Source organism: Gymnoscopelus braueri (genome assembly GCF_963280865.1).
Source record: "Gymnoscopelus braueri genome assembly, chromosome: 6".
Lineage (NCBI taxonomy): Eukaryota > Metazoa > Chordata > Actinopteri > Myctophiformes > Myctophidae > Gymnoscopelus > Gymnoscopelus braueri.
Window position 1 is genome coordinate 6,279,795 of NC_137607.1, and position 144,179 is coordinate 6,423,973.

Below are 144,179 nucleotides of genomic sequence, written 5' to 3' on the forward strand. Positions count from 1 at the left end.
GGGGAGAAAAGTGTGTTATTTGAGCTGGGTGGGGGTCTAGTGGAAAATGTGTTTCTCATATTGTCTTTCCCATCAGCCACAGTAGACAGGCCTTCTCTTTCTGTCCAGCTTTCTACTGGAGCCAGAGACAACAGGCTGAGCTCTGTCTTTCTCCGTACTTTTCATCTCTCCTTCTTCGCCCCCTTCCCTCCTTTCTTTCTTTCTCCTCGCATGCATTTGTTTTATTGCTTTCCCCCATTTTCCCTCATGCAATATCTTTCTTTTTCCCTTTCCCTCCTCCACTGCTTTCTTTTATTTTTCTTCACGTCGGTTCCTCCCCTGCTTTTGGCCCGTCTCTCCTTTCTCTCTCTGCCTCATTTCCTCTGGGCTCTCCAACGGTTCTTTAGGGCCTTTCCCTCTTACACCCCGTCTCTCTCTCTCTCTCTCTCTCTCTCTCTCTCTCTCCCTCTTACACCCAGTCTCTCTCTCTCTGTGTGTGTGTGTGTGTGTGTGTGTGTGTGTGTTTCCTTCACTGACTCCTTTCTCTCTGGCCTCTCCCTCGCTCCCTACCTTCTCCTCTCCTTGTCTCACACCCCTTGTCGTATTTTGCGTGCGCGTGCGCGTGTGCGTGTGCATGTGCATGTGCGTGTGTGTGTACGCACACGCACATGCACACGCACACGCGCACACACACACACACACACACACACACACACACACACACACACACACACACGCACACACACACACACACACACACACACACACACACACACGCACACACGCACACACACACTGTCCAGGTACCTATGGGTCACAGCTAGCTCATTGCACTCTCATTACAAAGCTCTTTCTTCCTACAGTTCTCCAGTCGACTGTCGGGACAGACAGACAAATACAAATCACTATGGCTATTGGCTACCACCCTCCGTATAGCTAACAGAAATGCCAAAATGGCTGTTTAGATGTACTGTCAGGGTAAAACATTTAGTGGGTTTGAATAAGAATCTGTGAGCAGAAGATGAGAGTGAATCCTGCTAGCAGATTTATTTCATGCCGAGTCCCGCCTCTCCGTGTCCACTATACTCTCACTTTTTCTCTCTCTGATTCCCTCGCTCCCAACCTACCAATTGTTCCCTCAACCTCTCTATCTCATACATGGGCAACTGGCGGCCCGGGGGCCACACGCGGCCCCCACCTTCACTTATTGCGGCCCGCAGGTTAATATGGGAATACTGATATATTATTGATTTCAGCTGTTACAATTCCAAACAGGCAAACATGACCCGCTTTAATTACTTCAGTCTATATTAGTAGCTTAATGACTAGTATAACGTTTTTTTTAATGTCCAATGTATTTGTATTTAGGTTCAAAAAGTTAACATAAGTATAACTAAATGCATTTGAAATTAAATAAAAATGTTACTTTTCAGGATTCCAATTCAAAAATAGCAAAAAAAAAATCAGGATTCCAATTCAAGAATAGCAAAAATAGAAGATCTACAAGCTCAAAACGCGCCGCAGTGCGACACATTTTGAGCTTGTAGCTATTTTTGCTACTTTTGTATGACATAGAATGGTCGAATTACGGCATTAATTTACGAAAAAAGTTAAAATACGTAGATAAGAGGTGTCTGCCCGACAGTATATGCAATGTGGCCCTCTGGAGTGAGTGTGGAAATATAGTGGCCCTCTCCATCATCAAAGTTGCATCACCCCTGCTCTATGTCATCCTTCTTCTCTCTTCTATATACCACCTGACCAGTGTTAGGATTCATTTAATACTCCATCGCATGATGCTGCCGCTTACCAAAAATAACTGATTTTCCCAAACAGTCAACACACAGTGATGCCAAGGAGCGACGCATAGTTATCTTGAAAAGTTATTTTGGTCAAGTGACACCATCGTACCATGGCATATGCAGTGGTGGAAAAAGTACTCAAATGTTTTACTTAAGTAAAAGTATCAATACTGCAATGTAGAAGTACTCTGTTACAAGTAAAAGTCCGGAATTAAAAATGTACTTGAGTAAAAGTACAAAAGTATTGGTATCAAAATGTACTTAAAGTACCAAAAGTAAAAGTACTAAATGTTTGAAAATAGCAGATCTACAAGCTCACAACGCGTCGCGTTGTGAGCTTGTAGATCGGCTATTTTCAAATAGCCTAGGTATAAAATAGGGCTAAAGTGGTTAATATATGTTTCATAATATCATAATTTATATCTGAAAAGTAACTAGTAACTAAAGTTTTCAAATAATTGTAGTGGAGTAAAAGTAAAAATTTTGCCTCCGATATGTAGTGGAGTAGAAGTAAAAGTATTGGAAATTGGAAATACTCAAGTAAAGTACAAATACCTCAAAATTGTACTTAAGTACAGTACTTGAGTAAATGTACTTAGTTACTTTCCATCACTGGTATCACTGCAATGCACCTAACACTAGACTAGAGCGTAAGAGGCTTGTTTCAAGTGGTGTGATGCGGTACTGTTTGTGCTTGCATGTGCCAACTATGTGTTAGTTGGACCCCGTTCTGTTCTATTGTATTACTTTTTTTCTCCTTCCTTTCTTTCAGGAGACAACCTCCAAATCGCCGTGCTGTAAAGCCACACTGATGTCTCCACTCAGAACTCCATTACCCACCTATACTCACTCCATCTGACCGCCCAGAGAGGCCAAGAAGCTGCATGATGTGGATGGAATCCAGCTGCAGGCTCCTCTCTGCCCCCACTGGGGAGCCCTTGTCTGGTTAGTCAGGGGGCCAAAGCCGATATCGCAAATTAAGATAACGCCTCTGAGTAAGAGCAGACAGTGTGTCCTGTATTCATATTTAACCTCTTTACAAGTCATGTTGTCGTCTGAGAAATGTATTTTTGGGTCATTTTGTCGTATTCTTAAAGCTGATTAAATCAGACTTTTTTTTTCACAAATTTGCTGCTGTAATTTTGAGCAAATTTCAAATATTGTCCTTGTCATGTGCAAGAATACTGTCTGTATTATCTATTTGTTGATAAAATCAACTAATGCAAATAGATGGACCTTGTTTCTATTCTCTTGGCATTCACGTTGGCTGGTTTACTGCTTATAGGGTGTTGTAGTTTTCAGAGCAGACATGAAACATTCTGTCACAGACACAGCATCACAGGTCTCCCAGGGCTTCCTACATGCTGATTTTGTAGCCAAGGAGACAAAACACACCTTCAATGAGGAATGAACCAGTTAACTTTTTCGTAAATTAAAACCAATGTTGTTATAGTCCACAGGTTTTAAAAGTAGGGGCTGCCAGGGTGCACCAGGGGGGCAATTGGTAATGTAAATAAATTACATTATTGAAAGAAAACATTATTCAAAAACTAAAATACATACATACGTATTAAATACAAAAAAAGAAGGAAAATAGCTAAAATTGTAGATCAGCTTTTCCCCCCCTCACCTCTTTTTTTTGCAATACAGCCAGACTCAGGCTATGCCTATTTGGGGTCCGTGGCATGGAAAAGTTTGGGAACCCCTGCAATAGTCAGTACAACAGTAGGCCTATATACTGCAAAACTCTCAAATCTAAATATTCAACATTTTCACGTTTTGTTTCTCAGCACAGGGTAACTCAAATTCTCACCACAAGATGGCGAAATGGTGCTTTAATACAAGTCAGGGTTTTAACTACAGTGTGACACATTTGTTGAACTCAATAAAGAGAACCACAAAAAACATCAAAGGCCTTGTTGCAGACCAGAGTAGAGTCTTAGAAACAAATGATGAGAAATACCTCTACAACCTTAAGTGATTTGTCTGCACAGATTGCAGACTAGGTCCCCATACAGCAACGATTGCAGAGTGACTCAGACACATAGACCTAAATCTGGGTCTTGTCTATTTGTTATTATATCTCTCTAGGTCGTCCTCAGACGAGCCCTCCATCGTTGCTTCCAGTCATATTATATTATGTTATTATATTATAGCAATGTTTCCAGTACTGGTAAGATAAACTTCTGGTGAAGTTAGGCATGTCAGTATTGGGTGTTGTCACGTTGTATAACTTGTATATGAACATCAGAACATTGTCAGTAAATGTACTGTACATGTAGTGACAATGCTCATATATTGTTCATATATTCAAAATCTATATTTTGGCCTATATTATTATATTATGTTTTGCATTGTGCAAGTTAAAGTAACAGAGTATATAATATTCTAATGCCAAAAACGCAGCTAAAGTTGCCCTCAAATGTATATTTTAAGATAAAGTACTGTCTTTTTTTCCCTCTGTTGTGGCAGCATCATTCTTCATCTCTCCCTCTACCGCCTATGATCTGCCTCCTGGTGCAGCTGTGCTTGTTCAGCCATCTCCACATCTTCCTCCTGTTCAGTCCTTTATAGTGATTACTTGTGGCACAACAGTGGGTCAACACTGGTTCAAAGTGAAATTGCTTTTGGTGTTGAGGGCCCCTCAACGTGTGATTCAAATTTGGGGTTGATTGAACTGGATGGATTTCATTCATGATCATGAAAACGCCATGGAAACTCAAAGATCTGTTTTATAGTTTTTATCACGAGTCCAGAGATCCTTTCATATGGAGGGCCGTTAGTTGCCACTATGGCATTAGCATTACTCCCTTAAAAAGTATCTAGCCTTTGTTCACAAAAGTATGATACTCAAATCACATCCATCTGTTTTGTAGGTAAACTTTATTTGTGATTAACCACATTTTTGTTCATGATCCAACCCACACCAGGGACATTAAAAGTCTTAATACAAAAACACGTTTTTATTGCAGAAAACCCATTAAACCTGACATCAGGGGCATCCAGGTGGCACAGGGGTATAAAGCGCTTATAGTTTGAATCAATCGCGACGCATCCGGCGTGTGGCAGGGCACTCCACCCAACCCTGTCACTGTAATGAATGACTCCAACAGGTTGGTCACGTAGCCCGTTCAGCTGGGTGTGGAAGTGAGAGGAATAAGTGTCGGGTCCTCTGGTGAAACGAAGCAGTTTGACGAATTCATGTGTATGAGGAGAGACATGGTTGTCCACACCCTCCCACATGGCCAACTGTAGGGGTCAGCAGTGAAAAGGAACTACACGTGAGGCAGAGAAATATAGAGGGGGGGGACCCCCAGGGGTCCTTGAGGGAGTTCCCAGCTAAATGCCAACGAGCGATGCATAGTTAGGAACCAAATGGACCCTTATGGGTCTGTAACTCTGAGAGTGTACAAATGGACCCTAACGGGTCCATTTGGTTCCATTTGTACACTCTCAGAGTTAAACTAACATTGATTTTACAATATAATTGGGGTCCCAGATATAGAAATGCCATTAAATTGGGGTCCGTAGCTTAAAGGTCCTTACACACCGGGGGCGATTTTTTTTCATGCGAATAATACGTTTTTTTTAAAAAACCTTATAAAGTCAATGCAGAAGCGAAAAAGCGTCTTTTATTTATTCGGACCGAGTCTTGCATATATTCGCATAATCGCGGTTGTGTAATGACCTTAACTCATTCCCTGCCTAGGACGTAAAAAACGTAATTATTTCCAATTACCAATTCTGCCAAGAACGTAAAAAACGTAATTTTAATTTATTCAATTTATAAAAAAAATAAAAAAAAGATTTGACCCAAAGACCAAGGAGATACGATTTTTCGAAGATCTAGACTCCTATCCACTTCCTTGTTAACTTAAAAATTATGTATCTCGGCTCCTGAGTACTTTTTTTTTTCAATGAAAAATCTCTGGCACAGTGGGCAAACGCGGCCAGAAATAATTCAGGCAGTGAATGAGTTAATGCATGTCAAACTGGGGGTCCATGAAATTTTAAATGGTTGAGAATCACCGCTAGAGCTGTAAAAGATCTTCTCTTATGGGGGGGTCCCTGGCATATCTTTTCAAATGGTGGTCCGCGGGGTAATAAGTGTCAATTTGGGGGTCCTTTGACATGATAAAAACCTCACCATAGCGATAAGACGCACTGGAAGGCAAACTGGAGCCGGAAGTTCAATGGAATGCATTGAAGTCAACCAGAGCTGGCTGGACCAGTTTAAGAATAAACACTGTTTTTAAATGATTGGGACCTTTGTCAGATAATCGGTCCAGGAAAATAAAAGACATCAGGCGTTTTTCTGATCTCTCGTCTCTCGATGTGCTACGCACTATATGATCCAAGTTTGCTGTGTGTACCTTAACCCTTTAAGGCCGGGGAGGGTGTCATTGTGTGTCATTTCAACGCATGTGTGTCATTTCAAGATCTCTTTGGCTATTCAAAAATAGCAGATCTACAAGCTCATAGCGCGGCACCGAGTGCCGCGATATGAGCTTGTAGATCTGCTATTTATTTATTTTTATCGTGAAAATGTCTGCAAATCTTTAGTTTGAATATATATATATACTTTTTTAAAGCGAAAGTTTTTAACTCAAATCTTTGCTTCTGGGGATTTTACAAATGTCTTCTAAATCATATATATATATTTTTTTACTTATGTTGCAATATTATCAATGGTTTTCAAACTTTTTTCATGTCAAGGACCCCCAAAATAATACGTATTTGTCCGCGGACCCCCTCCCATCTAAAAATATTTTGTTCCAGGGACCCCCCAGAAGCAAAGATGTGAGTTAATAAAAGAAAGATGTGAGTATATAAAAGATTTGCACTAATTTTCACGATTTAAAAAAAAAAAAATAGCAGATCTACAAGCTCATAGCGCGGCACTCGGTGCCCCGCTATGAGCTTGTAGATCTGCTATTTTTGAATAGCCAAAGAAATCTTAAAATGACACACATGCGTTCCCTTCCCGGCCTTAAAGGGTTAAGAGCACGGAGCAAAGTTCTGACTGGGCCGTCTAGCCTGGAAAACCTGACGAATCTGCCAGAACGAGAACAGCCTAATGCTCTTTAGATACCGCAATACAATTATATACAGTAGTGTGCACATGGAATAACAATAGACCAGAAAACAACGTGCAATCACAGTGCGATACAGTATGTCTTCTTTTTCTCAACCGATTATTTCACAAAGGCAACAAAAAAGCAATAATTAGAAGATGGTGTTTATTCATAAGCTTGTCCACCTGGCTCTCATTGATTTCAATGCATTCCATGGAACCTCTGGCTCCAGTTCGCCTCCCAGTGCCTAATGAACACTTATCTGCCAGCTGGAATGAACGGACCAAGAACAGTGACGCAATGACTAAATGGGGAGATAAAAAGAGAAAATTAAAAACAAAGACAAACCCAAAACAAACAAAACCTTGACAACGGAAAGTTCAAATCCCATCTTCAGTATTTATCCCAACACATTCTTGCAACACAATTAGAGCCCTTGTTCAGTGTCAAGCTGACAAACCATCCACGAGGTGGTTCTCACATGATTTAAAAAACCTTAAAAAGTTACATAAGCAGCACAACACATTTGTTGACAAGTTCCATAAAAAGTTTGAGGTTAATGCCACACAAACATCAGCAGCAGCTCTAACAAGACAGGTTAAAATAACCGCGTGGATCTTGGACTTCGTGTGGCCAGTAATCTGCGACATATACAGTATATGATGTATGATGACCCTATATTTGGGCAAGGTTTCAGCCCAGTTCCGGCGCCATTCACTTTACTATAGATAGCTTGGCTGATTCGCAAAGAGTCTAGCTAGCCGATGACATCATTCGTGCCCAACTTCGGGCAGCCCCAAAAAGGTAAACATTACTTTAATTTGTATAGAACATAATGTTAACAAAAATAGTGGCATTCTATGTTATAAATTCAAGCAATTCCCATTACGCCTGCCCGTCCCTATTCTGGGACAATAGCAGATCTACAAGATCACAAGTGCGTCGTGATGCGATGCGTTGTAAGCATACAGTGTGGATCGGCAACTTTCGAATAGCCTAAAGTATAAAATAGGGCTTTAAGTGGATAAACGAAGGTTATCCGTCAGTGTAGAAAGTGTCTGAGGTCCTCCCGGATCTCGGCCTCGTCCCAGGGCCCGTAGATGTTGTCCTTGTGTCTCTGCAGCCTGACCAGCAGCAGGGGACACAGCAGGGTGACGCTCCCGAGGGCCGCGGCCAGGAGCGCCGCTCCCCCGAGCCACTTGAACCCCAGGCCCCCCACGCCGCCGAGACACACCGCCGCGCACACCCAGGCGAACCGTCCCGGGGCGTGCTCCTTGATCCTGTGCAGGAGGCAGGGCCACAGGGCGAACACCACCAGCGCGCAGCTCAGCATGGCGAAGGTGTGCAGGGCGCCGGGCAGCCTGGACGCCAGGCACACGGAGGAGAAGAGGGCGGCGTTCAGCGACAGGCTGCCCGGCGGCGAGGGCCGGGCGTAGGGGAACGACACCAGGTGCGCCAGGAGCATGACGGCCGACATGGCGTACACCGTGTCCGTGCTCACCGACTCCGTCAGCGTCTTGAGCACGGGAGAGAAGCCGAAGGTGAAGGAGAGGAAGATGGTGGCGCTCAGCAGGTCGGCCAGGTGCGTGCGGGGCTCGCCGCCGGAGCCTTCCCCCGGCGGCGGGCCCAGGCCCTGGTACAGGCCGTAGCCCAGCAGGGCGCAGAGCAGGCTGCTCAGCAGCAGGGCCTCGGGGGTCAGCAGGGCCTGCTCCATGTAGAGCCAGAGGGTGAGGAAGATGGCCACGCAGGCGAGCTGCTGCCCGACCAGCCCGGCCTCTCTGACCACGGCCCAGTAGCGGTACTGCCGGACGCCCACGTTCCTCCGGAGCTCCTCCAGGAAGCGCTGGTCCACGTAGTTGTCCGGGAACGGCTGGCGCTCCCACAGGACCTTCCGCCAGGGCACGTCGGGAGCCGGGGTACTGTCCGCTCCCATCGCCCTGACCACAAACACACACAATGTAATGCGTTAAATAAAGCTTTTAGTGTTTAAATAGTACTGTACTTAACATCCATAGAGGACGTTCATTTGTTTTAGAACTCTGTGACGTTATACTGTGACGTCAGTCATCTCCATATTTGGGCATACTGAGAGAAACAATTTCTTAGCAGTGGTGTAAAGTAACTAGGTAAAAGAATAAGTATTTACAATTTTCAATACTTTTACTTCTACTCCACTACATCTCAGAGGAAAATATTCTACTTTTACTCCACTACCATTATATGAAAACGTTGTTATATTTACTAAGTAGATTTTAATTATTATTACAAAACATACATGAACCACTTCAGCCCTATATACATTTCGGCCATTTGAAAATAGCCGATCTACAAGCTCACGATGCGTCATAGATCTGCCATTTAAAAAATATTTGTATACATTTGAAAACTTGTGAAATGGGACATCCTGCATAATGTACTTTCTATTTTTGGTACTTTAAGTACATTTTGATACCAATACTTTTACTCAAGTACATTTTGAATTCCGGACTTTAACTTGTAACAGAGTATTTCTACATTACTCTTACATTACTCAATATTAATACTTTTACTTAAGTAAAACATTTGAGTACTTTTCCCACCACTGTTTATTAGCCTCATAAAGAAGAGGAAAACACTTTAAATAAAAACACAAGTTTTAAGTCATTGGTTCTCAAAGTGGGGTCCAGGGACCCCCAGGGGTCCTTGAGGGAGTTCCAGGGGGTTCCCAGCTAAATGATGGATAGTTAGGAACCAAATAGACCCTTATGGGTCTGTACCTCAAAGAGTGTACAAATGGAACCAAATGGACCCGTTAGGGTCCATTTGGTTCCATTTGTTCACTCTCAGAGTTACATTAAAAATTATTTTACAATATAAATTGGGGTCCCAGAGATAGAAATGCCATTAAACGGGGGTCCGGTAGCCTAATGTCAAACTGGGGGTCCTTGAAATGAAAATGGTTGAGAATCACAGCGCTATAGCCCTAAAAATCTTCTCTTATGGGGGTCCCTGGCAAATGGGGGTCCGTGGGCGAGTAATAAGTGTCAATTTGGGGGTCCTTGACATGACAACGTTTGAGAACCACTGCTCTTAGTTAAGGACACGTTTATAGAGATACAGAAAGTGACAGATTGCTTGACAGCTCCATTCATCAGAGATGATCAGTGCTACAGGCTAATGCTAAAAGTACAATCACTAGTTACAACATCATGCTATTCATTGACAACAGAATAACTATAACATAGTTTACTATAGCAGCTTCGTAAAGACGTAAACACCCCTAAAAAGGCATTTTATTTACCTGATAGATCGGGTTGTTGTTACCACAAGCTCATCCTCCTCCTCGAGACAAGTGTTACTGTTGATCCATCCCGGAAATGAGGCATTTGTTGTGGGGAACCAACCATGAATGTGAAAGCAGCGCCCCCTGTTGACTCGTTATTGGATAACACTCCATAATCCATATTATGCCAGATGATTAATGAACTTGGACTGCTAAAGTGTGGTATTAGGCAGCCAGGTATTTGCATAGAGTTATAATATATCGGGTATTTGTTGTGAGCAATTGTGTAATCCCTCCTCTGCAAAACTAAACAATAAAAGTCTGGAGATCGAGGCTGCTGCTCTCTGACTTCATTGGACACTGACCAGTGGTGTTGGTACTCAAATGTTTTACTTAAGTAAAAGTATTAATACCACAAGGTAGAAATACTCTCTGTTACATTCAAAGTAAAAGTTCAAAAGTGTTGGCATCAAAATATACTTGATTTACAAAAGTAAAAGTAACCTACTCGTCGCGCAGAATGTACACAAGTTTTCAAAATGTATAGAAATCTTTTGAAGATAGCAGATTTACAGGCTCACAATGCGTCACATCGCAACGTGTTGTGAGCTTGTAGATCGGCTATTTTCAAATAGCCTAAGTATATAACGTGCTGAAGTGGTTAATGTATGTTTTGTAATAATAATCAATGTCTGCAAAGTAACTAGTAACTAAGGTTTTCAAATAATTGTAGTGGAGTAAAAGTACAATATTTTAATATACTGATCTGAGATATTGTGGAGTAAAAGATAGATAGATACTTTACTGATCCCTGAAGGGAAATTCAGATATTCCATAGCTCATACAGGCATACATTAAGGTTAGTTTAAAAAAAAAAACACATCACAAAAAGAGGGGGGCACAGGTTCAAAACAAACATATATTATGTTATGAATAAGCATAAACATATAATATATTATGAATAAGCATAAAAAGCACTTAAAGGTGTCACTGGGAATAATAATAGGCCCATATGTTGTTGGGACAAAAGTGTTCTTAAAGCGTTCATTCTTGCACGGTTCATCAAACAGAACAGATTCTTGCGACTGCTTTTCCGGCCTGCCAAGATGTTGTGGAGAGGATGACTCACATTGTCCATTATGGCCCGCCTCTTATTGTGTGAGTGCATCTCTCCACAAAGTATTGAAAATTGGAAGTACAGTACTTGAGTAAATGTACTTATTTTCCACCACTGACACTAACAGGTCTAACAGCTATCTATGCCTGTCAAAAGGTAACCTTGTGTGGTGGATAGGATACACACACACACACACACACACACACACACACACACACACACACACACACACACACACACACACACACACACACACACACACACACACACACACACACACACACACACACACACACACACACACACACCCTCACTTGTGTGTGCAGTACTATTCTTATTTTCACCCACCCAGAATTATTTTGACACCTCAACATTTACTACAATCAGTTTTAAAGATGCTATATCACCCGAGTGCTGTAACCAACGCATATGCTGTGCCATTGACAGGGGTGTCTGCTGACAGCACTGGCCTGATCGATACCTTCTGAACCTCTCCCTACAGTACCCAGTGGTACTATGTAGACCCTGGCCCTAGTATGTCCCTCGTCTGGAAAGTACTAAGCATTAAGGGTTGCTGTCCAACCACCATGTTGATGATTCCTTCAAGGAATGACGTGGCATGCACATTTTGGCATGAATGATCCTCAAATACTTCACAATGACTAATACATATTTCATCCTGAAATTGCAGCAAAATATTGGATTCCTCATTTATAGTTTAATCTATTAACTCACTGTTCCAAATTATTACCAGTTTGTTAGAACTGCAAACTGTGTTATAATTGTCATTAGCATATCTGTGACTTCAGTTGCAGGTCGCTACAGAACAGTGGACAATGCAGCTTGGCTGGACAGAGCAGGCAAGTACGTAGGTAAGTAGGCAAGTAGAACAAAGCAACAAAAGCAAGTCACTTCTCAGCATTCAAGTAGGAGGAACATGACAGGACACAGACAAGGTATGACTGTTTAATTTGCTCACATTTCAAAAGTAGACAGCATAACTTAAGATAATTTATAGAATATATTAACAGAGTTTATTCTCATATACTGATTCATTGAGTTAGAAAGACTGTTATATTTCCAATCCCAATACAACATGGCTTTTGATTCAAACATTCCAATAAACTAAGAGTTTATAATCCCCACAGGCTTTTTTATTTATGAGTGTAATTTTATATTAATGGGGTAACTGTAAAGCACTTTAAAGGGAACATAAATCATATTATTAATCCATCAATTATAAGACATACAGAATCTCAACATACAGTGCTTGAATTAAACACCATTTAAAATAGTAACAAATTTATAGGTGGTAATAAGTGGCCTACTTTTGACAGGTAAAAAAGAAGGGGTGACCCCTCCTCACCGCCACATTTTTGTGGTGGCTGTGTCTATTACTGCAAGGACACAATAGTCAGTGCAACATATGATATGATATATACTGCAAAACTGTAAAATCTAAATACAACAATACATATTTGTTCAAACAGCATTTTGCGTTCTAAGAAGGACATAGCTTGTCTAATGAAGGCATTGAGCGCTTTTCATTTCGCAGTACAGGGCAACTCAAAATCTCATCAGAAGATGGTGACATGGTGCTTCAAGTCAGGGTTTTTAAATATGACACAATTATTGAACGCAATAAAAAAAGAAACAAAAAAAAGCACAAAAACTTCAAATGCCACCATCACAGACCAGAGTGGTGTCTTAATACTGTATCAGAAACTATTCAGAGAAATACCTCTACAACGGAAATCTTTAAATTATCTCAGCACACAGGTTGCAGAATTATCTGTTAGGTTCCCATACAGCGGAAACTTCAGCATGCTGCCATTAGGCTGGACAACAGGGAGAGACTGACAAATAGATCTGGATCTTGGGTTGCAGGCAAAAAAACTAAACAAAACAAAAAAGAGACAAGAACCCATCCTCTAGAGGTGAACGTGTATAAAGGATAAATCAAAACAACAAATGCATTTTGTTCTAAAAGCCAAGGTACTGTGCATGTTTGTGTCGACCATTTATAATCTGTACTCCAGAAATGGCCATTTAAAAATAGCATTAGAATAGAAGCCACAAATTAATCATGCATGTGTATTTGCCTCCACGTAGTCATGGCAACAAGCTTCCATTTGTCGGTAAGATGGAAAAATAGATTTACTGTCACTACTAGAGACAGGCAGGCAGGCACAACATCTCCATAGGCAAGGTGGCTGTAACCAGACACCCCTTTTCAGCAGCTGGGGGCTGGGCAGTCCAGAGTTGGGATGTGGTGTAAACTGGTCGCCATTTGAGCCAACAGAAGCCCATGAAACATGGCAGAGGAGAGTAGGGCAGTGTTTGCAGAGATTTGGAGATGGCACACTTCCCTTTCCCCTATTCCAGCTTTAACAGCATGGTCCCTTATCTGAAGACCTGCCATGTCTGCATGGGCATAAATAACTGTGCAGCGTGCGCAGTAAAATCCTCAGTGTTAATCTAACTCTGGGAGTACACTCTCAGAGTTACGAAATGGATGAATTAACACTGGAGATTTTACTGTGCGTGACTAGAATAAAAACGTGTTTTCTTGGCAATTGGACTCATTTGAAGGCCACACGCAACCACTAAATTCAAACCTACTAAGGCATCTCAATAACACATGATGGTAAATGTCATAGTAACACAACTAGCAACAGACAGAAGAGTCACTCCTCCTCCCACACTTTGACTGGAAGACTAAAGCTGCAAAGACCTACCATCTAGCTTAGGTTATGTGTCACTGCCAATAAAAAACATGCATCATAAGGCCACTGGCCTGTTGGTATTTTTGGCTCCGTTAGAAAAATGTTCATACCATACATTTCTTACATCACTTTCTATGAGGAAGTACAGCAGCGAAGAAGATTTATAAAATGAGTTTCTTAATCTGTAGTACATGACATTGAGGTTGTGGCTGGTCGCCACTAGGTGGCCACATATTAAGTTTAGGCATGGATTGTACTTGCTTAAATTTAGTTATGTTTGGCATGGGTTGGTTTAATAGGATAAACTTGAGCTAAAGGGGAATTTCACAGATTTAGTGATCTTATGTGAGGAGATCGTAAATGCCCTAGAACACATAGGGTATTTTTCCCACACTATATACTGTATATGATCTCACATATATTTAGGTTTGAACCTAAATATTTAGGGATTTAGGTCAAAAATCTGTGAAATGTCCCTTTAAGGATAGGCACTGTAACGGTTAGCACGGTTAAGTTAAGATATAGGTTTGGTGTGGTTACAAATAGGGTAATGATTTGGCAGTCATTTCTAAATCTGTTATTAAAATGTATAATGTTGTTACTACGTTCTTACTAGTAGTTGTAAACTAGTGATGTACTACTTTGGGTTGCACCACTCATACGCAGTGATTGTCATAGCTAAAGCTTGAATCACCTCGGCACAACCTCAGTGGCAAACCGTCTTCTATACAGCAGCATCATCAGCAGCACTGAAATATCAACACCCTCACAAATCTAATGAAAATGTACAGCCCGACCTTTTCACAAATGAGAAAGGTCTAATATATATGTTGCTCTGCAAATGTATAAAACTAAGTTCTCAGGAATAACTAGTAAGACTGGCACAACCTGTTTCTAATTACGTGTGGTGTGACTTCTGACTTAAAGCATACTTACGTGATGACTAGATTCAGTAAGGACTTGCAGACAGGTGGTGCAGCCCTCCCCCTAGGGAGGGCGTTCTGATGAGACTTCTATTCCGTCCTTTCTATGGTGGCCATCTAATGACAACTGTTAGTTCCTGTTCCAGGGCAGAGTCTCCCACTGTCCCTCTAACACCAGTGAATCAACAGACCAGAGAAAGAAGGGATGACCTTGGACCTTAAAAAATGTCCGTCGTTCTCTGTACCCTAGTTAGAAAGTTAGAAAATGAGCATCCAAATCTCTACGTGTGCATTTGTGTGTACGTGTTCACATTATGGTCCTGTGGTCAAAGTCACAAGCCGAGACTCCCCCAGGTCAGTAAAAATACCCCCCACCCCCCCATGATTTGTAGGCTAGTGCGTTAGTTTTGTTTTTCTGTCTCTTCCCATATCGACAGGGGGTGGGTTACGTGCGTGTTTTACTTTTGTCTTCAAACAGCGAGCGGAGCAGGTAGACCTGGGTCGCAGACACCAGCAACATGACGACCAGGTTGGTGAAGGACCACCAGTTCACCCGGTCAAAGTTGCTCTCCTGGATGTTGCGGTCACGAGCCTCGAAGGCCCGCAGGACCGTCTGGATCTGCAGACTCTTCCCCAGGCGGGACTTCACGCTGTTCATGGTATCCTGACAATGAGGAGACAATGGGAGGTCAACATGGATTTGAATACAGCGCTAAGACAGGGGAGTGGCCACCTACCTACATTAAGCAAAACTAACCAGCGGTAAAACATTCAAAGCAGTGGCAGATGAAAACACTTAAAAGTCTCCCTGAGGGCAGATCTGACGCCTGATTTATGCTTAACCCATTAAGACCTGGAACGCATCTGTGTCACTTTAGATTTCTTGGTGCCGCGCTATGAGCTTGTAGATCTGCTATTTTAGAAAAATCTTGAAAACATTTTTTTTTTGATTTTTTTGAAAGAACTGTTAGGATTTAGAAAACATTTTTAAGAATCGCCTCAGGTCTTAATGGGTTAAGTTGCGTGACACGATGCACAAAGTATAAATCAGGCATGACGTGACAAACAAAGCTGCTGAATCAGGTATTCTGTCTTCCATTAGAAGACAACATCGTCCTCTGCTGGAAAATGTGCTTCGTTTTTATCAATTTTTAGTACAGTATGCTACACTATGAGATGGAGGCACTGGCAGTGTGCTGTACTGTCTGTGTTCTACTACGGCCTTGTGCCTACAATATCAGAACACCAGGGCCAATAGCATGACCTCAAGTGTATTATCGGTAGTACATCAGTTATTAATGCGATCTTGGCAGACAAGCGCGCTATTTATTAGATCGCATTAATGCGCGATTGGCAGGATATGAGTTAATATTTACCATTAGAAAATGAATAAATCACTACTTTGTTAATAACAACTGCCTGGCATCAGCCTTTGCTAGGTTACAGGTAACTTAAGGTAAATAAAATGGATGTGTTCAGAGAGCTGTTATTGGGAGATACGGTATGTGCTCTCAACCAATCGCGATGCAATGTCATAACTCAGTGTGGTGTAATTAAATTTTAGTCACATAACTGATTCTCTCCTTATGTAGCGCATTTTGAATAAACAACTGCCATGAATGTGGGACCTTTAAGTGGCTTTTTTTTTTTAAAGGGACGGTGATGCAAACAGCCCCGAGGTGAAAAAGGTGACAACATGTTGTTTTCTTTCGGGTCAGGTGTCACACAATTGCCCTATTTGGGTTCAAAAAGGTGACTGTAGCTGAAAAGTGACACTTTTGCATGTCTGTGACTCACCTACTCGCCGTTCTCTACTAGGTCTGCCTCATGAACTTCCTGCTTACAGTTCAGTTAGTGGACTACACATGTGACATCTGACACAAATAAGGTCTGTTTGTAGGGGGTGGAGCGAAGGAGGGCACTATAATCCTCTCAAATGGGTAAGAGTTCATGGCATTGTCTATTTTTACAACATTCTCCTTTGCCTGCATGTGGTCTAACAATTCCCCTATAACTTGGGATACAGTCTTGAGTCAGAAGACTTATTTGAATAAAGATAGAACACAGAGGTATACTGTCGATTTATGTGATTAACGACATCTAGAGGACAAACAACAATGTCAAGACTAGGAGTGAAATGATCAATCTAAATCACTCACATAGAGTCATTGAAACATGTTTTTTGAACCCAATGCTTGCCTTGGTCCATAAATATGATACCACTGCCTGATTTTTACTTGGTTGTGCGTGTTTGCACAACCGAGTAAGTATAAATCACCCTTCTTAAGACGGCTCACCATGATGTCCTCTAGCTTCATGTCCAGCATGTCTGTCCCATGCACATATTCTTTCCAGTCCTCAGGGTCCTCTCCCTCCGCCTCCATGTTGTCCAGGATCAGCTCAAAGAAGATGATCTTCTCTGACAACGTGCTGAACGTGTTGTCGAAGCAGAACATGTAGTCCCCATCCTCCGTCTCAACACTGGAGGGAAAACGCAGGGTGGGTGAGGGGGGTTTGGCTGAGTGTGACTGGCTGTCTGATTAATGTGTGTGTGTGTGAGTAAGTAGTCTCTCTGATGATGTGTGTGACTTACGTGTGCACTCCGTCTGATTTGCGGTAGTCGTTGTACAGCACGTGACCAGAGGGAGATGAAATCCAGAAATCTACATCCAGCCCAGCACCATCTAAAACCTGTGAACATTATGTGCACATACACACACACACACACACACACACACACACACACACACACACACACACACACACACACACACACACACACACACACACACACACACACACACACACACACACACACACACACACACACACACACACACACACACACACACACACACACACACACGGGTGAGAAAAATGAAAGAGCGTGTTAAAAGAGTACTGCACCAGCCTGTCATGATTTCCAGCATTCTTCACTGTTGTGTCCTAAGACGTGAGATGCTGCAATAGCTTATTACAAAACATTGTATAACAAAACATTGTATAACAGACACTAGGCCTTCAGGCTATGGAGGAGCGGAGACAGTCAGATAAAGGCTTCCTGCCTGAAGCGATAGGCCTGGGTATCTTGATTTTGTCCATCCTCATATAGACACAACAATGACATTTGGGGAAAAGAATATGCTTAGAATGCCCCACTACTGGCCAGTACTAAGTAGTATTCCGTACAGGCAAATGGCAAGCGTGGCATTCATAGAGTATTTTCATACATCAATATCACGAATCATGATATGAGTTATGAGTTACACCCTGGCAGGCAAAACAGGTTTCTATATCAATGAGGGCAATGAAGCAGGTAATATAACCTGTTTCTTAAAGTTTCTAAGTCAATGGATATGCACAGATGAACCAGTAATAAGAATATAAAGGCACATACTGAAACATCAACTCTCTGAATTGTCTAGCCTTGGATCAAAACTATGGTATATCAAAGATGTATTTTATCGACTTTGACATTTTCCATATCATAGATACAAAAGTAAAAGTCAGACTCGATAAAATACATCTATGATAGTCTTGATCCAAGGCTATGAACTGTCAGAGCTGACTTACAATAGCTGTTGTCATAGACTGTACACTACATTCTCATACTGTAGTAATACTAATGTGGTAGGAGATCATTTTGAACTATTCATTCACATCATACCTGATCATTTTGACTATTCATTCACATCATACCTGATCATTTTGACTATTCATTCACATCTTACCTGATCATTTTGACTATATTCATTCACATCTTACCTGATCATTTGGAACTATTGATTCACATCTTACCTGATAATTTTGACTATTCATTCACATCATACCTGATCATTTTGACTATTCATTCACATCATACCTGATCATTTGGAACTATTCATTCACATCTTACCTGATCATTTGGAACTATTCATTCACACATCTTACCTGATACTCTATCTCCAGGGACGCGTCTTTCTTCATGGTCTGGTAGAAGCACTCCTTTCGACCGGCGGGTAAAGTGAAAGTGAAGTCGCTGTCCAGGGACTGCGAGAAGGCGGCCAGGACCACGGATCTCTGCGGGAGAAGAGCTACGATCAGCAGGGACAGTACACTTAGAAACACCCTGACCACCCGCATGGTGGAACACCGGATGGATCTCTGGCGATGGAGAGAGAGGAGAGAGTTGAATTAAAACAGACAGAAAGGGGGTTTGATGATCGCTATCCTCGTGTAGCTGTGGTGAAGATATGAGTGTGTTGTGTGTGTGTTCGTCAAAACTTCACTTCTGTTCAGCGTTGCCAGATTGTGTGAGACAAATAAGCAACCGGGTCTATGAAAACAAGCCCGAAAGAAGCGACTAGGCGATCTACAAGTTCACAATTTAAAAAAAAACTCTTGCAATAAAATGTGGAGTATTTAGAATATTTTTTTAAAAACATTCCAACAACACAATTGCTCCTCTGGGCACAAAACGTTTTCATGAAAATATGAACCACTGGTTTAAATAATATTAATAATATTTAGATAATAATTAAAACATTTGGAAGAAAGCCTAAATCGGCAACTACACTTTAGAAACAAGTCCAAAAAAAACCGCAACCCGCAACTACCAATATTTACAAGCAACTTTACAGAAAAAGAAGCCCAAAGTGGCTTATAATCATGCTTATAATAAGCGGACATGGCAACACTGCTTCACTTCTGTTGGACAGCTCATCCATTTGAGAAAGACCCCGCCCGTTTAGAACTTAATAATTTGCATAAAATAATGTATTTCCAAAAAAAACTAAATTGTTTTTAAAATAACCGGATTTTCAGCGTATTCTATTGGAATAATTTTAGTCTATTATGTAATTAAATGATTGAAAATACTTCTATCACGGCAGATTTTACAGGCGCCTGTTCGAATTGAACCCTGGGAAATGGAGTTGTGTTGTCTCAAATCAAATGCCATGCTCAAGACTAAAACAATTCCTTTTTACATCTATAAAGAGGTTTCAAGAATAAAGAATACGTTATAACGTTAACTTAGAGCAACATTGTTAACGTTATCAAAGACTATTGGACAAAATAAGCAATATGAATATTATGTTATGGTATTATTTCAAAGAAACATCCTAGAGTTATGATATGACTGATGGGGTTCGACCATAATATAACTATTATTTTAATAATGTATGACAGTCATACATTGAAAACATGCAAATTCTGTGAATCATTATAGAACTATGATTTTAATGTAATGTGATAATGTATGACAGTCATACATATTTACACAAATTCTGTGAAGCATCTGATTTGGGAAGCATTTGGGGTTTAATAGGCAGGTGTTTTTCTCAGGTAAAAGCCTTTAATCATGACAATGATCACGATTCGAGGTGTGATTTCAATGTCAAAGCCAAAAAGTACACAATGTTCTTCCCCTTCCTTCGATCCCCTGTCAGCTGCTCAGCTGATCAAATAATTTGATCATTATCACAGGAAAGACATGTTTCAACACTCAACAGTAGCCAAAACATTTGGTAATTTACGATCAGTCAGTCATGTTGAGCAACATTTAGTTATCATCGCAGTAGTTTAATGATTTCCTCTATCAGTGAAATAGATGACGCGTTCTGCCAGCATTCAGCTTCCAGCTCAGCTCGAGACAACAAGAGGTAAAAGCAGGCGGAGCTTCGTCCAAACGTCACGCATCCTGCTCTCCAACATTGATAGACTGGAACCAATTTTCTTTGCAAGTTGAACATCCGGTCTGGAGCGGATACGGATACGTAGCATCTATATGTGTTTTTTAACTACTGGATACGGGCATTTGTAATTGATGCCTTGTGTGTTTTTAAACTTTTTCTTAGCTGTGTATCGTTGACCATTGATCTGAATTTTATTCATTTCACTGTTTTTATTATTATCATTTTTAATTATTTAAAAAAAAAAATTCTGAAATTTTTGAAATATAAAGTGCATTACAAAAACAATAGTTGTATTATTATTATTATTATTATTATTATTATTATTATTATTATTATTATTATTATTATTATTATTATTATTATTATTATTATTATTATTATTATTATTATTATTAGGTGGGCTGTAGACTTTTCTCTTCGCAGATGAGTAAGGCTGGGAACGAGGTTTTAGCTCTAGACCGGATCCGAGCACCGGGCAGTAAAACAGAACCAGGGCTTTCCGCAGGTGCTGCGACGTATGGAAAACGTCGGTGACGTAGGGCTACCTCATTGGTCGGTTCATCTCCAGGCCCGATCCCATTGGTCGCGACGCAGGAGCAGTGCTAACGCTAGCCAAACAGTGTGGCCGTCCATCCACACGGACAGAAGCGAAGCGGCCGAGCAGTACGTAGAGGCAGCGAGGTTTTCCGCACAATGAAATTTAAAACACCTCCACCACTGCCGTGGTTCTTCTGTTAAAGTGGCACCCCCTCGCTGTTTGATAACATTTTTCGTAATTATCTCAGGCCCTTCGCTCATAAAGAAGCTTGTCGGCAGCTTGTTGAAGGCTAACGAGAGAGTAGAAAAGAGAAGAAAGAGAAGCGAGGATGTTGGTCCCCGCGGGAAGATAATGAAGAGGTTGCGCGTTGTGTTGGTGTGCCTCATTGTAGCTCTCCTGTGCTGGTAAGATACACAACAAAATCACATCTTTACATCCCTTCATCACTACGTTTATGACCAAAAATGACAATTTAAAAGCACCTAAAGCAGTGTTTTCTTTTGACACTGTGTTTTTTTTTGGTGTCATGTCGTTTTTGCATTGTTCCATCTTTGGACACATCGATGCGTGTCATTTAAACGGGTTGGCCTCGCTTAGAAACCCATTGTTTAACGTTAACTTGTTAGTTACTGTAACTAGCCAGATGTTGTCAACATTGCAGGCTTTACCAAAGAACAGTAAAGGTAGGTATTGCTATTGAATGGCTGACATGAACTCTTGTCTTCTTGCCTGGCCATATCTTTTGTAACGGTTGCTTATCATACCAACTACTGAATATTTTCACTGGCAGTGGCAGCCTCTGTAATCTCAAAATTCTGTTTTTTTTGTGTCCACCCATACAATGATGGTTGGCGAGCATGCTGACATGTATTGTATGGAAATGTGAACCTAACCTTCACTTAACAGGTAGAAGTTAAAGCAAAAATATGTATCAAGGTACTATTATTTGACAGGAATAGGCAATATGTTGAATGGAAACATAGAATTGGATGTAAACACATACTTACATGTATTGTAATATACTATGCAGCTATATGTTTCATGAAATGGCCAGCTTATTCATTGCCTGTTCTCCACTAGCATGCCTACATGTTCATAGAGGTGACAGCTGTCAGTGGTCGTGAATGTGTTAAGTCTATAAGAGGAGCCACTGACATACATAACAATAGAGTTAGTGAGGACTCTGGAATAAGAAATGTTTTAACTTTCTCCGGCTCAGTGATTCAGTTACAGCTACCTCTCCAGGTTGAAGCTATCAGCAAATCATAATTTCTGTGTATTATTCATCTATCAGTGGTGGATTTAGTTTCCCTTCATTTTAAACTACAGGTATAGAGACTTTGACAGTTTTTGACAGCTTTATTCCTTTTCCAATATTCATATCACGTAGTAGATCATGAGTCATGACATGGATTATACATATCATGTAGTAGATCATGAGTCATGACATGGATTATACATATCATGTAGTAGATCATGAGTCATGACATGGATTATACATATCATGTAGTAGATCATGAGTCATGACATGGATTATACATATCATGTAGTAGATCATGAGTCATGACATGGATTATACATATCATATAGTAGATCATGAGTCATGACATGGATTATACATATCATGTAGTAGATCATGAGTCATGACATGGATTAGGTTAGTGTTATCTTTATGTAATATCTTGATCAATAAGTAAAACTGGAAAGTGCAGAATCTGATGTTGCACTCACTGTTATGGTGTTGGTCTTGGAATGTTATGCCAAAATGTAAATTGGTTTCAATTGAGATGATCTACTCTGGTAGACTGCTAGATGAGGTTTATCAATGCAATTGAAGCCCTAGGGAATGGGGGAAAATGGCTGATCTACAAGCTCACAACACGTTGCATGCGCTGTGAGATTATAGATATGGAATCTTTGTGATTTCTGAAATTGAGAGTTTTGTCTATAATGAATGACATGACCACAATCGGACACCAGGTTGGAAGTGGTTAGCCGGATGTCAAACTGCTTATGCCTCTTGACAGGCAACTCCTACCTGGACTAGTCTGTATTTTTTTTAGAATACTAAGATTGACATATGTAATAATAATAATTGCCCTAAATTATCATCCAAAAGTAGGCTGACATTTTCCTCTTTGGATCAGATGACAGAACTGCTTAGCCGTGAATGTATCCTAAGGCGATGTGCTACTTGCATGTCAATTGGGTGAAAAACCCTGTAAATTTGTGCAGATATGGGCATGTACAGTTTATTGTGTAGTCTCAGGAATTAGCCTACAGTACTAGCTGTTATTTATTTGCATTTACAGTGTCTCAGTTCTACTTTCTGTAGCATACAGTTTGTTTTGCAAATATATATCATACATTACTCTGCTTCAACACAGTACTGTGGGAAGACAGTGGTCGGAGCAGATAGTAAAGTCTAAATTAAACAAAAATAACCACTAAATAGAGTTCGAATGTTCCTAGTTTTAAAACAAAAGCATCAGGTTCTTCGGGTCTGTGAAAACAAGATGTCCAGGAAGTGAAGCGTTACAATGGAGATTTTGTCTAAAAGTTAATATGCTTTACCGGTATGTTGATGAAAACATCAGATCTTCACTTCTGTGCTGTGTATGAGCCACTTAACGCTGATATTTTGTTCCAAATCTTACTCACGCTGAGCCAACGATGCTGATATTGCATTGCAAAAAAGTGTCCATGCCATGACCCACCAAGGCTTATATTCTTTTAAATACTGAACCATCAATGCTGATATTTTGTTTTGCGAAAAACCTACAGTACATGCCAAATGAAAAATCTACCCGCACTAGTGCTTGGCTGGTGTTAATGTTGGGCCCTGCATATTAATGCATCTTAACCCATTAAAAAATAGCAGATATACAAGCTCATGGCGCGGCACCGAGTGCCGCGCCATGAGCTTGTATATCTGCTATTTTTGAAAAAAAGTGGAAAAAAATATTTTTTATTTTTTTCAAAAAACTGTTAGGATTTAGAAAACATTTTTAAGAATCGCCTCAGGTCTTAATGGGTTAAAATGTAATGTAGCATTAACCTCCTTTTTTTTTTGCCAGCTTTGTCTCATTCTGCATCCTAGCATGATGAGTATAGGTCAGAGTTTCTGACTGTGTCAACCAAGTGGGCATTTAAGGGGTTAAGTGCTTCCACACAGCAGTACAGGCCTCCTGTGCCTGGTCTGTGTCTGAACAAGGAAGGGGAATATTACACAAAGACATCAGTAATGGAATGGCAGCCAAGCAGGAACAGGGAACTAGGCGCTCGGGTGGCACAGTCAGTGGTAAAGTCCCTGCCCAACCACCACCACAGAGGTTGTGGGTTCGGATTCACCGTGGTGCATCCGGCTTTGTTGGGGCGTCTATGTGAACACAATTGGCCCATGTTCGGGGGAGGGAAGCCGGGCTGGGAGGAGGAGGGTGATATTGGCATTAAATGTACTCCTACGGGCTGGGGGCGGCACTAGCCTGGGACCAGACGAATCTGCGAGTGCAAAAAAAAAATTGCGCTCTGCATCGATTTGGGTCTGGCACCGCTCCATAGAGAATCCATTTCCTGCTCCAGAAGACGTGGCTGACCAATCAGGGCCCAGTATTCGAATATGGGAGACTGTAATTGGTAGTTGGTTGGTTGTCGGTCTAACCAATTGCGTCGAGGGCCATTGTTTTGATCCCACCCCTTGGGGGAAAAAAAAAAACGTCCTCATGGAAGCACCAGACTCATATCCACACAGTGATATAGTCTGGCTACGCCAGGCTAGGGCGGCACCTGTTAACGGGGAGTGTTGGGCGGGAGGAGTAGTACGAAGGCTCTACGTCCTCCCGGTGGGGGCTCCTCACTGGCAGGTGAGTCAGTAGGATACGACAGCAGTGACACAACACAGAAATGTGTGTGGGGGAGGAATTAATTGGACTAACGACTACATTCGGGAGAAAAAGGGGGGTGGGGAGGAATTAATTGGACTAACGACTACATTCGGGAGAAAAAGGGGGTAAAAGATAATTGGCTACTCTAACCCATTGAGGCCTGAGGTTCCGATTCTGCAAAATGTCTTCTAAAACGGTTTTCTGAATGAATTTGGCCCCAGAAGCAAAGATTTGAGTTAATGTTTGCTTGAAAAGAATATATATATTCAAAGATTTGCACACATTTTCACGGTTTTTCAAAAATAGTAGATCTACTAGCTCATAGTGCGGCACTCGGTGCCGCGCTATGAGCTTGTATATCTGCTATTTTTGAATAGCCAAAGTGTAAAATAATGCTTTTTTAGCTCAAATGAAAAAGTGACACAGATGCGTTCCAGGTCTTAATGGGTTAAATTAAAGAGAAAAAAAGAAAAGAAACAGGGAACTGCTCACTGTCCCAGAAAAGTGAACGTATATATAGATTCATACGTAGCTAGAGAAGTTGAATCAACTTGGGTTTGCATTCAGTGAAATAACTAATAAACGTATGTGACTAGAATACTTACTATAATCAATGCTTTACTAGCCTGAGGCTACGAGCTCAATCCATGGTCTTGAAGGGCGGACCCAAACACAGCCGCCTGGATTTGTGCGTGGCTTCCTATTGCTTCACCAATCTATGTCCCCGCCTCCCCTCCCCTCCCCCCCTCGGCCTGTGCACGGAGCACGCTGACGTCACCAAATTTAGAGCGACGCCCCTCTGCACTCTGATTGGTTAGGAGATAACAAGGTCCAAGACCATCGTTCCTGCATCGCTCCCCCAGGCTTTTTTTCTTTTGTAACAAAAAAAAAAGCCTGGGTTTCCGAGGCTAATGCTTTACTGACATCTTCTTCGCTGTTGGTAGGGATGGGACGATAATCGTTATTATCCTTTATCGTGATAAAAAAACACTCAAAATAATCGTATTGCAGAGATTTTCATTTATGGTGAAATTCTCCTCCGTCATACACTGGGATCAATTCACCTTTTTAAAGAACGTTGATGTAGTCTTTTTTTCACTCTCTCAATCTCTTTGCCAAAAATAGCCGATCTACAAGCTCACAACGCGTCGCAGCTTGTAGATCTGCTATTTTTGGCAAATGTTCCACCGCAGACGCTGGGGTTCAAGTGGTTAACAAAAGTGCCGTTTTAAAAGCATATTTTGATTATCGTGATAATATCATAAATCGCAATTATTTCGGTCACAATAATCGTGACATGAAATTTCGTGGTGAGACCGGCTTCATCATTCACTGTTCACTGCTATGATGAGAAGGTTACACCGTGGCCAGACGGACAGAGAGTAGAGAACAGTGGTCAGTTGTTTGCTATGCTGGTACACGTTTTCACTTTCCCACAGCCAAACTAATGACCGGGCACAAACATGCATGGACTTCATTACTAATGTAAAGTCCTTTTTAGCATGCCGTTAACCTTCTCACTCCCCGGTGCCAACTCTCACACCTCCTCCCCAGAAGGATCTGATACTGTAGGTGTAGGAAACCATGGGGATCAATGCAGCCATTTCCAGTAGTACAGGCTCTGAGAGTTTCTGCATCAGTTGCAAGGGAGCGTGGGGCTGTGTCGTCATGATTCACCTGGCAACAAGAGAGGAATGTTTGAGTTACCTGGTAACACTTTCCCTGGGCATTCTGCTGATCGTATCAAAAATAGATAACTATAGACCGCCGAAGTCTGACGTCATTTACACATCCTTTGATTGTCTACCTGGTTCGCAGTTTTCCACCCCCGTTCTGAATCCCATAGACGTATTTAATATCGCGTCAAATAAGAACTGTGTTCCAAAAATAAACAAATGACCACGGCGGGTTGACTCTTATGGATATGAAGCATCAACTGACGGTGAGAAAACGCTAATGTTACTTCCACCAAATTAGTTACATTTTCGCCAGAAACAGACTGTATCAAATATAAGTGACTGACTATCATAAACTATACAGAACCTCCTCCCTGACAATAACGCCGACACGCGGTGTTTATTTTTGGACCACAATTCTTATACGAGACGATTCTAAGATGACCCAATGTTATTCTCCATAGAGAAATTACTTATTACTGTGTAATAGAGAAAAAAATAAGTATTTTGAATGCGAAACATCTCAAGCACTACTCTTAAATAGTTAATAAGAGCGCACAGGCAAAGGAATCAGTTGACTTCTAGCCTACAGATTTCTCTACATTAATTATGGATATTATCAGAATCTTTGAGAGAGAGAGAGAAAAATGTGTTGAAAAATCCATAATCGTACGACCTCTGCTCAGAAATAGCAGCATGGACTCTTGTCCTCTATATGTTAGAGTGAGGCTTCTCTGGTCACTCAGTAACCAGCTGGGTCTTTATGTTGCAGGGGGCACGGCAGTATGTACTGTTTGTGTAGGTAATGTTCCACTGGTCACAGAGCCAATAACAGGGCTCTGAGTGACTGTGTATACATTAAGCCCGGCCTGTTCACATCAGCAACACTGTTTTGAGTGTCTGGACATGTGCACATTTTGTGTGTGTACCTGTGAAGGGTGTGACAGTGGCTCTGGAAGTATAGAGCGGCCGTCTAGGAACCGGAAGGTTCCCTGGTTTGATCCACAGCTCCTCCTGGCTTCTCGTCGAAGTGTCCTTGAGCAGGGCACTGAGCCACTAACGTGTGTGTGTGTGTGCGTGACTGTGTGTGTGACTGTGTGTGTGTGTGTGCGTGCGAGAATGTAACACACATTGTAAAGCACTCTGGATAAAGGCCGCTGTAGAGGATAATGCAGAACATGCATTACACAGATTTGTGTGAACATGGACATTCCCATGTTGACGTTCAAAAAGTAAAGGTCTCGAGAAGAGCAAAACAAGGGGGTGTCCCGCACACTGTCTTCACTTGGATAGTGAAGACAGTGTGCGGGACACCAATAGTTTAATGCAGAAACAACGTTTTGATCGCTCTGACCTTCATCAGGATGTTGTCTCCACTCTCCACTGAGTACAGGCTCTGAGAATTTCTGCATCAGTTTTAGAGTGTTGACCGGGAGGCCTATAGAAGGGCCATTTTTGAATAGCCAAAGACATCTAAAATGACAGAGATGCGTTTCCGGATTGAATGGGTTAAAAGGTCTGCCATCTGCCACATGCATACATCTTCCAGTCCATTAGGTTCTATATTTTTTTGTCTAGATGCCTGCCAGAGTGTGTCATGGCACTAAGCAGTGCAGTTTTCTCTCTGCAACATACTTTTCTCTGTCCAGGTAGTGAATTGCTTGCACTGTTCGTGTCCGGGGTACTTGGTGCGGCTCCTTGTTGGACACTTGATGGTGATTGCTGCTGCATTTGGACAGGTGTTCTAGTTAAGAGGCCCGTTAGGGCGTTCTGTCCCTGTGCTACGGTTACGGTTTATTAATCTGTCAGCCACTTGAAGATTCTTGTTAGAATAATTATGATATAATGTGATTGTGATTGTCTGCCAGCAGCAGCCACTGGCTCAGTTGAGGATACTGTATCACTCTCTCTCTTACTACTGGTTCATAATAAATCAAGCGTGACAACATAACATTTCTCTGAGCATATGTTTGGAATGTTGTGGTGATTTGTTCCCTCAATACCCGGCATGTGTATTGAAATTCTGTCCAGTTGCCTAATTATTGCGTTATATATTTGTGCCAGCAGTTTTTGTTTTGATCACACACAGGAAATGTATTGTTAGACAGATGCATGTGTAACTGACTTTTGGCAACCGTGTTTGTTTTTGGATATGATCCGTATGTATGTACGCCCACATCATGGACAGTGATCCTGTAAGTGTAAGACAACACCCAGCCCAACCTGTTTCTTTTCCTGGCCGATGTTTAGGATGAGCTCTATATGGCCTGCCGCCTGCTTAGCTTCCCATGTCCCATGGCTCCTATATCATGTTCCCAATGCACAGCCTCGGCTATTGAGCAATCCTCCTCATGATCCTGCTGTGTTTTGCAGCACTCAAATGTCTATTTAAGCCATAAGCCAAAGAAGGAATCCCAATCAATTAAGAAGGCAAGAGGAATTAGTAAAATATGAAATATAATCAATTCCACTTTGAAGTTGCTTCAGGTCTTTGACCTTGCATCAGATACTGCTGACATGTACATTTCACACACACACACACACACACACACACACACACACACACACACACACACACACACACACACACACACACACACACACACACACACACACACACACACACACACACACACACACACGTACGTGCACGCGTGGAGAGTAAACTTTTGTGTGAACAAACCAAGGCTGGAAATATGTCATTGATACAGTATGTGTCCTTGAGTATAACTGAAGATGTTTGTTCCCCCTTCTATGTATTAGTAATGCACAAGTTAGATTCCTTGTATATGAACATACCAGACAGATTCTGATTGATTCAGTGCAGTCAAGCAAGGCATTGTAAAAGGCAGAGGGTCCCCCATAGTTAAGCAGCTCTTGGTCACGCCCCCCTCGTAAATGCTTCCTATTTTGCAGTGGTGTTGCATAAGCACAGCTTTCTTGTGCTCATGGCCATGTGCAGCAGACAGTGGTCATTCAAATGTCCACTTCTCACTGATCCTGTTCCTTCTCCTGATGAGCAGAAGTACTGATATTGGGAGTTGTACTGGGATATTATAGGATTAATCAATAGGAGAGAGGGGTAGAGACAAAGAAAGAGAGAGACGGGGCCCTGCACTGTTTCACTGCTCCAGCAGTGGACAGGGGGGGATGGCAAGGCAGTAGAAATGAACGGCTAAAGAGCCCTGTCAGTTATTATCCAATCCTTTTTTGACCAGTCCGTTCACAAGGAGCATGCACAGATTGATCTGAGCGCAGCCCCCACCCTACCCTACAGGAAAGAGAACACCCCAGTTGTTTACTTCCTCTCAGCTATCCATACCATCCAGCTATCTATGCTCTCTGGCTGTTATGGCTCTGCGGTTCCATAGGTCTGCTGTGATTTATGGTGTGTGTCCCTACACATGTTTTTTTGTCCCTCCTTTTGTTTGTTGTCTCATCATCATTGCACAATTCCTCTGTACTAGCTCTCTCTCACTGTTCTGCTGCTTACGAATTATTGAACGATTATTTTATACACTTTGTAAAACTGCCCTCAGTTCTCTGACACGGTCTGCAGTCTCTGTACTGTAAATATTATGGCCTTGCTATTTTTTGCATTCCACCACCATTGTACAACAAAGTACAATATACCTATGTAAGAGCAAAATGGCAGAAACATTTGTGGATCTTTGGTATTAGACCTTCTATTTGTCTGGTTCTTTTAATTTCACCGTCACATTCTGACTTCAGTCCCAGTCAGGGCCATGCAGATTCATCAACTTGCATTCCAACCTTGAGGTGTGTGCGTGAGTGTGTTTTCTAATGTTTGTGTGTGTGTGTTGCGGATCTTTTTATTCTGTCTAAACTAAAAGATATGGTGTCTGTCATATTAATTCATGTGATTAATATCACATGAATTCACGAGTTGCAGATGTTCAAGTGTCCTGGTGTTGTGTTGGCTCAGTGGTGCTGAATTGTAAAGTACAAAGTCATTAGTGGTCTATAACACACATTGTGGTTGTAAGCTGCACAGATTGCGTGACTAAACTCACACTCATTTAAGAACACACATTCAATTCAAATAACATTTTTTTATGGCTGGACTACAAGCTGTGAGCCAACAACATGTAGGTCTATCAAGCAGTCTAAACATTATATGAAATACCTGATCTGTACTCTACTATATATTTGTCATAGAGAAACATAGAATCACACACACACACACACACACACACACACACACACACACACACACACACACACACACACACACACACACACACACACACACACACACACACACACACACACACACACACACACACACACACACACACACACACACACACACACACACACACACACACACACACACACACACACACACACACACACAGAGAGAGTTGGAGTGTATCCATGGCCCAGTTTGTGTCTGAGGGGAAGTCCTTTTGGCTTGTTTTCTAAACACTGCTAACACTTCTTTCCTCTGCAGAGACATCATATTTCCCTCTTCCCTATTCTATAGAATGTTGTGGTCTGGTCTTTCTCTCTCTTTTTTTCTTGCTTTGCCAGTCTCCTACATGGTGTCATCTCATACCCCTGACGCAAACAAATCATTGATATCCTCTCTACTAGTATTGTTTTTGGTAAAATAAAGAAAGCAGAGGTATAACAAGGTGTTACATAGTCGCAACATGTCAAATTACTAGTGTTGTCCAATGGTGACTAGTTATTAGTGATGATGCCTGTTGTTTGTTTCCTCTGTTCTCTTATGAGTTTATCTGAAGCTACCCTGAAAATGTACCCTCTCTTGTTTCTATCAGATTAGTGAACCGTTGTATGTTTCAATGACTGTCAGTGAATCCTCTTGGGGCCTGAATCATTTTACAAATTAGTTGGGATCAAAAGTAAGTGTGTGTGTGTGTGTGTGTGTGTGTGTGTGTGTGTGTGTGTGTGTGTGTGTGTGTGTGTGTGTGTGTGTGTGTGTGTGTGTGTGTGTGTGTGTGTGTGTGTGTGTGTGTGTGTGTGTGTGTGTGTGTGTGTGTGTGTGTGTGTGTGTGTGTGTGTGTGTGTGTGTGTGTGTGAACGACTGGTCAGATCATCTGCCAATGTGTGTGAGTGAGGCCTTTGTAAACCTTATAATTTATAAACTATAACGACTATAAATTCATCAATGACAAAGTGCTTCTCTCTTTCTGTCCCTCTGCAGGCCTTGTTAACACAAGATAGAGGCTTAGCCTTGTGGGTCCTATGGTAGTGTGGTGGTGGTGTTATTTTAGTAGGCCAGGGCTCAGTGCTGCAAGGCAGGCTGGCATCTCTGGTTTAACAGAGACAGAGCTGGACTGGCACTGTTGAGCTCACTATTGTCCCTGCCCACTGGCCATGGAGACGGTCAGGCACACTGATCCCAATGACTGCCTTTCTGGCTCACTGTCTCTCTGCCCTGTACCTACAGTATATTAACAGTGCCTATAACCTGAGTAAAGGCGCTCTGAAAATAGCAGATCTCCAAGCTCACAACGCGTCGCGCTGTGAGCTTGTAGATCGGCTATTTTCAGCATGCAACCAAGTGTAAAATCAGCCATTACGACGCCATCGCGGCCATTTTAGTCGACTAAATCAACTGTAGATTTAGTCGACTATAATCTTATGATATTTAGTCGACTAAAACTAGACAAAAACTAAAACATTTCAGATGACTGAAATATGACTAAAACTAAATGGAATTTTACTCAAAAGACTATGAATAAAACTAAATAAGAAAATTCTGTCAAAATCAACACTGGACTGTGGCTGTCTTATACGTTCATTAATTGTCACCCTGTGCGATGGGAAAAAGGTTAAATTGTGATTATCCACCTCGTCAGACTGCGTGAGTTGAATTGAGTCCACCAAGTCACACTGTGCGATGGGGAAAAAAGGTGCAATTGCGATTATCCAGCTTGTCAGAGTATGTGAGTTGAATTGACACACATGACGAGACTATGACCTAGAAAAAAAGCTTCACACCTAGTCTTGACTTGGCAGAAGAGGACATGGCAATTCTCCAAAGGGAGATAATATCTACACAGACATTTTCCACAAAGCCTTCTGCAAATAGACTAGTAGATAGATACTGATTGATTCCCCATGCTTTAACATGCAGTAATTTTTGGGGTAAAGGTACTAATTTCTGTGAACACAAACCCTTTCATATCCTTTTGCCACCTGTGCTGTGGTGTCTCTGGTCCCGTGGGAAAAAAGAGGTCGGAAGCTTGAGCTGTGCTGCACGATTCTTGCTCAAATGTGAATTTTCCTCCATAAGAATTGAGATCACGATTCTCACACAATTCTCTTGTAAATATAAAAATATTAAGAAAAAAAAAAAAAAATCGAGATCGCATAGGTGTCTGAATCGAGATCACAATCTTTTTTCGATTAATCGTGCAGCACTAGTGGTCAGACTATAGGTCAAGGATGCTCATTGTAGACCCGGAACGCTGGCGTAGCGGTCAAGGCACCTAGGCTGCTAGTGTGTCGCGGGTTTGAATCCCGATCCCGGCGACCTTTGCTGCCTGTCACTCCCCCATCTCTCGCTCTCCCCATTTCCTGTCAGTCTACTGTATTCTATCAAATAAAGGTAGAAAAAGCCAAAAAAATATATTTAAAGAAAAAGGATGCTCATTGTATCACTAACTACTAAAGGCTGCCTTCTGCCATTCTGTGCCCTCAAGATAATGTTGCAAGAAGGGGGGGAAACCATCTTGATTTGGCCTGACGGGATAAGAGTCAAATTAGTTGTTTATTTGGTGACAGGCAGCCATTTTTGTGTTGACTCTGTGAAAATTACACAGTCATTCAATTCATCAGGAGATCCAGAATTAATTTACTCCTTAAAAAGCATGCGGACCGTTGTCTGTTTCCTGCTCTATAACTCTATAGGGCAGCAGAGAGAATCAATTGTTGTAGACAGTCTTGTTTTTCTGAAAGTGCCTTTTATTTCCAATTCTGGTGCAGTCAGTGTCCCAGCAGATTTGTGTGTGTGATCAAGTGAAGGTAGTTTTTTGAACAGAGGTTGGGACTTAAGTTTACCTGAAGAGACCTGAGGAGTGAGAGCTGAACTATTGCCAGTAGCTTCAGGCGATGTCGGATGCAAAATAACAGTGTTTACTGTGCAGGTGAATAGATTAGCTTTTTATGGGCGGAGGAGGTTGTTGTTGGCTTTTCTGACTGGAGTGTTCTGTCAGCAGCACTGTAATGTAGGTTTACTGGTGGGTGTGCATGTGATTAATGAACAACTGTACATTTAGTTGCCTCATGTTAAACCTTTTGTAAAACATAATTGCATACTACATACTGTACAGAGAATGAATATCATTTGAACAATTACATTCTGCTTGCTCTGACTAACTTTACATTACACTCTGCTAGCCCTGCACGTGTTGTTTGGCTGTGTTGCTGATGCGCTATCATCACATGATAAGTTAACCCATTAAGACCTGAGGCCGCGTCTAAAAAAATAATCCTCAAAAATCTTTGGAAAAAAATATCAAAAATTATTTTTCACGATTTATTTTCAAAAATAGCAGATCTACAAGCTCGTAGCGCGGCACTCGGTGCCGCGCTATGAGCTTGTATATCTGCTATTTTTGAATAGCTAAAGAATTCTAAAATGACACAGATTCGTTCCAGGTCTCAATGGGTTAAGAGATATTGGATCCCGCATAGACTTCGATCGATACCTGATCCAGCGTTTTATAATATAATGATAAAGAGGCAGAGGTATTTCCAGTGCTGGTATCGGAAAAAACTCTACTGTAAATATTGTGTTTTAAGATGTCCAGAGTTATCTCAAGGTTGCATTATTGCAACGAGTCATAATAGTCATAGTAATAAAATAACTGCAGTCACAACACTGATGGCTGCGAAGCCTGTGTTATTTGTTTAAGGAAATTGTTTCAGATTGGCATATAAATGTAATGTCAGAAATTGTACAGATTCCCCAGCCTACAATTTAAGTTAAAATTAAAAAAAAGTTTAATTATGTCTACGGTATACCGAGCATATTAGCACGTACATATTCATTTCCAAAATGTAATACGTACACATATACAAACCTAATTATTATTTATTTTTGTTAGAGAAAAAGATTTTACCATCTCTGTTCATGTATCACAATGCTGGAGGCATTTCTCAAAGCTAAACTAGGACAGTTGTGAACGGGCCAACACACTAAAACCAAGGTTAACTTGGCTTTGCTCTTGACTTCCTTGTCCCAGAGAAAGGCTCCATTCCTGCTCTCTCCTTCTGAAAAGGCTCTGTTTCCTCCCCTCCCCCTGTCTCACTCGCTGCTCTGTGCTCTCTTGAATGTTTACCTTTTTTTCTAGCACAGCCAACAGTCTCTTCTACACTGCCTGGTCTCTTCTTATATGTCAGGGTCCCACTTCCCCTTTGTTTTGCTACACAGTGCTTCCGTGCATATATGTGACACGGGCACGTGGTGGGATGCTGGTCTGTCGCAGGACGCATGCTGTTCAGAACATTGTGTACTATTAGCTAATTGCACCACGTTTTGACTTTTGAGGAAGCCGGCATTCAAAAGGCACGGCGGTCAAAGCCACCAAGCCTGTCTCCTATATACATATCATAGTACTTTAGGCCAGTTTCATGAGGAACATTGTGGTTAGATTTGTTTCCTTGGTAGCGCTATAAGTGCACCCACTAATGTGTGCAGTAGCCTGCCACTCAAGTGTGCATTAGCCTGTTTACAGAAAATGTGCCATCAGTTACGTCGGCACACTCTGTACTGAGGTGGACGTGAATGTTTTATGAGTTTTTGTTCCCCTCCCGTGTCTGCTGATGCATGCATTCTGCCCATAGAATGCACGTGTAGACCACCCCTACACTCCTACTAGGGCTGCACGATTCTTGCTAAAATGAGAATCACGATTTTCCTCCATAAGAATTGAGATCACGATTCTCACACGATTCTCACACAATTCTTTTGTAAATATAAAAATATTAAGCAAAAAAAAAAAAAAAAAAAATTAATTAAAAAAGTGAAAATCGAGATCGCATAGGTGTCTGAATCGAGATCACGATCTTTTTTCGATTAATCGTGCAGCACTAACTCCTACATACAGTATATACACATACCACACAAACGTGTGCCGTGTCCCAGTCCGCAGACAACGCTGGCCCGAGTGGCTTTTCTATCTAATGTCATTAGTACACATGAATGGGTCTGTTGCTCCTCTCTCAATGAGGCGCGGTCCGGGCCCGGCGTTCCCATTCCCAAGCCTCTTTTTCATCCCTGAGTCTGAGAGTGCTGCTGGTCCGTTTTTCCCACTGTCACGGCTTAAACACACCGAATCGCCACCGTACTGAGGTCGTATGGGTGTTTCCCTGGCGGTATCTATGTAATTCATATAACGCTGGGAAGGATAAAGATTTTTAGATACATTTCACTCGTCGGTTTAGCTAAAGAATTATCACCCGGGAGTGTGTGGTCTCAAGTTGGAAACATTCATTTTGAAATGTAATCCCATAGAGCTTTAAACCAGATTAATTGAAATCCTTGGAAAAAGTTGAAACCTCTCAGGGGTGCAGCTCTCTATGCCTTTTGTTATATTGACTTATTCTCATCTCATTGTCAAGTGTCCTGTTCAAGAGCTTGCAGCCAGGAGGGGTAGAGGGGATGTGAGGAGAGATGTGGAATTGTGTAAGCTCCAGAAATAGGCTCTTCATGTGGGTACCCTGCTTCCTCCTTCCACTAACCACCTCATAGCCGTAGTAGTCCTACGATCTGGTAAACTGCATGTGTCTCCTGACCTGGCACGCATCTGTGTCATTTTTAGATTTGAGCTAAAAAAGCATTATTTTACGCTTTGGCTGTTCAAAAATAGCAGATCTACAAGCCCATAGCGCGGCAAATCGAGAAAATGTGCGCAAATCTTTGAATATAAATTATTTAAAGCAAACATTTGTAACTCAAATCTTTGCTTCTGGGGGGGGAACAAAATATTTTGAGATGGGGGTCTGTGGCCAAATACATTACATTTTGGGGGTCCTTGACATGAAAAAGTTTGAGAACCACTGACACTGACATAGTAATATACGTTTTTTCAAAAAAACTGTTAGGATTTAGAAGACATTTTGTAGAATCGGAACCTCAGGCCTTAATGGGTTAACAAAGGCTGAATGTGGGCTACATACTTCCATTCACAGTACATTTGCATAGTTTAGGTGTATAGCTGAGGCTCATGTCCTTACAATAAATAAAAAAATAAAAATAACCTTCGATAACCTCATCATAAGCATTATAAAAACAGCCCATAGTAGAAAAAAGCACAGGTGTCTGTCCTGTCAAATGATGCTACAAATCAAAACTCCCAAATTTCTAAACGTTTACAAAAACATCACAAGTGGAACTAGTTCCGATACCGTTTTCTGGCTCGATATCACATATCCTCCTGGTACAACATAAGCCATTCGATTTGTGACACATTTTGACATTCAACCTTAGGCTTTCTTGCCGAGTTTTGTCACCCTTTTTCAAAGTGAAAGTCCATATTGATGTTCGTTGTGAGGTTGTCTCTGTGCTATCATCTCTCTACATCACTATCTGGTGTTTAAATCTTTATTGGTTTTGTATCACTTAAGTACTGCTGGAGTAAACCAACTCACTGTTTCAAAGTTACCTACGCCGCCCAACATTATCACAAGAGATTACTTTTAGAATAATCTAGATGTTTACAGTGAGTTGTCAAAAATTCCAAGAAAAGAAGGACACAAGGAGTCAAGGACCACAATGGAAGCAACTAAGTCCCCAGGACTTTTTTGTGTTATGCTTTTAGACATCCTTAATGTCTGACTGTAGTGCTGTTTACATTTCTGACTAATAAAGTATTCAATCAATCAATCAAAACATGAAATGAAATAAGAGAGACTGTGCCCAATGTCTCACAGTATTAAGCTGGGATCTCTTTTGTACAGTCAATGATCTACGTGTGTAGATCTAGTGGCTACCATAGAGGCCTAATTCTCCCCTGCCTCTCGGTGTGGGAACCGGTCTGATATTAATCAAGCAGGGATTAGCTGGTGACGCCATCATCACCTCTGCTCTTTGAATGTGGAAAAACAACAGGAACCAGGAGCTGGAGCACACGGATATCTAGACCCGCATTTAGGTGTGTGTGTGTGTGTGTGTTTGTGTGTGTGTGTGTGTGTGCACACGTGCGTGCGCGCTTTAATTTAGCTGTGTTCATTGCTCCTGTGAGTGAGTGCACATACATGAGTCAGAGAGCGTGTCACCTAGTGAATCGGCCTGTGTGATGTTGAAGGCTCGCTCCAGGGTGAGGTGTGTCAGCTCATTCAAACTGCACCACAGAGAGAGGTGGTCTAATGTAAACTCTATGCAGTGAGTGAGCTGAGTGCGTCACACACACTCGGGCCGGAATTATTGCAAAATACAGATCCTGGAAGATTAAGACAATCAAACAAAGGCCAAAAAAACAACATGTTTGTACATGTAAATATAACATGTTTTAAGTGTGGCTTTGAATGTTCATTCCTCCTCATTTTGAAGACATGATTTGAGTTTGCGCTCATCTAATGTAGCTGTGATGAACTGAAGCCTGGTGTGATTAGTTCTTTTCTAACGCCACACACCATGGTTGGACTCCTATTTTGCATTCTTTTGCATTCTGCACTGGCCATGCAAGAGAATAAACATCCATCCCAGAAGATGGCCTCAGTGAACAACTTTGGCCTGTTCTTTTGAAAAGCTGTCATTCTGTGCTACAGTGAAGTGAAGTTGCACATAGCATATTGTGTACTGTATGTGTCCTCAGTGTAAGGTAAGCTTATATGGGCTATATGTACGTAAACGACAACTTGATGTTATTGTTTTCATTATTGTTATCATTTATATTTCCCCGGTACTTCCACCCCTATGCCCCTTCTATGTGAAAACACAACTGTACTCTGATTGGCTTTTAATGAAAAGAAAATAAGAGTGAATAAATGGAACAGAATGGAAAGTTGATTGACAAAGAAAATAACTGGCATTAAATATGAACCCTTAAAATCCAAGTTTATAAAAAGTAAACTAACTAAATAATTTCAGATGGGGGTCCGCGACCAAATACATATCATTTTAGTAACTGTTAGAAGACATTTGTAGAATCCCCCAGAAGCAAAGATTCTGCATCAGAGCCTATATATATATATGTGGTATATGCGCCTTAACCACTCAGCCGTCAGTGCCTTCAAGGCTTCTCTGATCTCAGTGAGAGTCAGGAAGCGGTAGGTCCTAGCTCATGTGCCAGTGTGTTTACAATGATGGTAAATAGATAAAGGTTCTGATAAAGAGGATGCCACCGTTTAAATTCTCCTCCACTTAGATGTTAACACCTTAACCACAGCAGTACAACACATGATAACATCATGCTGAACAAGACTGAAGGAGGCTGTGTCGGCCATTTAAAGAGTGCAGTATCGAGTATTCTCATTCTGTCTGGTTCACTTAAAATAACTGACTCATTGAGACCGGGAGCGCATCTGTGTCATTTTTAAGATTTCTTTGGCTTTTAAAAAATAGCAGATATGCAAGCTCATAGCGCGGCACTCGGTGCCGCGCTATGAGCTTGCATATCTGCTATTTTTTGGAAAAATCTCGGAAAATTTGTGCAAATCTTTGAATATATATGTTTTAAAGCGAACTTTTTTTACTCCGATCTGTGCTTCTGGGGGCCCCTGGAACAACAACATATTGTGAGATGTGGGTCCGCGGCATACATTTTGGGGGGTCCCCGTCCTTGACATGAAAACATTTGAGAACCACTGATTATATCAACATAAGTTTTTTCAAAAATAAAATAGGATTTAGAAGACATTTGTAGAATCCCCCAGAAACAAAAAAATTGAGTTACAAATGTTCGCTTTAAAAAATGTATATTCAAAGATTTAGATATTCAAAGATTCAAAAATGGCAGATCTACAAGCTCATGAGCAAGTATATCTGCTATTTTTTGAATAGCCAAAGTATAAGATAATGGTAAAAATCTAATCTGACAGATGCTTTCCCGGTTAATGGGTTAATTGATTATTATTATGTGTGTGAGAGTTCTTTATTTCAAATAGTATGTATTATATTAACTGTGTCCTGGCTGTGGAGAGGATGCAGCAATGAGGGGGATTACGGAGGATCAGTTATAGGCTTTGGAACAAACTCCTTCTCTACATGATTCCCTGCCTCTGTGTGCAGGCAAAATAATACACACATAGTGCAGCAAGCCTTTTTGGCTCTGCTGCCCCCAACCCCCATCCATCCTCTCTAGCAGACTAACACGCTGGCAGAATGTTTTTGTCTGCCTCACCGATGTGCTGCCCTACTTTTTCATGGGCAAGCGACGCGAGCCCTGGCACACTGCCCTCGCCCTGCACTCCACCCCTGGCTGCCCCACGTGCCCCCCCCCCCCCCCCCCCCCGGATGATCCTCTCCCCCTTTAACGCATTAAGACCTGGAACGCATCTGTGTCATTTTAATAGCATTTTAATAGCAGATCTACAAGCTCATAACGCGGCACCGAGTGCCGTGCTATGAGCTTGTAGATCTGCAAAAAAAAATGTTTTATCGTGAAAATGTGTGCAAATCTTTAGTTTGAATGTATATATACTTTTTTTAAAGCGAAAGTTTTTAACTCAAATCTTTGCTTCTGGGATTTTACAAATGTCTACAAAAGTTTTTTAATTTTTTCTTTTTACTTATGTTGCTATATTATCATGGTTTTAAAACTTTTTTCATGTCAAGGAACCCCAAAATAATCCAAAATGTCCGCGGACCCCCTCCCATCTAAAAATATTTTGTTCCAGGGACCCCCAGAAGCAAAGATTTGAGTTAAAAATGTATATAAAAGAAAGTTTTCACGATTTAAAGAAAAATAGCGGATCTACGCCGCGCTATGAGCTTGTATATCTGCTATTTTTGAATAGCCAAAGAAATCTTAAAATGACACACATGCGTTCCCTTCCCGGCCTTAAAGGGTTAACTGTTATTTTTTTCCTTCTCCTTATGCATATCCTTTTTCTGTCTGTTTGTCTGGTCTCTCTTGGATTGGCTGTTCTAAAGGAAAGCAATGCTCTGGTCCAACCTGGATCCTCTGCACAATTTTAGGATTTATTCTTAGGACGTGGCTCTGGGAGAACAGCTGGATTTATTTGGCCTCTGGCTTGGCGCGTGTGTGTGTGTGTGTTTACTCTAGGCACATGATGAGGCTCATCCCAGAAAGGGAAAGTTTTCCTTTGCTTGCGTTTTTATCCGCTGCCATTGCAGCCTTGTTGTGTCTTAATCCATGGTTCAACAGACGGCATCACAAGACTCCCATCTGTGTCACAGCAGTACAGTATTTATTATGCCTGCCAGGACCTTTCTACATATATACCCATGCACTATGATGATGACATCATCCAGCACTTCTTTGAAATCCTCTGTCCCTCTCTTTCTGTCCTTCACCTTTTCTCTTCATCTTGATATCAGGGCAGTAGTAAGAATGTTGGTCAAAACATCAGTAATCTTTGGTCTAGGACAGTGGTTCTCAACAAGTGGTCCGGGGACCACCAGTGGTCCTTGAGGGGGTTCCAGGTGGTCCCCAGCTAAATGATGTAGAGTTGGTGACCAAATGGACCCTTATTAGATCTTTAACTCTTGAGAGCGTAAAATTAAACCAAATGGACCCTTACAGGTCCATTTGGTTTGATTTTACGCTCTCAATAGTTAAATTATTGTTAAACATCTGCATTACTTAATTTACAAGAAATCTTCACAATTAGAGAATGTAGAAGAATTATTAATTTTACAAATTCTTATCCAACGATAACAAAATATTCGATATTCTAATTCTAGTTTTTGGGTCTGAGAGTCTAAATCTCATCAAATGGTGTTCCGTGGCTCAAATGCAGAATAAATAATGGACCTTGATATGTAAAGGGTTGAAAACCACTCTTCTAGGACAAAATTGGGATCGGCATCGGACCCAAATATTTGGCATCGGTCGGGCTTAAGTAGGAACTAATGAACCTGATAAAGTGTATGCTGGGCACACTGACCATGAGAGCAACCTGATGCCATAGTCGGCAGATGGCTCATTTTAACACTCAATTAAAGGACACTAAGGTGTTTAGTGTGCATGGCAGGCAGTGTGTGGGGGTGTGTGTGTGTAGTGTGCTGCATCAAGCATGTCGGAGAAAGTAGGCCAGGGCTAATCTTCCCTGTCACAACTCACAGGTAATGACATCTGAATGCTGCCACGGAAGCATGGCACTGTGCTTAAGACCCAGTTGGTACGTATGTGTGTGAGAAGGGGATCTGTAAAGAAAATCCTAATTAATCAGGTTAATCCAGTACAGTGACGAAAGTAATATGAAGCGAAGCACTCTGAAGGACAGAGACACAGAGGGATGAAGAAGGTGACTGCGGACCAATCAGGATCCAACAAATCTTCACATTCAGATTAGCGCGGCACTCAAGCTATGCTATTTTTGGAAAAACATTGTGAAAATGTGTGCAAATCTTTGAATATTTATATACATTTTTCACTCAAATCTTTGCTTCTGGGGGTCCTTGGAACAAAATGTTTTGAGATGTGGGGGATATTTTAGTTAAATATACATTTAAAGATTTGTACAAATCTCCACGATTTTTCCCAAAAAATAGCAGATCTAGTGCTGCACTCACTGCCTCGCTATGAGCTTGTAGATCTGCTATTTTTGAATAGCCAAAGGTATGAAATAATAACAAAGTTATAGAAGAAATATCTAAAACGACACAGTATGCGTTCCCGTATTGAATGGGTTAAGGATGAAGAGATCCTGAAATGAGAGTCAAACGTCAAGAAGGAAGTGACAGGGAGAGCTTTATGAGGGAAGCACACACAGATGTGGTCCCTGCGTCACCATCACTTCCCATGTCGTGTCCTCAAGGATGTGTGGAGGGGAGACGGGAGGACGGCATTATTATTCATAAAGGAAAGCCTTATGTTCCTCTTGACTCACCTGGGAAGACGCACAAATGTTCACATTATGCATATAGACTGTATGTGTGTGTACGTGTTCACAGACGCACAGTGTTGGACTGAAAAATAACACAATAATACATATAATCACATAAGATAGACTGAAGCGCTCATCCAGTACACACACACACACACACACACACACACACACACACACACACACACACACACACACACACACACACACACACACACACCCACACCCACACCCACACTCAAGACAGATGCACAAACACTAGTATACTCTCACACATGGCCACATGCACCGTCCATCATGGCAGAAAAGACCCTCGGGCGGGCACAACCCTCTGTGTCACTGCCAGCAGAGCATCCTGTCAAATGAAATGAGATCAGAGGTCCATCTCTCTCTCATCCATCCAGTCATGTCTGCTGATAGTATTTATATTAACCCATTAAGACCTGAGATACGATTCTACAAAATGTCTTCTAAATCCTAACAGTTCATCTCAAAATATGTTGTTCCAGGGACCCCCCAGACGCAAAGATTTGAGTTACGAATGTTCGCTTTAAAAATATATATATTCAAAGATTTGCAAAAAAAAATCACGATATTTCTAAAATAGCAGATCTACAAGCTTTTATTAGCGCGGCACTCGGTGCCGCGCTAATATTTTTGAATAGCCCAAAGAAATTTCAAAATGACACAGATGCGTTCCCGGTCTTAGTGGGTTAAGCCCCTCTCATCCTGTTTTCTCTCCAGCTCTGTCTGGACCAATGCGAGTCCGGCGGTACCAGTCCGTTGGTACAGTACATTCCTGTTGATACAGTAGCATCATTCCCGGTTCCCTGCTCACTGAAAGGCCCCTAAAACCAACAGGAAATATCCCCTAGGGGGGATATTGGCTTGCATCTCCAAAAAATGGGTTCGAGTCAGGACAGTGCAAAGAATAGTTTTTGTGTGCCTGTGTTACCCATACCATGTGTTCTCTCGTCTACCTCCAGCTATTATTGTTGAAATTTTTAGTGGATACAGGGCTCGCATCTTCAGTGGGATGCACTACTGAGAAAGAGAGACGCCCTAGGTGGGGTTGTTGAAAGGGCCTCTCTGTGCACCGGCTTCGAATGCTATCAATGCATTGAATGGGAGATTATCACTTTTTATCAGACCATTGAATGGGCGAGTAGGCGACGAGTAGGCGATATACTGACGTACCTGCGATTTGTCAGACCATTCATTGGGCGTAATCAGGAGCTACTGACCTACTTGGAGGCGGAGCAGTCCCCACAACATTATTTACGATTCTGTGCCTATCGGTACATAACTCCAACGGCGCTGAGTAGGCTCAGGCGAACGTCACACCGTTCAGGACGGCAACTCGTCGCTTTAGCTCCCTCGGTGGTCCTTCACGGGGTTCCAGTTCGCCTGAGACTGCGCGCCTCCGTCATGGTCCGAAACCAAAACCAAAACCGAAATTGAACTATTTAAGTCATCTCCGTTGGTAGGTCAGTATGTCTTGATAACACCCAATGAATGGTCTGATAAATCGTGGGTAAGTCAGTATGTCGCCTACTTCGCCCATTCAATGGTCTAATAAAAGGTGATAATGTCCCATTCAATGCATTGATAGCATCCGAATGGGGTGCTCTGTGTGGAGTTTGCATGTTCTCCCCGTGTCTCCTAGGGTAGGTACCCTCACTAAAACATGCAGTAATCCTGGTCTCTCTATACTGCCTCCCCCTGGTCAGCCGGGGCGCCTGATGGAGGGGAAAGGAACTGGTTGGAATAACGTGTTCCTTCCTCGCACTACGTCTAAACAGGAAACCTCCCCCCTGTCAGGTGATAAGAAGCTGCTTGCTAGCTCTCATGCATTGAAGGAGGCATGAGCTCTGCTCTAGGCTCTCCCAAGGCTGGCAGAGGGAGTGTAGCGCCCACGATTACCTAGACAATTGGCACTGGGTGAAAAGGGATAAAAATAAATATATATTTTTTTAAGAGAGACCGAGAGAGAATTTCCATCAAATCGACATGTGCTTCTTAAGTGGGACAGGAAGCAGAGATGGGGGGGGGTGAGGGAAAGGATGGATGGAGGGAGCGAGAGAAGGGGAGTTGTAGGGCTATTAAACGCTGTCTGCTGAGTCATTAGTAAAGCCTCAGGCATATCGACACTGTCGAGCAGAAACCTCCCATCTCCATTATTTAACTTTTTGAGTTTTTGAGTAAATGAATGCCCTATACTTACTTGATCACACTACAGCGTCACACAAAAGCATCAATCAACAGTAGCAGATACACAAGCTCGAAAGCTTGAGCTTGTAGATCTGCTATTTTTGAATTTGAATCCTGAAAAGTAGCTGTTCTGATAAGAGGTTTCCACTCTGACAGAGACGATTTCCTTCATTAGACTGGTTTGTCTGACCTGTTTATCAGCAGAACATATACATCACATGATGCGTTCACTTTTTAAAATCAGTGTCTATATCGAGCTCAGTCTCGGCTCTCTACTACATTATCTTAACTTCTATCTGTCCCTCTCGCTGCGGTTCTACTTCACATCCCCCCTCAGCGCCTTGCATAACTTTCAGAAGAAGTAGGTCACGTTTCTACCCCGCAAAATGGCTCCTTTCGTCCCACTCATCCAACACCCCCACCACCACCACCACCACCACCCCATCTTCTTCCTTTTCTTCGTCCAAAAGGAATGTCAACACTCAGCTCTTTAAAGTTTAGCCATTCATTCCTGGGTGCACACACACAGGGGGGGGGGCATCTGTGTTTCACTTCATTTCAAAGATGTGGCTTTGTGTTCGACGTAGGCAGCTCACCCAAGTACAGTACAACAAGGCATTTGCGTGCCTTTTATTGCGCTCCACCGCTTAATTTAACCCATTAAGACCGGGAACGCATCTGTGTCATTTTTAGATTTTTTTGGCTATTAAAAAATAGCAGATAGCAGCAAAAAAATAATAATAATCATGAATCTTTGAATATACCGGTATATATTTTTTGAAGCAAACATTTGTAACTCAGATCTTTGCTTCTGGGGGATTCTAAAAATGTCATCTAAATCCAGACAATTTTTTGAAAAAAACGTACGTTGCTATAATATCAGTGATTCTCAAACTTTTTTCATGTCAAGGACCCCCTAAAGGATATGCATTTGGCCACGGACCCCCATCTCAAAATATGTTGTTCCAGGGACCCCCCAGAAGCAAAGATTTAAGTTAAAATGTTCGCTTTAAAAAATATATATACAAAGATTTTCAAACATTTCCAAGATTTTCCAAAAAAATTGCAGATCTACAAGCTCATAGTGCGGCACTCGGTGCCGCACTATGAGCTTGTAGATCTGCTATTTTTGAATAACCATTTTTTAAATCTTAAAATGACACAGATGCGTCCCCGGTCTTAATGGATTAATCACCATTTGAATACTTATCATTTGAACAGGGCTTTGTGACTGAGCAGGATGCAGTTAGATGTTCATTTGCATGAGTCATGGTTCAGAGAGAGCTTTATCTGTCATTGTCATAGAAGCTTCCAGCTCTTGGTGGAGTCACTGTTTATTCTGTGTGACCTACGCACTTAAACATACACAAACACCTATAGTATGTGACCTATTTATGTCAGTCACACGCTCGCTGTATGTTGCTGTTCCAGGGCAGAGCTAGCAGTGAAAGTTTCTGTACTACAGGCACTGCCTGGAGTTCTACTTAGTAATGTCTTTCCAGTCAGAAAGAAAAAGTGGGTTTCATTAATGTGCATTGACATATAGATAGTTGTATACAGTAGATAGATCTACAGATAGTTTAGTTTAGTTTTTTCCCTTCAGCCCAGCAGAAGCTGGTCAGGGTGCAGGGTTGCAGCAAAACCTCATCTGTTCCTCATTTTATGTATGGCTTGAAAACAGCCAGGAGTTGTTGTAAATTGGGAGACCTAGGGGCCTCAGCTTGAAAGGACGTCACAGGTAGTCCATAAAACTTTGTACAATGATTTAATGAGTGTTCATTGGTGACCAATGCAGTAGGAAAGAGGTTCAGTTGAGACTCGCGCCTCCTTTATAAATTATGTATAATGTAGGAAGCACACACTGTACATGTTTCAGGTATTGGACTTACCTTGGATAGAACAGTGGATTACTTTAATACGGTATACTGTGACAGTAGGCTGTTACTTTAACTGTTCATTGGATTGCTTGAATGACATCATATACTTATCAGTTGTCTCTCTAATAGAATTGTTATTCGTCATTGTTAAACAGACTCGGCAAACACAGTATACAGACTCAACAAAGTCTTTTTTTGGTCACGTAACGTTTGAGTGGATTTTAACACATTGGGTGCCAGAGGTTTATTAAAATATTATACGTTGAGTGCCAGCATTTCTTCCATCCACTTGCGTTATACATTTCGTGCTGTGAGAAGCCCCGACGCGGAAATGCATGTAAACAAAGCGTGCGTGCGAGACGGCGGAGGGTCCCGACTAACGCCTGGAACAATAATATTTCCAACGCGACCCTCCATTGCAGCGTGATCGCCGATCGAAAACGGCTCGTTTCCACCACATTAAAAAGAAATGGAGATATTAAGCTTTTAATCAAGGAGATAACATTGAAAACGCCGACCGGAAGGATTTTTGACATGGAGCCACATCCAGCCTCTTCTTCTCAGAAACTGCTTGGGTGATGTCAAAGTTTCGTTTTAGCGCCCCACGTGGCCCACATGTATAAAAATAGAATTGGGTCAAAAACGGTCCGGACCGTTTTCGGCACTTCTCGTTTGGACCCTCAAAAACGGTCCGGACCGTTTTTGGCATTCAATGTGTTAATACTACAACTACGTAAGTACTGCATTTATGGCTAAAATGATCATCCTGATAATCTTTTGCCTAATGTCGTAATATTAATCATGATTATTATTAATAATGAGGATTTTTGGCAGATTTTCGTCAAATGGTATGTAATGGCTTCTATGATTTTATTGTGCCTCTGAGCCTGATGGATGGTTGGGAAGATGGATCATGGGTTGCACAATGTATTATCTTTTGTGTAATGGTGCGGAGATGAGGGCATGGCCATGGTGATGACAACTGATCACATTAATTTGTTTCAAAGGAACATGTGAAAATAAAATCACATTATACTTCTTGGTTAATTGTGTAGCCCTAAGTACAGAAATAATCTCTTATCGCTCTTATCACACACACATATTCATTGGCCAAATCTTATCACATTCTTATCACCTTGTGTCACTCTAATGGAACTGCTATTTGTGATTACAGGTCATGTTTGATGTGAATGGACCTCTATGTTGTATTCATTCTACAACCACTGAACTCTGAATAATCTATGCATAGTACTATATATAGATTATTCTGACAAATTAACCATGTATTGCACAGTATATGCATTTGAAAGCCAACTCAAACTAATGATTTGGACAGGACCTGATTTTAGTACATTTTGCACAGGACCTGATTTCGGTACATTTGCCATGTTTTATTCTCAACTGCATTCATGGGATTGGATCTTTGACTCAACCTTCATATCAACCCATTTAGACCTGAGGCCGATTCTAAAAACGCCTTCTAAATCCTGACCTAAGTTTATTTTTTTTTATTATTTTTTTATTATTAACAAATGTATGTTGCTATATACTGTACATAGCAACAAGAACCTCAAAAGGGGTTCCCGTCCTGAAAGGTATAGTTACAAATAGGGGTTCCCGCCCAAAATGGGTTAATTCAAGCCTTCTTGTTTGTTTGAGCCATGTTGGTCCTGTAAGCGAGACCAGAACCATTTTCACTCCATAACTCCAGCACCTCTAGTGAATGGGGACCTCAATGTTGTGTTAATTCTACAACAGCTGAAGTCAACAAAACAAAACTCTCTGCTTACCGCTGGGAGTATATATATATGTCAAATCAGGGCATCAGGAATATGAGCCCAATAATTGGGAACCTTATGTGAAGCTCTCTGATTGACCTAGAAGAAGGGGTGAAGCGTGGTGAGATATTCTGAGAGATTTGAAGGGGAGACAGGGACACTGTGTGTCACTGGGTCATTGAAGGAGGCTGGCAGTGGAGATACAACAACTTTCTCCACATTGGTCTTTTAGCAGGGTTTCCAGGTGATGATTCCTGTGCAAATTGGCAGATTTGCCTGGTTTCCAGGCTAGCCATAATCCTAGAGTGAATTGGGTATTAGTCTGACCACGGCAGGTTAGATGATGACAACTGTTGTTATTAAAAAGGCCATCTGGAATTGGCAAAAGTCCAAAAATAGCTGAAAAAGTCCTTAGCATATCGGTTTGGTTCGGTTCACACTAACTTGAGATGGATTTTGTTCACATTCTCCATACATGCCTGAGACTTGTCTTATTTTTGTAGTGGCAATATCACACATTGATTCCACATTCAGGTGGCATGTTGATTCCTTTAAGTTTAGTTGATACAAATGTAGTCTATGCGTCTGTTTTCACTATTTAAAATGTTTTGAAATGAGGTTTGTTTGGTAAAGTGCTGCTGGTCCTCTGTTTGAACTTCCACTTTCAAAGCCTGGCCCGAGCTATTCCACGGATCCACCATCTTTTAAACCTACATGAGTTCCAGGAATGCAGCCTATCATCCTCTGACAAGGGCCTCCTGGTTGTCCCTCAGTCTCATCACATTACTTGAACTCCTTTTTCCTCCCTATTTAGTACGTTGTTGTTATGCCAATTATTTCCACCCCACACGCATTTGTGTGTTGTCACCGCTGCTGTGCTGTTACTGTACCCAAATGACTGACCTGCCAGTAAAGATCCCCGGGATCCCCCCAAAAAAGAGAAGAAAAGTAGAGTCACCATACCCCGTTCTGGGACCCTGGACACTTAGTGCGATTTTTTCTTTCTTTCAAAAGAACCAGGATTTGGGCCTCTCACGGCCCAGACGCTGTAGCCTGGGACCAGACGAATCTGCGAGTGCAAAAAAAAATTGCACTCTGGGATTTGGGTCTGGCACCGCTCCATAGAGAATCCATTTCCTGCTCCAGAAGACGTGGGTAACCAATCAGGGCCCAGTATTCGAATATGGGAGACTGTAATTGGTAGTTGGTTTGTAGGTCTAACCAATTGCGTCGCGAGTCATTGTTTTGATCCCGCCCCCTTGGAAAAAAAACTTCCTCATAGAAGCACCAGACTCATATCCACGCAGTGATATAGTCTGTCTACGCCAGGCTACAGACGCTGCCCCAGGATGGAGCCTCTTGGCTGGGCATGGTTCCTACCTATCCGATGGCACCAGTCGGCCCTTCCCCCTTGTCTCTACTCCAGGGGTCTTCCAACGTTTTTCAGCCCAAGGACCCCTTAGCTGAGAGGCAGATGAAGCAGGGACCCCCCACTACCTATTGTATAAAATTGTGTCGCAGATTTTCATATATTTTATAGATAGTTGGATTCATGTTAATGTGTATTTTCAGATAGTTAACCTTTTAAACCCTCAATATTTAGTCAACTTGACAATTGGCTCTTTTTTCTCTAACCAACTCTAACCAACTCTCCGAAAATAGCAGATCTACAAGCTCACAACGAGGCGTTGTGAGCTTGTAGATCTTCTATTTTCGTCTGTTTCCCATCACACAGATTTGTGTGATGTGACCCCCCCCCTCCCCCGACCACCACCACCACTACCACTATGACCATATATAACTCCCATTCTTCCTCATGTCATATACTGTATGACATTTGAAACGGTACATAGTTCAAAGCTATGGCTCTAAGTTTAGCCGGTATCCATGGTTCATACTATACACCTCGCCCCCCCCCCACCACCCCCCTCAAATATCTGTACAGTGCCTGGCTCTCGGGTTTCCCCTCGGTGGAGGAGCCCGCTCTCTCACTGTCCAGCCCCTATGGACAGTGTATGTATATTATGAGTGTATATTATAAGGTGTTAAGCATATGGGCACTTTGCCCCGCATTGCAACATCAGCAGGGGATGGATACTTGGATCATGTGCTACTGAGATGAGATAGTTAGCACTGATGTGTGCATCGCGCCCGCCACCCGCCGGCCAGCATACCACCAGGCCGGTGTTGAGGTCAACAAGTTAAAGGCGAACCCAAAATGCCAAGGACAAGGACACACTATGACCCCCCTGATAGGCTTGTTTTGACGGAGAACACAGTGACTTCGCCACAAACAACAACAGCTCCCGAAAGTCACTAACACTGACGAAGGCCTGCGTGCCGAAACACCTCTGTTTTGGTAGACTGCAGCTGCGGATCATAAATATTATTAAAAAAGACTCTGCGGATGTTATCTTCTTTACACATACAGTACTGTATTATCCGAATCGGCACCCAGTTTCATGAACTTCTCCTCGAGACTGTCCTCGAGTTGAGCGAGCCTTTCCCTTGAAGTGAGTTGCAATCAATCTCCTTCATTTAGCCATTCGCTCACAATTCCGTACTATTTGAAACATTTATTTCAGAAAATCCCCCCTTGAGATGTAATAATGATGTGTTACTGTAGGTGATCTTGTATAGTCTTGTCTTTAACTTGTGTCACTGATGAAGTTGTTTTGACAGAAAATGTATGAAAAGACTGCTTGTGGAACACGCTTTACAGGCTGCTGCTAACGTGTGTGTGTGTGTATATTAGCATTGCCAGTGGGGCCATCATCAGCATGGTGCTGACATGTATGTTCATATGTGAGGCTGTGTTCAGACAGTGATGTGTGTCCAGTCAAGGTGAAACGCTCAGGTTTCAGGATCACATGGTGTCTGTATGGCACAGCCTCTATGCAGGTCTTACTCTGTCTTTGGAGATGACAGCCGCTGGCAACAGCTGCTGTTCAGCTGCTGTTACTGTACTTCAAACTTGTTGTTTTGGCTTTGTAATGGGGCTGCAACTATCGATTAGCTTTCGATTATTCGATCAATTAATTGAATAATTTTTTGATTATAATTTATTTGATTCATCGACACATTGTTTTGAATGGAATGTAAACGGCACAGAGGTACAGTAAAACACTTGGGATAAAAGGATAACACAAAAAGGAGTTGTTTCCATTGTGGTCCTATGTATTCAATTCTTCAACAGACTCGGAGCATAGAATATTAACCCATTAACTCTTTCACTGCCACACTTATTTCAGACTGTGTCGTCCCAGTGCCAGGAAAAAGGTGCATTTTTCCTCCGTTTGTTTTTTAACATTGAAGTGAATGTAGCAGCAATTTTTTGGATAGCATTATCTCCTAGTTCCTTTGGGATAACCCAAAAAAAAAATTCAATTTTTTTAAAAAAATATTTTCGTCTTTCCGTCATTGGCCATGATAGCCATAGAGTCATCGGACGGGAATTCCCGTTTTTGGCAGTTAAAGAGTTAAGACCGGGGACGCTGTGGATATCTGTGTCATTTTTAGATTTGAGCTAAAAAGCATTATGTTACACTTTGGCTATTCAAAAATAGCAGATCTACAAGCTCATAGCGCGGCACCGAGTGCCGCGCTATGAGCTTGTAGATCTGCTATTTTTGAAAAATCAAGAAAATGGGTGCAAATTAATATATTTATATTATTTTAAAGCAAACATTTTTAATTCAAATCTTTGCTTCTGGGGGTCCCTGGAACAAAATATTTTGAGATGGGGGTCCGCAGCCAAATACATATCATTTTGGGGGTCCTTGACATGAAAAAGTTTGAGAACCACTGATATAGAAACATACGTTTTTCAGAATACTGTTTTAGAATAAACTGATTTAGAAGACATTAGTAAGAATCGGCCTCAGGTCTTAATGGGTTAACACATTAATGCATGTCATCAACAAATACAAATAGCTATATTTACAGAGGAGAAAAATGAAAATCGTCGGCAGTGTATGAGCCCTCATTTCAAGGGGATCTGCAGTATCTCCACATGTAGATTCCTGACACATTCCTTTTCAGGACAGTTTTGAAAGAAGCCAGTGATTCACATCCTTTAATGGATGATGTCAGGGCATTCAGAGGAGTAGAACTAATGTTGACCCATGTTTGTGAAAACATTTGACTAAATTGATTATTCTGATTAACCACTTAAAGGAGAATTCCGGACAAATTAAGTGTTATCTTTGATGTCTCGTTACTCACCTACCGATGTGAAAAGTAGCGTTCTTTTTTTTCATATATTCCCCTGTCGTCATTTTTTAAACACCCTCCGTTGTTATAATGGGAGCGTGAGGGTTAGTGAAATTCGTCTATTATAACCGACGCAAAGTTGTTTTTTTCACTACTAGTATTCATAGTAGAGTCTCATGATAGTCAAACATGCGTTGAAACTATCTGCGAGGCTGCCGTCAATGGCGAACGATTTAACACTGGTTGCTTGTTTCTTCCAGAACCTGGCAACTCGTGTTGCCAGATTCTGGAAACAAGCAACCAGTGTTAAATCGTTCGCCATTAACGGCAGGCTCGCAGGAATTTTCAGCGCATGTTTGACTATCATGAGACTCTACAATGAATCGTAGTAGAGAAAAAAATAACATTGCGTCGGTTATAATAGACGAACTTCACTAACCCTCACGCTCCCATTATAACAACGGAGGGTGTTTAAAAAATGACGACAGGGGAATATATGAAAAAAAAGAACGCTACTTTTCACATCGGTAGGTGAGTAACGAGACATCAAAGATAACACTTAATTTGTCCGGAATTCTCCTTTAAGCCCTACTGTATACTTCATCGTGTGACCGTGTCGCGCAAAGGTAACTGATTTACAAGCTCGCAACATGTCACATCGCAACACGTTGTGAGCTAGTAGATCTGCTATTTTTGATATATTAACTGATTCACTGCCAATCACGTAGATCTACGCGAACCTATTTAAAGCCGCCACGTGCCAATCGCGTAGATCTACGTGAAGTGATTTTTTTTTCTTTTTTTTTTCTTTTTTTTCAATTTGACCCAAAGACCAAGGAGATATGATTTGTAGAAGATCTAGACTCCTATCCACTTCCTTGTTAACTTAAAACTTAAAAATTCTGTATCTCGGCTCATGAGTACATTTCTTTTTTCAATGAAAAATCTCTGGCACTGGCTAAAAAAATATGAAAATACCATGGGTTAAAAAAGAAAGAAATGCCTATAATGAATGACATGCCCAAAAAAGGTTGCCCTGAAACCTCTGTTGGCTTATATTGTGTATTTGTGTCCTGTGGGGTTTTAATCATGTGTTTATAGTCTGTATCTAAATGTACAGCGGTGGGGCCAAAGGCACATTTAAACACGTGGTCAGTAAAGTTTACTTGAGAGCCATTAAAGAAGTGGGCAATCCATAAGAAATCCATCTGAATAAGAAACTTGTTTCGTGACTTGGCCTCACTTGGCTCACACTGACTAAACTAAAGAAGCATACAGTGGGCCTATTCTGACCAGCTCTTACTGTGTGTGTGTGTGTGTGTGTGTGTGTGTGTGTGTGTGTGTGTGTGTGTGTGTGTGTGTGTGTGTGTGTGTGTGTGTGTGTGTGTGTGTGTGTGTGTGTGTGTGTGTGTGTGTGTGAGAAGTTGGCTCTTTTCTGTTTAACTCAATCTACCAGTGACAGTGCGTAATAACTACTTACATACCACTTAACCCATTAAGACCTGAAGCCTATTCTCCAAATGCCTTCTAAAGCACTAGTTCTCACACTTTGAAGATTTTTCAAAAATAGAACCAAGTGACGCTGTGAACTTGAAGTGACGTGCTTTGAACTTGTATATCTGCTATTTTTTAATAGCCAACGCTGAAATCTAAAATGACACAGATGCTTTCCCCGTTTTACCCCATTAAGACATGAGGCCGATTCTACAAATACCTTCTAAATCCGTAGTTCTCACACTTTCAAGATGTTTCAAAAATAGCAGATGCACAAGCTCGCGCAGTGAGCTTGTAGATCAGCTATTTTTGAATTTTTCAACGAAAACAAATAATCTAAAATGACACAGATGCTCTCCCGGTTTTAATGGGCTAATGGGGCTGCCCTAATTTATACTTCAGTTCATTGAACAATGGTGTCGCACAGCAGAAATAGCACAATGTGATGCACTGTGAGCTTTCAGCTCTGAAAATATTTGAACTTTTCAGATTTCACCTGACACATACCCAAAAATAAGGATTAGGAATGGCAGGTTGAATGTGCCTAAAGCTATCTACTGAGGGACGGGGCTAAAGGTTGAGCTAAAGTAGGTCAAAGTGCAGTTAGTGAGTAAGCAAAACGTGCTGGGTGTCACTGTCAAGGTAATTTGGGCAAGTTCAGACAAAACCCTACATCTATTTCAGTTCTTCTGCCCTCCCCTACCACCAGATCTCACGCACACGCACACATGCACACACACACACACACACACACACACACACGCACACAGCGAAGACCCCCTTTCCCTTCTCCACGTCATTCTAGCCTTTACCCCCAACGATAAGATAAACCCAGAACCTGTTATGCCTACAGTACCTCCTCCCTCTTGTGTCACTATTTCAATCTGTTCTGTTTCCTTATCTTTCTCTCTGACGCCCCCCCCCCCTCCCCCTCCTGTCCTTGTCTCCTCTCCCCTTTGCTCCATTTCTCCATCTCTCTCTCCTCTGTCTTAATGAATTAGTTTTTGCATTACTGTGTATTTAGGTGAAGGTCACACTGTAGAGTTTTCAAATTCAGGTCTCATTGTAATAGATACAATGTCTATGAACTTTATTCAGACTCAGAGAGCCTTGGACATGGGCTGTCAGCTCTCATTTCTACACGTTTCCACTTTTGGACATTTATTTGAAGTGGCACTGTAACCTTTGTAATGAATAAATGTACTTTTGTCCAATCTGTATAGTAATAAAGAAAAACATCACATGGATGCAACTGGGACGTATCATCAGTGTTGTAGCCTGGGGTCATCGGGTGTTTCGGGTCTCGCAACATACAACATACACCCTCGCCCAGGTGACCCAGCCAGGGTTGATCAAGCCCCGACTTTAACGTCCCAGTAGCCACCCACGGTCAGTCCTATAGGGAAAGACAGGGCCACTCAGTCCGCTTCTCCGGAACTACTCTGCCGGGACTGGGGGAGGCTCTGGCACGTGGAGGGACTAGGCTCTGTGGGTTGTCTCCTGGCCGGGCTCCTCCTTCGTCTCACCAGGTCCAGGACCTGAGCGCTGCGCCAGATCCGAATATGTTAATACAATATATAACTTATTTACAATTGGGGTGGTTGTATTTGGTCTCCCTGCTCTTCTATTGAGACATTTAGATGAGCCTCACCGGTAGACACAGGATCTGACACGAATTTTGACCTGAAGGTCAAGATTCAATGTATCCCCTGAGCAAGCAGGCGGGCTCTATTAGCTCAATCAGTGGTAAAAATGTCAGCACTTGCACAGAAAACCGGTTTAAAATCCGGGGTAGAAGAGGAAAGTTACATGCAGTGCAGCAGCGGACACCTTCGTTAATTTGCTATTACTACTGTATATATGTCAGGACAGGACATGATGGTGGTTGATGTTTCTTTTCTTTTCTCCAAGAGGCTTTTGCACTTCTATATTTGAACAGGGGGAAAAAAAAGAGAAAGATATATGGTACAGGACAAATAGCTCTGTGTTTACAAAGCTTGTGGGAAACATTGTTACAGTAGCCCTATTGTCTGACAGATATAATGTAGCTTGTACTAAAGGCCTCTCTGCCTCGCATATGGGACATTTGACACTGGCCATGCTGCAGGTGAATGGCTGCTTCCTTGACAACATGATCAGTGTGTGGTAAACCTGCACTGATGTTTACTGACCATGTGATGCTAGACTGAAGGCCAAGCACTATAGATGAGAACAAAGTTGGCCCGGGGCAGGAACAACTTTGTTCTCATCTAGAACAAAGTCCCTAGTAATCTTTCTACCTTTCTACAGAACATGTGTGTATACTCTCTCACACACACACAAGCACACGCACACGCACACACACACAGGCATTGGACTGAAAGAACAGTGGCTTAGCAGTTACAGAAGGCTTAGCAGCGGTTCAACAATAGAACCGTGCAGCAGCACCACTAAGCTGTGAGACACATGGCAGAAGGTGTGAGGAACAGAAATAACAGAATAAACAAGTTTAAATTCAGTGAGCAGTTCCCTTGACGTGAGGGGTGGCATGTAGTTTAATTCGTATTTTTGCTCTTACAGCCTTGTTCATTCTGTCTATCTCTCACCCACTGTCTCTCTCTCTCTGTAGTCTCGCGTACGCCTAGCCAGACAAAGTATTCCACAATCTCAGAATGCTATATTGAGTCTGGAACTACACCTCCCAAAAGTCGAGACGGTAAGCTGGCGTCTGTTCCGGTCATTTCCGTTCACGAAAATATATTAAGAAATATATTTTACATTTTATTTTTGAATTTCCATTTCTGCTAAGCAGCAAGCTTTATATGCTTAGATGATATCGATTTTATATTAGGACAAATTTGCGCGACTGTAAAGACAAAACGGAAGCGGGGAGGAGGCTTCACACCCACTTCATCGCTTGATCATTTTCAGAGCTTCCGTGCGCCAGTCTGGCACCAGTCTGGTTAGCGAGACTACTCTCTCTGTGACTTTTTCAGATGTCTTACACAGGGTAACAAGCAGGGGGAGAGGGAGAGGAGAGGAGTGTCTCTTTTCTCCCCTACACATGCTCATCCCTCCAGCATCTCTCCTACATGTTGGAGCACTGCATGTCACCGTCAGCCATCCATCCTCCCCCACAGTGAGGAGCGGCTCGTAATACATTGGGGAGGATGTGATGTGACCTCATGCAGTCTGGGTCTGAGCAGCTCGGCACATAGTGTCAACGTACTGTCTGAGGGGAGGAGGGCTTTCTGCTTTAGTTTCTAGTCATTGTTGAAGTAGGGCACACAAACAAGCATGATGGAGAGTGGGTTTCACAATGTCGCGTTTCTGCCACACAACCAAATCTATCAATGTCATTTTAACTCACCTTCGGCTCACGCCTGCCAGCTGTGATGTTATTCACCCTAACACACCCCCTCTGTGATGTTATTCACCCTAACACACCCCCTCTGTGATGTTATTCACCCTAACACACCCCCTCTGTGATGTTATTCACCCTAACAAACCCCCTCTGTGATGTTATTCACCCTAACACACCCCCTCTGTGATGTTATTCACCCTAACACACCCCCTCTGTGATGTTATTCACCCTAACACACCCCCTCTGTGATGTTATTCACCCTAACACACCCCCTCTGTGATGTTATTCACCCTAACACACCCCCTCTGTGATGTTATTCACCCTAACACACCCCCTCTGTGATGTTATTCACCCTAACACACCCCCTCTGTGATGTTATTCACCCTAACACACCCCCTCTCGCGCTTCGTTAACGATTCTTACCCTCGGAGATTAATTAACACTGTGGGAATTCTGCGCGTGCTCCTGCACACTCATTTCAGCTTCAATTGTGCTTTTCATTAACAGTGTGTGTGTGTGTGCCGTGCTAATGTGCCCTCTTCTCTGTGTGTTTCTCAGGTACCCCAGTCAACATGTGCATTGTTCAGAGCAGGTCTCTTCTGGTCCAGGTCAGTCTGCTGGGGACGTTGACCCGCGTGACCAAAACCAGGAGCAGGAACCCACACAGCACAAGGTACGTGTATGTGTGTACTGTACACACACCTCTATTCACACTGTATGGTTTATGTATAGTACTGTGTGTGTGGGTGTGGGTGGGTGGAAGTGGAACATTGTTTGCTGTCTGTGTGTATATGCGTAATTAATAAGTAATAATAGACTCCATTCAAGTTGGCCATCTCATTCCAGGACCCCTTAGGTATTCTTTGTGGTATCAGTCAACACCAGCTTATAAACAATCTTTATATACTCCTAATACAAACCCACACAGCCTTGTTAACAGTTGGTAATTGACCACACATTGTATGATATAGGCCTTCTTAGTATCACCCCAGAATAAATTCCAGTCATGGCAAAAGCGCAAGTGTGGTATGATCAAGGATGGCCATCCACAAACCTATGCAAGGTGTTGTAGGCTCTTTGGGGGAATACGGATGGAAAGTAGCTTTCGCTAAATCAGGCATATTTCCACTTGCTCATGTGTATGTATTACACCTCTCTTGTGTTCATCAATTTTGATGATTTTGGTTTGGTCCATCTTCATGCAGTGTGGCTGTTGCTACGACGACAGTCAATGCTATCACAGTTTATATATAACATTACCACCATGTTAAAAATAAAGTGATGGTCTATGTTTATGTTAAAAGCAACACTTTACCTTAAATGATGCTATGACAATGTTACAGATTTATGGTAGGGGTGGGGACAAAGTTCGTATTTTCCACGATTCTAAATCAATTCACAATTTCCAGCAACTTATTTTTCAATTGGTTTTGCAGCCGGTAATGTTGACTTGCCTTCCCAGCTTCCCTAGATGTTAGTCGAGAATTGCAAATCGTCTGTCGGGTGGAAACCTCATATGTTCAAAACCTTTCAGGATTCAAATTCAAAAGTAGCAGATCTACAAGCTCAAAACTCGTTGCTTCGCGCCGCGTTTCAAGCTTGTGGATCTGCTACTTTTGATGCTTTTGTGTGACGCTGTAGTATCATCAAGTAGGGCGTTGATTTATGAAAAAAACACAAAAAGTTAGAATATGGAGATAAGAGGTTTCTGCCCGACAAAACAACAAAATCCATGTTGACCTCGTCTGGCAAGCAAAGACTGGGTCCAAATGTTCCTTATTTCCTTTTTTTTCTCTCAAGGTAAAACACCCTTGTATACGTCAGCTGGCATAGGTCATACTCTCATCACACAATGTGACGGTAGACTCAATTCAGCTTGTCTGACATGTAAAAGGACAATGGTTTATTATCCATCAAACAATGTGACATGTAATGAACATGGCTCAAATTGTGCAACCTGGTTTCATAACATCACCGTGTCGGTTGCCTGTGACGTGTGAGTAGCATAACTGAAGGGGCGGGTGTCATAGGGTCATGACATGATGACCCAGAACAGAGAGTGTGTGAGTGTGTGTGTGTGTGTGTGTGTGTGTGTGTGTGTGTGTGTTTTCATTCATTTGGGGTCATGCAAGCTGCTCCGTTAGCAGAGGGAGGTGTGTGTGTGTGGAACATTACACAAGTCTTTGTAACTCTAACCAACACATGTAGTGAGTAACACATGTCTCTCTCCCTTTGATCATCTCCAGTAATTGAGCCTGACCAGAATGAGTGAAGTCTGACATGTACATCAGAGAGGCTGTCATGTAGAGTAGTGTGCCTTTGCACAGTGTTGGCAAAAATCCCTTTTTCCTGAAATTGTGGTATAACTTTCAATATGTGCTTATCATTTTCTCTTATACTGTCATTTTTTTTTTATGACAGACAAATGGAAAATGTTTAAAATGTTTGCCCACTTTAAATAAAATGTGCCTGATATCCCAGGGATTCTTCACTAGGGGTCACGATTACAACATTTAAGTTGACCATTAAGTAAATTGTTCAATATTAAAAATTGTGTTTTTAATATTGAACATTGGAACATATGAATAAAAACTTAATTTCTGTTTGCCTTGTATGCTTCGTAATCAAGAATTGCACAGGGCAGATGTACTCAAAATATACAAAGAAATTACTAACATATTTAATAATTTTATACAGGAATTTAAATGTAGCTGATCTACAAGCTTGTTGATCTGCTATTTCTGCTATTTTTTGGAAAATGTATGAACATTTTTCAACATGGAAACGATTATGCAAAAATAATTGCGATAATCTCAAATAATTGTGATTAGGCGATTATGTAATAATTGTGACAGGCCTCCCCAGCACAAGAATACCTTATGTTTTTTTACACAACATACACATTAGATGTTAATGTGAAAATTCACAGAGCGCTAATGTACACTATTACAACGGCCAGCCAGAAAAGGCTCAGAAAGATTTGCTGCTATCACGACTTCTCTCTGAGAGTGATTCCGGCGGTGGCAGTATATACTGTAGGTCATAGTCAGCTCTGTGGGATCACGGTTCATGGAGTTCTCCCTGCTCTCTCCAGTCATTCCTCTGGGCTTTTCACAGCCTTACTACTGGCTGACTGAAGCAGGAAACATAGCCACCTCAGCCAGTCTATGGGTCTCTGTTCTGTTCCCAAGCTAAGCAAATTAAGGTCTTGAAGGGAGGGTGGAGCTGATGCTAGGTCAGAGCTCGTCTTTAGTTAAGTGGTGGTTAATCCCCTATAGTGGCTCAGAACAGATAGGCATGAGACCACATAGGCCAAGACATGAATGGCAACACCCCTGGATGCAATTCAAGCTCACTTGTACTACCAGTACCGTGTTGGAGAGGTTAATGTCAACATATCTGACTCTGCATTTTGCAGACTCTCTCCACTGGACGTTACATGAAGGTACAGTGGAGAGCCACAATGTCGCCACAATGTTGGCCGACATTTGCAGCTTTTGACGCCCGCTACAAAGAAGTTGAGCTGGCCTCAACTTTTTTTCAGCGCTTCAATAACAGTCAATCATATGTTTTTATTAAACCATTTCCATTCACCTTCCCTCTCCACACAATTCCTGCTTGTAATGGGGGGGTAAATATTCCTCCTTGCTGTCAGCCAGTTCCCTGTTCTGTTCAACCCAAGCCTTTACATTTTCCTATATTTTCCCACCCGTCGGAACGCACGCTGGATGATGTCAATGAGTATGTTGCGCAACACTTCAAAGGCGACTCGGCAGCAGTGTAGCTGGTGACGCCTGGTCTTTTTGCACTTTTGTAGATGCCAGTGTGAACACGGCTTTAGATGGATGACACGCCGAGATGCAGAAAAAGAGATGGATGAACTTGTCGGGGGGAGTGGCATAAATGTAGCAAAAAGCATTTTAAAATTAAAGCGTATTAGTGTTGATGTAGCCTTAGAAATAATTGGGGTTTAGACCCCTCAGTTTACATGAATAGGGTCCCTCTGTATGTATGTATAGGTGTGTGTGTACTGTACACACATGAAGGGGGCTCATTGTCTGTGGACCAGCAGCAAACAGGCGCTCCAGGGTGATTGAACGCGTCTGTCAGTCTGTCAGTGTTACAATAGCGCTGCCTTTGTCTCTTCCCTCCATCAGTCAACAAGAGGCCATTTCACGACTTGAGATGCAAACTCAATGCCCTGCATTTGTGTCGAGGTGTGCTGCATGTGGGCTTGTGTTTCCTGAAGTTCTTGATCTCCTCTCGTGGCTTCTAACCCAACTGGACCGTCTTGCTCCTTTGAACACCTATTTAAATGTTAAACTAAATTGCCTATTATCTTCGGATTAGATTCGACCTTAGCTTTATAGAAATTCAACCTACTGTCCTACGGACCTTTCACGTACTGTAATTGATTTGTTACTCTTGAAAGTATTTGTGGTTCTGGTATATATTGTGCTTGTGTCTGACGGTTTGTAAAATTGTGTTTTCGTCCAGGCGGCGGAAGAGTGGGCATCACACATAGCGGACGACGTGGGACAGGAGAAGCAGGGGGTGGCTGTCTTTGTAGAGCAGCCGCCAGCACACCACATACACCAAGACAATAATGAACAGGTAACACACACACACACACACACACACACACACACACACACACACACACACACACACACACACACACACACACACACACACACACACACACACACACACACACACACACACACACACATACACACACACAGTACATGTTGGGATGATGAGGTATCTTCATATAACCATCAGTTATTGAAAAAAATAAAGAGACTCTTTTTTAGTTGTTCCAAGGGAGATAACTACTGCAGTACACATTTGTGTAGTGTTGATTTTGACAGAAACTTGTTATTCAGTTTTAGTCATAGTCTCTTGAATAAAATTCCATTTAGTTTTAGTCATATTTTAGTCACCTGAGATGTTTTACTGTTAGTCTAGTTTTAGTCGACTAAATATCATAAGATTATAGTATAGAGTTGATTTAGTCGACTAAAATGTATTTCGGCGGTGCCTTGATGGTGTCGTAATGACTGATTTTACACTTGGTTGCATGCTGAAAATAGCAGATCTACAAGCTCACAACGCGTCGCGCTGCGACGCGTTGTGATCTTGTAGATCTGCTATTTTCAGCATGCACACCCTAGCGCAACCAAACATAAAATGACTTGTCGTTTAGTTCTACTGGATCTCTTCTCCACTAGTCTCTCTCTCTAACATTTTAGTCTAGTTTTCATTTGTTGACGAAATTGTCAATATATATTCTTCAGTGAAAAAAGGTAGTCGACGAACATTTTTCGTCATAGTTTTAGTCGACGAAATCAACACTGCATACCACATCATCAGGGATAACGAATTCATTTGATCCGTTGTGTGTGTGTGTCAGACTGTGAATCCAGTAGAGGCTGTGGTGTTGGAGGAGGAAGTCCAATCTGACCCAGAATCTGAAGATGTACCTGCTGCTGCTGCTGCTGCTGAGTCAGAGCCCCAGCCAGACCTCCACACTGACCTGGACCTCCACAACCACAGCCAAGACCAGGGCCAGACCCAGACCCAGGACCAGGCAACCCCAGCCTCCTCTACCCCCACCTCCGCTCAAACCCCAGCCCCTGACTCGACTCCAGCCCAGGACCAGGGCTCCACAGACCCCCCGACTCCACCTCCTCCAGCAGAGCTCCCCGGCGATGCCCCACCACCCCCCACGCAACCCATACCGGGCTCGACCACCACGCTCCCAGACCCAGAAGAGCACCAACACACACCTACCTCACACAGTAGCAGGCCGGCCCACACAGGGTAAGCTCCGTTCGGACTACTGAAACCAGGGCCCTCTGGTAGGGGGGTCTCTGGGCTTGTTGGAAGAGGTTGGCTTTAACTGCAGATAAGAGTCACTTCCAGCCAATTGAAATGATTGAATGATGCTGATCCTCTCTTATGATGGTTAAAGCCAACTTCAACCCAAAGCATGATTCGTTTATGTTCCAACTTCCTGTTTTACTTTAGGTTTAATGATTAGCGTTTGTTGAGTTTTTGTTTGTTTCTTTTGTTGCTTAACTTTTATTCCCTTTCAGTTGTTTATTTGATTGAACGTTTTTTGGCTGTTTTAACCGGCAAATACAACCGCCTGAATACAAACGGAAGAGTTTGGGTTCAAAGTTTCAAGGTGTGATATCTTGGTCCTCATCTCGGACATTGTGGAGTCTCTCTGCATGGATCGGTGATTTCCCATGATGCACCGTCCTTATCTTAAGATCTTTGTGGACTTTCCCCCCCCCCCAACAAACCTGGGTGGAATTGGTTACTTATTCGGACATGGACCCCTCACTGGTTATTTGGTGGAAAGTTAGTGGAGATGCTCCACCCTGATGCTTGGAGAAGACCAACGTCTACGGTTGCATTTGAATCCGTTTTCAACGTGGCCGTCGTCTTCAGGAAATTTCAGTCGTCAGCTTAAGCCGTGCTCTTCAGCTACCCTACCAGACACCTCTACAACATCCCCTCTACCCCCCCCACCCCCCTCTATCTATCTCTCTCTCTCTCTGTCTCTCTCTCTCTGTCTCTCTTACCCTCTCCCCCTCCCTACCATTCTGTCCACACCCCCCCCCCTCAAACTCCCTCTTTTTTTGCCTCCTCTTTCCTTGTTGTTCCTCCCTCACTCTCTATCCACTGTGACCCGCGTCTGACTACCTCTCTTTCCTTTTGTCTCAATCACCTTCCCCGTCGTTCCCATCTCAAGCCCTACAACGTTTTGCCCTTCCTTGTCCCTCTCTCTCTCTCTCTCTCTCTCTCTCTCTCTCTCTCTCTCTCTCTGTCTCTCCCTTCCATCCTCCTCTCTCGGAGGAGCTGTGGTAAACGGCATTATGTCCTTTCTTTCCCCTCAGTGCAGTGTGGGCTGAACCTCTAGAGGTTGCCAGTGCTGGAGACCAACCCCCCCAAGTAGACAGCTTTGTCTCTGCCGAGCTCACTGACTCGCAGTGCGGGGTCATTCCCCCCAAACTGGCAACCTGTGAAAACACGCCCTTTGGCATCCCATTTCCCAGGTGAGTTTGTGGACACCCCCCCTCCCCCTCGACCCCCACTCCCTCTGCCTCCCCCCCCCCCCCCCCCCGCCTCCACCCCACAGCAGCCAATCAGAACACAGAGCTGGGTAAATCAAGGTAACGACAAGTCGCACCTCCCTCTGCTACTACGCTCAGACATCGTCCGCTGGCCTTGCTCTCCTGTCCTTTTTATTTATTTATTTTGTTTTCGTTTTTTTTCTTTTTCGGGCGAGTTTCTCGCTCACAACAAGGACTAACTGATATTGTCAGGTGAATACAATGAGCTGTCTTTCTTCTTGGTATATGTGTGTGTGTGTGTGTGTGTGTGTGTCCAAATCGGCTGTTTCCTCACTGTTCTCTTCTCTCCATCGCCCTCTATTCCTCCTCTCCATCTCCTTTCTACCCTCTCTCCCTCCCTCTCTCCCTTGCTCTCTCTCTCTGCCCTGTAGCGTGGATGTGGTCGGCATAGACACCCAGTCGTCAGAAATGCTCCCCGGCGGTTCTGGTCCTGAAGTGGACGACCAGGCCTCTTCTCCGGGTCCCGTGGACCAGGAGCATCTACAGGCCCATCATGGGCTGTCAGATCTGGAGGACCAGGGAGGCAACGCCTCCCACCCACACCAAGATGAGCAGGTACAGCAGACGACCTCACATGGGTTCAAGTTCTCTGTCGCCACGACTGATTTCAGTTTTCATTTGGATTCCGTAGAAGGCAGCATGTCTTCTATGGAAGCCTATCACACAGTGAAAATAGGCGATCTACAAGCTTACAACGTGTCTGGGACGTGTTGTGCGCTTGTAGATGGCCTATTTTTGGTTATTTTAACCCATTAAGACCTGAGGCGATTCTTAAAAATGTTTTCTAAATCCTAACAGTTTTTTGAAAAAAAAACAAAAACAAAAAAAAAACAAGATTTTTCAAAAATAGCAGATCTACAAGCTCATAGCGCGGCACTCGGTGCCGCGCTATGAGCTTGTATATCTGCTATTTTTGAATAGCCAAAGAAATCTAAATTGACACAGATGCGTTGCAGGTCTTAATGGGTTAAGATTAAAGCGCATTAGAGGTGGTCAAACTAGCAATAGAGTGAGTTTGAGGTTGCTGTTTTTGAAAATTGTTTTTATTAGCACATAAAGAGATACAGAAGAGAAAATACATATAGGTTAAAGCCCCAGTCTGCAATGTCTTCAGCTGGTTGGCTGTATGGCTACCAAAACATCATAATTGTACATATTGTGCTAATGATTGATTATGAAACACAGCGCTAGTGTGTGGGTGGTTCTTTCATGCTGTTTCACAAAACGCTGATTTTTAGGACTTGGCCTAACAACATTTTTCTCTATGGAAAATAACATTGGGTCATCTTAGAATCGTCTCGTATAAGAATTGTGGTAAAAGAATAAACAAACTGTCTCTGCGATATTGTCAGGGAGGTGGCTCTGTATCGCTTATGATAGTCAGTCCCTCATATTTGATACAGTCTGTTTCTGGCGAAAACTTTACTAATTCGTAATACACAGTATAGAGGAGGGGGTCCCTGATTTATCTCTCTCTCAGCTAGGGGGTCCTTGGCCTGAAAACGTTGAAGACCCCTGACCTAAGTTTAAGCGTATATAGTTTTCTGCTTAGCAGAAATGGAAATTGAAAAATAAAATGTAGAGATATTAACACATTGACTGCCAGAATTATTTCAGATTTTTAGCTGTAGCCTGCCAGAGATTTTTCATTGAAAAAAAAAAGTACTCAGGAGCCGAGATACAGAATTTTTAAGTTTTAAGTTAACAAGGAAGTGGATAGGAGTCTAAATCTTCGAACAATCATATCTCCTTGGTCTTTGGGTCAAATTAAAAAAAAATAACGAACGAACGCGTTTAAATAGAACGCAGATCTGCGTTCTTGGCAGCCCACGTATTTATTAAAAATAGAACGCAGATCTGCGTTTTTGGCAGCCAATGTGTTAACTGATTCACTGCCAATCATGTAGATCTACGTGAACCTATTTAAAGCCGCCACGTGCCAATCGCGTAGATCTACGTGAACTAATTTTTTTTTTTTTAAACGTAAAAATTCTGTATCTCGGCTCCTGAGTACCGGTACTTTTTTTTTTTCAATGAAAAACTCTGGCACTGGCTAAAAAAAATATGAAAATACCTCTGGCAGTTAATGGGTTAAAGATATTTTTTAATACATTTTCGTGAACGTAAATGGCTTCCTGCCATTTCGGGAGGTGTAGTTCCAGACCCTTTTGTAGCATTCGGAGATTGTGGAATAGTTTTCTGGCTACACGAGACCAAGTGCATCCTAACCATATATTATGTGTGTGTGTGTGTGTGCTGCAGGCAGTGGATGCCGGCGTGGGGAAGGAAGCAGACCCCTCAGTGCCCAGTAAAGAGGACATCCCCACCTTTGACGAGTGGAAGAAGCAAGTCTTGGAGGTGGAGAAGGAAAAAAGTAAGGGTACAGTACGGTACATTGCACACACTTTGATACATGCATGCATGCGCAAAAAAAAGACTCCTCGACTCTTCCTCTTAATGTTTCTGCATCTGTGGTATGTGTGTGTGTGGTCAGGTGAGCATGTGTTGGTGTGTGTGTGACTGTGTGTGTTGCGTAACCTCGTAGCTAGTGTTCACTTTTCACTGCCTCTAATGGCTCCTGATCAAAGGGTTTTAGCGACACAAACACTCATGAACACTCAAAGGTTACCCAACAGCCCACTTGCTTGTATTCATGAATACACATTTCCTCTTACTGTCATGGACACTCACAGTTACGGACACATAGTGTAGTGGGCCTGTGTAGCTGTGAACCACACACGCACGCGCACGCGCACACGCACACCCCCTGACGGCGGAGACAACCATGCAAGGTATCGCCCTTTACCTCCTGAGCCACAGCCAGTCTATATCTATATAATGAACCACATTGTTACATATAACATTTGCACACAAACAGAGTGATGTTAGCACACTCACTGTACATTTACATTGTGTGTGCACACTGAGAAATCCCCTTTTTGGTCAAATATGAATACGTTTCAGTCAGTGGTGGAAAAAGTACTCACATTTGTTACTTAAAAAGTAAAAGTATCAATGCTGCAACGTAGAAATACTCTGTTACAAGTACAAGTCCGGAATTCAATATGTACTTGAGTAAAAGTACAAAAGTATTGGTATCAAAATGTACTTAAAGTACTCATTATGCAGACTGTCCCATTTCAAGTTTTCAAATGTATAACAATCTTTTGAAAATAGCAGATCTACAAGCTCACAATGTGTCGCATAGCGACACATTGTGAGCTTGTAGATCGGCTATTTTCAAATGGCCAAAATGCATGTAGGGCTGAAGTGGTTAATGTATGTTTTGTAATAATAATCAGAATCTACAAAGTAACTAGTAACTAAAGTTTTCAAATAATTGTAGTGGAGTAAAAGTACAATATTTGCCTCTGAGATGTAATGGAGTAGAAGTAAAAGTATTGGATATTGGAAATACTCCAGTAAAGTACAAATACCTCAAAATTGTACAGTACTTGAGTAAATTTACTTAGTTACTTTACACCACTGGTTTCAGTTATACCAGACTTTGGGCTCGGACGTCACATGCCATCCCACACAAACCAGGTTTTTAAATCCCACGTACGTGTGTGTGTGTGTGTGTGTGTGTGTGTGTGGGAGGGGGGGTACAGGAGTGGTTTCTCCACTGCATTTCATTCTAAAGAACATCTTATCAGTGCTGTGACTTAAAGGTACAGCAAGTACATTGGCAAACATTACCTTGACATTCCCCACAGATGACCTACATACATTCTGTGTAAAACAGAGCACAGCGCACACGGCACGGCGACATACCTGCAGTACTGTAGAGGGAACGGAAGAGGCGACGCCGTCAGTATTAAAGCCCTGCATGTATTATTCACCCTAAAGGAAGGTGATGTCTTAAAGGAGCTACACCATGAATTTAATTTTTTTTTTAAATATTTAATATCATATGGTGTATGTCCCTCAAACCTTTTTCAAAAGGTTTGAGCCTAAATCATCACTCAGATATACTCATCCCAAGTCAATTGTGTCTGTTAATAAAAAAAAATATTTTAAAAAAATATTAAAAAAATAAAAATAAATGGAAAAATTCTGCATAAAAAGAAGCATCTAAGAAAAATACAAAATTGAAAAAAAAACACTTTGAACATTTTTGAACAATTCCACCAAGTGTTTGAGGTGCCTGTTTCACCCACTTCCGGGGGGCGGAGCCAAAATCAGAGCCCGAAGTATTTGTTCGTAGACCCCCACTTAGGGGGGGTAGAAAAAGTTTCGGAGCGATTCGGGCACTTTTCATTTAACATTGGGTTTGCCATCAATAATGTTTGTGACCTCATAAACATTTCTGGAAATCCATGAAATGAGAAGGAATGACTGAATTTAAAAAAAAAACACTGGGGGACCCCAAAAAATACAAAAAAACAAGAAAAAAGTGATTTTCATGGTGTAGACCCTTTAAGCTAGGTCATGTCTTTACATGACCTAGTTCATAACCTAATACACCCCCCCCCCCCCCAATTTCTTGTGTTAATTTAGGTCAGTCTCTCCATACCTCAACCAATGGCAGCCCCCTCCCCGTGAAGAAAGTCCAGAAAAACTTCAAGAATAACTACGCCTCCGTGGAGTGTGGCGCAAAGATACTCTCTGCTAACAATGAAGCCAAGGTACAACAATACATTACATACTCTGCTAACAATGAAGCCAAGGTACAACAATACATTACATTACATACACTCTGCTAACAATGAAGCCAAGGTACAACAATACATTACATACCATTTTTAAAAATGGCACTTGTCAATTAAATAGTTAACAGTTATGATTTGTCCTTTGCACGGCTCTGACAGGAAACACTATCTTAAAAATGAACACAAGCACTCACTTAGTCCTTTTAGGATCTCTTATTGATGACCCAGTAGCAGATCAAACATGGACTCTTTGGGCCCACGGCCTTCCTCAACGTGATTGATCAGTTGATTCAGCTGACATGACATGGCAAAAAAATAGCAGAAAACTTGAATAATCATGACTTCCAGTGATGTGTGACAGTGAATTCAAACTGTGCAAGCTCACAAAACATGATGGTGTTACCCTGTGGGATGAAAATGACAATTCAGGCGACTGTTATTCAGATAGATCTTTATTGATCCCGCAAGGGAAATTCAGTTGTCATAGCAGCATATGTAACCACGTTTAAACAAAAATATGTTATATTCACATACTGTATTGTGTCATAAACCAGAAGGCGCTGTGCCAAATATAATTTATTCCACCCATACTAAATACCTTTCTATGCCAATCACTCTCTAATCCTTCCGTCCCTCCCTCTGTCTCTTCAGAGTACTTCAGCTATTCTAATGGAGAACATGGATCTTTATATGCTGAATCCCTGCAGCAACAAAATCTGGTGAGTCACACGAGCAGCACCCACCCACCCCACCCACCCACCCACCCCGCCCGCCCTCACGCCCGCCCTCACGCCCGCCCGCCCGCGCGTGTCTCTGTTGCAAAACATGCTTCTCACTCGCTCTGGGGGACGTTTGACAGGACGAGTTCTTCTCACATGGGTTCTTCTCACAGTAGCCTCGAAGGCATTTATATTTGCATGTTGTTTTTAACCCATTCGATCCGGGAACACCTCTCTGTCATTTTTAGATTTCTTTGGCGCCTCGCTATGAGCTTGTAGATCTGCTATTTTTGAAAAAAAAAACGTGAAAAGTTGTGCAAATCTTTGAGTATATATATATTTTTTGAACATTTGCTTCTGGGCGTTCCTGGAACAAAATATTTTACAAATGTTCGTGTTAAAAGATATATATTCAAAGATTTGCACAAATGTTTACAATTTTTCCAAAAATAGCAGATCTACAAGTTCATAGCGTGGCACTCGGTGCCGCGCTATGAGCTTGTATATCTGTTATTTTTGAATAGCCAAAGAAATCATAAATGACAGAGATGCGTTCCCGGATTCAATGTGTTAAACCACCAGGAATGTGTTTTGGATGTCAAGCGAAAAGCTTGACATTATGTACCTGGTGCTGGTAACTAGTATCATCATGTACCTGTTATACTTGAATTACTTGAACCACTGATATTATATATACATTAGCAAAGTAGGTTTCTAGGATGCCCTGCCCCAGCCCCCCCCCACCCCCCATCTCCCAACATGAGCACTGCCACCCACCCATTCATGTCTCTCTCTTTGTCTCTCTCTAGGTTTGTCATAGAGCTCTGTGAGCCTATTCAAGTGAAGCAGCTGGACATTGCTAACTTTGAGCTCTTCTCATCCACACCTAAAGACTTCCTGGTGTCAATCAGTGACAGGTATACTGACATGCATCATGCGCACGCACGCACGCGCACACACACACATGCTCGCTCGCGTGCGTGCGCGCGCACACACACACACACACACACACACACACACACACTAGGGGTGTGCCGATATATCGTCCCGCGATATATCGCGATACGTTTTCGTGACGATATGTATTGTTCTGGAAGATTTTTTTTTTACAATAATAATAATCAGGCATGCAAACAGCCCCGAGGTGAAAAGGGTGACAACATGTTGTTTTTTTTCCGGGTCAGGTGTCACACTATTGCCCTATTTGGATTCAAAACGGCTATTGTAGCTGAAAAGCTACAAGTTTGCATGTCTGAATAATGCAAAAACAGAATTATTTGTTTGCATTTGCTTTTTTCCTCCCCCATATATTTTCATAATAAAAAAGCGCGTATCGTATCGAAATCGTATCGAAGTTGTGAGCCCAATATCGTATCATTTCGTGAAATTAGTGTATCGGCACACCCCTAACACACACACACACACACACACACACACACACACACACACACACACACACACACACACACACACACAGACAGTGGTACAAGTGCGCTATAAAGAAGACACAAAGGGCTTGTCCTATTAGACCTTTTTCTGGTGCTTGCTGCTATGAGAGAGATATATAACACTCAACACACACTCAACTCCTCACAATACTCCACACAACCAGGTGCTGTACCTCCACCGGGCCTCTCTTTCTGGCTCTGTCACTTCTTCTCAGTCTTTATCTAACCCCATGGACACACATCTCATTGTTCCTTCATCCTTCTCCTCCCCCCCCACAGATATCCAACCAATAAGTGGGTGAAGCTGGGTACATTCCACGGCCGCGACGAGCGGACCGTCCAGAGCTTCCCATTGGACGAACAGCTCTATGCCAAATATGTGAAGGTAGCGCCTTGTTCCTCTGTGTAATTGACCACTACATTCATGTAGGCTGTCTAATTCATTAGTACCTTCATGTATACAGGACAGCAGAAGAAAATACATAATATTTGTTTATTTTGCAGTTTTTGCAACAAAAATGCAACTGTTCCAACAAGTCTTAGCATTTTAGCTTAAACCTATACTGAGCATGATTTCCCCCCCCTCTTCAAATATCACAATCCTTTCCTAAATTTAGCCTACTCAGTGTCTGTCTGCTGAGACCCTGTCCAGCGTTTGTTTAGCCTCGATCTCCAGGCTTTTATTTTTTAGTTTTGCTCAAAAAATAAGAGCCTGGACCAGCCTGTTGACGTTCCTGGAACAGGAAGTGTTTCATTTCCCCCAACCAACCAGAGTGCAGTGGGCGTCGCTCCAAATGTTGTGACGTCAGGGATATCAATGCTGCACATTGGGGGAGGAGGAGGGGGGGCATGGGGCGGGGGCTGACGAACAGATCGGTGAACCAATGGGATCTCACAGAAATTTTCCTCCGGAGATTTTGAACCCGCCCCTCTAGACCAGATATCACACACGCTAGGGCAGCCTAGCGTTTGTTTGACAACAAACCTGCCAATTACAATGCAACCATTCATTCATCCGGGTAATGGGATCTAAACAGCCGACACATCCCTCTGACAAGTTGTACTTTAAGTTATTTTTACAGGCAACAAGTGGCAGAAGGCTTCTCGGTATACCTTATTTCAAATACTCCAAAATCACCTACATGCTGGCCAAATAACTGGCTAAATGAATACGTTCAAGAAAAAAAGTAGATAAATGTGTATGAATGCGGTATTGGGATCAGCGGTGAGTATTTAGCCTGTTATTGACCATTATCGGCATTGATTGATTGAATGAATATTTTATTAGACAGAAATGTCAAAACAGCACGAGTACAGTAAAAAAACGTTAAAAAGGATGACACCAAAAAAGGTCCTTGCGGTCTTGTTTGCATTGGGGTCCTGGGTATTCAATTCATCAACATATAAAATAGCACCAAAACATTCAATATCGTCACAAATATAAAACATAAGTACAGAGGGGGGGGGGGGGGTAAAGAAAGGGGGGCGGGTGTCGCATGCATTAGTGCACCCCTAGTTGTTGTACTATAAGGCAGGGGTCTTCAACAGGGGGTCCGGAGAGTTACTACAGGGGGTCCGCCAAATCTTTGTGTGATATGAAGATTTTTTTTTACATTAACCACTTGAACCCTAGTATCCCTTTTCTGAGGAGAACTTTAGCCAAAAATAGCAGATCTACAAGCTCACAACGCCTCGTGCTGCGAGGCGTTGTGAGCTTGTAGATCGGCTATTTTTGGCAAAGAGGTATAAGTGTTGAGGGGGAAAAAGGGCAGATCAAGTAAAAAGAAAAAAGTTTAATCTGAAACACAATTTTATACAATATAGAGGGGGTCCCTGCTTCATCTCTCTCTCAGCTAGGGGGTCCTTGCCCTGAAAACATTGAAGACCCCTGGTATAAGGCCTACACATCACGTGCATTATAGTCCGTGGACACATTGTCACACCCACACATACTCTAGTCTCTGCATAGCTCAGGGGGCCCGCTCATGACTTCATGGTAAGTTATCCATGTAATGTGCTGCCTTTTCTAATTTCCCTTTGCCTGGACACAGAAATGTGTTTGATTTGTACGGCTGTGTCTCTGACAGAGCTGCGTTCTGTAAGGATTAAGGATGGACGGCCATGCAGCCCAATCGTGGATCTTCGCACTTTGAAAATTGAAATGTTCCCCTAAACAAAACAGCATTAGGATAATAATCGTATTCAACTGTCCCCTCCTTCTCTCATTCGTCCCTTCGCTGTTGCTTCGCTGTGTGTTTAAAGTCTAACGTTAATAATCCCTTGGATGTGGTAATTGTGTTAGATGTTGTACGTGGCCGTTGATTTGATTCAGTGTGTGATCTGTTACAACATGAAAACAACTTGATTACATAAACTGTTGTGTCTCCTTTAAAGCCTCGGAGGTTAACCACGTACTTTAGTTGCCTCTAAAGAACTAAAGCTACGCAAACCTGTTATGTCTTGTTCTGATGTCTCAATGTCTGTCCTTGACTTGTCCGTCTGTCCCTGCCTGTCCGTCTTTGTGTCTGTGTTTCTGTCTTTTGTGCTCCTCTTTCAAACCTGACCACACACTGCGCGAGATTGGCCATTTTGTGTCATCCCGGATTATGATTTCCACCTCATAGCAAAATTGTGGCAAAATCTTTCATAGACTGTCTGCACATACAGATAATGGTTTTAACACATGAAACCAATAAAATAGCAGTTTCTGTACAAACTATGAAGTTCGATGTATTTTGACGTGTTGGGTTGTTGGGTATGACAGGGTCAAGGACAGCATCGGCCGTCTACAAGACAATCCATGCTGTCATAAGCCTGATTTAGACTTGGTTGCATGCCGGGGTCACACACTGAAAATAGCAGATCTACGAGCTGTGAGCTCACAATGTGCTGTGATGCGTGGTGAGCTTGTAGATCTGCTGTTTTCTGTGTAATGATGATAATACATTGTATTTGTGATGCACTTTTCATTCACAGGGAATCCCAGAGTCCTACATACTTTATAGTTAAAACATGTAATCAATCATAGAAGGTTAAAAGCAGGGTTTACGAAAAAGCCTTCCTAAATAAAAAGGTTTTAGGCCTGGCAATAGTCTATGATGTAGTTCTGGCGTTGTTGAGGCATTGCTACAACAATAGTTGTAACGCTAGTCTGTTACACCAGCTACCAACACATACAAATACAGGAAAGTTCATAGTTTGCAAAAAATGACTGCAGCAATTGTATCGATTTCATGTGTTAAAAAGCATGGAGAATTACTATCTGATTGTCTGCATACAGACAGTTATCTAGAGAAACGGCCTGATATCATCAGCTCCCTTTGGAAACCAAATTGTCCTCTTCTGCCAAGTGGACACTGGGTCCAAATTTCCCTCCTTTTTTTGTTGTTGTTTACTCAAGGTAAAACATTGCCCCGGCATTATGTCGGCTGTTGTAGGTCGTAGCCTACTTTCATCTCACAATTTGACAGGTAGCCTTAATTCAATTGGCACAGTCTGACAAGGTGGATAATCACGATTTGACCCTCTTCACATGGCACGGTGTGACATGTCATGATCGTATCGTAAGATGGCCTAAACCATGCAGTGTCCAAGCACCTTAAAGGGGGATTTTGGACCACGGTTTCATTACCTTTTCTATGATGTTATGATATCTTAGGATGAATGGTACAGTAGAACATTTTCCTAACTCCATCCCGGATCCGCCACAGCTAAAAACACGTGCCAATAGGCCTTGCACTAAATCGAGTTATGCATTTTTTCTACTGTACCATTCATCCAAGGATATCATAACATCATAGAAAAGATAAGAAAACCGTGGTCCAAAATTCCCCTTTAACTGATAGTAGTGTCTTGCCTGTAGAGTCTTAAAGGTAGGGTAAGTGATATGTTTTGGTTAAAGTAAAAAGTTTTTTTTGTTAAAAGGTTAAAGCACTATATTCTGATAGTAATCATTGCTATAGAGTGTTTGTTCAGTAACAGTAGTCTCCCTGTCTCCAGCTTTTTAATAAACAGAAAATATATTTTCAGGTAGGTGACAAACAGCCAATCAGGAGAGAGTACCGATTTATCAGCTTAATTTTTAGTGTTCCCAACAGTTTGTCTGCTCATTCCTTGGTGTCGTCACTTCAAATTTCACTTCTTTAATCTGTATCCTGACTGAGTTCTCTATCCTTGGATAACATTGATATCCCGACCTGAAAATGTATTTTCTGTTTAATAAAGAGCTAGAGAGACATGGAGACTCCTGTTACTGAACAAGCACTCTATAGCAATGAGTACTATCAGAATATAGAGCTATTTAACACTTACTTTAATCAAAGAAAAACGTACCCCTACCTTTAACAGTAGGAACGGAGTCAGCAGTGTGTTATGAGTTCAAAAGAAAAGACAGCATTTTGACAAACTGTGAGCACGTACTTTACTTGCTTGTGGCATGAATCAACCTTTTTACTGATTCTCTCTCTCTTTTCCCCCCTCTCTGTTTCTCCCTCCCCTGCCCTCTTCTCACATCAGATGTTCATCAAGTACATAAAGGTAGCGGCCTTCTCTCTCGGTCAGGGGTTATGATGTGTGTGTTAAAGTTCACTTTAATGGGCATATGTAGTGCTTATTGAGCTTTGGGTGGCACGGCACACATACTGTAATGCATGTGGTAGAGTTATCCATTATAACACACACATACAGTACAGACTAAGATTGTCAAACGCTTGGCAATTTTTCACGATTACTTAACCCACGTTTGATGGACTGTTTTTTTGGAATGGGTGTATAATAGGGGTGTGCCGATACACTAATTTCACCAAACGATACGATACGATATTTGGCTCACAACTTCGATACGATTTCGATACGATACGATACGCACTTTTTTTATTATGAAAAATATATGGGGGAGAAAAAAAGCAAATGCAAACAAATAATTCTGTTTTTGCATTATTCAGATATGCGAACTTGTAGCTTTTCAGCTACAATAGCCGTTTTGAATCCAAATAGGGCAATAGTGTGACACCTGACCCGAAAAAACAACAACATGTTGTCACCCTTTTCACCTTGGGGCTGTTTGCATGCCTGATTATTATTATTGTAAAAAAAATAAAAATTGAAAATTTGTTTTCTCAAAACGATATATATCGTCACGAAAACGTATCGCGATATATCGCGGGACGATATATCGGCACACCCCTAGTGTATAATGATAATAATTATTATTGTTGGGACTGGTGTCTTGTACAACTGGGGATGATGCCTGTTTTATCTTTAACTGGTTGCTGTTGTCCTCCTTGCAGGTTGAGCTTCTCTCTCACTTTGGATCGGAGCACTTCTGTCCCCTCAGTCTCATCAGGTAAGACGGCCAAGAAGGGACCCATTTCTATTAGTACACCTTTCGGCCTGACTCCTGTCATTTATAACAGTGGTTCTCAAAGGTTTTCATGTCAAGGACCCCCAAAATTATATGTATTTGGCCGCCGACCCCATCTCAAAATATCTTGTTCCAGGGACCCCCCATGAAGCGAAGATTTGAGTTACAAATGTTCCCTTTAAAAATATATATACATTCAAAGAGTTGCACAAATGTTCACAATCTTTCTAAAATAGCAGATCTACAAGCTCATAGCACCATGAGCTTGTATATCTGCTATTTTTGAATAGCCAAAGTATAAAATATGGATAAAGGGGTTCAAATGATTGTGACGCTTTATTAACAAATTTAGCTGGGGACCCCCCTGGTACCCCCCCCCCACACTTTGAGAACCAATGATTTATAAGAAGCGTCATACTGTAGCATCTAGATTGGCTTGGACTAGGCAATAGCCTTGGTCTGACCTTGAGCTGCATTTTGTAACTTGTTCTGGCCTTGTGCGTGTCTGTCAAATTGTCTTCTACAGGCATCTCTCTTTCAAGGTAGTTTGGCAGTTATTCTGGGCCTAAAAATAGAGAGCAGACCATGAACCCAAACGTTCCAAACAACACACTGCTTTATTGGACGACTAATGTCTCTGTCACACAACACATTTTCACCGTGGAGTCATTTGACTTTGATTTCACACTGGCTTAAAGGAGTAGTTCAGCCCAAAATAAATCGTATTTTCTATCAATTACACACCCCATGAAGCCTTGAATTTCTTTAGTTTTTGTCGCATATCGGTATCATCAAATTATTGCCTTAGGAATGCAACAAAAACATCTACATGAATTCAAGGCTTCATGGGGTGTGTAATTTATAGAAAATAAGATTTTTTGGGGGTGAACTACTCCTTCAAGGATCTACTTATGCAGAATCCACTTTTATTTAAATGAATACTTTGTGTTAGAGTACTTTGTCTCAGGACCTTTAAAAAAAATCATAGTTCATACTGTACTATAGTGTACAGTAATTCTTGGAACTGCTCTCTCTCTGTGTGTGTGTGTGTGTGTGTGTGTGTGTGTGTGTGTGTGTGTGTGCGTGTGCGTGTGTGTGCGTGCTCACACTCTCACTGGGGGAGGAGTCATATAGAGCCTATAGGTTTTCCAGGAAACCTTTGTTCGCTCTGGAACAGAGCCATGCTTTACTTGGCTGGGGAATTCTCTGCTCTCGTTCCCTTCTAGTGAAAATGTCAAAACGAAAAAACAGAAAGAAAGATGGTCTCGACCGTCTGTATATCTGTGTGATTCTTGCAGAATCCAAGAGTTGTGCCAGCCTGGAGTAGAGTTATCAAAGCACTGCTACAGACTAGTATAGTACGTCTGTGATCTCATTTTACATGATTACACACGTAGGGAGCATTTTGACATACAGTCACTCCTATTCATCCCCTGCAGCGTCTGTGCGGTAATTCCTCTGGCGGTTTTGGGCTGGAACGCAGCCAGCGTTGACTGGAATGCTCCTCATATGGAAAGCATACGCGCATGCAGAGCATTTAGGGTTTCTAGGTCAACACAAAGACAAAAAAGACCCCATCTAAAGCTGGTGCTGCCGCTGTTGCAACACAGGGCTCCGGGCTGACTTGCAGATTAGGCTCTCGTCCAGAAATCTTGATACACAATAAACGTACTTAATGGATGATGTGGTTTGTTGAGCGGTACCTACAGTATGTAAACAGGTCCTTCGTGAAGTGAAGAGGTTATTTGTTAGCTGATAGCAATACATGGGAAAATTAATGCTTTGTACTGGCTATCAGTGGAGGCTATTTGTTCTTACGGTGTGGCTCTGTAGGGGGCTAGATGTCTATAAGAGGGTTTGTATGTGTGTGTGTAGCTGGCGCTAATCTTAACTGATCAGCAGCCCCATTTTTTGTGCACATTGCACCATATTTAACCTTTATTTTACAAGTGTCCTGGCCATGACAGGCAGCAGCACATTAAAAACATGATTGCAGACAAAACATGAAACAAGTTACAGAGATTCAAAGTAAAAAAAATAAAAAAACAGTATAAATTAGGATAACAAAAAAAAATCACACCCTGTGTGAAGTGGGCGGTGTCTTGCTAGCTAATCACAATACTGAATGGAGTCAACCAATCATGTACAAAAGATAAATACATTTATTGAAACACACTTTATGATGGACGAAACCATAACTTTACAAAAACCAATTTATGGTTTTTGTAAAGTTATGGTTGCTTATATAGGGCTATGCACATGGGTCATGTGACACTGGCCAATCACAGTCCTGAATAGATTGTGATTGGCCAATCACGGCGCAGGATAATTGTACAAATTTCCAAACCTCACTTATAGGGGCGGTTTCACAGCGCAGGATATTTGTACATTTTTCCAAACCTCACTTATAGGCGCGGTTTCACAGCGCAGGATATTTGTACATTTTTCCAAACCTCACTTATAGGGGCAGTTTCACCGCCCAAAAATAGTTATCCTGAAATAGATAAACTTGACAAACCATGACTTATCTGTGCCTCTGTGACTAAAGGGGGGGGGCGGGGCATAGGTTAAGAAGCAGTAAAAGGGAGGTCATAGTTCAGAATGTGGATGTGCATCATCTGAACTACGGTGTTCCTTTCACGTAGATAAGACCCGCCGAACGCTCACATGAAGAGGAATGTGGAACGGAGAGCCTTGAGCTTCTATCTCAGTGGGGCCGGGTCTTATTTACCTTAGATAGCAATGGAGTACACAGTGTATTCACCTCATTAACATGGCCTCTCCTACACAGTAAAATACCAGTGTTAATTTACAAAGCTGCAATCCACAACTTCCATGTCCTACCCGGTGATTCGAACCCAGGTCTGGAGAAGCATCTGTGTCATTTTTTTATTTTAGATTAAAAAGTATTATTTTACACTTTGGCTATTCAAAAATAGCAGATCTACAAGCTCGTAGCGCGGCACCGAGTGCCGCGCTACGAGCTTGTAGATCTGCTATTTTTGAAAAATCGAGAAAATGTGTGCAAATTAATATATTCATATTATTTTGAAGCAATTTTTTTTAACTCAAATCTTTGCTTCTGGGGGGTCCCTGGCACAAAATATTTTGAGATGGGGGTCCGGGGCCAAATACATATCATTTTGGGGGTCCTTGACATGAAAAAGTTTGAGAACCACTGATATAGAAACATATGTTTTTACAGAAAACTGTTGGGATTTAGAAGACATTAGTATAAGAATCAGCCTCAGGTCTTAATGGGATAAGGCATCCCGCCCTGTCAGGGAGATATTGCATGAGTCTCAGGGTGTACTAGTTCAGTGGTTCTCAACCTTTTCAGGCCGTGAACCCCCAAAAGAATCATATTTGAACTGGGGGGACCCCCCCCCACCCTGTCAAGTACTTGGAATGTAGGAGTTGAGGCATAACATTTAGTTCGACTCGGTTCAAATAGGTGAACATTTGCCGAGAATTGCAGATCTACAAGCTCACAACGCCTTGCGTCGTTTTGGGGACCCCCCAAAATCATTTGGGGACCCTCCGAGGGGTCCCGACCCACTGCACTAGTTGTCAACCAGAAGGTGTCCTATACCTGACACCAGGGTCAGCATTTCTCAATTGAAGAGAAGGCAGACCACCTCCATTCCAACCAACCGCAGATGTACTAGTTATATTGTATTAATATGCTCTACAATCTACATACAATACAGATTGGACTTAAACCTTAATTACTTTATTGTCAGGAGTCTCCCAGCAGTCTATGTATTATACTTGGCTCTCTCTTTTTGTCCCTTAATACCAAATTTCTTCACCAAAAATAGCCACCCTCAATCTACAAGTTCATAATGTGTCGCAATGCAATACGTTGTAAGCTTGTAGATATGCTATTTTTGGCAAACGTTCACCTATTTTCACTGAATGTCGGCCTATTTTGTCACGTCAAGAATTATAGGGATAGGTTCACGTGGTTAAAATTCCAAGTTAAATTTCAAGATTGAAGCTTTATCTCCAAGCTTGTGTACTCTGGCCATAGTTGAATGAACACTTAAGGATTTTACTGTGTCCACACAGTGTAAAGGGAGTACTATGGTGTCTGTGTGCACAGCCACACATGCAGGTCTTTTCAATATGGTTTCTTTTTACTATTACAGTACGGCCTGAATGTTTTCACCATGTCGTCTGATGAGAGAATCATGCATGAACCTTTCATGTGTGCATGATGAGGTAACGGTGAATGCATGTTTTAATGTGTGCAGGGTGTTTGGCACCAGTATGGTGGAGGAGTACGAGGAGATCGCAGACTCCCAGTACCCCTCAGAGAGACTGGAGTACCTGGATGAAGACTTTGGTAAGACCCTGTTTTTGTGTCAAAATACATTTAATTTAATCTGATGAAAATATAGTTTCTTGAGGGGTATGTTTATTTTTTCATGAAATACTTTAGAAAAATGTTGGAATTGTTTTTAATTCATTAAAAGTTGTGATTTAACCTTTTTGAAATAATAAAAATGGAAAAAAGGAGATATTTACTCGCAACCCATACAAATTGACCCACTGTTAACACATTAACTGCCAAGACCGTAGTCCTACGGGCCGTTAAATCCAACTGTTAAGCGCCGAGACCGTAGCCCTACGGGCTGCGGTCTTTTTTTTTGCGCATGCGCGGTCCGGGTGCACTTTCGGAATTTTTTTGATCCACTTCCGTTTCCGGTTTGATGACAGGAAATAGAATTATTTGGGATCCGGTTTTGACGAGCACGCCCGCTCCCATTCTACAGACGAAACTGAAACTCAATTCTCTTCCTGTAGTTTTTTCTCCTCGCATTTCACTGTTTAACGTAATCCGCTCTAACTCAAACATGGATGCCCCGTTTGACACGTGGTTTTCACTGGGAGATACAGGGAGATCTCGCGGATGTAAACAGACCATGTAGCGCTCAATCTTAAGGATTTTAACAAGATCTATGGCGACATGAAAAAAACAAAAAAACAACAAAAACACCTTGGCACTGGTGAGTACATTATGAGATTAGCCCTTGGCAGTGGATGTGTTAAAGGAGGAGTTCACCCAAAAAAATTACTTATTTTCTATCAATTACACACCCCATGAAGCCTTGATTTCATGGATTTATTTTTGTTTTTGTGGCATTCCTAAGACAATAATTTGATGACCGTGTGTATTTCCGGTAGGAGACACAAATAATCTACTTTGTGTCTCCTACCGGATACATTAGCCGGTAGGAGACTGGAATCAAATTATTAGCTTAAGAATGCGATAAAAACAAAAAAGAATCCATGGATTCAAGGCTTCATAGGGTGTGCAATTGATAATAGATAGATGACTCGATCAGTGTTCGCTGATGATGAAAGACTTTGCTTATTAATCCCTTAAATCCACAACAGGCCTTACGGCATTTCAGTGCTTTAAAATCTCCCCCAAGTTCCAGTCTTGAATGTGCATGTTGTGCTGCATACTGCCACAGTCTAACTAGAGGCTTTGTTTTCTTCCCTCCTGTAGACTACCCACCTGGTTACCAACTACCTGAGGACAAGGCCGCTAAGAACCTGCTTGGCTCAGCCACCAGTACGTATACAGTACACACGCCCCCATAACCCCGCCCCCCCTTTACCTAACGGATAAACAGACTTATACATGGGTGTGAGTGAACAACGCCACATCAAAGCAATATTGTTTTCACTGACACAGGTGTGTCACCTTGCATCACACTGTTGCTTAATGTATTCAGTGGATAAGCCAGAGTTAGGACGGTTATTTGCTTGGAGGCAAAAACTACTTAATGTTCCCTCAGTTTGTTTTCCCCCCCACATGGCATTACACGTGTACACATACGCACGCACGCGCGCACACACACACACACACACGCACACGCACACGCACACGCACACACACAAGGGGCCCTGTGTCTCTTCCAGATTTGGAGAGGGGAGGGAAATGATGGTGAGGAGGTTGCACTGTGATTGGCTTAGAAACCTTGTTGCCCACAAATTTTGGTGTACACACACACACACACACACACACACACACACACACACACACACACACACACACACACACACACACACACACACACACACACACACACACACACATGCCTTCACAGGGGTCATACTGTAAGAACGTAAGCAGAGCTGCAGAGACAGACTGGGTTTTCTTCAGCATGGCTAGGAGAAAGGGGGGGGGGGGCAGTGAGAGAGCTGCAATCAGGGGAAAAGCAAGTTCCTAGAAGAATAAATGAAAAGTAAGGGAAAGAAGGCAGGGAGGAGGACATTTGAGAACGGTAATTCTCAACCTGTTTAATTTCAGAAGACCCCCGATTTGATATGGATTAGGCCATGGATCCCCATTTGATATGCGTTTCTCTAGACACATTGTGTGCCATAAACGGTCCGGACCGTTTTTGAGAATCCATGCGGGGGGTGCCATAAACGGTCCGGACCGTTTTTGACCCATTTTTTTTATTATACGTGGGGCCCACGTGGGGCGCTCTAACGAAACTTTGGGATCATCCAAGGAGTCTCTGAGAAGGAGAGGCCGGATGTGGATCCATGTCAAAAATCCTTCTGGTCGGCCTCTCCAATGTTAACTCCTTGACTAAAAGCTTAATATCTCCATTTATTTTTAACGTGGTGGAAGCGAGCCGTTTTCGATCGGCGATCACTCTGCAATGGAGGATCGCGTTAGAAATATTATTGTTCCAGGCGTTGGTCGGGACCCTCCGCCGTCTCGCACGCACGCTTTCTTTACATGCGCTTCCGCGTCGGGGCTTCTACAGCGCGAAACGTATCAACTAGAGATGCGCGGATGGTTTTTTTTGTCACCCAAATCCGCGTTTAGAAGTTCATTATCCATCCGCCATCCACCCGCGGTAATTATATCATCCTATTTATAGATCCGCACCAACCGCACCAAATAATTGTTAATTTCCTGACGTTAGTTTTCTTATGAACGATGTTACTCACCACTGTCGCGATGCAGTGACTGTATACAATCCACAACCATGGTAACAACAAGCGCACGTCTTCATTAAGTTACTTTCGCTTTCGACCACTTTGTTGCCATGTCGGCTTTTTATAAGCTTTTTATAAGCGACTTTTGGGCTTGTTGTTTGGCACTTGTTTTGGGCTTGTTTTCATAGACCTGGCTACTTATTTCTCTCACAACCTGGCAACACTGGCTGCCTGTACAGCAACATGTAGTGAGCGGCTAATTTGTGCCTGGTGTAAAATGACGTAATATTAGAATACTACAAACGCACACACGGTGAAATTTCGTGCTTTTTAAAAGCTAGTATAGGCCTATAGATTGATATAATTAATTTAATTCCCGCATTATTTCACCCGCGGTTTATCCAATATTAATTCAAAATTATATTTGATTGACCCAAATCCACCCAAACTGCGGTTAACTGCGGCAACCGCGGCTAGAACCGCGATCCGCGCATCTCTAGTATCAACGCAAGTGGATGGAAGAATAGCAGGCACTGAACGTATGATATTTTAATAAACCTCTGGCACACAATGTGTTAACTCTGAAAGTGTACAAATGGAATCCATGTGTTCACTTTCAGAGTTACAGACCCACAAGGGTCTATTTGGTTCCTAACTATCAACCATTTTATCCGGGGACCCCCCTGGCAGCCCCTCACAGACCCCCACCTTGAGAGAACCACGGCTTGCAGAATGCTGTTCTTGTGCTTAGCTGATGCCTGCCCGTCAGCATTCCACGAACCACTTGTCTTGCAAAATACTTAAACAAATGTTTGTGGTTTTTTGTTTTTTTGTCTTCCTTGCAGATGCTATCTTGAACATGGTCAACAACATTGCTGCCAATGTGCTGGGGGGCAAGCCAGAGCTGGAGGGTGGAGAACACGGAGAAGGTTAGTCATACTCTGACCCCTTTCAAACGTTTACCTTTACCTCGCTCCATCCTCTGACCCTTTCTTCTTCCTGCACTTTGCTCTCTCCAGACCGAAACGCTCCAGGCTGCCACCTGATAGTCTGTTCAACCTGCTTGGTTGACAGTCAAACAGTTAAAGGGATATTTCACTTTCAAAAAAACTTTTGGTCATTTTATCATCTACTCAGGCCTTTGTGAACCCCCCAGACAGTTTTTAAGTTGCTTGATTCAGTATTTAGATATTTGATATTCATTTTATCAGACACGCCCCCTTCCTTTACATACCCATTGTAACTTCAAACTCCATTTTAACCATGTTAGAATCATCGAAAACACCCGTCCTTGTTTCTGGTGACTCATCCTGCCCTCCTAATGCGTGAGGGGGCCGTGTTTTTCCGATATATTCTTTCATTTATTTAATTAAATTTTTTTATTGCATTTTATTTTTTTAATTTTCCTAAAAAAATATTAAAAATAAATGAAAAAAGTCATTGAAAAAACACGGCCCCCTCGCGTATTAGGGGGGCAGGGTGAGTCACCAGAACCAAGGACGGGTGTTTTTGATGAATCTAACATGGTTAAAATTGAGTTTTAAGTTATAATGGGTTTGTATAGGAAGGGGGGCGTGTCTGATAAAAAGAATATCAAATATCTAAATAGTGAATCAAGCAACTTAAAAACTGTCTGGGGGCTCACAAAGGCCTGAGTAGATGATAAAATGACAAAAAAAAAATTTGAAAGTGAAATATCCCTTTAAACGCTGTTTCCGCTCACAGGGCTGATGGCTGATTTCAGCACCTGGACTGTAACCTCGCATCACAAGTCTTTCCACCTCGGAGGAAAGCCTGGTATTCGTTATTAAATGGCCCGTGTGATCCGGTCTAGGCCACGGCAAAAAATATATATAAATAAATAGCTTCCGGCTTCCGTTTTTTTGCTGGTTCCGGTTTTGCTTTGTTTTGGTTCGCCCGGTTTGTTTCCCCAATACCTATTTAAAAGCTGAATCGATTACAAAGGTAGACAGACGCTAAATAGTCTCCGGAAAGTACACTCACACTTATATTTATTTTGTATTTAAAAAAAATAAGCTAAACTACACCGCATCAAGGATTTTATTAGATAGGCCCTAAAATTACAATGCCCTTGATCGCGGCCGGAGTTATTTGGGGGTGAGGGATATAGGGTTGCTTCCGCTCCCGACCTCCCGACCGGATCACACACCCGAAAAAGGTATTGATCCCAGGCTACCTGGACTGTGACTCAAACACAATTAAACGCCACAATTTGTCCCCCCCCAAAAAAGAGGACCCTTTCAATTTCCCTGGGACCCATCAAAATGGATGCTGGGTCCCAGGATCCACTACATTGAAAACCTAACAACATTACTACACCCGATTTGTGTTGTTGTTTGTTTTAATGATGTACCACCAGTAGCTGCTTTCTTGGAAGAGCGTGTGCCTTGGCAAATATTGGCTATAAATCCTGTTAAACATTGCCAGTACATTTTTTGTCCAACTCAGGTTCTAAGTTCTCTTGGCATATGGTACAACTTCATCTTCTCATACCCAAAATACTGCTCCCTCCTAACTCTGACGGATTTCCAGTATTGAGTAGTTTTGTTTAATGTGGAACAGGAACATGTCCGGAAATTGAACGTGCACACGCACGCACGCACACACTTATACACTGTCCTACTTGTCTCCTCCATCATGCACCACAGAAGGTACTTTACAGTGTACTGTTTTCAGAAGTTCGACCTGCAATTGCAGAAAAAAAACTGTTGTGCACCGTGTGTACGCTCCAAATAACGTAATGTTGTTTTACCGTGCGTACATACAATAAGTCTGTGATCCTATAGGAAACTCTAGAAGCTACTGTATGAGGGAGACTCTCCCTGGTGTTTCTCATAATGAGATGAGATGAGATATACTTTATTGTCCCACAAGGGGAAATTTGTCTTGGGCAAAAGTGCAATAGTACATAACGCTTTTTTAAAACAGACAGAACAATACACAAAGTCAATACACAAATAGCAACAATGTACAAGTAAGGACAAACAAGCCATGGCATTCAGTCTCATTGTCAGCCAGTAGCTCCTCCACCCTACCATCGGAAACTGTCAAACGCAAATAACTGGTTCACCCACATTGGACAATGATTCACTTGTTTATGCATGTCAGCTCGAGTCAGATAGCTTTGATCCCAGGCCATATATAGATATGAATGATGTAAAGATGTATGCCTTGGATTTGTCCTTGGGAACCCTGTTGATTTTGGGCTACCGAAAATAGCAGACCTACAAGTTCACAACACGTCGTGCGTGAGCTTGTAGATCGGCTATTTTTTTGTATAAATCGGGCATTACGGTCCACCTCCCTTTCGTGGTGGGTAACTGTACTCCCCTCCTCTATTTGCCCACAGTTTGTTCATTCCTCTCCCTGCGTTTTGAAACCACATCTTGTTTAAATTAGCTCGGTTCTAAAACTGGGTCATTTTCTTTTTTTTCTCCCCTCAAGTGTGAGCATATGTATATTGTGTACGTATGCCTTCAAGTGTGTGTGTGTGTGTGTGTGTGTGCACACGTATATTCTTGTGTATTATCGTTGGCTCTTGTGCATGTGCGACTGTGTGTGTGTGTTTGTAAAGGGTCCAGATGTTTATTTGTGTGCCGGCAGGAGGTCTCCATCAGATTTCCGCAGAACAATGTCTTTCTTTGTTGTGCTCCATGGCAGAGGAGCGGGAGCCAGGTCGTTATGTAGACCAAACAGAGGCTTATGACGCAAAGCTCGCTCTTCTCTCTCTGCCTGTTCACCCCGAGGGGAGTCGAGTCAAAATGACACTCTTGACCCCGATGTAGTGGAAGACCACCATAACTCAGAATGACACAGCAAAATCACCCGTGTTGGTTTATTTAATTAAACACCACTGGCGTTGATTTCCCAGGTTATTCTCCCTGTGAATTAAAGGGACTTTTACATGTTGTTTGAATGAAAGTGTGCAAACTTGGTTCCCTGTAAGCTATTTCTATCTACAGAGAGAAAGAGCTGTAGAGAGAGAGAGAGGGAGTGAAGTAGACTTAAACTGGACTAGACCGGTTAACTGTTGTTCCTGCCTTTTCCCAAACATGGTTCGGCAACCACAAAGCTCTTGGCCCTGAGCGTTCCTCGCTGTTATTTAAACTCTAACAGCCACATAGAACTTCATAAAAAGCAACTTGGTTGCCAAGTTGTGTGGTGCTGTGTGTAATTTGTTTAACCCCCCCCCCCACTCAAAAAATTATACCTAATGCCAATTTCCCCCATATGTAAACATTAGTCCCTGTCACTACTGACCCCTACTCTTTGGTCTTGGGGAGGGTGTAAACCATACATGGGCAACAAGCGGCCCCCACCTTCACTTAATGCGGCCCGCTGGTTAATACTGATATATTATTGATTTCAGCTGTTACTAATTCCAAACATGGAAACATGACCCACTTTAATGACTTCAGTCTATATTAGTAGCTTAATGACTAGTATAACATTTATTTTATTTCCAATTTGTATTTAGGTTCAAAAAGTTAACATAAGTATAACTAAATGCATTTGAAATTAAATAAAAACTAGAAAAAGTGCTCCTCGGAGCACAGGTCTCCGCCAGGTCAGGTACGTTATTGTGGCCTCCTGGTGGCGCTATAATAGGCCAATGTGAAAAGGGTGCCATTTATTCTTAGGTCTTTCACGGCAATCAGACACTGCATTCATGATTTGAGGCATTTTGTTCCAAAAATGTGTTTTGCTAAATTAGACCTGCTGGTGGCGCTATAACAGGCCAATGTGAAAAGGGTGGCATTTCTTCCTCGGCCTAGTGGGAATGTGCGTGTGAAAATTCACAGAAATCGCAAGCTGCGTGCATAGTTTGAGGCTTTTTGTTCAAAATGGACCAATCCTGCAAACTTTGGAAGCCAACCATAGGCAATGAGGATGGAATATGGGAAATCGGACAGATTTGTGTTGATCACATGACTATAGAGATACTGTGTACCGATTTGCATGACGTTTGGATAAAATCTGTAGGAGTAATGTAAAAAAAAAAGGGTTTTGCACAAATCGGCCTCCTGGTGGCGCTATAACAGGCCCATGTGAAAAATTGGGGCAGAGGTTCTGAATTGGCATCCAAGGGAGTGTGTGTGCACAGTTTCGGAGCGACCGGGCCAACGGTGCCAGAGATTAGCTGCTAACACACAGACAGGACGGACGGACGGACGGACGGACGGACGGACGGACAGGGGCGAAAACATACTCTCTCGCAAAGCCTTTCGGCCTGGCGGAGACAATGATACTTTTCAGGATTCCAATTCAAAAATAGAAAAAAAAAATCAGGATTCCAATTCAAGAATAGCTAAAATAGCCGATCTACAAGCTCAAAACGCGTCGCAGTGCGACGCGTTTTGAGCTTGTAGATCGGCTATTTTTGCTACTTTTGTGTGACATAGAATGGTCGAAGCACGGCATTCATTTACGAAAAATGTTAAAATACGTAGATAAGAGGTGTCTGCCCGACAGTATAATGCAATGTGGCCCTCTGGAGTGAGTGTGGAAATATAGTGGCGCTCTCCATCATCAAAGTTGCATCACCCCCTGGTGTAAACAATCGTGTCTCTGAAGTTGCCAGCCGCTTCTTTTCACCTGACAGTGAGGAGTTTAACCGGGGGGGAGGGGGGGGGGGGACGCACGCGGAGGAACAAGCTATCCTTCCCAGTTTGCGTTCCCTGCTGAACAGGTGCCCTGACCCACCTGTAGGGAGTCACTCCCTGTCACTCCCAGGAGATAACATCCTCACGGCCAAGTAGTGGTGGGAAAAAACAGTTCATTTCAGTGAACGAACGATTTCGTTCACGTTCACGGCAGTGATTCGTCGTTCAAATGATTCGTTCAAATGATTCGTTCAAATGATTCGTTCACGTTCTCGTTGAGTAGCGCTATTTTCTAGTGTTAAAAATGTACTCGAGTAAAAGTACAGAAGTATTGGCATCAAAATATACTTAAAGTACCAAAAGTAAAAGTACTAACATATTTGAAAATAGCCGATCGATCTACAAGCTCACAACGCATCGCATTGCGAGTCGACGCGTTGTGAGCTTGTAGATCTGCTGTTTTCAAATAGCCTAGGTATAAAATAGGGCTAAAGTGGTTAATGTATGTTTTATAATGTGTGTAAAACACCATCGCGGGATCAGGTTTTTTTTTACGTCGCGCGTGAACGTAACAGTTTCAGAAAGTGAACGAGCTCGTTCACGTAATCACGTTCACGGCAAATGAACTACTTATTTTGAACAAATCGATCATGAACGACACATCACTTACGGCCAAGCCTGATGCACCGTGGAGCAATGGAACCTCAGTCTCTCCAGAGTGGTGGGCACTGGGCAGGAACTTTACTCCTGCTGCTGCTGCGCCACCCAGACGCCCACTGTGTGTGTGTGTAATTTTAAACATTATATCACCAGCCCTCCTCTGACTCTAATTGGTGTTTTTGTAACTTCTTCTAGCCAACGCCACAACAGGGGTGCAGAATGAGACGGCAGGAAGCCCAGAGGTCCCTTTCACACCCACAGCAACACTGGATGGTGATACTATGTAAGACACACACACACACACACACACACACACACAATTTTTTTATTGAATACTTTATTAGTCAGAAATGTAAACAGCATGTGGTACATTAACCCATTCAAGCTGTGAACGCATCTGTCATTTTTTGATTTGGCTATTCAAAAATAGCAGATATACAAGATATAGATCTGCTATTTTTGAAAAAGAAAGTCGTGAAAATGTGTGCATTTTTCAAAAGAATAGCAGATCTACAAGCTGCTGCGTTATGAGCTTGTAGATCTGCTATTTTTGAATAGCCAAAGAAATCTAAAATTGACACAGATACGTTCCCGGTCTTAACACATTGAGTGCCAAGAACGCATACATGCGTTCTTTGCGTTCTTTTGAATCCATCACTTGAGTGCCAAGAACGCATACATGCGTTTACAAAAAAAATAAATAATCTTTTTTACATTTTTTGACCCAAAGACCAAGGAGATATGATTTTTTGAAGATTTAGACTCCCATCCACTCCTTGTTAACTTAAAACTTAAAAATTCTGTATCTCGGCTCCAGAGTACTTTTTTTTTCTCAATGAAAAATCTCTGGCATAAAACAGCTAAAAAATCTGAAATAACTCAATGTGTTAAAGGGTTAAGACATTAAGGCTAAAACGATAACACAAAAAAGTCCTGGGGACTTGTTTCCATTGTTGTCCATTGTATTCAATTCATCAACGTATCATAAAAAAATGTGCATCAACAAATACAAACACTATATGTACGATGGGAAGATTTATGGGAAAATGGCATTTACCTACCCTTGTGGTCTCCTGATAATAATAATAATAATAATTCATACAATTTATATAGTGCTTTTCTGAGTACTCAAAGTCGCCGATAGATGTTTTTTCAGGCCAATTTTGAAAGAAGCCAGTGTTACACATACTTTAATGGATGGTGTCAGGGCAGTACACATTTTGGTGGCAGAGCAGTAGTACATTTTCCCATGTTTTGTTCTACATTTGGGTGGTACCACATCACGGCTGCTCCCTCTAGTGTTGTGGGTGAGAAGTAGTCTCTCACACACACACACACACACACACACACACACACACACACACACACACACACACACCACACCCACACACACACACACACACACACACACAGTACTGATGCAGTTATCTGTTTTGAATGTAATATGACTTCCGTAACATTGCAAGGTCTCTTTTGCAAAACATTCATGCAAAACAAGATAACACTTCCAAGCATGCACACAACATAATGGTCTTTATTTATAGAGTGCTTATCACAACAAAGTGCTTTACATGAAACTGAAGAAATAACGTGCACAAAAAATGTAGAATGCAGTGTGAAACGAGACCAATAAGGGAATTTCAAAATGTCATTATGAACAAAAAAGTGTTCATATTGTGCAAGTGCAGACGGTGTGCAGGTCATTTTATTTTATTCTCTATGTTGATCCCTGCCTACGCACCCGTCTCTGAGACGATCAGGTGTGCATAATGTTTCCTAAAATGTCATTATGGAAAGGCCTTTTGATAAAAGTGATTTAACCCATTAAGACCGGGGACGTATCTGTGTCATTTTAAGATTTCTTTGGCTATTCAAAAATAGCAGATCTACAAGCTCATAGCGCGGCACCGAGTGCCGCGCTATGAGCTTGTATATCTGCTATTTTTGAAAAATCGTGAACATTTGTGCAAATCTTTGATTATATAATTATTTTAAGTGAACATTTGTAACTCAAATCTGTGCTTCTGGGGGTCCCTGGAACAACATATTTTGAGATGGGGGTCCTCGGCTAAATACATATCATTTTGGGAGTTCTTGACATGAGAAAGATTGAGAACCACTGACATAGAAACTTAGGAACACAAGCAAACCAATACAGAAAATTTTTTAACGTTCTCCATGACAACAACATGTAAAGCCATCGTGTCCCTCCTCTTTCCCTCAGATTGGCGACAGCGGAGGCGGGACAGTCTGTCTCCCAGGACGTCTCTGATGTCTCCGGAGACGACTCCTCCTCCTCCTCCTCCTCCTCCCCCGAGGCCCCCCCACCCTCATCCGACTCGCCGGAGGAGAGACAGATCGTCACCCTAGTGGAGGAGGACGAGGAGGAGGAGGAGGAGCCCAAGCAGTCCACGGTCACCCTGATGGAGGAAGAGGAGGAGGGCGACCAGGAGGAGGAGGAGGAGCGGGAGGAGCAGGTGAGGAGGGAGGCGAGGAGGAGACGGAGGGAGAGCCAGGTGCACTGTCCTCTCTCGGGCCTGTCGTCTCTCTCCCTGTCCTGCATGGCCACCCTGCCGGAGCTGCTGCACCGCTGGTGCTCGGCGCGGCTGGCCAGGGAGAGGCAGCGCAGCCTCCGCCGGAGGAGCGCGCACGCCCAGGCCCACGCGCAGGCCCCCCCGGCCCCCCCCACTCCCTCTCAGCCCACCCCCGTGCTCACGCACACGCCTCCCCAGCTCCCCGTCCCCGCCCCCACCCAGCAGGAGGCGCTGCCGCTCACGGAGAGCGTCCCGCCGCCGGAGATGCCTCTCCACGGTCAGCTGGAGGGCCGGCGCCCTGCGGAGGCGCACGCCGAGAGCGAGCGCCCGGGCGACCACGCCCCCGACGCCAACGCGCCGCCCATCCTGCTGGAACCCAGCAGGACCGCCTCCATCCCCGCTCACAGCTTCTCCCACGCCTCCGTGACCCGGCCCACTCCCACCCAGGAGGAGAAGGACCTGCCTCCCGTTAAGGACGCGGCCCTGGACCCCCCCGACCCCTATCCCAGCTTCACGGGGCTCCCCGTGCCGGAGACCCAGCAGGCCAGCAGCAGCGCCGCCACCCCCGACCCCCAGCCCCAGCTCTCCCCTCCAGCCTCCGGCCTCCGAGACGGCCTCCTCTCCGGACCTCCCGGTTCCTCCCGTGACGGAGCAGCCGGTCCAGCCTCTCCCCGTGGCCACCAAGCCCACGGACTCGATCCCCCCTCCCACCGAGCTGCCCGCGGCCGCCGTCGTCCCGCAGCCGGACTCTCACGCGACGGACGCCGCCGGGTCGGCCTCGGACGGCGGCGGGGAGGCGCAGAGACACGGCCCCCAGGCGCCCCACGCCCACGGGGAGCAGGGCGACCAGCTCGCCCACGCCGGAGAGCCCCATCGAGGGGATTACTCGGTGGACGATCTCCTCCACGGGAATATCCACCGGATCGCCACGGACTTCTATGCCGAGCTGCAGAACGCCGGGGACTATAACGGCGGCGGGGGGATGAACGGGAACGGCGGAGGAGGGCTGCTGAACGGCGGAGCCGTGCACGGCTCCAGTCAGAAGGAGAGCGTGTTCATGAGGCTGAACAACAGGATCAAAGCCCTGGAGATGAACATGAGTCTGTCCAGCAGATACCTGGAGGAACTCAGCCAGAGGTGAACCACAGCCCTGGAATCACATGTTGAAAATCACACAATACTTCACTTTACTTTACAAATCACGTAGGATTAAGGCTCGCACTTAAAAAGTAGTACAATATATCATTATATTAATGATATAATAAGTAATAAAATAAATCGTCATTATAGTAAAGAAAGACTTTCCTTGAAGAATGTTCTAGTCATACTACATGCACTATTACAGAACACAAGAATAATGTAAATGATCTTATAATCACAACTCAAAATCATGTATTAAAGTGCTGACGAGTACGTCACCAGTTCTTCTGTACCTGTGTTATAAAGCAGGTGCTTGTGAGTCTGTATATCTCATGGGAGGGGTGTGTGTGTGTGTGTGTGTGTGTTTGTATGGTTCAGGTACCGCAAGCAGATGGAGGAGATGCAGAGAGCTTTTAACAAGACCATCATTAAACTGCAGAACACCTCCCGTATCGCTGAGGAGCAGGTTCGTTACAGAGCTACATACAGTCAAACATAGTTGTATCAGCTGGAGATGTTATTATAGAATGATGGCTGGATAACGAGTATGCTTTGGGGTGTGTGTGTGTGTGTGTGTGTGTGTGTGTGTGTACAGGACCTGAGGCAGACAGATTCCATTCACGCTCTGCAGAGTCAGCTGGAGAATGTGACCAAGCTGATGCTCAACCTCACCGAAACAATGACCCAGCTGCAAAGAGAGGTACAAAACACACACTACAAAACCACATGCCATTGACCTGACCACACCGCCACAGTGGGCCAGCTGCAGGGGTGTTGTTTTTTATTTATTTACTTAGGCCTATATTTATTTACCTTTTTTCAGAAGGGAATGATGATGGTTTGGTAATCAACAATAGAATGTCAATGTCAAGTTGAGACGGAGCGATACAAATCCTGCTGTGTGCCCTTGCTTCTGTGTTAATCCCCAACACTGACATACGCTACAGCTAGCTGCTCTGACTCAGCCCCGGAGATATTTATACCGCAGTCTCTCTCGCTGCTACCTGTGAGGCTGATAGATAACCTTGGATACATAGGATACATGAAAAGAACAATGTATTTTCACTCAGAGAGCCTGCTGTTCTCAGCCACTTGAGAGCCTTGTTGGATTGGTTTTACACTGCAGGCAAGTTTGTTCTGGTGAGTAAGGAGGGGGTGATGCGTGTGTGAGCGTGTGTGTGTGTGAGTCAAGCATTGCTCTCCTGATCACCTGCCCCTGCACTGAACTCTACAGCTTTAAAGACCAGGTGAAATGGCCATGGATTAAAGTTCTCAGTCGCCACGACTGATTTCAGTCATTTGGATTCCATAGAAGCCAGCATGTCAATCTGCGATTTCTTCACCTGGTTTGCAGCGTGTAGAACAGCAGGAACGATTTGACTAAAACATCATAATTGTACATATTGTGTTAGTTGTTTATGAATCAGCGATAGTGTGGGGGGGGGGCTACTTTCACACTGTTTCACAAATCACATAATAGGACTTAGCCATAACAAAAGATTCAGTCATTTTATTTTGCTTTAATCCATGAATGGCTTTTCGCAAGTGTCCAACTTCCATATCGTGACACGTTTCTTTTTTTTAATGTTCTTTTTATCCCACGATTTTGTAACCCATTTGTGCCAATTGTCTAAGTAATCCTGGGCGCTACACTCCCTCTGCCAGCCTAGGGAGAGCCTAGAGCCGAGCTCATGCCTCCTTCAAATGCATAAGAGCTAGCAAGCCGCTTCTTATCACCTGACAGGGGGGGGGGGGTAGGACGTAGCGCGTGGAAAGGAACACGTTATTCCAACCAGTTCCTTTCCCCTCCATCAGACGCCCCCCCCCCCCCCCCCCCCCCCCCGGCTGACCAGACACGTTTCTTAACGAAACGGACAGGGCACATCTCAGCCATTCAGTGATGGGGGGCGGGGTTGAGCTGCAACAGAGCATCCATCCTCTACACACTGACTGTCTGGGCCGTCCTTTTATACCAAGAATGTCTTCGCCCCCGCAGTGGAGCATTGGCTTTGTTAAGCATCACAATGGCTTCGTTGCATTCACCCAGCTTCTTGATGGGAGTATGAAATTGTGACTGCCTCATTTTTGCACCGGTACGGTGAGCAAGGCCTACAGTGCATAATAACGTTTCAATTGGCTGTGTGTGTGTGTGTTTCTTCATCCAGGTGTCGGACCGGCAGAGCTACCTGGTGGTGTCCCTGGTCCTGTGTCTGTCTCTGGGTCTGCTGCTGTGTCTGCAGTGTTGTCGCAGCTCCACTCCCAGCGCTCAGCCCATCCCCGCTGCCCTGCCCAAGAGCAACTATTACCCCAGCCCCAAGAGGTATGTATGCATGGCAGACACACCTATGCAACCATGCAACGCCAATAAAGTGTGATGCTTATAATCAGTGGTGGAAAGTAACTGTACTTAAGTACAATTTTGAGGTATTTTTTACTTCACTGGAGTATTTCCAATTGTCAGTACTTTTACTTCTACTCCACTACATCTCAGAGGCAAATATTGTTCTTTTACTCCACTACAATTATTTGAAAACTTTACCTACTAGTTACTTTGCAGATATAAAGTATTATATTATAAAACATACATCAACCACTTCAGCCCTATTTTATACCTAGGCTATTTGAAAATAGCCGATCTACAGTACAACACAATGTGACGCGTTGTGAGCTTGTAGATCTGCTATTTTCAAACATTTTAGTACTTTTACTTTTGGTACTTTAAGTACATTTTTATACCAATACTTTTGTACTTAATTAAATTAAGTACATTTTTAATTCCGGACTTTTACTTGTAACCGAGTACTTCTATTGCAGTATTGATACTTTTACTTAAGTAAAACATTTGAGTACTTTTTCCACCGCTGCTTATAATTAGAAACAGTGTGTTAGGCATTCCCCTGAGTCGACTGTTATTTGGGAGATCACTGTTTTAGCTTTCTCCGTTCCCCTCTATCATGAGTAATGACCCCCTCCGCCCACTTTTTTTAATACCCTGCCTTCTAATAATGGAAGGTGATGGATCCAGTCAATGCTGATATTGTCATTTGCTTTTATAGAAAACAATACCATGACACTTTATTTTATGTTTTAAAGACACGTAATGAATGGGGGTGTGTTTCGTCTCTTTGTTTGTCTTTTCTCTCAGGTGCTTCTCTTCTTATGACGATATGAGTCTAAAGCGCAGGGAGTTCTGTCCCATTGTTCGCTCCAAGTCTTTTCACTTCACTACAGACGGTAAGAATGTTACCGCATTGCGTGCCACACACACACACACACACACACACACACACACACACACACACACACACACACACACACACACACACACACACACACACCCTTGTCTCCCCTTCTGAATATTGTTCCTGTCTATTGTTTATCCCCCTCATCTACTATCAATTGAGCCAAAGCTACATTAAGAGTCGAGATAAATTACATAGTACATTTTAACACCCCCCCCCCCTCCATCACACTACTGCAACGCTGGCCTGGCACTCGGGTGGCTAATTTATACTTCACTGCACAAAGGTGTCATTTGCTGAAAATAACATGATCACATTTTGAGCTTGAAAATCTGTTATTTTCTTCGAGTGATACCGCCGTGCACACGACACTGGCCCGCAACCAATTATACATTTAGCATAGATTAGGCTTCAGCCTTCTCTTTGCTCTATACCCCTCTCTCACTCACCCACCCTCTCACCCACTCACTCACTCACACTCTCTGTCTCTCTCTCTCTCTCTCTCTCTGCTGCTCCTCCCACTCATGGTTCCATTCCCGGTGTCTGAAGGTGTGGGCATTACAGAAAGTGATATTTGAGACTCATGTGTCGAGTGGGGAGTGGCTGCTGCAAAACTAAAAAAAATAATAATAGAAGCATTTCGCTCATGAAACCTAAAACTCTGCCTATGGTTTGCTCTCCCTGAAGCCGTGTGCGTTTGCCCTTGAGGCTGAGACCAGAGTTGCCAGATCTGCTTATTATAATTTCCCCGCAAGATTTTACTTGAAAATAGCCGATCTACAAGCTCACAACGCGTCGCATCGCGACGTGTTGTGAGCTTGTAGATCTGCTATTTTCAAATAGCTGATGTATATGTTAAAGTGCTCATGTGGATCATGGTCGCTTCTTTTGGGCTGGTTTTCCGTAGACCTGTTTGCTTGTTTCTCTCGCAGAATCTGGCAACACTGGCTGAGACGCTTGTCATTGCCAGCTTGTGTCCGTGTGCAGGCTAGAGGAGTGAATTAATACAGAATAATGCTTCGGGCTGGCCAATGGTAGACATTTGCAAGTAGTAATAACAAATCAAACAGTAACAGCATTTTCAAGTTCAGTGAAAAGCGTAGACTTAAAGCTGCAATCCGTAACGTAAAAAATAGCAGCTCTACAAGCTCACGACTGGTCGCGATGCTTGTAGGGACTTGCTATAGGACTTGCTATAGTGTTTACATTATATTGAGAATGAGATTAGGCTATGGAAACACTAAAGCTTGATTTATACTTGGCTGCACGTTGCGTATCGCACCGAAAATAGCTTATCTAGAAGCTTTTGAGCTTGTAAATCGGCTATTTTCGTTGCAAGACACCGGTGCGTAACTATAAGTCAGGAGTAACATTTATACTACTACTACTACTACTTGCAAGGTCGTTTCATGCTTTGTGACATGTATATGTGTTCCTGTTGACCATTCCATCAATAACCTGGCCCCTCTCTCCCCTGTTCAGTAGGTCCGGATGACTTGTACATTGTAGAACCTCTAAGGTTTTCTCCAGAGAAAAAGGTACAGTGACCATTCCAGCCTGCTGCTGTTAGGGGCCATCTCACGATGGACGTTTAGGTGCTGTGTGTTCTGGTGTCCGTCTGTCAGTCAGTCAGTCAGTGGCTGCAGGGGGAGGTATCTCAATGCTGTGGGCTGAATCTCCTCCCTTTTAGTTATGTGAGCTATACAGTGTCTCTAACCCAGTGGTTCTCAAACTTTTTCATGATGACCCCCAAAATGATATGTATTTGGCCGCATTTCCTGACTACAATGTAGACCACACCCCCACACAGCCTCCCCTCCCCACAAGGAAGGGCAGTGCCCCAAAGCATTATGGTCATTGTAGTAATGCAGCAGTCCAGTCAAAACCAAGTCAAACACACAGACTTCTATATTTTTCTGGCCATAGGGTGCAAATTTCAAAATGTTCTACTGTTATCTACTACAAATATTATTAACATTGAGTGACTGTAAGTTCTTCCAGGGGTGAAATGCTCCTTTAAGACCTGAGGCCGATTCTGGTGGATGGGAGTCTAGATCTTCAACAAATCATATCTCCTTGGTCTTTGGGTTAAAAAATAAATAAATAAATAAGAAAAAAAAAAAAAAGATTTTTTTTTTTTTTTGAAAAAAATAAAAGTCGTTTTAGTCGTTCTTGGCAGAGGGGGCTTAAAGGACAAAAGTCGTTTTAGTCGTTCTAGGCAGGGAATGAGTTAATGTGCATTAGGCCACCTTTTGACAAATTAGATGTTTTTTTCATCTCTGGGACCCCAATCTACATACGCTGTAATAATAGTTGTTAATTTAACTCTGGGAGTGTGCGTACAAATGGAACCAAATGGACCCATTTGGGTCCATTTGGTTCCATTACACTGTACAATCTGAGTTAAAAGCCCATAAGGGTCCTTTTGGTTCCTAACTATCAGTCAATTTGGGACCCACAACCACTAATCTGAGCAGTTTGTGCACAAGGGAGAGGAGGCTGCATATTAGCGTTGAGACTCAGCCCCACTACATTCAGTTACAGCCTGTTTTAACCACTTATTTGCTGATACTGTGGTGTTGAAACGGCACACGGCACAGCACAGGGAAGGAGAAGGGTTGGTAATGAAATTGGTCACGTGTTCATCTCGTTAGCAATATATATATATATATATCAGCGTGTTCCTTTTACCATCATTTCCCTCTGTTCTCTCTCCCACCCTTCTCTGACCCATTTGTGTGACCTCATCTTAGACAAAATGCCTTATTAATCTTCACTGAAACGATGAAATCCTGACGGTTAATTTATCAATCAGGATTTGACTGTGTACTGCAGTACTACTGTACTTAATGTAATGACAAAGTGTTTTGCACAAAGGTGGTTAATGGCACTTAAAACCATATATATATATATGCTGTATATTTGCAGTGGTGGAAAATAACTAAGTACATTTACTTAAGTACTGTACTTAAGTACAATTTTGAGGTATTTGTACTTTACTTGAGTATTTCCAATTTCCAATACTTTTACTTCTACTCCACTACATCTCAGAGGCAAATATTGTACTTTTACTCCACTACAATTATTTGAAAACTTTAGTTACTAGTTACTTTTCAGATATAAACTATGATATAATGAAACATACATTAACCACTTTAGCCCTATTTTATACATAGGCTATTTGAAAATAGCAGATCTACAAGCTCACAACGCGTCGCATCGCGACGCGTTGTGAACTTGTAGATCGGCTATTTTCAAATATTTAGTACTTTTACTTTTGGTACTTTAAGTACATTTTGATGCCAATACTTTTGTACTTTTACTCGAGTACATTTTTAATTCGGGACTTTTACTTGTAACAGAGTATTTTTATATTGCAGTATTGGTACTTTTACTTAAGTAAAGAATTGTAGTACTTTTTCCACCACTGTATATTTGTGAAAGTCTTCTCTGCACCTTTTTATTGATCAGTTCTCTCTCTGTCCCCCCCCCCCCCCTCCTGTAGAAAAAACGCGGCAAGTCGAAGTCGGTGGACATTAACAAGTTTGACTTTCTGAAGTCGTCGGACCCCTCCTCCGCTCCGCTCGCCAACGGCGCTCCCAAGTGCAACGGCTTCCACCCCTGTCCTCCCCTGCTTTTGCCTCCTCCCCCTCCCCCTCCTCCCCCTCCTCCTCCTTCTCCTTCTCTCCCTCTGCCTCCCCCGCCGCCTCCCCAGGCCTCCGTGGAGGAGGTGGTGTCGTCGCTCTCCTCCTCGGAGACCAGCAGCTGCTGCTCCTCGTCCACCCACTCCGAGGAGTCCTCGTACGCCAGCCGCCTGCCCCCTCCCTCCCCCGTCTTCCCCCCTTCCTCGGGCCTCTGCAACGGCCACGCCCTGCCCCTGCCCCTCCCCCCGCCGGCCCCCTCCCCCCCCCGGCCCGCCCCCCCCGCCAAGTCCCGCCAGGAGAAGCGCTCGGTGAAGAGGCGGAAGTCTCGGCAGGCGGAGCTGCAGTTCCCCTCCATGCCTGCAGGGGGGCGGGACGGCATGGGCTCCCTGCCCAGCCTGCAGCAGCTGATGAAGGGAAACAAGGAGATGGGTGTCGCGACCATAGGAGTGACGGCTGTCAATGGACCTGTCTGAATACGTGCGCACACACGTGTACATACACACACACGCACGCACAGTGTCTGTGACACACGACTTGCGTGTGTTTCCACTCTAAACACCATTCAGGCACTTAACCCTTTAAGACCTGAGAAGATTCTAGAAATGTCTTCTAAATCCAAAAAAAAATTGGAAAAAAAAATTGATTTTCAAAAATAGCAGATCTACAAGTTCATAGCGCGGCACTCAGTGCCGCGCTATGAGCTTGTATATCTGCTATTTTTGAATAGCCTAAAGAAATCTAAAGTGACACAGATGCGTTCCAGGTATCAATGGGTTAATGTACACAGGCTTATGCTCGTCCCTAAACGCGGACTAAGCAGACTTTCTCGGGCAGCGGTTAACACATCCACCGCCAAGGGCTAATCTCATAATGTACTCACCAGTGCCAAGGTTTTATTGTTGTTTTTTGTTTTTTTCAGGTCGCCATAGGCCCCGTTAAAATCCTTTAGATTGCCCGATACACTGTTTGTAAACAACGGGCACATGTCCTGGTGTCTACTCGTCGAGACCGCGTGTCAAACGGAGCCGCCATGTTTGAGTTCTGATCGTTTATGTTAACATGGGAAATGCGTGGATGAAAAACTACATGTCCTGTACAGCTTTTACAGGGCTTTTTGTGTACGACTTAGAATGAAGGCAGACGGGAAACAAAAAACGTGATCGCACTTCCGGTCCGATCGGGTGGTGTTACACTGAAAATGGTCCCCCTAGAAAATTAAAAAAAAAAAAAATTTCGAAAAAAAGGAAAAAGCACCACAGCCCGTAGGCTACGGGATTGGCGCTTAACCGTTGGATTTAACGGCCCGTAGAACTACGGGCCCGGCGGTAGATGTGTTAAGAGATGAGGCCCCGATGCATCTCCATGAACCGCGTTTCCCCATGAGCACCCAGGTGTGCCGTAGAACTGAAGCGGTTGCCGCGGCGACATTAGCTCAGCATCCTTCTAAAGTTATCCTTGGAAAAACTTTACACTCACACACACACACCCTCCTATGAGCGGTCCCTTACGGTCATGTGCCTTTTTTATGAGTTCTAGAGCTTTTAGTGATGAAAACAAGACTTTGGAAGGATTGTTGTCCCCCCACCCCCCTTTTCTTTTTTTATTTGGAGAGAGAGACAGACAGACACTATGGTGGGGAGTGGAACCTCAAGACAAATCACATGACCCCACTGTAGTGTGGATGAGCTGTTTTTCTACTGGACAAGCACATCGCTCCATCACCGCTTGGGGGGGCGAAACAGTGACTCGTGTCCCGTTCAGAGCACGGCGAGGAGAGCTCCGTCTCTCGTCCCTTTTGCTTCTTCAGGGACCCGGACAAGTACAGTATGAAGCTGCTCCGATGGATGACTTGTTTCATTAGGACAGAGCTATGGAGCAGGAACACTTTGCGTCTCTACTCCACCTCTCTTCTGTCCTCCATTTCTCTTTACGTTTAACTCATTCTGTCACAACCCTAACCCGACTACAGTTTTCGTTTGTATGGGACCAGAGTGATAACTTCTCCTATACGCCAGACTTGATCTCTTTCAATCTCTCTGTCAGCCAGTCTACTCTAGGCCAGCCAGCAGCGCTGAATGACGAAATTGTGGGCGTTTTAAGGAGTATGATTGTGTTTGTGTGTGCGTCCAGTTTAGTGTCTCTTGTTCGTTTAACCCACCTCGCACGTCAAATGGAAGCAGTCTTGTTATCCCTCTAGTTTACAAAGATATGCTCACCTTTTTTCAGGCAGACCTCTATGGAGTCGTCTGGGCTGGGCCCAAACGACTCGCACTCATGCATATACTGTAGATACAAAACATTCACGCACGCCTAGTGAAGAAAGAAGGGGTTCACATGCTATGAAAGGTGGAAATTGTAACTGTGAGTCAGGTTAAACCAGGATAAACAGACTTGAATCCAGCCCTACTTTTTCCTGTTATTGTATTTATGTGTGTAAATGAGCCTTGCTCTGAGATGATGGTTGTCTGTGTGGTTGGAAGGATATGCAGCACACAACCGATTACTGGTAGAATGTGGCCTTCAAAGGCCACGATTCAGCCTTGCTTAATGTTTACACATTATCTCTCTCTCTCTCTCACACACACACACACACACACACACACACACACACACACACACACACACACACACACACACACCTGGGACCCTGCAGACAGAGGGGCCTGAGATTCCATTTTATTTATCTATTTATTTATTTAAATGCCTATACAGATTTATCTTTCTGGTATGCTGTCTAGTACAAACGCTGGTGTCCCAGTCTCACCCAGTCCTGCAGTGTCTCAGGAATGTGTGCGTGCGTGTGTGTGTGTCCATAACATATTACACTGCGCGATAAAGTACTTTCCAGTGATGAAGTACTACTACCAGTACTGCAACATAGTTCTTGTGGATGGTTCTCTTGGTGGCTTGTTCACACACAGTAGTCAATATATTTATGTGTTTCTAATTTATTTGACAGTTTGCTAGAAAATGGTTGGATAGTCAAGTCTGTGAATCCGTTGAACACTAACCTCTTCACTTGGTGTGTATCTTAATCAGACATTTCAGCCAGGCAGGATGCTGTATCAGTCACTTGTCCTGCAACTGCTGTACAAAAGGCAACATAATAGCATATTACTTTACGACCAGTCACACTTCTGAAGCTAATGAGGAGGATTATGAGACTGCTACTTTTGAAGTGTTTCAACTTTTAGACACTTGGAAGTAATGAAAAAAAAAACGGTCTAAAGTTGGGTTTTTGTTAGATTTTTTTTTGTCTCGTTTGTCATGTGCCTGTTGGCGTACCTGTGTTGTATAATAAACTTTACCTCGTCAAACGTAAATTGACAAAGAAAAGTCATTTTAATAAGATTTACAACTGCATGAGGAGTTGCAAATGTGAAAAGGGGTATTTCAGATTTTAATGAGAAAGTCGAGTGTTGTGTGTTCGTTTAGTTTTCTGACTGGCTGTATGTTGGATTGGCTTCAATAACTGGCTCTTAGAGAGAGACAAAGAGATGGTCTAAACCTGCAATTTAAATAAATCACACTCCCATTTAGAACCCAATTACCTCCCAAAGACCGGCCTCCAAGGTCCCTCTTTCTCCTCTTTACATATTAACTTCCTCTTCCTCTCTACATATTCACCCTTTCTCTTCTCTACATATTTATGTCACCTCTGAGCCCACTGCTTGCTGTTCTCTGGCTGTGAAAACCCACATTTCATTGACCACTTGACTTCCCATTGACATGCTTTATTGGACCACCACACACCAGTCACTTTGCTGATTTTACTGTTCATCAATGTATCTTCACTTTCACTTCGCTCTCTTCAGTGGCTTGTTGCTCGTCGATTGGTACATGTTTGCGCCACCTTGAATGAAGGTTTGTGGTTTCTGAGGAGTCGGACACGAGTCGATCGTCTATGGAAAAAGGGAACGCAGAGGAACATGATATTTTAATGTGATCGCGGAACACAATATATTAATGTGATTCGGTATGTTCCCCACACCCAGCAGATCATGACCTGTTTTTGTTTTGTTTTATTTTATTTTGAATGTGTACGAACTCGTTGAGTGTGCAAACATGTATGCATGTGAGCGTGTTTCCTAATTGCTCTTACGTTGTCGTCTGTGTGTTGAGAGAAAGACTACTTTTTAAATCGACTTCTCCCATGAACATGGTGAAGAGGGAGAATTGTCCTTGGTTGAGAAATCCTAGGAGCCCAGTGTGCACTTTGTATAACTCCTCATGCCTTTTTGTTTTTCTATTTTACCGTGTATGTCAAGTGCTACCTTTTCCAAGCTTCCCTTTTCTTTCCTTTCCTTTCCTTCTCTCTCCATCTCTTTTCTGTGATTACTCTTGTGGAAGAGCTGCACAGTATTTTGGAGCAGGAGTGAGTGTAACTACAAAAAAACTGTAGTGCCATTAGAAACTGTGAATTTCTAAATAAAACTTTTTGTTGTCTTTCACTCTGTTGGTCTGCATTTGTTTTGTATGCATGCTCAGTTTGTAGTCGGGACCTGATGGAGGCCTGCCCTACGGCCAAGCCATCATTGATCTGCTAGTACAGCAGGCTGATCCTAAGACTATCTGTACTGTGCTGGGAATCTGCAGGGACACCAGCCACGTGCCTACATCCATAAGCCCTCGAGCTGATTTCATGGCACCTAAAATGGAAGTGTTACAATTTAATTCATTTGGACAATTTGCTTTCCTCCTCTCTAGCTAAAATCCCCCCCCCCCCTTTTTTTTTTTTTACTGAATGGGTTCCCAGATTGCTCTAGCTGTAAGGCAACTCCGCACCAAACAGACTCGTCCAGACTATTGCAGACTACTCCAGACTGCAACAGACTGGTATTCGGTTGGCAAAAGTTGCCATTTAAGTCTGTCAGCCGACTGGCCATTCATGTGCTAATTTGACTTTTAGCCTGCCAGCGTTGCCAGGTCTGCTTATTATAAGCGACTTTGGGCTTGTTTCCCTGCAAAGCCACTTAGGGATGTTCCCAGCGTTTTTTCTTCACTGACGTGCAGTGGTGTAAAGTAACTAGTACATTTACTCAAGTACTGTACTTAAGTACAATTTTGAGGTACTTTTACTTTACTGGAGTATTTCCAATTGTCTATACTTGTACTCCACAACAATTATTTGAAATGTTTAGTTATTTTGCAGATATAAATCATTATGAAACATACATTAACCACTTTAGCCCTATTTTATACCTATATATTTGAAAATAGCAGATCTACAAGCTCACAACGTGTTGCGATGCACGCGTTCTGAGCTTGTAGATCTGCTATTTTCAAACATTTTTGTACTTTTACTTTTGGTACTTTAAGTACATTTTTATACCAATACTTTAGTACTTTTACTCAAGTAAATGTTGAATTCCGGACTTTTACTTGTAACAGACTCAGAGTACATCTATTGCATTCAAGCCTGGAATTTCGTCATTTTAGGGGCAAGGCCACTTGGCCTTTGGTGTTGTAATTTTTTGGAGGGCACAAAGGCCCTGCCCGGCCTTCCTGCCAGGGCAGGAAGGCCATCCAAAAAAATAATAAAGATTTTTAAGTCCAAAAATGATTTTTAAGTCCACGGAAATAATGCATTTAACTTGAAGGTTAAGGATGATTGTATTTTAATATATTATAAGAATAGTATAACTATCTGTGAAATATTACCCATTTATTTCACAAAATAATGTGTTGGCAAATGACCAATATTTAGTTATATAGGTCTCAATATGTCACATTCAGCCCTGGACTTCACTGACTGAAGTAGGGGTCACATTAATCACATTAGATTCACAGAATGTATTTTACCCACAAGTTATTTTCATTCAAATGAAATGTGAATGAACTTGCACTAATAATGAACCTAGTTGATTTTTCACTCTTTAAAATATAGTATTTCTTAATTATTAATAATTACAGCTTGTAGATTGGCTATTTTCACGATTTTAAATGGTTTTTAAATAATAATAAAAAAGGAACATACAAGATTGCCACCCGACAGCCATAATATATAGCCAATATATGGTTCTGTATCAGTATATGAGTCCGTTTTTGCAGATTTCATTCTAATTGGCTACTATGCCTGAATATGAATTTCATGAGCCTGGGTAGGTCACCCTGGCTTGGCGGAGATATGCCCTGTAGCACACTCCGCACAGCAGCAGCAGGTGAAAGCAATTCACTTAATTGCTCGTTCTCTCTCTCCCTCTTTCCGTCTCCTCAATCTCTCGCTCGCTCTTTCTCTCTCAATCTTTCACTCTCCCTTTTTTCTCTCCCTCTGTCTCTCCCTCTCTCTTTCTTTCCTTCTCTCTCTGCCGCTTTTTACCTCCCTCTTTCTCCCTCCCTCCGTTTCTCTCTCCGTCTCTCTCCCTTTCTTTCTCCCTCCCGCTTTCTCCGTTCCTCTCTCTCCCTCGCTCCTGCATCTCCCTCTCTCTCACCCACTTTCTCCCACCCTCTTTCTCTCTGTCTTCCTCCCCTCTCTCTTTCTCTTTCTCTCCCCTCTCTCCCTTCCTCTCTCTCTTTCCCTCTCTCTCTCTTTCTCCCCCCTCTTTCTCTCCCCCTCTCCCTCACGAGAAACAGTGAATGTAGGTTTTCTTAGACATGGTCGCTTGTTTCTCTCACATAATCTGGCAACACCGACAGCCCTCTGTTGTCACTGCCACTGCGCTACCAGTCGGCTAAAAAGCTGAACATGTTCGGTCGGCTCTGGGTCGGCCGAAAAGGTCCCGACGGACCCCCCGACGGACCCCTAACCGACTGGCCGACGCTTCCCGAAGCCAATTCGGCCCAAAATCGGGCCGATTAGGATTGGTCTGGAGCTAGCTTTAGACATGGTCGCTTGTTTCTCTCACATAATCTGGCAACACCGACAGCCCTCTGTTGTCACTGCCACTGCGCTACCAGTCGGCTAAAAAGCTGAACATGTTCGGTCGGCTCTGGGTCGGCCGAAAAGGTCCCGACGGACCCCCCGACGGACCCCTAACCGACTGGCCGACGCTTCCCGAAGCCAATTCGGCCCAAAATCGGGCCGATTAGGATTGGTCTGGAGCTAGCTTAACGGACCAGGCTCGCTTCAAGGCCGGTGGCTTCTGAGACGTGTACAAGAAACCATTTTCTACATAATGTACTTATAATACCTCTCTCTTATTTTCTGATATCTCCACTAGTATAACCATATCCTGTGTCCACAGTGTTACCAGGTGGTTGAGCAGTATGAGCCTGTCTGTCCGACAATACCAAAAATAACAACCTAATCTGATCTAATTAGATAGATAGAAATATTATTTATTTTGTCTATCTAATGTAGTTATTTTATTTCTTAGAGAGCAGTGGGCTTGCCAATCTGCTACATTACCTGACATTGAAGTCTGTTTGTTTTTTCTAGGCTATTTTTTGTAATGAATACCCTGAAAGTCATGACATTTTCCTATAGCAAAATTATAAATACATTGGCTAACTGCATGAACTCTTTTTGATGGGGCCAGATAATAATCAGCCTATAGCTCATGATATAGCTCATGAGCACCTTATTGCTTCTTTGATAAACAGTGAATACGTGGAAGTAAATCTGTTTCCTTCAGTGCAGTCGACTGGTAAGACAGAAGACACTGTAAACTGTGGCAATGGTTTGTTTCCCCACAGGGTGGCGCTCTGGTGCAGCAGTTAAGAGGCCACGCCACACATAAGTGCAGGAACAAACCCTCAAAAAGAGCCTTAGTTTTTGAGATACCCCTCCCCGGAGTAGAACAAAACGGGACATTGTTTTTTCATATCTTTAGGATGTCCCCTTCATGAAATGAATTGTCCCAAGTTTTACTTTTACTACAAAAGTCATGAAATTGATCCATGAAGTGACTCACCACATAGGCAAAAAAAACGCCTACCCTGAAAGTGGGAGCTCAAAAAAAAATAAAACAGTGAAGTTACAGTGCAAAAGAATATGCAAAGACATCTCAATAAAAGGCAGTGGCAAACAGAAAGGTTTTTAGCTGTGATTTAAACAGATCTAGGCAGACCTGCAGTTTTCTGAGAGTTTGTTCCAGACATGTGTGGAGGAGCATGAAAATGGAACGTTGCTTCTCCACATTTAGTTCTGATTCTAGGGACAGAAAGCAGACCTTGCCCAGATGACCTGAGATGTGTGGATGGTTCATGATATCACACAAGATCAGACATGTATTTTGGCCCTAAACCATTCAGTGCTTTATAAAACAGCAGCAGTATTTTGAAATGAATTATTTGTCATTCAGAGAGCCAGTGTAAAGAACTGGATCTGGAGTGAGTTGTGAAAACAACTCTCACTCTGGGACAAAGTCTAATCTACCTAATCTACCTATTCTAACCCCACACACACACACACACACACACACACACACACACACACACACACACACACACACACACACACACACACACACACACACACACACACACTTTACTTGTTTATTTAGACAGGACAGAGCATATTAATGAACGTCACATGAACGTAAATACACCAGATTTAGCAAAGATGCTAATTTTCATCCGCAGTCCTCACACAAAACATAAAATCAGTAAAACAGACAAACGGTGGAATACATTTACATAACATTACATAGCCTAAAAATAAACCTAAAACATGATCACAAATGGTTGCAACTTTGGTTTTCAAGCAACTACCTTTTCACATTGAATTTAAAAGATGGAAATGTAGCACAATCCCTTAAACGTAGAGGAAGGCCATTCCATGCTACACAACCCTGTACTGAGGACATTTTGACCGAAAGTTGTTTGCCGGTGCGGCACTTCACAGTCTCCTGGAGTGGTTGCTCTGGTACTGATTCCTCTTTCAGAGCAACCACTCGAGGAGACTGTGAACACACACACACACACACACACACACACACACACACACACACACACACACACACACACACACACACACACACACACACACACACACACACACACACACACACACACACACACACACAGGCGCTCGTCCATGCAAAACCAGTTATGCAGGTACGTAGGTAGAATGGAAAGAACCTCCCACGTCATGTGATTTCTGAGGAAGTTGAAACTAAACTCTGTCTGTATGTCAAACAGACCGTCAGCCAGCCAGCAGAAAAATGGCACAAGCAGTTCAACTGGACCAGGAACAGTTCTGCTGTTCTATCTGTCTGGATCTACTGAAGGATCCAGTGACTGTTCCCTGTGGACACAACTACTGCAGTAGGTGTATTGAGAGATACTGGAACCAGGATGATCAAAGAGGGAGATTCAGCTGTCCACAGTGCAGCCAAATGTTCTACCCAAGACCTGTTCTGAAGAAAAACACCATGTTGGCTGAGGTGGTGGAGAGCCTGAAGAAGACAGAACTCCAAGCTGTTCCTCCTGATCACTGCTATGCAGGACCTGGGGATGTGGCCTGTGATGTCTGCACAGGGAGAAAACTGAAAGCTGTGAAGACTTGTCTTCAGTGTCTAGTCTCTTTCTGTGACTCTCACCTCCAGCCTCACCATCAATCTTCTGCCTTTAAGACTCACAAGCTGGTCAAAGCCTCCAGCAAGCTTCAGGAGAACATCTGCTCTCGTCACAACGAGGTGAGGAAGGTTTTCTGTCGTACTGATCAGCAGAGTATCTGTTATCTGTGCTCCATGGAAGAACAAAAAGGTCACGATACAATCTCAGTTGCAGCAGAAAGGACTGAGAGACAGAAAGAGCTCGATACGAGTCAGCAGAACATCCAGCAGAGAATCCAGGAGAGAGAGAAAGATGTGAAGGTGCTTTGCCAGGAAATGGAGTCCATCAGTCAATGTGCTGATAGAGCATTGGAGGACAGTGACACCATCTTTACTGAGCTGAAATCTTCCGTTGAGAGAAGACAATCTGGGGTGAAGGAGCTGATCAGAGACCAACTGAAACGTGAAGTGAGTCGCGCTGAAGAACGGAGGAAGCGTGTGGAGCAGGAGGTCACTGAACTGAGGAGGAGACATGCTGAGCTGGAGCAGCTCTCACACACAGAGGATCCCATCCATTTTCTACACAGTTCCACCTCCCTCTCAAGAATGAGTGAATCTACACACCCAGTCAGCAGCAATGTCCGTCCTCTGAGATACTTTGAAGATGTCACTGTGGCCGTGTCAAAGATGAGGGACAAACTACAGGACATTCTTGAGGAGGAAGAGACTATCTCAATCTCAGAGACAGTGAATAGAGTGGATGTTTTACTGTCAACACCAGAACCCAAGACCAGAGCTGAGTTCTTACTAACAAATAAACAGGAGGACATTCTTAAAATAAAACAAATAAAGAGGGTACTTGTAGTGATCCTTTTATTTTGTATTACTTTGACACATCCTATTAGGAGCAGTGTCCAGCCCCAAGGGATACACAGAGAGCAGTTAGGGGTTCCTGGTTGGCTTGAACCCAAGACCAGAGCTGAGTTCTTACGATATTCATGTCCAATAACAATGGATCCAAACACAGTAAATCAATATGTCTCTGTCTAAAGAGAACAGAACAGTACGCAAGATGAACAAAAAACAATCATATCCTCATCACCCAAAGAGATTCACTAGAAACCCTCAGGTTCTGAGTAGAGAGGGTCTGACTGGACGCTGTTACTGGGAGGTAGAGTGGAGTGGAGGTGTTGGTATAGCAGTCTCATATAAAGATAGCAGAACAGGATCCTTTCAAGAAGGTGCATTTGTAATCAATGAAAAATCTTGGTGTTTACTGTGTTTGACAGGAGGTTACATGTTCAGACACAGAGACTTTGGTCCTGTAATACCAGGTCCTGTGTCCTCCAGAGTTGGAGTGTACCTGGATCACAGTGCAGGTACTTTGTCCTTCTACAGCGTCTCTGACACCATGACTCTCCTCCACAGAGTCCAGACCACATTCACCCAGCCTCTCTATGCTGGATTTCAGCTTTTTGATGGAGCCACTGCTAAGTTGTGTGACCTCTCGTGCTGTAGATCAGACTTTGGCTTTGTCTCTCGTGACTCCAGAATCATTTCTTTATGATTCTATTAGTTTTTTTCCGCTCAAAGTCCAAATATGTAACTGTATTGTTGATAATATATTACTGTATTTGTTGTAAATATAACCACATTATGTTTTGACCCCAGAAACAAGTAGTGTTGTCCCTAAGCTTGATAAATAAAATAGAAAAAGAACATTTTGAATAATTTGTTAATACGTTTTACTATAATCTTCTCCTTTTGTATTCATACAATTTATGTCGTGAGGGAATTTGGGCTTTCAGACTTTTTTGGTACCTTTGTGGGTTTGATATTCAAGATGAAATGACATTCAATTATATATATTTTTTCATGTATAAAAAAATATCTGAATAAACAAAATGTATTCACACACCTAATTAAATGATATTTTATTTAATGTAATAAAGAGTAGCAACACAATAAATCCTATTTGAATCATTGTTCGTATATGACTGTGTATTGAGTTAACTTTAACTGCTGGCTTCTGTTCTTTATTGTTGTCACTGTAAAGTGGACTGGGACATTGTAGTAAATACTGTAAGTATGTTAACCAAATAATTGCTTAAAGCTCTATATTGTTCTATCAAGCTCTATCATTGTTATAGCCTACATGCCTTGTTTGTTTAGTAACAGTGATTTGGTTTAGTTACATCCACATTTGTAATACCACCCAATATTATGCTAATCATCAATAACTAATGTGTGCGAGCGTGTGACACCCAGAATTATTATATGAGGATGGCATAACAGGATATGCCTAACTTAGACAACTTAGTTTTATTGTAACAGCAAAATCGAAAAAAGTGTTTTAATAACATTTTGAAAGGTCAGTAAAAACAATAACAATAACTGAAACAATATGTCTGACTTTGATCAATGTCCTTTAAGCCCATATGGGCTGCCTGGGCAATAGGAAAGAAAAGATGCATGACACATGTCATGTAATTATTAGCAGAAATATTCATTAGTTGCAAAAATAGCAAATCTACAAGGACACACCACATCACAATGAGACTGAGCTTGTAGATAGTTATTTTTGTGTGACATAATTGTATGACTAAAGTATAGAATAGGGCGTAAATCAATCAATTTACTAATAATAATTACTTGCAACACACCATGCAGTTTGCTGTTTAATGTTCTTCAGATCGCTAGCAACCATTCTGAACCATTTAGTGATAGAAAGCATGAAGGCATAGTCACCACATCACCTTCTTCACATGTTAAACTAACGTTCTACAAGTCCCATCAGATTAGCGCTGTCTCTCTCTCTCTCTCTCTCTCTGCCAAGTGTACTGACAGACGCATTCCTTTATTTATGTTTCGTCAACGCGTCGAAGCAGTGACGCGTTGTGGACTTGTAGATCAGCTGTTTGGGTGGGACTCCTGGGCCTGTGATTCGGCCACTAGGACGGCCACCCAGCCCAAACATTACCGTAACTATCCTAAAACGGTGGCAAAAATACACAAAGAAATACCTGAATACCCGACCGGTCTTGTAGAAACGGGGGGGGGGGGGGGGGGGGCAGTTGAATGTAGGTTGTTTTTGCCAAAAAGCAACAAACAGAGAAAAGGCAATTTTTACAAGGAAGTGAAAGGCCTGTTTTTTTTGCAATCACGTGATTTGCTGCTGCTTTGCTTCTCTGGGAGTCAAATGGAGACTCCCAGGTTAGCGAACAGCCCCATCTAGCGGAAAACCACTGAAAACACACAACTCGTCAATGGCTGTGTGAGCCTCGGGTCAACTGACGAGTGAACTCGGCAATGGCAGGCAATGAGTTGATGGTTTGGCCGACAGGGCCAATCTGGCCTGGTATGCCAGATGCCCAGTCCACCCATGGTCACAGTCTTTACAGTGGAACGGTTTTAGTTTCTCTCCAGTGTGGACAAGCTGGTGTGTCTTGAGGGCACATGGCACACCAAAACCTCTCTTACACAGAGTACAGTAGAAACGTTTTTCTCCATGGCTGGTGTCAAGCTGGTGTCTCTTCAGACCATCTGAATGGGTATAACTCTTGCAACATTGTTTACAAGAGACATCATTATGGACAAACTGGTGTCTATTCAATTGAGCTCGCTTGGCGAAACTCTTGTCACAATATGTACAGTGGAAAGGTTCTTTTCCGTGTTTCTGCCTTATGTGTTTATGGAGCCAGATCTGAGATGTGAAGGCGGATGGACACTCAGAACAAGAGAAGGACTGAATCTGGGAAGAATGGGACCTCACTCCTGAGAGAGGAGAGGGGGGAGAGAGGAGAAGAGAGAAGGGGAGAGACAGGTTAAAGATGGTGAGTACAGGTACAACTTGAAAAGCTTCCATCATCAAACAAGTCCCTTGTCAGGGATTGACACTAACGCCTGCCCGACTGCCCGGGGCAGGTAAATAAAACTTGCGGGCAGGTGGAGTTAGCTTTCAGCCTGCCCTACAGGGCAAGTGCGCGCTTGAGTGGCAGTGGGGACGCAACCATATTTTGTTCACTATAAACACAACATGAGATATCTGTCTAAAAACACATGAACGTGGCCAGAGCACTCTGCCCCCCCCCCCCCCCTCTTCCCTCTCTGTCCTTCCCTCCCACGCACACACGCTTTGTGTAACACGCACACACGCTTTGTGTAACACACACACACACTTTACGTGCAGAGGCAGCCAAACCGCAACATCGGCCATTATTTCACCGATGTGGCCCGATGTTTTTTTTTTTAATCATCATTCATTTCCCCTACACTTGTCTTTTAGAACGTTGGAACTGCCATTCTACTAGAACTAACCAGTAGAGGTATAACACAAGTGAACTGCTTAGCAGCCATCTCATGGATTGTCAATGCCAGCGCATCTGTGCATATCAAACGGTAGGCTAAACAACCCGACGTTTTATCAACATCCGCATATAGATTAATAAATGTGACGAAATACAGTCAAATCCCAAACTTATGAGAGATCCAGCCAGCAATAGAAATTAATTACTGGAAACAACTTCAAAGTTATGCTATCATTCAAATAAGAAAGAAGCTGTGACCTCACCGCTCTGACGGACAAGAAATAAATATAATCCTTTAAAAAGAGCCATGTTCTGTTCCTTTTTTAAACTATAATCCAAAGAGGAAGGTTTCAGCAGCTAGAATCATGACAGTTTGACATTGTTTGAGCAGTTTTTGGTGTGCAAAACTAGTCGCAAGCTCCCTCATTAAGTTAATTGTGTGCAGCTGCTGTGCTTGGTGCGCAGATCCCCGCCAGGCCAGGTTGTCTACCCAGGCCTGTGAAATTCATAGGCAGCCAATTGGAATGAAATCTGCTAAAACTGACTGATATACTAATACAGAACCATATATAGGCTATATAACGTTGCTGTCAGGTGGAAACCTTGTATGTCCTTAAAAAAAAGAACAAAAATTAAAATAGTGAAAATAGCTGATCTACAAGCTCACAATGCATTGTATCTCGACACGTTGGGAGCTTGTAGATCTGCTATTTTACTCTTATAGTGCGACACTCTTGAATGATGAATATCTTTCCATATTACAAAACCATTGAAATATGGAAATACAAGGTTTCTGCCCGACAACGACAATATATGATTTCATCATTTGCATTTATCCATCAAAACATTATTTATGTTTATTTGTATGGACTTCAAAATGGTCTGTGGAATGTAAAATAAGAGCACTGTTGGCCTATAATGTGCTGTTTTCACTGTTGCTACACTTAAAAATATAAAATAACAAGTGTTAACCCATAGTCATATTCATAGCTATTTAGATATTTGGCATAAATATTGAGGTATGACATTTTTTATCGTGCAGCCCCATAATTCACAAGTAGAAAGTAAAACATTTGTTAAATTGAACGGTAATTCTAATTTTACCATCATTTTATAAAGGACGATTTACTTTTCGGGCAAGTGGGCAAGACCTGTGGGCAAGTGCCTCTGAGACCTTAGTGTCAACCCCTGGGACATAAAGTGATTAGACTTGTAATCCTTAAACCCTAAGCTGAAAAATAATACGCCAAAATATGGGGGGGGGGGTGTATGTGTGTCTTACGTTCATGCTCCTCCTGTACGGTCTGGTTGACATTGTCGATGGAGGCATGGATGTCGTTCCACGTCAGATAGTCAACGCCTTCCTCTCTGCCTGCTGCCTTCAAACGCATCAGCTCATCCATGTACCTGAGAAACATGCAGACACCACATTAAAACCCCTAACACACAGAAGGGAAATGACACTGTGCTCTTGTGATGGGTCTCCTGGTGTGTGTGTGTGTGTGTGTGTGTGTGTGTGTGTGTGTGTGCTCGCACCTCTGTGCAAATTCGTCCTCCACATTGTGAAGTCCAGTAACAGAGCTGGACAGCTGTTTCCAGAGGGCAGCCCTGTCTCCAACATCCAACGCATGATTCATCAGTACTACCGAGGACAGCATCTCCACGGCAAGCAGTAACTCAGGGTGGGACAGAGAACCCTGCGGGACAGAGGCAGCAAATTCAGCTCATACTTCAATCTGCCAATAAACAGTAGTGGAACTACAAGCTAAACACAGAGTTCATCTTGCATACAACGTGTAGTTTGATACTCTCAAGGATACAACATGCACAGGGCTCTGTAGTATGTCTACATTTATAAAGGATCCTATTGGAACTCTCCATTGGAAAGCATTGATATTCACTGTTGTATAATCACATAATCACACAAATGAGTAGCATAGCTCTGGCCAAGATTTATGGCATCCTTGCATTTTATGTATATAATGTAAATTCAGTTCTTCCCATTAAAAGGGAGTATTTCCTTGCCACTGTCACCAGGGGGAAGACGTCAGGTTTCTGATCTATGTTAAGTGTCGTGACACTATAAAAACGTTTAATTGAATATAAAATCCAAGAGTGTACTGTGTACCTCTGAACTTTGTTGCTGCAGGCTGGACAGTTCTCTCTGGTAGAGGTCTGCAGCAGTGGTGCAGACCTCTGGCAGCTGTGCATATGGATTCATCAGCTCCTCCACTGTCTTCTCTGCTACCCCCGCACTGATGGCACTATTGATTCGCTCCACCGCCTGCAACACTACATGCACACAAAAGCATAAGAAACACAGAACCAACTCAAAAGGGGGAAAAAAGATACTCTGATCTGAATACATTTGTGAAAGAATGTTTCATTTTGTTTTGCAGTGCATACTCTTCACGTAGCCTTCCGCAATCTCATTGGATAAATTCACTCCACTCTGCAGCTCGTCCTTGGACAGGGCTTCTCCGGGAGAAGTCTTGGAATGTAGAAAGACATACGAGATATGGAAACAGGATAGTCACAGTCATCATTAATTATCTACAGTAGCATTACATTTCTCCTTGGCAAACCAGGAAATAATAATAGATTATAATTAATAAAAATTAAAATAAATGAAAAGACTGAGAATGGGAGGATCCTACCTGTTCTTTACTCTCGCGGTCAGCCTGCAGCTGTTTGAGGTACCATTCCTTGTTCTGACCCTGCAGGTTCTGTATGCCCATAGCCTTCAGAGCCTCAAACAACTTGTCCAAATCTCCACTCAGCAGGGCCTGCTCTGCTGCACTCAGTGCATTGCTCACTGTCAAGGTTGAGTTGATATTAACATAGGATATATTATACATAGCTATTTTTTGCTATTCGTGACACTTTAAGGAATACTCCAAATTGTTTCAACCTCCAGGGGTTGACAATAACGCCTGCCCGGGGCAGGTAAATAAAATGGTCGGGCAGGAGAAGTTTGCTCGTTACTTGCCCTACGGGCAGGTGCGCATTTTGAGTGGGGATGCAACGACATATCTGTCTTTAGACACTTGAACGTGGCCAGAGCGCTACGGCTCCGCCCCCCCCCCCCCCCCCCCCGAAAACAGCTAATCTACAAGCTCACAACGGCTGCATGCATACCATTCGCCAACGTTGCATTGAACTGTCTGTGATGATGTGTTAGCTACATGCTAACACAATACAGTTTCCTTCTGCGTCTGAGGGACAGAGTGAGGGGCTGAGAGTCAAAGTCATTAAGTCATAAAAAGTCACCTAGTTTTCAAAGCGGAGAATCTACTAATCATCTGTGATTTACAACAGCCGTTCTACCGTGCGTTACGTTGTAGCTCATCACAATAGACATCGCGTCTCCCCTCTCCAGAGTCACTTGTACACTCTCAGTAAACTCAGAGTTATTTTAACTCTTTGAGAAGTGCCCTTCTCACTCAGCTGTGATGACAAGCCTGTCTAAGACAAGTCCCAAGTATTATTTCTAGAACTGTATGTAGGCTATATATATATTTTTTTCTTGCTTAATATTTTCTTTTCTTTCATTATATCATTTATAGAACAATCTGTGGTACCAGCAACATTTTGCTGCTTGTGTCTTTAGTCTGTAACAAATAAAGCTTCTTGAATCTTGAATTTAGCACAATTCTAATGTTGTAATTCACTGCAGAAAGATTTATGTTTTTTACCACACTAGGTAGGCTAGTCCTATACCATTTACTTATTTACAATTTAATTTACTATTAAGACATTTATGCTTGAATGACAGCGATTAGGCCATAACATGTTACAACACTTTATAAATAAAAAATGAGTTCATAATACGTGCTAGAAAAAAAATAGAATATTTAGATGAATCGAGATGCATCGTAGAGTCGAATCGAATAGTTAACAAGAGTAATTGTAATTTAATCGAATAGTTAACAGAGTAATCGTAATTGAATCGAATCGTTAACAGAGTAATCGGATCGAATCGTATGGCCATTGCCAATGCACACCTCTACCTATAATGTTATTTTATATTTTTAAATGTAGCAACAGTGAAAACGGCACAAGTGTGACTGTGAACCCATAGTCACAGTCATAGCTATTTACTAGATATTTGGCATAAATATTGCGGTATGACATTTTTTTATCGTGCAGCCCCAGAATTCGCAAGTAGAGAGTAAAAAATAAGTGTTAAATTGAACGGTAATCAAAATTTTGCTTATCATTTTATAATGGATGATTAACTTTTCGGGCAAGTGGGCAAGACCTGTGGGCAAGTAGAACATGACCTGTACAAGTGCCTCTGAGACCTTAGTGTCAACCCCTGCTTGTTTGGGAGCACTATGTTTATGTAAAAACATTTATATAATTATTTCTCTTTTATTCTCCTAATTTAGACATTATTCCAAATCCCAGTTTCCCTCCACACATGTAGTTCCTGTCCCTATGTTTAACACTGACTGACCTCCACTGGTCTCCTCCAAATCATCACCGTCTTCAGTGACTTCAGTGTCAGGTTCAACCTTGACTTCAACTTCATAGCAGTGTGAAGAGATGTCTTCATCGTCAACTTCACTTTTCACTGCTAGTAATGTCAACATTGACCCATCAGGCTCCTCTGGTCTTTGAAGTGGCTCCTCCTGTTCCTCTTTAATGTGTGGAGGCTCTGGTTCCTCCTGGAGCAGACTGGGACTCCGCTCCTGTTCAGGAGAAACCTCCTCTTTACACACAACCATGTGCTGGATGTCTAGGAGCAGAAAAATAACATGATAGTCAACACTAGATCACTAAAATGTAAACCCATTCTTTCCATCTTCCATTTTCAAAATGAGCTATTGCCTACTAAGATCTAATCAGGCTTTTGTGTGCACCCCAGAAAGTTTTTAAGTTGCTTAATTTGAACTCATTGTAACTTCAAACACCATTTTAACGATGTTAGATTCATTGAAAACACACATCCATGGTTCCGGTGACTGATATTGGCCTTCTAATGTGTGAGGAGGCCGAGGTTTTCCAATTACCACGGCTCTCGGTTAGTTACCGTTGGTGTTGGCTTGTGATGTCTGTGTCATTGAAGTGATGTCTTTGTTGAGTTTGCTGCCTGGGAAGGAGAATATGACATCCTTACGTTAGGTTTACTAATTGCATGTCATCACTTGGATTATGTTGTGAAATCAGTTGTATGTGTTTGTCAACTTGATGTTTTTTTTTGTAAAAATGATGTGTTCATGGAGGAATACCTGAGCTGTAAAAGCGTACGGACACTCTCTTGTAAGGACAAGCGAGTGTCTGACTCTGGGAAGACTTTTTGTGCTTCCACTGTATGTGTTTATGGAGCCAGATCTGAGATGTGAAGGCGTATGGACACTCAGGACAAGAGAAGGACTGAATCTGGGAAGAATGGGACCTCACTCCTGAGAGAGGAGGGGGGGGGGGGAGGAGAGAAAGATAAGTGGAGAGAGAGTGGGGGAGAGAGAGCAGAAGAGAGAAGGTGAGAGACAGGTTAAAGATGGTGAGTACAGGTACAACTTGAAAAGCTTCCATCATCAAACAAGTCCCTTGTTTGGGAGCACTATGTTTATGTTTATGTAACATTTTTTATATTATTATTTCACTTTTATTCTCCTAATTTAGTCATTATTCCAAATCCCAGTTTCCCTCCACACTTGTAGTTCCGGTACCTATGTTTAACACTGACTGACCGCCACTGGTCTCCTCCAAATCATCACCGTCTTCAGTGACTTCAGTGTCAGGTTCAAGCTCGACTTCAACTTCATAGCAGTGTGAAGAGATGTCTTCATCGTCAACTTCACTTTTCACTGCTAGTAATGTCAACATTGACCCATCAGGCTCCTCTGGTCTTTGAAGTAGCTCCTCCTTTTCCTCTTTAATGTGTGGAGGCTCTGGTTCCTCCTGGAGCAGACTGGGACTCTGCTCCTGTTCAGGAGGAACCTCCTCTTTACACACAACCATGTGCAGGATGTCTAGGAGCAGAAAAATAACATGATAGTCAACACTAGATTACTAAAATGTAAACCCAAAATGTGGACCTCACTCCTGAGAGAGAGAGTGAGTTTCAATTTAAAAGTATGAAGGACTAGTTAGGGGCCCAAAAAACGGGCGGAATAATAAATAGTGGGAATAACATTAGTGTGATTGCCTTAGCGATCCCACAATAAATAGTGAAGATAACATTAGTGTGACTGCCTTATCGATCCCACAAATATTTTAGGACATCTCTATGGGAAAAATTAATGGGTTTTCTATCTGAGGCACAACAAAATGGCCACCGCTGCTGATATGTGCACAAGGTGCATTATTTCCCTCAGACATGCAAATGTAAAGGCGGCCTTCATGTACTGAGCGAACAACTGCGAATGAGGATGTATTGTTTCTAGCCTTCTGGGGGCTGCTGCCTTTCAGGACAAAGAGTTCCAAACCATGTTGCTGAACTGATCTCTATTTTTCTAATACTTTATTTAATTTGAACTAATTCTGTTATAGTTTGAATTTGCTCAAGTGTTTTATTTATTTATTGTTTTTCATTTTCTTTTTTCATTAAAAAAGGTAGGGTGAGTGATTTTCTTTGTTTACAATAAGTGTTAAATACTTGCTATAAAGAGTGTTTATTCAGTAACAGGAGTCTCCATGTCTCTCTAGCTCTTTATTAAACAGAACATGCATTTTCAGGTCGGGATACCAATTTGACAAAATTGGAACTGGAACACTATACAAATGAAGCTGATAAATGGGTACTCTCTCCTGATTGGCTGAAAATGTATCACCTACCTGAAAATTTATTTTCTATTTATCAAAGAGCTGGAGGGACAGGGAGACCCCTGTGACTGAACAAACACTCTACCACAATGATTACTATCAGAATATAGAGAACAATCTTTTTGTTGTCCCAGAAAGACAACAAAAAGCGGGTGCCAAGCGCACCCGCTTGGCACAGCAGTTATGATTGCCGCTCTGTGGATTCGTCTATAGTGCGGCTAGCAACTGTATTGTATGTTTATGTGACAATAAACACCTTGAAGCTAGAAAAGGGGAAGAAAGAGAGAGACAGTGACACTTACTGAGGTCTGGCTGGTCTTCAGGTTCCTGTTTCACTGTAACGGGTCTGGATGGGTCTGGAGAGTTCATTCTGCAGCTGAAGTCTGGACTCCACAGAATCTGGAATGAGGAGTTTAGGATTCATTAAGAACAGAAACTCCTCTAAGCTTGTCAATTGGTCAAGTTACTGTATGTATCACAGAGCACTTCCTGAATATTCAATTGTAATACATAACCTTTTTCACTTCAAGCAGCCCAGCAGTCTTGACTATCATGTAGAAAATATAATTAATATCTTAATTTGCGGGTTGCAGTTTTTTGGGCTCGTTTCCTATTGTTGTTTAAACCAGTGGTTCTCAAACATTTTCAAGTTCAGGACCTAAGGACCCCCAAATTAATATATATTTTTTTCTGCAGACCCCCCATCTGAAAATATTTGTGTGCCAGCCTGCCAGGGACCCCCATACAAGATTTGTGTTGTTATAATGTTTCTTTTTTTTTTATAGCCGATGAATGTAGCCTTAAAGTGCTCATGTGGTCGCTTCTTTTGGGCTTGTTTTAATAGACTTGGTACCTTCATAGTTATAATATATACAGTGGTGGAAAAGGTACTCAAATTCTTTACTTAAGTAAAAGTACCAATACTGCAATACAAAAATACTCTGTTACAAGTAAAAGTCCAGAATTCAAAATGTACTTGAGCGACGCGTTGTGAGCTATTTTCAAATAGCCTATGTATAAAATAGGGCTAAAGTGGTTAATGTATGTTTAATAATATAATAGTTTATATCTGAAAAGTAACTAGTAATTAAAGTTTTCAAATAATTGTAGTTGAGTAAAAGTACAATATTTGCCTCTGAGATGTAGTGGAGTAGAAGTAAAAGTATTGGAAATTGGAAATACTCAAGTAAAGTACAAATACCTCAAAATTGTACTTAAGTACAGTACTTAAGTAAATGTACTTAATTTCTTTCCACCACTGGTACCTTCATAGAGTTATAATATATATGGGTGTACCTTGTACACACACCAACATATCTCTCAATCCATCTAGATAAGTGTGTGTGTATCTATCTATCCATCTATACATTTACCAAGATAGATTGAGTGATGATGATTGTGTGTGTGTGTGTGTGTGTGTATCTATCTATGGATCTATCTAGCTAGCTAGATCGATCCATCGATAGATACACACACACTACAATAGCTATCTATCTATCGATATACAGACAGAGACAAACACACTGATAGATGAGTATTTATATTTTACAAATAACAAATGTGCATTCAATGGTCAATGTACCTTCTGAGAATACGTAGGAGGCCTCGCCATGTAATCCCCTGACAATCAAAACATCAGTGTTGTAGGGTGTAAATCATGTATACCTAACTCGAGGTTTCTTTTATTATTATGTAAGAGCAACATATGTAATAGATCACAAAGTGGGACATCAACAACGCATATTGAGCGTGTGTATCTGCTTTTTTGCAATCGCTTGTGTTTTGGGCAAAAACTACCCTATTCCTACTAACAAGACAATCATGTATACAGCCTTTTTTTTAAATGTATGTGTGTGTGTGTGTGTAATAATAATAATAATACCTGGGATTTATATAGCGCTTTTCTGAATACTCAAAGACGCTTGTGTGTGTGTGTGTGTGTGTGTGTGTGTGTGTGTGTGTGTGTGTGTGTGTGTGTGTATATATATATATATATATATATATATATATATATATATTTAATAAATGTCTTTACAGTTATAATTATGCATAATAATAGCACTAGGAATGAGAGACGTAACTTCATGGTTTGCAATCAGTAGTTGTCTCTATCTATGTGATGTTTCATAGGATCCTATATTTCAGTGTAAAGTAACATTTTGGTGGAGGGAAAAGTAGCATGTAAAATAAAATGGAGAGGTTCAGTAAGTTACTTCTAGATTATGGCACTAAAAGTAGAATGTATTCAACCTTCATACAGTTCAAATATAACACTAACAATTCGAATTAGAGTAACTATCATAAGTAATAGAATTGGGAATCTTGAGATTAGATGAAATGTATTATGTGTAACACCTACTATTTTCTTAGAAATAGTGGCTCCTGTGTGGACAATCTACGTTTTTGCATGTGCAAGATTACAAATAGGGGGGACAACAGAGAAATAAGTTTGTGTCAGACCACCTAATATGTGTTTCTGATTTCGAAATGTCTTTAGTATTCAGTGAGAACGACAATAAAATAGTATAACCAGATACAGTAGTCTATATGAACGCGAAATGAAAACATGAAACAGTGAGTCTCTATATACACTATATCGAATGAATAAAGTATTTTGAATAACATTCAAAGCATGACACCGTGTTTGAGGTTGCAAATAGACTACCATTGGTGAATAAACTGAGGAGAACAATACAAGCCATAAGGTTTTTGGTTTGCTTGGAAAGACGCTATTTACATCCAGGCGCTGCAGAAAAATTACACTGTTATACAAAGTAATGGGTTGCTGGTGCATAGAAAAAAAAAATACAGATAAGGCACACATCATATAATATTATTTGTACATTTACCTCCACTGTAGCAGTTCGTGGAACCGCGTGTGACTTCAGTCTGGTCCGTTCGAATCTGGCTTTTTTTTTTTTTCGCTGTTGTTGTCTGAGACCTGCTCTTTTCTGCAACGGGGCAACCGATGTTTGTTGCTCCTTTTTTTTATAATCCTCTGGCTCGAAGTGATCACTACAAATGCGTAATCCTTTACACTGCTCGGCTGTAGTATTGGGCGACATGTGTAATGCAGCGAGCCAAAGTTTCCTCAACTCCTCGTCCAACGGTATAGTATGAAAACTTTTACACTTTTGCGTGTAAAAGCTCCTTCTGGTAGCGCAACTAGGATATCCGCACTGCGCCATCGTTATAGTAAAGAAAGCACAGTAACTGCTAAAATAACTATGCTGCTTCTTTGGAAAGTACAGAATGAATGAACTGCAAGCCTGCACGCGCGCTGAAGCAATGTAGGAAAGCTAGAGCAGGTAGGGGAGGGGGAAGCGCTCCTCGGGAAATCTCGCGAGATTTCACGCGAGAGGAAAACAATAACGCCGTTTAGTATGAACGCCAGCTCATGAGTGATAAACAGTGCGTGTGAAAGTATCAGGAGACACCATGAGGAGGATTTGTGGAAAAAAAATGAAGTTTGGAGCTGTTAAATTAGGCGAATTTCACTCTTACACGCCTCCCACTATGCCAATGGTGGGGGTCGACCAGACTCACAGACAGGGGAATCTCTGGAATAACTCAACGCCACGACATCAAAGATAACACTTAAAATGTCCGGATTTCTCCTTTAACGTTCCTGGATGTCCCTCTGGTGCAAATACGATCTCACACACAAGTTACACACAGGTTTGTTTTACTGCAAACGTATTACATTATAACACAGACTTCCGTATCACGTTCACTCCTCTGTGTTTGTTTGGCTCTGCCGTTTCACAATACAGTCCTTGGATTCACACCGGAGGAAATAGAGGGACGGACACCAGAGTTGCCAGTTTGTGTGAGAGAAATAAGCAACCAGGTCTATGAAAATAAGGCAAAAAGAAGCGATAACGTTGGCTATTTGAAATTAGCCGATCTACAAGCTGAGCTCACAACGCGTTGCAATGCGACGCACTGCTAGCTTGTAGATCTGCTATTCTCAAAGAAAAGTGCTCCTCGGAGCACAGGTCTCCGTCAGGTCAGGTAGGCTATTGTGGCCTCCTGGTGGCGCTATAATAGGCCAACGTGAAAAGGGTGCCATTTCTTCTTAGGCCTTGCACGACAATCGGACACTGACTGCATTCATGATTTGAGGCATTTTGTTAAAAACATTTGTTTCGCTAAATTAGACCTGCTGGTGGCGCTTTAACAGGCCAATGTTAAAAGGGTGGCATTTGTTCCTCAACATAGTGTGTGCAAAGTTTGACCGCAATCGGACGGTGCGTTCATGATTTGCGGAATTTTGTTCAAAACAAGCCAATAATGCAAACTTTAGATGTCAATCTTAGCCAATCAGTATGGAATATGAAAAATCAAACACATCCGTCGTGATCACATGACTATAGAGATCATGTGTACCGATTTGCGTGAAATTTGGATAAAATTGGAAGGAGTAGTATAAAATAATGTGTTTTACATAAGTCGGCCTCCTGGTGGCGCTATAAAAGGCAGATGTGAAAAATGCAGGGCAAAGGTTTTTCCTTGACCTCTAGGGAGTGCGCATACAACGTTTTACACAGATCGTGCAGTTATAGGTAAAAACACGAATAAGTCTGTTATAGCGCCACCATGAGGCTGATTTGAAAAAAATCAAATGGTAGTTCTTCCTCTGCCTAATGGGAATGTGCGTGCAAAATTTCATGGAAATTGCATGCTGTTTTCATGATTTGAGGCATTTTGTTCAAAACAGAGCACTCCTGCAAACTTTGGAAGACATTTTTAGCCAATCAGGATGGAATATGAAAAATCTGAAAGACACTGTCAAAAAGTACTGTCAAAAAATATGTTTTGCACAAATCGGCCTTCTGGTGGCGCTATAAAAGGCCCATGAGAATAATTTGGGGAAGAGGTTCTGAATTGGCATCCAGGGAGTGTGTGTGCACAGTTTCGCTGCGATCGAGACAACGGTGCCGGAGAATAGCTGGTCACAGACGGACGGACACACACACGGACACACGGACGGACGGACGGGGTGGAAAACTCGGAAAACTCTCGCCATGCGTTTCGGCCTGGCGGAGACAATAAGCAACCCGCCCAATATTTACAAGCAACTTCACAGAAAAACAAACCCAAAGTCGCTTATACAAAGCGGACATGGCAACGCTGCCTGTGTCCATCCTCTCTCGTCCGGGTGAAAACACACACTAGGCCTACTACTCTGAATCCTGCAGATTGTTAAAAAGCCCCATAAATGCTGGTTTGAGATTATAAACAGAAAAACGTTGTTTTTAACAAAACATAAATAGACTCCCAATGAATTAATGACACACCGTGAATTCCACAGTGTATTTTTTATGACCCGAAGAAGCAACTATATAAACTTCCCACGTCGCTCCACTGCGAGTTTTCTCCTCTTGGCCCGTTGTTTGTTATTATCATCCAAGAAAACATGGCGGACGAGGTTGATGTTGACATCGAAGGAGACGAATTCGATGCCGATCTGGGGTAAAAAGCGCGTTTATTCGCTTCGTTCAGTGTGTGTCCGTACCGTTGCTTGTTGCATATATATTAGTGGGATCGCTAAAGCGATCACACTAATGTTATTGCCACTATTTATTATTATATACTTATTCCCACCGTTTTTTGACGGCTAACTAGTCCTTCATACTTTTAGCTACAAACTCCGTTCCAAGGCAGGGCCGGATCTAGGCATGGGCAAGGGGGGGCAATGCCCCCCCAAATGCCCTGACTGCCCCCCCCCCCCAAAAAAAAAATCTATAAAACTTTTTTTTTTTGACGGGGGGGGGGGGCTTGTGAAAGTTACATTTATGTCATGATATGAAATGTGAGCTTACCATAATCAAAATAATCCTTAATCATATTCCATCATGTATCATTGCACAATTCAAATAATCCTCTGCCCTGATTTTCCATGGGCATTGTTGCCAGATACACACACACATGCAGTACTACTCCTAAACAATAGGAAGCAGTATTACACAAACAGCCGGATAAAACGCAAAAAAGCCCTTTTTTTTTATTGCTTTTAAGTTACCATACAGTGAGGAGTTCTCACTGTATGGTGTGTGTGTGATATGAAATGTGAGCTTTCCATAATCACAGTAATCCTTAATCATATTCCATCATATTCAAGGGCTTTTTCTGAGAAAAGAGACAGACGTGTGATGTTCCTGACAATTACTTGACTTTTGGTGAAAAGGCCTGCATATATCGGTATCGGTTGATATCGGGATCGGAAATTAGTAGTTGGACAATATCGGAATATCGGATATCGGGAAAAAAGTGGGGTGGGTCTATGATGGACCCACCATGCACAATAGTTGTGGTCCCCAGGTTGCTCTTAGTCAGGATGGTGGTCCCTGGGTCAAAATCAGTTGAAAACCCCTGCCTTAGATCAAGACTCGTAGATGCATGTATTTGATCGATTTTGAAATTTTTTATCGATACAAAATATCAAAATTGATTAAATACATCTATGAAAGTCTTGATCTAAGGCTATCAGTTAGTTAGTTTTCATGTCTGCCTCCTCATCCCCTGTAGTCACACCATGTCCTAACTTACCAGTGGTGTAAAGTACATTCACTCAAGTTAAGTACAATTTTGTTTCAAATATTTTTATTGTGAAGCACAGAATAAAAATATACATTTTCCGTTCTTTTTTTTTAGGTATTTTTACTTTACTGGAGTATTTCTAAATTTCAGTACTTTTACTTCTACTCCAGTCTCCACTCTCCACTACATCTCAGAGGCAAATATTGTACTTTTTACTCCACTTTTTACTCCACTGCCATTTGAAAAGAGCAGATCTACAAGCTCACATGCGTCGCGATGCATTGTGAGCTTGTAGATCTGCTATTTTCAAAAGATTTTTTGACATTTCATACATTTGACAACATATGGAATGGGACGTCCTGCATAATGAGTACTTTCTACTTTTGGTGTCATAACTGTATTATTGTCAATGTGGAACAAATGAACCATACTGCTAGCATGCTAATCCTCTCTGAGCAGGACGTGCGGATGGTGCTGGAAAGGGTGAACATAGGGAAAGCAGCCGGACTGGACAGGATCTTTGGGCAGGTCAACAAGACCTGTGCTGACCTCCTGTGCCAGTGGTCACAACCACATTGAACCTTGCTCAGTGCTTCGTGCCCTCTTATTTCTGGAGGTCCATCATTGTCCCCGTACCCAAGAACACCTCCCCAGTTGGCCTGCACAACTACCAGTAGCACTGACCTCAGTAGTCCTCAGTAGTGGCTGCAATTTGAAACTGGCCCCTGTAAAAGTCAAAGCCTAGCCCCCCCCCCCCTCGAACTGTTTACTGTTGTTTTACTTTGTTTTAATTTTTTACTGTTTTTCTGACCAATGTGTAATTTCACAGGAAGACTTGTGTTCATATGAATTCAGAACAGTTCAGTATTATACTGTAAGTGCATATTGTATAGATGTATGCGATATTGCGATTATTGATTGGTGTTCATACCATTCTCCTTCAAACATTTACATCAATGTTATTTGGAATAAGACATTCCAAATAGGCTACTACATGAATGGAAAATTGCTACAATTACAGCACTGCTTATAATGAATGCATTCTCTGGATATAAGTTTGTTACCGGTTTTTAGGGGAAAAATAAATAATTTACAAACGGTACCAAACAGAGCAGCAGGTTTAGCAAGCCATTGTGAATACAGAACTAATGTAGTTGGTACGCATACTTTTCTATCTTGGTTATATGTATAAACAAACATATTCATTACAGAATTTATAAGAATTATCTCTGTTAGGAAAACTCCTTTTATTTGATATAATATATAATCTTTTTTTTTTTTTACAAACATGATTACTCTACAAATCTTTATGAGCTATGCATTAATCTACTCCCCAGACATATCACACAATAAAACACATTAAGTTTAATTATTTTTTTAAATACCATATTTTGACTATGAATTGATTAATCAAGTTCTCTGTATTAAAATGTTATTATAATAATACAATTATTGAAATGTCATTAGATGTATTAAGAGTGTATGAAAAATGTCAATATATTGGATTGTTATATACTCATATGTTTGGATTATTGAACTGCAAGGATTTTTTGTTTTGTCATGTTATGCATTATGATGTCTTGTTATGATGTTAACAAGTTATGCAACTCCATCACAATGAAAAGCTGTTTGTGGAGCCCAGGAAGAATACATGCTGCTATGCTGCTGCTAATGGTGGATCCTAAACAAACAAACAAACAAACAAACAAACATTGTCTTGAATGTCATAATTCTTCATTCAGGTTGTGGATTGACCTCTGCTGTGATGCAGATGACTCTCGTTTCCATGACGATGAAGATGGATCCGTCCTCATGCGCAACTCAGAGTGAAACCTGATTTATACATAGTTGAAAATCTAGAAAATTGCAGATCTACAAGCTAACAAGTCACAACACAAAGTGCTGCAACAGGTTGAGAGTCTGTATATCTTCAACTTTCAGTGTGTACTGTATGTATAAGTGAGGCCTGATGGTTGCTGGGGTAATGAGAAGATGGAACACAGCCATTTACAGAGAAGCTCTGAAGTGATGGTGACACAACATGGACAAACTGTAAAGGCTGATTTATACGTGGTTGTGTCCATGCCATGCACTGGTAATAGCAGATCTACAAGTCACAATGCATTACAGTGTAACTCATTGTGAGCTTGTAGATCTGTTATTTTCAGTGCAAGGCTGCCCACAACCAAGGCAAAATAAATGAGGCATACGGAGGAGGTGATGGATGCATACAATATAAAGTAGTGTTACTGTTGTACCGGCATTAGATGGTCAGGACATGATAACAGGACACGCGGAAGTGTGGAATTAAGCCAATTGTGTGTATATATATATATATATATATATATATATATATATATATATATATATATATATATATATAGATACTTGTGACGGCGAAATGTCCAAGTATAGAATAGAATTTGAGAAATAGACATTGTGAGGATAATTGTCCTGGTCTTCAGAAGGGGAATGGTTGTTTTATAGAAAAATAAAACAGTTAAGTTACAGTGCAAAAGAATACGCAAAGACATCTCAATAAAAGGCAGTGGCAAACAGATTTAAACAGATCTAGGCAGACCTGCAGTTTTCTAAGAGTTTGTTCCAGACATGTGTGGAGGAGCATGAAAATGGAACGCTGTTTCTCCACATTTAGTTCTGATTCTAGGGACAGAAAGCAGACCTTGCCCAGATGACCTGAGATGTGTGGACGGTTCATGATATCACACAAGATCAGACATGTATTTTGGCCCTAAACCATTCAGTGCTTTATAAAACAGCAGCAGTATTTTGAAATGAATTATTTGTCATTCAGGGAGCCAGTGTAAAGAACTGGATCTGGAGTGAGTCGTGAAAACAACTCTCACTCTGGGACAAAGTCTAATCTACCTGTCACGGGGGGGTGCATTTCTCCTTTCCGACATGTCGCCTTTCCGACGTTGACGAACCCTATACCTAACCCTAACCCTAACCATAACCGCACGCGGAAGCCACTAGTCGGAGTGGTGAGATGTCGGAATGGAAGGAGCACCCCGTCACGGGGCAGCCCGTGCCCTATACATAGACACACTAAGAGGGAAGGGACTATTTGTAGCATATGATTTTTACCTGTATTCAATGTAGAAATGACACAGACTGCAGGGGTTCAAACTTTATTTATTTAAACACTGTGTATTGGAACTGATCTGAAATGTTTGCTTGTCACCTGGTCTTTCCTGTGCAGTACTGGCACCCTCTGAATCTGACTGGTAACTGCCGAAACAGAGAGCAGGCTAGTCAATTGGGTTTAAGAAGGGGTGGAACGTGCCATGTACTGAGGAGGAGGAGGAGGGGTGTTTGACAATGTTAATGAGCAAAGTATTTCTATGTCTTTTTGAAGTAAATGCAAACCCAAAATGGTGTTTAGTTTAAAGTACAACATCTATTTATTCATCAGATAGTTGTAAGCTTGTAGATAAGCTAATTTTGAGGTTAATTGTTTCTGTACTTGTGGTACGATCCACTCCCTATTTAAGGGAGGCTGCAAGTGACAGTCAGTTAGTTGAACTTGGCAAGCAAAGCGTTAACAGCCGTGAGACAGAGCTGCCAGGGCCCTTAGTTAAGGGATAGCCTTGTTATGCAGTCACTGTATGGTTTGTAATTCTATAATTTTTGTAAGTCTATTTTTCCACGTCTTATTTATTTTCCACTATCTACCTGCTGCATATTGGACTGTTTCCCGGAGGTGTGAGAGAAATAAAACTCAACAATCTGCAAATTCTGAACTTGTTCATTTTTGGAGCCTTGGCCGCTTGGTCAACCTTTACACGACCTATTCGAACTACCTATTTCTACACAGTTACACCTCCCTCTCAAGAATGAGTGAATCTACACACCCAGTCAGCAGCAATGTCCGTCCTCCGAGCTACTTTGAAGATGTCACTGTGGCCGTGTCAAAGATGAGGGACAAACTACAGGACATTCTTGAAGAGGAAGAGACCATCTCAATCTCAGAGACAGTGAATAGAGTGGATGTTTTACTGTCAACACCAGAACCCAAGACCAGAGCTGAGTTCTTACAAACAAATAAACAGGAGGACATTCTTAAAATAAAACAAATAAAGAGGGTACTTGTAGTGATCCTTTTATTTTGTATTACTTTGACACATCCTATTAGGAGCAGTGTCCAGCCCCAAGGGATACACAGAGAGCAGTTAGGGGTTCCTGGTTGGCTTGAACCCAAGACCAGAGCTGAGTTCTTACGATATTCATGTCCAATAACAATGGATCCAAACACAGTAAATCAATATCTGTCTCTGTCTAAAGAGAACAGAACAGTACGCAAGATGAACAAAAAACAATCATATCCTCATCACCCAAAGAGATTCACTAGAAACCCTCAGGTTCTGAGTACAGAGGGTCTGACTGGACGCTGTTACTGGGAGGTAGAGTGGAGTGGAGGTGTTGGTATAGCAGTCTCATATAAAGATAGCAGAACAGGATCCTTTCAAGAAGGTGCATTTGTAATCAATGAAAAATCTTGGTGTTTACTGTGTTTGACAGGAGGTTACATGTTCAGACACAGAGACTTTGGTCCCGTAATACCAGGTCCTGTGTCCTCCAGATATGATTCTATTAGTTTTTTTCGCTCAAAGTCCAAAAATGTAACTGTATTGTTGATGTAAATATAATAAATATGTATAAAAAATAATCTGAATAAACATAAAATGTATTCACACACCTAATTAAATGATATTTTATTTAATGTGATAAACAGTAGCAACACAATAAATCCTATTTGAATAATTGTTCGTATATGACTGTGTATTGAGTTAACTTTAACTGCTGGCTTCTGTTGTTTATTGTTGTCACTGTAAAGTGGACTGGGACATTGTAGTACATACTGTTAGTATGTTAACCAAATAATTGCTTAAAGCTCTATATTGAAATAGTAATCATTGTTATAGCCTACATGCCTTGTTTGTTCAGTAACACTGATTTGGTTTAGTTACATCCACATGTGTAATACCACACAATATTATGTTAATCATCAATAACTAATGTGTGTGTGCGTGTGACACCCAGAATTATTATATATATGAGGATGGCATAACTTAGACATAGCAAAGGCTGTAATTTGCGTACTACTGTATGTGTATGCAAAAAAAGTTGTTTTATTGTAACAGCAAAATCCTTCAGTGTTTTTAATAACATTTTGAAAGGTCAATAAAAACAATAACACTAACAGAAACAATATGTTTGACTTCCGACATTGATCAAAGTCCTTTAAGCCCATATGGGCTGCCTGGGCAACAGGAAAGATGCATGACACATGCCATGTAATTATTAGCAGAAATGTTAATTAGTTGCAAAAATAGCAAATCTACAAGGACACACTACATCACAATGAGACTGAGCTTGTAGATAGTTCTTTTTGTGTGACATAATTGTATGACTAAAGTATAGAATAGGGCGTAAGTGGTTAATATAAGCATCTAATCAATCAATTTACTAATAATACTTTTTTTAAATTATTATTATTATTATTAAATTATTATTGAATTACTTGCAACACACCATGCAGTTTGCAGTTTAATGTTCTTCAGATCATTCTGAACCATTTAGTGATAGAAAGCATGAAGGCATAGTCACCACATCACCTTCTTCACATGTTAAACTGTCGTTCTACAAGTCCCATCAGATTTGCGCTGTCTCTCTCTCTCTCTGCCAAGTGTACTGACAGACGCATTCCTTTATTTATGTTTCGTCAATGCGTCGAAGCAGCGACTCGTTGTGGGCTTGTAGATCAGCTGTTTGGGTGGGACTCCTGGGCCTGTGATTCGGCCACTAGGACGGCCACCCAGCCCAAACATTACCGTAACTATCCTAAAACGGTGGCAAAAAAATAAAAATACCTGAATACCCGAAAAAAAAAAAAAAAAGTTTTAAAATTTTAAAAGATGTATCCAAGTCTTGTACAATCGGGGGGGGGGGGGGGTGGGGGGGGGGGGCAGTTGAATGTAGGTTGTTTTTGCCAAAAAGCAACAGAAACAGAGAAAGGGCAATTTTTACAAGGAAGTGAAAGGGCTGTTTTTTTCCCGATCACGTGATTTGCTGCTGCTTTGCTTCTCTGGGAGTCAAATGGTGACTCCCAGGTTAGCGAACAGCCCCATCTAGCGGAAAACCACTGAAAACACACAACTCGTCAATGGCTGTGTGAGCCTCGGGTCAACTGACGAGTGTACTCGGCAATGGCAGGCAATGAGTTGATGGTTCGGCCGACTGGGCAAATCTGGCCCGGTATGCCAGATCCCCAGTCCACCCATGGTCACAGTCTTTACAGAGGAACGGTTTTAGTTTCTTTCCAGTGTGGACAAGCTGGTGTATCTTGAGGGCACATGGCACACCAAAACTTCTCTTACACAGAGTACAGTAGAAACGTTTTTCTCCATGGCTGGTGTCAAGCTGGTGTCTCTTCAGACCATCTGAATGGGTATATCTCTTGCAACATTGTTTACAGTAGAAAGGTTTTTTTTCTCCATTATGGACAAACTGGTGTCTATTCAATTGAGTTCGCTGGGCGAAACTCTTGTCACAATATGTACAGTGGAAAGGTCTTTTTCCGTGTTTCCGCCTTATGTGTTTATGGAGCCAGATCTGAGATGTGAAGGCGGATGGACACTCAGAACAAGAGAAGGACTGAATCTGGGAAGAATGGGACCTCACTCCTGAGAGAGAGGGGGGAGAGAGAAGGGGAGAGACAGGTTAAAGATGGTGGGTACAGGTACAACTTGAAAAGCTTCCATCATCAAACAAGTCCCTTGTTTGGGAGCACTATGTTTATATAACATGTTTAACATAATTATTTCTCTTTTATTCTCCTAATTTAGTCATTATTCCAACTCCCAGTTTCCCCCCACACATGTTTAATCAGGCTTTTGTGTGCACCCCAGAAAGTTTTTAAGGTGCTGTATTTCATATTTAATATTCATTTTATCAGACACGCCCCCTCCCTATATGAACCTATCGCAACTTCAAACAACATTTGAATTATGTTAGATTCATTGAAAACACACATCCCATATGTGAGGGGGCCGTGTTTTTTCAATTACCACGGCTCTCGGTTAGTTACCGTTAGTGTTGGGTTGTGATGTCTGTGTCGTTGAAGTGACGTCTTTGTTGAGTTTTCTGCCTTTCTTCTGCTTTCCGTTTGACCGAGACTTTTGAGTGCGACCAATCAGAGTCGGAGTCGTTGCCCCCGTCATCTTTTGGTTCCCAGCACGTGTCAGAATGATTAACCTTGTCCTCTTCATCACTGCTGCATTGCAAGTGACTTCAGTGTCAGATTCAAGCTCGACTTCAACTTCATAGCAGTGTGAAGAGATGTCTTTATCGTCAACTTCACTTTTCACTGCTAGTAATGTCAATATTGACCCATCAGGCTCCTCTGGTCTTTGAAGTAGCTCCTCCTGTTCCTCTTTAATGTGTGGAGGCTCTGGTTCCTCCTGGAGCAGACTGGGACTCCGCTCCTGTTCAGGAGGAACCTCCTCTTTACACACAACCATGTGCAGGATGTCTAGGAACAGAAAAATAACATGATAGTCAACACTAGATTACTAAAATGTAAACCCATTCTTTCTATCTTCCATTTACAAAATGAGCTATTGCCTACTAACATCTAATCGGGCTTTTGTGTGCACCCCAGAAAGTTTTTAAGTTGCTTGATTTAATATTTAGATATTTAATATTCATTTTATCAGACACACCCCCCCCCCCTATATGAACTCATTGTAACTTCAAACACTATTTTAACGATGTTAGATTAATTGAAAACACACATCCCTGGTTCCGGTGACTGATATTGGCCTTCTAATGTGTGAGGAGGCCGAGTTTTTTCAATGACCACGGCTCTCGGTTAGTTACCGTTGGTGTTGGCTTGTGATGTCTGTGTCATTGAAGTGACGTCTTTGTTGAGTTTTCTGCCTGGGAAGGAGAATATGACATCCTTACGTTAGGTTTACTAATTGCATGTCATCACTTGGATTATGTTGTGAAATCAGTTGTATGTGTTTGTCAACTTGATGTTTTTTTTGTAAAAATGATGTGTTCATGGAGGAATACCTGAGCTGTAAAAGCGTACAGACACTCTCTTGTGTGTGTGTGTGTGTGTGTGTGTGTGTGTGTGTGTGTGTGTGTGTGTGTGTGTGTGTGTGTGTGTGTGTGTGTGTGTGTGTGTGTGTGTGTGTGTGTGTGTGTGTGAGTGAGTGAGTGAGTGAGAAAAGTATGAAGGACTAGTTAGGGGCCAAAAAAAGGGGCGGAATAATAAATAGTGGGTATAACATTAGTGTGATTGCCTTAGTGATCCCACAAATATTTTCGGAAATCTCTATGGGAAAAATGAATGGGTTTTCTACCTGTGGCACAACAAAATGGCCAACACTGCTGATATGTGCACAAGGTGCATTATTTCCCTCAGACATGCAAATGTAAAGGCAGCGTTCATATACTGAGCAAACAACTGCGAATGAGGATGTATTGTTTCTAGCCTTCTGGGGGCTGCTGCCTTTCAGGACAAAGAGTTCCAAACCATGTTGCTGAACTGATCTCTATTTTTCTAATACTTTATTTAATTTGAACTAATTCTGTTATAGTTTGAATTCGTTCAAGTGTTTTATTTATTTATTGTTTTTCCTTTTCTTTTTTTATTAAAAAAAAGGTAGGGTGAGTGATTTTCTTTGTTTAAAATAAGTGTTAAATACTTGCTATAAAGAGTATTTATTCAGTAACAGGAGTCTCCATGTCTCTCTAGCTCTTTATTAAACAGAACATGCATTTTCAGGTCAGGATACCAATTTAACAAAATTGGAACAGGAACACTATACAATTGAAGCTGATAAATGGGTACTCTCTCCTGATTGGCTGAAAATGTATCACCTACCTGAAAATATATGTTCTATTTATTAAAGAGCTGGAGGGACAGGGAGATCCCTGTGACTGAACAAACACTCTACAGCAATGATAACTATCAGAATATAGAGAACAATCTTTTTGTTGTCCCAGAAAGTTTTTAAGGTGCTTGATTCCCTCCGAATATGAACCCATTGTAACTTCAAACAACATTTTAACCATGTTAAATTCATTGAAAACACACATCCATGGTTCTGGTGACTGATATTGGCCTAATGTGTGAGTGGGGCCGCGTTTTTTCAATTACCACGGCCGCGTTTTTTCAATTACCACGGCTCTCGGTTAGTTACCGTTGGTGTTGGGTTGTGATGTCTGTGTCATTGAAGGGACATCTTTGTTGAGTTTTCTGCCTTTCTTCTGCTTCTTTCTGTTTGACCGAGACTTTGAGTGCGACCAATCAGAGTCGGAGTCGTTGCCCCCGTCGTCTTTTGGTTCCCAACATGTACCAGAATGATTAACCTTCTCCTCATCATCACTGCTGCATTGCTGCAGGTGTGCTGGTGGATGGAGAGCCTGGCGAACCATGTTCAGAGGGAGTTCGTGAAGGACCACCACTGGATTCATATTAGCCAGAAGAGGAGAAAAATACGATATATTGCCTGGGAAGGAGAAAAGTTTGGAAAATATGACATCCTTACGTTAGGTTTAATAATTGCATGTCATCTATGTCAACATATCAACATTCTTAGGATGATTGAGTGTTTACAAGCTCTCAGGAGTGAGGTCCCAGTCTTCCCAGAGTCAGACCTTCTCTTGTCCTTACAAGATAGTGTCCGTACGCTAGTGATGCGCGGGTCAGGTTTTTTCATGACCCACCCCGCCCCGCTACGAAACCCAACCCGCCTCAACCCGCGCTGCAAAACGATGTGTAAATCAACGACTCGACCCGCCCCGCGACCCGCGGTGAAAAAAAGTAGATAATCATGAGTGAGTGTGAGTGAACTGCTGCGCGACACCGTAGCCTATTCGCACATCAGTATAAACAAATGAATATATGTTTTGGCCTTTACATCTCATTCAACCTTAATATGCAAAACCTACAGCTTGTGTTTAGTTTTGTTAATGTTATACTCTCTCTGTCTGTCTCTTATATGTCATCATGATTTGTGTGCATGGGGATCACATCTTAAACAAGCTCAGTGCTTTATGAGTCTTCCAGTTTAGTAGACCTTGTATTGTGAATCTAGTTCTGGTTTTGACAGGTTTTATTATCGTCAAGTGGGTCCGGCTTGGTTCGTATTCTATCACTTCGGGACCCCGGTTCTGTTTATCATTACACCCGAGCGAACCACCCGTACGCAGCGCTGATTAGGAGGAGATGCAGCTGTGTAAAGCTTAATTTGTGCTTCGCCGTATGGCGGTGTTGTTGCGTATCGAAAATAGCAGACATACAAGCTCACAACGCGGCGCGTTGCGACGTGTTGTGAGCTTGTAGGTCTGATATTTCCAACTCGCAACACCATGGTACGAAGAATAGGCTGATCTATCGGATAGCTGCAGAGCTGTGAGACACAGCGGCACCAGGCTGTCGGGAATGAACCCACGCTGACATTGTCAGATCATGATAAAAACTTTAAATAATTATGATGGGTTTTAATGGTCGTTTTATCCAAATATTCATATTAATAATAGGCTTAAATGTGTTGTTTTTTTTGCGTGTTGATGACCGAAATCTTGACTGTCCGCCCGCGCCACGGGTTGACCCGCGGGTAACGGGTCAACCCGCGCATCACTACCGTACGCCTTTACAGCTCAGGTCTTCCTCCATTTTTTACAAAAAAACATCAAGTTGACAAACACACACAACTGATTTCACAACATAATCCATTCTACTACAAATGTTCTGCAAATGTGTGTTTCTCTTTTGAGTTCAATTCATATTACCATTACCCTTCTGGGCTATTTTGCACAATGTCACTATGAATCCAGAGAGCTGCCCTGTAGCTGCAGTGTTGTGGTGTGAAGCGCACCCGCTTGGCACCGCAGTTATGATTGCCGCTCTGTGGATTTGTCTATAGTGCGGCTAGCAACTGTATTGTATGTTCATGTGACAATAAACACCTTGAAGCTAGAAAAGGGGAAGAAAGAGAGAGACAGTGACACTTACTGAGGTCTGGCTGGTCTTCAGGTTCCTCCTGTTTCACTGAAACGGGTCTGGATGGGTCTGGAGAGTTCATTCTGCACCTGAAGTCTGGACTCCACAGAATCTGGAATGAGGAGTTTAGGATTCATTAAGAAGAGAAACTCCTCTTAGCTTGTCAATTGGTCAAGATACTGTATGTATCACAGAGCACTTCCTGAATATTCAATAATACATAACCTTTTTCACTTCAAGCAGCCCAGCAGTCTTGACTATCATGTAGAAAATATAATTAATATCTTAATTTGCAGGTTGCAGTTTTTTGGGCTTGTTTCCTATTGTTGTTTAAACCAGTGGTTCTCAAACATTTTCTAGTCCAGGACCAAGGACCCCCAAATGAATATATATATATTTTTCTGCAGAGGCTATCTGAAAATATTTGTGTGCCAGCCTGCCAGGGCCAGCAGCCAGGGACCCCCATACAACATTTGTGGTGTTATGTTTCTTTTTTTTTGGGCGGTGAAACCGCCCCTATAAGTGAGGTTTGGAAAAATGTACAAATATCCTGCGCTGTGAAACCGGCCCTATAAGTGAGGTTTGGAAATTTGTACAATTATCCTGCACCGTGATTGGCCAATCACAATCTATTCAGGACTGTGATTGGCCAGTGTCACATGACACATGTGCATATCCCTATATAAGAAACCATAACTTGAAAAAAAACATAAATTTGTTTTTTTCAAGTTATGGTTTCGTCCATCATAAAGAGTGTTTCAATAAATGTATTTATCTTTTGTACATGATTGGTCGACTCCATTCAGTATTGTGATTAGCTAGCAAGACACCGCCCACTTCACACAGGGTGTGATTTTTGGGCGGTGAAACCGCCCCTATAAGTGAGATTTGGAAAAATGTACATTTTCCTGCGCTGTGATCTGGGCCCAGGAAATTAGTAGAATTATCCTGCGCTGTGATTGGCCAATCACAATCTATTCAGGACTGTGATTGGCCAGTGTCACATGACACATGTGCATAGCCCTATATAAGCAACCATAACTCGAAAAAAACCAAAGCTTGGTTTTTTTCGAGTTATGGTTTCGTCCATCATAAAGAGTGTTTCAATAAATGTATTTATCTTTTGTGATTAGCTAGCAAGACACCGCCCACTTCACACAGGGTGTGATTTTTTTATAGCCGATGAATATAGCCTTAAAGTGCTCATGTGGTCGCTTCTTTTGGGCTTGTTTTCATAGACTTGGTACTACCTGTAGCATACAACTCTCGTAGACGTATTTATGATTCTGACGTTTTCAATCTACGAGAGTTGTAGGGTTCACCCCCCATGGACACAGGGACATTCAGCACTATGCCCCGTAGACACTCCAAACATGTACAAATTGAAAATAAATGTGCTTACCCCCAAGCCAAATGTTAACTGTCGCTACGGGGTAGTGGTTTAATGTAATAATCCATATCTTTCAATAAAGAAGTGTTTTAATGCCGTCTGTGGCCGATTCAGTCGGAAGTTCCCAATGGGCGGTAGTGACGCGCCCCATCTGGTGAAACCCGGAATTATACTAAATGTAAACAGGAAGTAAACGAGGGTGAAAAAAAGGCGTTCGGCCACAGACGGCATTAAAACACTTCTTTATTGAAAGATATGGATTATTACATTAAACTACTACCCCGTAGCGAGAGTTAACATTTCGTGCGTGGGGGTAAGCACCTTTATTTTCAATTTGTACATGTTTGGAGTGTCTACGGGGCATAGTGCTGAAAGTCCCTGTCTCCATGGGGGGTGAACCCTACAACTCTCGTAGATTGAAAACGTCAGAATCATAAATACGTCTAAGAGAGTTGTATTCTACAGCTATAGAGTTATAATATATGGGTGTACCTTCTTTAACGTTCCTCGATGTCCCTCTGGTGCAAAGACAATCTCACACACAAGTTACACACAGGTTTGTTTTACAGCAAACTTATTACATTATAACACAGACTTCCGTATCACGTTCACTCCGCTGTGTTTGTTTGGCTCTCTCGTTTCACAACAAATTCCTTGAATTCACACCGGAGGAAATAGAGGGACGGACACCAGAGTTGCCAGTTTGTGTGAGAGAAATAAGCAACCAGGCCTATGAAAACAAGGCAAAAAGAAGCGATAACGTTGGCTATTTGAAAATAGCCAATCTACAAGCTGAGCTCACAATCTGCTATTCTCAAAAAAATCTTGGAGAATGTTTAAATTTATATTTTTTTAAAAACTGAAATTTTGTATAGGGGTCCCTGGCATACAATATTTTCATATGGCATTGGGGGGGGGTTCGATAATTGCATATTAATTTGGGGGGGTCCTTGGCACAAAAATATTTTAGAACCACTGGTTTAAACAACATTAAGACCCAAAATAAGCAACCCGCCGCAACTACCAATATTTACAAGCAACTTCACAGAAAAACAAGCCCAAAGTCGCTTATACAAAGCGGACATGGCAACGCTGCCTGTGTCCATCCTTTTCTCTCGTCCGGGTGAAAACACACATTATACTCTGGAACCCTGCAGATTGTAAAAAAAAAACCCATAAATGCTGGTTTGAGATCATAAATAGAAAACGTTGTTTTTAACTAAACACAAATAGACTCCCAATGAATTAATGACCATGAATTCCACAGTGTATTTTTTATGACCCGAAAAAGCAACTATATAAACGTCCCACCAGCAGGGGTCGCTGTCTGGAGATGTCCCACTGTGTGTTTTCTCCTCTTGGCCCGTTGTTTGTTAGCTCCGTTCCGGTAGCAAATATAACACATCCGGTTTCTGAGCTAGCAAATATAAGGTTTCCGGTTGCCTTCAAAGTAAGAGCATCGCATTTAATGTTTTATGAAAGACATACATGCATTTCGAAAAAGACATTTATACAGTGGTGGAAAGTAACTAAGTACATGTAATCAATTACTGTACTATGCATTTTGAAAAATACACGTATATTGTTTGTTATTATCATCCAGTAAACATGGCGTATGAAGTTGATGTTGACATGATCGAAGGAGATGAATTCGATGCCGATCTGGGGTAAAAAGCGCGTTTATTCGCTTCGTTCAGTGTGTGCATATGTATTATTATGCCTAGTGAATGAAAATAAAGGTATAATAAAGGCCTTTGTGCATGATGTGAGGGCTTCACACTGACTGCAGTGTAGTTGATGTCACATCATTAGCCTTAGATCAAGACTCGTAGATGCATGTATTTGATCGATTTTGACATTTTTTATCGATACAAAATGTCAAAATTGATAAAATACATCTACGAAAGTCTTGATCCAAGCTAAGGCTATCAGTTAGTTAGTTTTCATGTCTGCCTCCTCATCCCCTGTAGTCACACCATGTCCTAACTTACCAGTGGTGTAAAGTACAATTCACTCAAGTGCAGTAGGCTACAATTTTGTTTCAAATATTTTTATTGTGAAGCACAGGATAAAAATATAAATTTTCCGTTATATTTTTTTAGGTATTTTTACTTTACTGGAGTATTTCTAATTTTCAGTACTTTTACTTCTACTCCACTACATTTCAGAGGCAAATGTTGTACTTTTTACTCCACTTTTTACTCTACAAGCTCACATGCGTCGCGATGCATTGTGAGCTTGTAGATCTGCTATTTTCAAAAGATTTTTTGACATTTCATACATTTGACAACATGTGGAATGGGACATCCTGCATAATGAGTACTTTCTACTTTTGGTAGTACTTAAGTACATTTTGATACCAATACTTAAGCTTCCCATAACATAGTCTGAACTGCAAGATCCGTTAAAGGGATTGTAGGCGATTCAGAGATAAACAAAGAAAAGAAATCCAGCAGTTCGTTTCCCCGACCACCAGGGGGTGACGCACGGAGGACTTCCATAGAGTTAAGGAGACTTCTAAACGGGCCGTGCCGAATATAGGTTACTTTATTCGGATACAATTCACGGAACTGCCCGCCCCTGCCGGTTCTCTGAATTTTTATTTTTAAATAGGCTCTTTCATGACAAATTGACCACATATATGAAGTTAAACAACTAAATTCTATCCAAACGCTATCTGAAAAGTAAATTATGTGCCTCAAAAACGAAGTTTGAGAGCATTTTAAAACCGAAAGTAAAAAGTTCACACGCACACGGACGCGCACGGATGCGCACATGCGTGCGTGAATTTACGGACCGGATACCCGGATGTGTAACATAAATAGTAGGGGAAATACGGATTTCAGAAAGAGGATGTTTTTCAATGCAGGAAAACACCCCAGCATCATTATATAGTGGCTGATAGAGGGGAAAAAATGCAAAATATATATATAGAGGTATTTTTCAAATTTAGGCTTAATGTTGCCAACAATCCCTTTAAAAACACATACATATTTCGTCAAATGTCATTTCAAAAGGGTCGTACTGTATGACATTGTATAATTACTTCCAGAAGTCTATATCCTACAAACACACAGGGCCTGCACATTTAGGTTTAAAAAGTAACCTGGTTTATTGTTTTATTATGGTGTCATAACTGTATTATTGTCAATGTGGAACAAATATTTGTTATTTGATGCAGCTGAACCATACAGCTAGCATGCTAATCCTCTCTGAGCAGGACGTGCGGATGGTGCTGGAAAGGGTGAACATCAGGAAAGCAGCTGGACTGGACAGGATCTTTGGGCAGGTCAACAAGACCTGTGCTGACCTCCTGTGCCAGTGGTCACAACCACGTTGAACCTCCCCCTTGCTCAGTGCTTCGTGCCCTCTTATTTCTAGAGGTCCATCATTGTCCCTGTACCCAAGGACACCTCCCCAGTTGGCCTGCACAACTACCAGTACCACTGACCTCAGTAGTCCTCAGTAGTGGCTGCAATTTGAAACTGACCCCTGTAAAAATCAAGGCTTAGCCCCCCCCCCCCCCCCCTCGAACTGTTTACTGTTGTTTTACTTTGTTTTTTATTTTTGAACTGTTTTTATGATGTTTTGCATAGTAGTGTAAATATGTCCGTCATTAAATGTCTCTATGAATTGAGTACAAAGGACCCCAATGGAAACAAGCCATAGGCTCTCTTGGGTCTTAAATTCTCTATAGCTGACCTTGTATTGAACTGTACTTTCATGTGCTTTTTTTCTGCAAACTGCTAATAAAGTATTCAATTTAGTTTACCTGCACATCATGACCAATGTGTAATTTCACAGGAAGACTTGTGTTCATATAAATTCAGAACAGTTCAGTATTATACTGTAAGTGCATATTGTATAGATGTATGCAATATTGCTATTATTGATTGGTGTTCATACCATTCTCCTTCAAACTATTACATCAATGTTATTTGGAATAAGAAATTCCAAATAGGCTA

General features: G+C 42.2%; 7 protein-coding genes and 1 pseudogene across 10 annotated transcripts in view; 3 read left to right on the plus strand and 5 right to left on the minus strand.

The window, feature by feature from the left end:
• dnm3a (dynamin 3a) overlaps positions 1-2,941 on the plus strand; it is a 49,951-nt gene extending 47,010 nt beyond the window's left edge. For both annotated transcript variants that reach the window (XM_080431467.1, XM_080431468.1), the window contains one exon: positions 2,554-2,941. In XM_080431467.1, coding sequence (XP_080287593.1) covers positions 2,554-2,593 — 40 coding nt within the window. In that variant the 3' untranslated portion in view covers positions 2,594-2,941. The remainder of the gene's footprint in view (positions 1-2,553) is intronic.
• A 4,294-nt stretch (positions 2,942-7,235) lies between these two features.
• On the minus strand, positions 7,236-10,193 carry pigc (phosphatidylinositol glycan anchor biosynthesis, class C). Its single transcript, XM_080429987.1, has 2 exons — positions 10,137-10,193; positions 7,236-8,793 (listed from the first exon to the last, which is right to left on the minus strand). The coding sequence occupies exon 2, from the start codon at positions 8,787-8,789 to the stop codon at positions 7,899-7,901; it is 891 nt and encodes a 296-aa protein (XP_080286113.1). The 5' UTR covers positions 8,790-8,793; positions 10,137-10,193; the 3' UTR covers positions 7,236-7,898.
• Positions 10,194-12,187: 1,994 nt separating this feature from the next.
• Positions 12,188-19,146, minus strand: tmed5 (transmembrane p24 trafficking protein 5). Its single transcript, XM_080431302.1, has 4 exons — positions 18,815-19,146; positions 17,478-17,575; positions 17,182-17,365; positions 12,188-15,548 (listed from the first exon to the last, which is right to left on the minus strand). Exons 1-4 carry the CDS (start codon positions 19,004-19,006, stop codon positions 15,330-15,332), a joined length of 693 nt encoding a protein of 230 aa, XP_080287428.1. The 5' UTR covers positions 19,007-19,146; the 3' UTR covers positions 12,188-15,329.
• Positions 19,147-21,214: 2,068 nt separating this feature from the next.
• On the plus strand, positions 21,215-101,320 carry suco (SUN domain containing ossification factor). Its single transcript, XM_080430275.1, is given in 25 exon segments — positions 21,215-21,501; positions 58,142-58,256; positions 62,081-62,197; positions 63,000-63,409; positions 64,495-64,653; positions 65,103-65,286; positions 66,994-67,105; positions 69,232-69,359; positions 70,035-70,102; positions 70,912-71,019; positions 71,830-71,935; positions 76,066-76,086; positions 76,839-76,894; positions 81,169-81,260; positions 82,431-82,496; positions 84,727-84,810; positions 90,361-90,448; positions 92,390-93,263; positions 93,265-93,836; positions 94,218-94,305; positions 94,435-94,539; positions 96,005-96,159; positions 96,985-97,073; positions 98,564-98,619; positions 100,587-101,320. Coding segments are annotated over 25 exon segments (4,518 nt in total). The 5' UTR covers positions 21,215-21,448; the 3' UTR covers positions 101,199-101,320.
• Positions 101,321-109,809: 8,489 nt separating this feature from the next.
• On the plus strand, positions 109,810-112,069 carry LOC308087676 (E3 ubiquitin/ISG15 ligase TRIM25-like; annotated as a pseudogene). Its single transcript has one exon. The product of its transcript is annotated as an E3 ubiquitin/ISG15 ligase TRIM25-like (transcript).
• A 432-nt stretch (positions 112,070-112,501) lies between these two features.
• Positions 112,502-124,981, minus strand: LOC308087457 (uncharacterized protein). 2 transcript variants are annotated; one of them, XM_080431327.1, is made up of 12 exons: positions 124,090-124,981; positions 121,543-121,639; positions 120,166-120,447; positions 119,704-119,877; positions 119,505-119,564; positions 118,929-119,210; positions 117,127-117,284; positions 116,876-116,960; positions 116,598-116,761; positions 116,006-116,166; positions 115,752-115,876; positions 112,502-113,936 (listed from the first exon to the last, which is right to left on the minus strand). In XM_080431327.1, exons 1-12 carry the CDS (start codon positions 124,426-124,428, stop codon positions 113,449-113,451), a joined length of 2,415 nt encoding a protein of 804 aa, XP_080287453.1. In that variant the 5' UTR covers positions 124,429-124,981; the 3' UTR covers positions 112,502-113,448. The 2 variants fall into 2 exon arrangements, with proteins under 2 accessions (XP_080287453.1, XP_080287452.1); XM_080431326.1 differs by having other exon boundaries at positions 120,145-120,447.
• An 8,752-nt stretch (positions 124,982-133,733) lies between these two features.
• LOC308087462 (uncharacterized protein) overlaps positions 133,734-144,179 on the minus strand; it is a 78,994-nt gene continuing 68,548 nt past the window's right edge. Inside the window, exons 2-6 of the mRNA XM_080431337.1 lie at positions 138,837-138,936; positions 137,020-137,328; positions 135,686-135,745; positions 134,895-135,338; positions 133,734-134,490 (exon numbers count right to left, since the gene is read on the minus strand). Coding sequence (XP_080287463.1) covers positions 133,991-134,490; positions 134,895-135,338; positions 135,686-135,745; positions 137,020-137,328; positions 138,837-138,906 — 1,383 coding nt within the window. The 5' untranslated portion in view covers positions 138,907-138,936 and the 3' untranslated portion in view covers positions 133,734-133,990. The remainder of the gene's footprint in view (positions 134,491-134,894; positions 135,339-135,685; positions 135,746-137,019; positions 137,329-138,836; positions 138,937-144,179) is intronic.
• LOC308087460 (uncharacterized protein) overlaps positions 144,095-144,179 on the minus strand; it is a 60,586-nt gene continuing 60,501 nt past the window's right edge. The window contains exon 8 of the mRNA XM_080431335.1: positions 144,095-144,179. This exon is cut by the window's right edge and continues 1,519 nt beyond it. The gene's annotated coding sequence lies outside the window, so the exon portion shown is untranslated.

Excerpts from the sequence above, each read along its gene's own strand:
- tmed5 (XM_080431302.1), bottom strand. The coding sequence starts at position 19,006 with ATGCGGGTGGTCAGGGTGTTTCTAAGTGTACTGTCCCTGCTGATCGTA. Across the intron at positions 17,366-17,477 it reads AAATCAGACGGAGTGCACAC|TGTTGAGACGGAGGATGGGG; the intron begins GTAAGTCACACA and ends TTTTCCCTCCAG. Across the intron at positions 15,549-17,181 it reads TGAAGCTAGAGGACATCATG|GATACCATGAACAGCGTGAA; the intron begins GTGAGCCGTCTT and ends CCTCATTGTCAG.
- pigc (XM_080429987.1), bottom strand. The coding sequence starts at position 8,789 with ATGGGAGCGGACAGTACCCCGGCTCCCGACGTGCCCTGGCGGAAGGTC.
- LOC308087457 (XM_080431326.1), bottom strand. The coding sequence starts at position 124,428 with ATGGCGCAGTGCGGATATCCTAGTTGCGCTACCAGAAGGAGCTTTTAC. Across the intron at positions 119,878-120,144 it reads TCAGTCAGTGTTAAACATAG|GAGTGAGGTCCCATTCTTCC; the intron begins GTACCGGAACTA and ends CTCCTCTCTCAG. Across the intron at positions 119,565-119,703 it reads CGTACGCTTTTACAGCTCAG|GCAGCAAACTCAACAAAGAC; the intron begins GTATTCCTCCAT and ends TCTCCTTCCCAG.